Source organism: Bos indicus x Bos taurus, chromosome 15 (genome assembly GCF_003369695.1).
Source record: "Bos indicus x Bos taurus breed Angus x Brahman F1 hybrid chromosome 15, Bos_hybrid_MaternalHap_v2.0, whole genome shotgun sequence".
NCBI classification, from domain to species: Eukaryota; Metazoa; Chordata; class Mammalia; order Artiodactyla; family Bovidae; genus Bos; species Bos indicus x Bos taurus.
The window spans coordinates 4,699,526-4,843,704 of record NC_040090.1 but is presented as its reverse complement, the minus strand read 5'-3'; the positions used below and the strand labels follow the sequence as shown (position 1 = coordinate 4,843,704).

The window sequence follows — 144,179 nt, the reverse complement described above, 5'->3', positions numbered from 1 at the left end:
ATATATATATATATACATCTCCCAAACTCCCAACCCACACCTCTCTACAATTCCTTCCCCTTGGCAATCATATCTGTTCTCCATATCTGTGAGTCTGTTTCTATTTCATAGATATGTTCATTCCTGTTGTATTTAGATTCCACATGCAAGTGATATCATATGGTATAAAAAGTAATTACTCCAGGCAGTAACAAGTTGAGTAGGTTGTAAAAATGACCACAAATTCTTTCCTTCAATGCAGTCTCATCATTTCAAGGTGATGTGTCAGATCCTTTCACTAAATGGTGGAGTCAATTCCTCTGACTCCTTAAATCTGAGTTGGCCATGTGACTTGCTATGGCCAATGTCATATCAGAAACTGCAGCAGAATACTCACGACTTGGCTATGGTTGGCACTCAGTGTAATTAGTTTATGCCCAAGCAAGAAGGACTTATTCCTTATTGATTGTAGAGCTTCTTTTGCTTCCTCATTTCATAGGCAGTAGATAAGGAGGTTTAACATGGGGTCATAATGCCACAAGATAAGGATATTTTTCCCTATTCTTCAGAGCTGACAGATTTAGGCTGTAAGTACATGAGAGAGGGAGCTGCAAAGAATGATGAGAGCGGTCAGGAGCAAGATGCCTGTGGCAGAGGACTTTTTCTTTCCCCATAGCAAAGGGCAAGCTCAGGATGGTGAAAGATATGTGTATATGAGAAAACAAGTACCAACACAGCTCAAAATGAAGTTAATATATAGAATAGATTAACATTTCACTAAGTGTATTTTTAATGACTCATTGAAATGATTATAGATTTACTTGCAGCTGTAAGGAATAATACAGTGAGATCCTTTGTTCATTTTTCCCAGATTCCTCTTGGGACAGGCAGAGTAACAGTTCCCAAAGATCTTCATATCCTAATACCTGGAATCCGTAAATCTTCTAGGCTACATGGCAAACAGGAAGTAAGGTAGCAGACAGGCTGACCTAGTGCTGGAGATATTATTTTGGATTTTCCAAGAGTCTTTAAAATTGGAAGAGGGAGGCAGAACATTGACAGTCAGGCAGAGATTTGAAGATGCTGTGTGATGTTTGTATTGAACATGAAGTAAATGGTTAGACTCAAGGAATACAGGTGGTTTGTAGAAATTGAAATAATCAAGAAAGTAGATTTTTCTAGAGTCCCTCAAATGAACACAGCCCTGCTGACACCTTTATCTAGAGACCCATTTTTACCTGCTAACTTCCAGAACTCTAAGAGAATATATTTGTGTTGTTTTAAGTCATTAAATTTATGGTAATTTGTTACAGCAGCAACAGAAAACTAATACACCCCTAATGGTAGCATTTTACAAAACTACATTATTAATATTACAAGCAGGATATTGACCTTGATGCAGTCCACTGATTTACTCAGATTTCTTCAATCTGAGTGTTTGTGGTAAATCCTGTTACCATTTTATCACCTCTCTAGCTTCCCTTGTTCACCACTACAGTCAAGATACTGCACACTTTCAACCAGGCTCTACCACAAGGCTTCTTGTAAATCACCTTGATGGGAAAAGACCTTCTGTTTGGTTAAAAAAAAGAGTCCCCATGAGCATTTCTAACTACCACCCTGAATTCACATGAGTTTGGAATTGAAATTTGCATTATTAGGTAATAAATTAACAGAACCTTCGGCTGGGTTGTGAATACCTTAGCTATCTGGCAGAAACAAAGTCAAACTATAATGAGTAATATAATAATGTTCCAGATTTTCTTAAGATTCCTGCCGGTAAAATCAGTTAAAAAATAATAATTAATATATATATATTTTTTTTTAAAAAGTTATCCTGAACAAAGCTAAGCAGAAACAACAGATAATACAATAACACAGGGCTTGGAATATTGGAATTACCAAGTACAGAATATAAAATAATAGATTTTTTATTATTTAAAGAAATTTTAAAAATTAAAATAAGACTGTCTTACATTACCAAAAGTACTTAGGGCTGTGCTAAGTTTCTTCAGTGCTGACTGGGAGACCCTATGGACTGCAACCCGCCAGTAATAATATAACACAGAAGTGAGCAGAACAAAATACTCAAAGTGCTGAGAGAAAATAATCACAGTCTAGAATTCCACATCCATGGATCAATTATCCAAAGTGGGGCAAAAGCATCATCTACATTGCTTTAATGCCAGAAATATTTATCCTGAATCTAGGCATGATTAAACAACCTGGAAACAATCCAGATGATAGGAACTTTTCCAAATGTTTTTTTTCTTTTTTGGGAAACCTAAAAAAAAGTCGATTTCATAAAACAAGAAACAAGAAACAAAACTAAGAACCGTTTTAGATTTTAAAAAGACTAGAAAGATATTATAACTATCATAAAAGATTGAATCCTTACTCTGAGAATAAAATACCTACAAAAGATATTTTTGGGACAAGTAGGGAAATTTAAATAATGAGTACACAAGAGACCATGTTATTTTGTGCATGCTCAGTCTCTCAGTCATGTCCAACTCTTTGCGATCCCATGGACTGTAGCCCACCATCCATGGGATTCTCCAGGCTAGAATACTGGAGTGGGTTGCCATTTCCTTCTTCAGAGGATCTTCCTGACCCAGGAAATGAACCCATATTTTCTGTGTCTCTTGTATTGGCAGGAAGATTCTTTACCACTAAACCACCTGGGAAACAATATTAAATTCCTTTGACAATAAAGCTTGGTTATAATAGAGATGTTCTTTGTAGGAGATAAACGCTGAATCAGATCAGATCAGTTGCTCAGTCATGTCCAACTCTTTGCGACCGCATGAATCGCAGCACGCCAGGCCTCCCTGTCCATCACCAAATCCCAGAGTTCACTGAGACTCTCGTCCATTGAGTCAGTGATGCCATCCAGCCATCTCATCCTCTGTCATCCCCTTCTCCTCTTGCCCCCAATCCTTCCCAGCATCAGAGTATTTTTCAATGAGTAAACTCTTCACGTGAGGTGGCCAAAGTACTGGAGTTTCAGCTTTAGCATCACTCCTTCCAAAGAAATCCCAGGGCTGATCTCTTTCAGAATGGAATGGTTGGATCTCCTTGCAGTGCAAGGGACTCTCAAGAGTCTTCTCCAACACCACAGTTCAAAAGCATCAATTCTTTGGCACTCACCCTTCTTCACAGTCCAACTCTCACATCCATACATGACCACAGGAAAAACCATAGCCTTGACTAGACGAACCTTTGTTGGCAGAGTAATGTCTCTGCTTTTCAATATGCTATCTAGGTTGGTCATAACTTTCCTTCCAAGGAGTAAGCGTCTTTTAGTTTCATGGCTGCACTCACCATCTGCAGTGATTTTGGAGCCCCAAAAAATAAAGTCTGACACTGTTTCCCCATCTATTTCCCATGAAGTGGTGGGACTGGATGCCATGATCTTCGTTTTCTGAATGTTGAGCTTTAAGCCAACTTTTTCACTCTCCACTTTCACTTTCATCAAGAGGCCTTTTAGTTCCTCTTCACTTTCTGCCATAAGGGTGGTGTCATCTGCATATCTGAGGTTATTGATATTTCTCCCGGCAATCTTGATTCCAGCTTGTGTTTCTTCCAGTTCAGCAGTTAAATAAGCAGGGTGACAATATACAGCCTTGAAGAACTCCTTTTCCTATTTGGAACCAGTCTGTTGTTCCATGTCCAGTTCTAACTGTTGCTTCCTGACCTGCATACAAATTTCTCAAGAGGCAGATAGCTCTTATCTATTTGTCAGTGTACAGATAAAGCTAAATGGAAAGGAAAAGAACGGGTAATCTAGGTGAAGTTCATACCAGTGTTTCTTGTACTATCATTTTAACTGTTATGAAGACTTTATTAAAAAAAATAAAAAGTAATAAAAATGGATAAAATAAAACACTTTCATGCAAGAACAAATGAGAGAGTTTACCATCAATAGTTGTACGCTAAAGATGCTTCTAAAGACTTGTTCAGAAGAAAGGAATAGGATTTCTGAGCAAGTCTTAGAAGAAAGAAGAAATAGTGAGCCTAGAGACTGGCAAATGTGGGAAATAACATATTGGCATAAACAGAGGCAGTTTTAAATATCAATAACATTGCCTATGTTGTGCGTGTGTTAGTCGCTCAGTGGTGTCTGACTCTTTGTGACCCCGTGGACTGAAGCCCACCAGGCTCCTCTGTCCATGGGATTCTCCAGGCAAGATTACTGGGTGGCTTGTCATGTCCTCCTCCAGGGGATCTTCCTGACCCAGGGATGGAACCCACGTCTGTAATGTCTCCTGCATGGCGGGTAGGTTCTTTACCGCTAGCACCACCTGGGAAGCCCTATGTCTATGGGGAAGTGAGAAATTAAAAATATCAGCTAACACTAACATATTACATTGGAGTATTCACTACATTTAGAGTGCTCAAAATTCTTATACTTTATTACTTATATGTATGTATTTTCAAAAATTACAAAAGATAACAATGAAGTTTTTATAAAGTTTAGGGAAATAAATGGACTTTTAAAATCAATCAATCTAAATAAAAATAAAGAAGGTAAAAAGAATAATAGGAAAAATCAAGACAAATAGAAATCCCCTGAGAAGGCATAAATAAGTCTAAATTAATTAGTAAAGAAAATAAAAATGGACTGAACTCATTAAAATTCAAAGATTGTGAATGTGGATTTTATAAATGTAAATGAAGCCATTTGATATTATAGACAAAGATGAAAAAGGAATGAAACAAGTAATAAATAAATAAGGGCATAGAGAAGAATATCATGCATTAATGAAAATGAATTAATTCATGAGCTACACTTCTCAACTCAAATTAAAAAAAAACATAATATTTAGGGAAAGAGCTTATAGATTAATTATAGCACAGTTAAATACTGAGGCTTTACTGTTGCTGGTGATGCTTTATATTTGGTGGTTATATGTATTGATTGTATATTCTGCACGTCTTTTGTAATATTAAATATTATTTACACCCCCAAATTGCGTTTAAAGCACAGATTACAGATAAACCACCTCTCTAAGCAAGTCAAAATGCTGCCAGGTTTACTAAATCAAAGCCACATCTCCTTTGCTAGACATTAGAAGGCATTACCATTTTCAAGATTAAAAGACAAGTTGGTACTAAAACATATTTGGGATTATATAAACTAGAGATGTGAACAACCAGTGATGGTAACTCCAGACAGGACGCACAGGACTGCTGTCCCACAAAGTAAGGGCAAGAGGCACACGTACTCACATACACATTTATGGGATGTTGCTCTATTTGGCAGTAATTTCTATATTAGTATATAACAGATTTTTCTTATATCTCTTTCAGTGATATTCTTTTTTCCCCCAGGTTTACTGATAGATAACTGACACATACATAACATGTAAGTCTAAGGTGCATAATGTGATGATTTGATACCCAAATACATTGTCAAATATTTACAGTAAGATTGGTTGACACATCCTTCACCTCACATAACTGCCACGCTGTCTTTGTTATGGTGAGAACGTGTAAAATCAACTTGTACAGCAACTTTCAAGTATAGGACACAGAAGTGGTAACTGCAGTCACTATGCTGTACATTTGATCCTCAGAACTCATTCCTCTTAACAACTGGAAGTTTGTGCCCTGTGACCAACATTGCCTCTACCCTCTGGCCCCTGGAAACCACTGTTCTACTCAGATATTCTTAAGTAAGGTAAGTTATGGTTCTAGACCTGACTTCCCCTTTCCCCAAAGTGTTAACTGGTAACTAAGATGAATTATTTCAGTGGCAAAACTTTCATGGAGCATTGACAATATCCAAGGTATTGTTTTAAATACTGATGTTCAAAGTGTTCCCAACTCTCCTGGTCAGCAGATCCTGCTACTCATTTCCACTCCTGATTTTCTGGAAGAAGATTCTTCTGGAGTCTGCAAAGAATCAGAGATAAAATTCCTGGTCTATTTTTCTGATGTATAGGCTTGGATTTTCCTTCCAAGACACTACAGACAAGAGTTATTTTTTTAGAAAGTCCCATTTATGTTAGAATATCCTTTTCTATGTGTGTGGCAAAGTGATATTGTGCTTTTGCTACAAATGGGGGATTTAATTTTAAAGGCTGTTGGATTAAGGACCATTCTCATGAGAATCTTAAACACTGGGGACTACATTGAATGTACAGGTATTGAGCTTCCCAGTTGACACCATTTAAATTTTTTTGCTCAGATCTGTCCTTTAGGCACTTCATACTTCTTTACTCCAAGAATTTGGGGGCCATCTGTTCCAACATGTAGCTGATCTTGGATTTTGAAAACTGGGCTCTGTATCCAGGATTTTCCACTTACTCTAAATCTCAGTTTCTCCCCTTATGCAATGGAGCTAATGACACCAGACATCACTGCCTCGCTGTTGCTGAAAGGGCGAGTGTGGAATGCACATACATGTATACGCCTTTTGAACTGTGGAGGGTATTGCCATGAAAGGTTATCAGAATTATTCCTGTTAGAAGACATCTCCACATCTGGGTGCCCCTCTTTCTTCTTTCCCTGAGTCTGTTCTCACTGTCACCTACCTGAAGGACTCTTGGGGCCTTACACAGCCAGGATCCTCAACTTGAACTCTGTTCCCATCATGAGAGAGATTCACATGCCTCAGTTTATTAACATGATTAACTCCCTGCCTCACTTTATTAATGCTGCCAAAATCTTGGCACTGCTGCTGAATAGAAATATGGAGACAGGGTTTTGGAGAAAAGACATAGAGTAACTTTCTTTCTTTGCCAGGCAAAGAAGGAACATAGAAGGCTAGCACCTCAAGAACTGTGCCTTCCTCTCAGGGAAGTAGGGAGAGGTTTTACAGTCAGGACTCATGGTCTGGGGTAGGTGAAAAGGATCAGAGGGATGAAAGACTTGCATTTTTCCTTTTTTCTGCAAAATCTATGGTCAAAGCCAGCATCAGGTGGCTCAGTAACAGTCTAGTGCCTCTGAGGTTATCTGCCTGTGACTTTTTTGTTTTGAAACACAAGATGGCTACAAGGGAGTGTAGGGGGAGAAGACTGCCAGGTGCAGAGTATAATTTATATGGAGTCAGAGAGTAATTAGCTTTGTGAAAGGCATATCTACCTAAGTGTTTGTTAGTAGCAACAGCCAAAGAATAACACAGATTGTTTAACTCTTGCAGACCTGTTTGGCTGGTTTGTGCTTAAGGCCTTTTATTCATTTCTGTTTTTGCTGCAACATTAATCCTGCTGTGGTCTTTAGAAGAAAGCTCACAAGCATTACACTATGGTTCTAGATTCACTGAAGAGGGTGAAGCATGGTAAGTAATGTTGGTCACCACTCAAAGGTTCAGTGTAGATTATTTGTTAAGTACAGTGAGGATTTGGCCAATCAAATTACAACTACTACAATGTCTGCCTACTTGGTAGATATTCAGGCAACAGCTTCACGCTCTCTTACTGAATTCCTTCCATGACTCCTCATTCTTTCGGGATAAAATTCAAACTCACTTTAGAGAGCTCTTTTTATGTTCTTGAGCTCAACTGCTGAGTGATCCTACAGAATTCAAATCCTTTCTCCTCCAGGCATTAGATTCCCTGGCAGGAACTCTGGCTGAACAATGAAAGGTTGTTATAAATTAATATTTTATTGCCTCCTCTTCTTATATTTGGTAATCTCCAGTATTAAATGGCTGTATTCATCTCTTACCCAGGTGGATGGGCAAGGTGGTAGGCTGTACGTCACATGAATTTTTAAAGCATGAACTCTCAGAGACATTCTGCCTGTGCCCAAAGCCTGGCTCTGTTACCCACTAACCTAGCAAATGTGGACAAGTTACTGAACCTCTTAGAGACTTTGGACTTTGGGGTTTGTGGGCTTAAGGATTCTATCATACATTAAATTATATAATCCATGTTTACTGAAGCACTCAAGATATTTGAATCTGTTACCTGAATAACTACCAAGTCGGCAGACACTGTAGTAGTTGTGATTTAATTGGCCAAATCCTTACTGTACTTAATAAATAATCTACATTGAACCTGAGAGTGGTGACCAGCAATACTTACCATGCTTCACCCTCATCAGCTGTCCCACCACATCTTGATCACTGGCTGAGGTTGCACCAAGAGTCAGAACTTGCCAAGAGGGAATTATTGCTCTCAATCTGAATAGGAATGAGGTCCACAGTTCCCTTCCATTGGCCATACTTGGGTTTCTCAAAGTGGTCTTTTGTTTGAATGTCTCTTTTAAAGCCCAGTTAATTCTACTTCTCTTCCATAAGCTCCAAACTTTCCATTTTCATATCTATTGCCTTAGTTCATGCCTTTGGTCCATTAGCTCAGGATCACAGAATAATTTCCTAATTGGCCTCCCATTAGCTACTCTCATCTTCCACAAATCCTATCTTTCTTAAAGACACTTCTGGTGATGCATTTTCTCTCACTGAATTCCTTCCGTGACTCTTCATTCTTTCAGGATAAAGTTCAAACTCCTTGGCTCAGCACACAAGACTCTTCACAATTTGCCCACTAGACCCTGAGGATCTAGCAGTGAATAAGAAGACACGTTCTTGGCCCATAACAAGTGGACATTCTGGTAGAGGAGACAGATCAAATACTACTGAAATTATTAATAACAGCTTTAAGGGTATGTTAAAGAGTACCCAGACCCATAGGTACAGGACAATCCACCTAGTCATGAAAACTATTAGAATATCAGAGGTAGGTGAAAACTTAAATATCATCTTATCTCCCTCATTTAATTTACCACATGAGAAGTTCAAGGCACAGAGGCCAAAGCCCAGTAGACATTATTGCCAGTGCTTTATTTTTCTGGAAGACTACACTGACTCCTTCTTAGAGTCTTAATTATTGCTATCTCTATTTTTCTTTTTCCTTAACATTTGAATGTTATTTCAGATGTAAAATTGGTATTTTTGCTCTATTTTTTAAAAGAATTCTTATATATTTTGAAATATTTATGGATGAAATGATATATCTAGGAATTGATTGAAAATAATCAAGGATGGGGAATGGAAAGGGCTACAGAAAACAAGACTGGTTATGAGTTAAGCATTATGGAAGTTGAGTGACAGTTACATGGAGGTTCATTATGGAAGCCTCTTGCTTTTGCCTGTGGAAAGTTTTCCACAATGAAAAAAAAAAAAAAGAGTACGGGAATCCTTTGGTGAAAGTTCTCCAGGTTCCATACCAGTTCCTGGGATTTTTCCCAGGAGACATCACCCTGTATGTCTTTCAATGAGTCTACAGAAAGCTCTACAGACTCCCTTGAAAAGGAGGCCATGTCTGCTCTGCTGGATTCATGTCCAAGAGGCATGGAAAAAATCAAACAAACAAACCCCTGGAGGTAAAACTGAAAAAGAACCAGAGGATGAAAGAGGAATCCCAGAGATGATGTTGGTCCTCTCATTGCTGCTGGGATATCTTCTTAGTGCCAGCGTCTAAGGAGTACTTGGCTAATCAGTACTCGCTGGCCGGTGGGGAGGCCCTTCTCCAGCAGACATTCTGGTTCTACTACTACCTCTGTTGCCTACTATCTGTGTGGCCTTCAGCAAGTTACTTAACTTCTCTGTGCCTCTATTTCCTCACCCATAAAATGGAGATACGAGTATCAGTTTGGTGAGGATTATGTGTTTATGCCTGGCATAAAGTAAGTACTAAATAAATGTCAGCTGGAATTAACATTATTGCCTGAATTTACCAATAATCGGAGTGGGAGTAAGAGCAGCCGTGAAAATGCAGTTCACCGCCCTGTCCTGACCACCTGCAGCACAGTAACCAACACAAAGGCTCTGACTGCTGCTGCCATGGCCATGACATATGCTGGAGTCCACAGGAGGGCTGCGCTGCAGGGCGGGGAACAGATGGTTTCTCCCCACTGTGGGCCCACCAGGACCTCCCCCACAACCCCCCAGGAGCCAGGCCTTACTGGGTGTGTGGTCACCAGCAGCCCACCATAGGCAGTGGGCTTCCTCCTATGGGAGGTGGTCCTCCCAAAGACCCAGCACCAACCTCGGCTGGACAGGTTTCTGAGGGCTGAAAAGGGTGATGGAGGAGCAGCGAGGACGCCCTGGAAGAGACTCCTTCCCTTCCAGCTCGGCCACGGGCAGCGGCAGGTTCTCAGCCAGGTGGCTGGGGCCTGGGGGAGGCCCTTCTCCAGCAGAAACCAGTCCGGGTCCACGAGCAGCGGGTGGAAGGTCTTGCAGTCACCTGGCAAGGTCTGCTTCCAGACTCGCCCTTGGCTTTCTCAGCCTGTTCTTCTGCCAGCTTTTCCTTCTCTTTATCACGGCGCGCCTCAGGCCGGGGGTTCTCCAGTAGCTTCTCCAGGACCAGTGAGAGGGAGGCAGGTCGGCCTCTGGCCCTGGCTGTGTACCTGTGGCCTCAGGCAGCTTCTCTTCGCGCCGCCTCCTGCGGACGGAGCCCCCGGACCCCCCACTATTGGCAGGTACTGCGTAGGCGCGGCCACCTGCCCCTCCTCTCAGTGTGTCTGACGTCGCTCTGGAGTATTAATTTTATCTTTCTATAAGGCTGTATATTGTCACCTGCTTATTTAACATCTATGCAAAGTACATCATGAAAAATGCTGGGCTGGAAGAAGCAAAAGCTGGAATCAAGATTGCCGGGAGAAACATCAGTAACCTCAGATATGCAGATGACACCATCCTTATGGCAGAAAGTGAAGAAGAACTAAAGAGTCTCTTCATGAAAGTAAAAGAGGAGAGTGAAAAAGTTGGCTTAAAGCTCAACATTCAGAAAACTAAGATCATGGCATCCAGTCCCATCACTTCATGGGAAATAGATGGGGAAACAGTGGCTGACTTTATTTCTCTGGGCTCCAAAATCACTGCAGATGGTGATTGCAGCCATGAAATTAAAAGACGCTTACTCCTTGGAAGGAAAGTTATGACCAACCTGCTGCTGCTGCTGCTAATTCTCTTCAGTCGTGTCGGACTCTGTGCGACCCCATAGACAGCAGCCCACCAGGCTTCCCCGTCCCTGGGATTCTCCAGCCTAGATAGCATATTAAAAAGCAGAGACATTACTTTGTCAACAAAGGTCTGTCTAGTCAAGGCTGTGGGTTTTCCAGTGTATGGATGTGCGAGTTGGACTATAAAGAAAGCTGAGTGCCAAATAATTGATGCTTTTGAACTGTGGTGTTGGAGAAGACTCTTGAAAGTCCCTTGGACTGCAAGGAAATCCAACCAGTCCATCCTAAAGGAGATCAGTCCTGTGTGTTCATTGGAAGGACTGATGTTGAAGCTGAAACTCCAATACTTTGGCCATGTGATGCAAAGAGCTGACTCATTTGAAAAGACCCTGATGCTGGGAAAGATTGAGGGCAGGAGGAGAAGGGGATGACAGAGGTTATGAGATGGTTGGATGGCATCACTGACTCGGTGGACATGGGTTTGGGTGGACTCCAGGAGTTGGTGATGGACAGTGAGGCCTGGCGTGCTGCAGTCCATGGGGTTGCAAAGAGTCGGACATGACTGAGCCACTGAACTGAACTGATAGAAGGAAAACTTAAATTGTCAATAGAAATATGGATATATACACACACCACATGTACAGTGGGCATGAATTTGGGTGAACACACATGTACACATGTACACACATGTACAATGGACATGAACTTGGGGAAACTCCAGCAGAAGGTAAAGGACAGGGAGGCCTGGCATACTGAAGTCCATGGGGTTGCAAAGAGTCAGACATAACATAGTGACTGAACATTTCAGTTCAGTTCAGTTGCTCAGTCATGTCCAACTCTTTGTGACCCCATGAACTGTAGCTTGCCAGGTTCCTCTGTCCATGGAATTCTCCAGGCAAGAATACTGGAGTAGGTTGCCATTTCCTTCTCCAGGGAATTTTCCTGGCTCAGGGATCAAATCCGGGTCTCCTGCATTGGCAGGCAGATTCTTTACTATCGCCACCAGGGAAGCCCAACATGTATGGTTATCAATATATATGTATAAAACATATATTGCTAATTATTTACAGAAGGTATTAATTAAGACATCCTTCACCTTATATAACTGCCATGTTGTTGCTGCTGTTCTAGTGAGAACATTTAAAATCTGCTTTTACAGCAACTTTCAAGTACAGGACACAGAAGTGGTAACTGCAGTCACTGTGCTGTACATTAGATCCTCAGAACTCATTCCTCTTACAATTGGAAGTTTGTGCCCTGTGACGGACATTTCCTCCACCCTCTGGCCCCTGGCAACCACCATTCTACTCAAAGATATTCTTAAGTAAATTTTGATTCTAGACCTGACTTTCCCCTTTCCCAAAGTGTTAACTAAGTTGGATTATCTCAGTTCCAAAACTTTCATGGAGCATTGATGATATCCGAGACATTGTTTTAAATACTGATGCTTAAAGTGTTCCCAACTCACCCTGTCAGCAAATGCTGCTACTAATTTTAACTCCTGATTTTCCTGGAAGAAGATTCTACTGGAGCCTGCAAAGAATCAGAGATAAAACTCTGGGTGTGTTTTTCTGACATATAGGTTTGGATTTTCCTTCAAGACACTAAAGCAAATGTCTGCTTAGAAAAAAATATGGCAGGAGTTATTTTTTTTTTTAGAAAATCTTGTTTAATGTTAGAATATTCCTTTCTACACTTGTGGCAAGGTGATATTTTGCTTCTGCTGCAGATGGAGGGGTATTTTTGAGGGCTGTGGGATTAAGAGCCATTCTTATGAGAATCTCAGTTACTGGGGACTGAGTTAAGTGTACAGAATTGAACTTCCCAGATGAGACCATTAAAAAAAATTTTTTTTCAAGTTTCTGTACTTTAGGGACTTTGCATTTGTTTACCATAAGTTTGGGAACCATCTGTTCCAACCAGGAGTTAATCTTGGATTTCGAAAATCTGGCTTTGCATCCTGGATTTTTCACTTTAAGTATATGAACAGTAGAGATAATGACACCAGACATGGCTGCCTCCATAGTGTTGGAAGAGCAAGTGAGGAATCTACATGCATATGCCTTTTGAACCCTAGGGGCATTGCCATGAAAAGGGTTATCAGAATTTTTCTTTTAGGAAGACTTCTCCAAATCTGGGTGCCCCTCTTTCTTTTTCCCCTGATGCAGTTTTCCTCGTTACCATATACCTAACGGACTCTTGGGACTTTATACAGCCAGGTTCCTAACTTGAGGTCTGTCCTTATCGTCATCAGAGACATTCACAAGCCTCAACTGATTAACATGACTAACTTCCTGCCATACTTTATTAACGCTGACAAAGTCTTGGCTTTCTATACACTGATGCTGAATAGAAATATGGAGACAGAGTTTTGGAGAAAAGAGAAAGACTTTGTCAGGCAAAGAAGGAACACAGCAGGTTAGGGACTCAGGAACTGTGCCCTCCTCCCTGGGGAATAGGGAGAGGTTTTATAGTTAGAATTTGGGGCTTGGGGTAGCTGAAAAGGATCAGAGTGGTGAAGGTCTTGCATTCTTCTTTTCTTCTGCTACATTTATGGCCAAAGCTGGAGTCAGGCAGCTGAGTAACTGGGTCTGGTGTCTCTGAGGCTGTCAGCTCGTGAATTCCTTTTTGAACCACGAGGGAGTGTAGGGGGAGAAGAATGCCAGGTGCTCAGCAAAATTCATGTGGAGTCAGAATAATCAGGTTTGTGAAGGACAAGTAGCTCCAAGTGTTTGTCAGTGGTAACAACTAAAGAATAACCAAGGTTGTTCAAGTCGAAGACCTGTTTGACTGGTTTGTGCTTAAGGCCATTTATTCATTTCTACTTTTGCTGTGACAGTAACTCTGCAGTGGTCATTAAAAGAAGGCTCACAGATGTTACCTTATAGCTCTATATCATGATTTTAAAGAGCACTTTATATGTTGAGCTCAGTTGTTGAATGATTCTGCAGAATTCCAATCCTTTCTCCACCAGGGAGTAGCTGCCCTAGCAGGGACTCTGGGTATCCCTGGCTAAAAAACAAAATGCTGTTATAAATTCATATATTATTGCCTCCTTTTATTTTTGGTCATTTCCCAGTATTAAATTACTGTCTTCTTTCATTTTTTTTCCCTAGGAGGGTGAGCAAGGTAATAGGCTGTATGGCACAGTAGATTTTTTTTTTTTTCCTAATTTTATTTTATTTTTAAACTTTACATAATTGTATTAGTTTTGCCAAATATCAAAATGAATCCGCCACAGGTATACATGTGTTCCCCATCCTGAACCCTCCTCCCTCCTCCCTCCCCATACCATCCCTCTGGGTCGTCCCAGTGCACTAGCCCCAAGCATCCAGTATCGTGCATCAAACCTGGACTGGCAACTCATTTCTTACATGATATTTTACATGTTTCAATGCCATTCTCCCAAATCTTCCCACCCTCTCCCTCTCCCACAGAGTCCATAAGACTGTTCTATACATCAGTGTCTCTTTTGCTGTCTCGTACACTGGGTTATTGTTACCATCTTTCTAAATTCCATATATATGCGTTAGTATACTGTATTTATGTTTTTCCTTCTGGCTTACTTCACTCTGTATAATAGGCTCCAGTTTCATCCACCTCATTAGAACTGATTCAAATGTTTTCTTTTTAATGGCTGAGTAATACTCCATTGTGTATATGTACCACTGCTTTCTTATCCATTCATCTGCTGATGGACATCTAGGTTGCTTCCATGTCCTGGCTATTATAAACAGTGCTGTGATGAACATTGGGGTACACATGTCTCTTTCCCTTCTGGTTTCCTCAGTGTGTATGCCCAGCAGTGGGATTGCTGGATCATAAGGCAGTTCTATTTCCAGTTTTTTAAGGAATCTCCACACTGTTCTCCAGAGTGGCTGTACTAGTTTGCATTCCCACCAACAGTGTAAGAGGGTTCCCTTTTCTCCACACCCTCTCCAGCATTTATTATTTGTAGACTTTTGGATCGCAGCCATTCTGACTGGTGTGAAATGGTACTTCATAGTGGTTTTGATTTGCATTTCTCTGATAATGAGTGATGTTGAGCATCTTTTCATGTGTTTGTTAGCCATCTGTATGTCTTCTTTGGAGAAATGTCTATTTAGTTCTTTGGCCCATTTTTTGATTGGGTCATTTATTTTTCTGGAGTTGAGCTGTAGGAGTTGCTTGTATATTTTTGAGATTAGTTGTTTGTCGGTTGTTTCATTTGCTATTATTTTCTCCCATTCTGAAGGCTGGCTTTTCACCTTGCTGATAGTTTCCTTTGATGTGCAGAAGCTTTTAAGGTTAATTAGGTCCCATTTATTTATTTTTGCTTTTATTTCCAATATTCTGGGAGGTGGGTCATAGAGGATCCTGCTGTGATGTATGTCGGAGAGTGTTTTGCCTATGTTCTCCTCTAGGAGTTTTATAGTTTCTGGTCTTACATTTAGATCTTTAATCCATTTTGAGTTTATTTTTGTGTATGGTGTTAGAAAGTGGTCTAGTTTCATTCTTTTACAAGTGGTTGACCAGATTTCCCAGCACCACTTGTTAAAGAGATTGTCTTTAATCCATTGTATATTCTTGCCTCCTTTGTCAAAGATAAGGTGTCCATATGTGCGTGGACTTATCTCTGGGCTTTCTATTTTATTCCATTGATCAATATTTCTGTCTTTGTGCCAGTACCATACTGTCTTGATAACTGTGGCTTTGTAGTAGAGCCTGAAGTCAGGTAGGTTGATTCGTCCAGTTCTATTCTTCTTTCTCAAGATCGCTTTGGCTATTCGAGGTTTTTTGTATTTCCATATAAATTGTGAAATTATTTGTTCTAGCTCTGTGAAGAATACTGTTGGTAGCTTGATAGGTATTGCGTTGAATCTATAAATTGCTTTGGGTAGTATACTCATTTTCACTATATTGATTCTTCCAATCCATGAACATGGTATATTTCTCCATCTATTAGTGTCCTCTTTGATTTCTTTCACCAGTGTTTTATAGTTTTCTATATATAGGTCTTTAGTTTCTTTAGGTAGATATATTCCTAAGTATTTTATTCTTTCCGTTGCAATGGTGAATGGAATTGTTTCCTTAATTTCTCTTTCTGTTTTCTCATTATTAGTGTATAGGAATGCAAGGGATTTCTGTGTGTTGATTTTATATCCTGCAACTTTACTATAGTCATTGATTATTTCTAGTAATTTTCTGGTGGAATCTTTAGGGTTTTCTATGTAGAGAATCATGTCATCTGCAAATAGTGAGAGTTTTACTTCTTCTTTTCCTATTTGGATTCCTTTTATTTCTTTTTCCGCTCTGATTGCTGTGGCCAAAACTTCCAAAACTATGTTGAATAGTAATGGTGAAAGTGGGCACCCTTGTCTTGTTCCTGACTTTAGAGGAAATGCTTTCAATTTTTCACCATTGAGGATAATGTTTGCTGTGAGTTTGTCATATATAGCTTTTATTATGTTGAGGTATGTTCCTTCTATTCCTGCTTTCTGGAGAGTTTTTATCATAAATGGATGGTGAATTTTGTCAAGGGCTTTCTCTGCGTCTATTGAGATAATCATATGGTTTTTATTTTTCAATTAGTTAATGTGGTGTATTACACTGATTGATTTGTGGATATTGAAGAATCCTTGCATCCCTGGGATAAAGCCCACTTGGTCATGGTGTATGATCTTTTTAATGTGTTGTTGGATTCTGATTGCTAGAATTTTGTTAAGGATTTTTGCATCTATGTTCATCAGTGATATTGGCCTGTAGTTTTCTTTTTTTGTGGGATCTTTGTCAGGTTTTAGTATTAGGGTGATGGTGGCCTCATAGAATGAGTTTGGAAGTTTACCTTCCTCTGCAATTTTCTGGAAGAGTTTCAGCAGGATAGGTGTTAGCTCTTCTCTAAATTTTTGGTAGAATTCAGCTGTGAAGCCGTCTGGACCGGGGCTATTGTTTGCTGGAAGATTTTTGATTACAGTTTCAATTTCCGTGCTTGTGATGGGTCTGTTAAGATTTTCTATTTCTTCCTGGTCCAGTTTTGGAAAGTTGTACTTTTCTAAGAATTTGTCCATTTCTTCCACGTTGTCCATTTTATTGGCATATAATTGTTGATAGTAGTCTCTTATGATCCTTTGTATTTCTCTGTTGTCTGATGTGATCTCTCCATTTTCGTTTCTAATTTTGATTTGATTTTTATCCCTTTGTTTCTTGATGAGTCTGGCTAATGGTTTGTCAATTTTATTTATCCTTTCAAAGAACCAGCTTTTGGTTTTGTTGATTTTTGCTATGGTCTCTTTTGTTTCTTTTGCATTTATTTCTGCTCTAATTTTTAAGATTTCTTTCCTTCTACTAACCCTGGGGTTCTTCATTTCTTCTTTTTCTAGTTGCTTTAGGGGTAGAGTTAGGTTATTTATTTGACTTTTTTCTTGTTTCTTGAGGTATGCCTGTATTGCTACTAACTTTCCCCTTAGGACTGCTTTTACCGTGTCCCACAGGTTTTGGGTTTTTGTGTTTTCATTTTCATTCGTTTCTATGCAAATTTTGATTTCTTTTTTGATTTCTTCTGTGATTTGTTGGTTATTCAGCAGCGTGTTGTTCAGCCTCCATATGTTGGAATTTTTAATAGTTTTTATCCTGTAATTGAGATCTAATCATACTGCATTGTGGTCAGAAAAAATGCTTGGAATGATTTCTATTTTTTTGAATTTCCCAAGGCTAGCTTTATGGCCCAGGATGTGATCTATCCTGGAGAAGGTTCCATGTGCGCTTGAGAAAAAGGTGAAATTCATTGTTTTGGGATGAAATGTCCTAGAGATATCAATTAGGTCTAACTGGTCTATTGTATCGTTTAAAGTTTGTGTTTCCTTGTTAATTTTCTGTTTAGTTGATCTATCCATAGGTGTAAGTGGGGTATTAAAGTCTCCCACTATTATTGTGTTATTGTTAATTTCTCCTTTCATACTTGTTAGCATTTGTCTTACGTACTGTGGTGCTCCCGTGTTGGGTGCATATATATTTATAATTGTTATATCTTCTTCTTGGATTGATCCTTTGATCATTATGTAGTGACCTTCTTTGTCTCTTTTCACAGCCTTTGTTTTAAAGTCTATTTTATCTGATATGAGTATTGCTACTCCTGCTTTCTTTTGGTCCCTATTTGCATGGAAAATCTTATTCCAGCCCTTCACTTTCAGTCTGTATGTGTCCCCTGTTTTGAGGTGGGTCTCTTGTAGACAACATATGTAGGGGTCTTGTTTTTGTATCCATTCAGCCAGTCTTTGTCTTTTGGTTGGGGCATTCAACCCATTTACATTTAAGGTAATTACTGATAAGTATGATCCCGTTGCCATTTACTTTATTGTTTTGGGTTCGAGTTTATATACCGTTTTTGTGTTTCCTGTCTAGAGAATATCCTTTAGTATTTGTTGGAGAGCTGGTTTGGTGGTGCAGAATTCTCTCAGCTTTTGCTTGTCTGAAAAGCTTTTGATTTCTCCTTCATAGCCAAGATGGCGGAGGAATAGGACGGGGAGAACACCTTCTCCTCCACAAATTCATCAAAAGAGCATTTAAACGTCGAGTAAATTCCACAAAACAACTTCTGAATGCCGGCAGAGGACATCAGGCACCCAGAAAAGCAACCCAACTCTTCGAAAGGAGGTAGGAAAAAATATTAAAGACAAAAAAAAAGAGACAAAAGAGGGAGGGACGGAGTTCCGTCCCGGGAAGGGAATCTTAAAAAGAGAGAAGTTTCCAAACACCAGGAAACCTTCTCACTGCCGAATCTGTGCCGAGCTTTGGAAGCACAGAGGGCAACATAACAGGGAGAAAAAATAAATAAACAATTAAAACTCGCAGATTGCGAGCCCTACGGTAACTCCCCCAGCAGAGAAGCAGCGCAGACGCCTGCATCCGCCATTAGCAAGCGGGGGCTGGGCAGGGAGGCGTGGCGTGGGCTGCATCGCTGACAGTAAGAATCTGGCCTGAACACCCTGAGCGCTATCTGAGCGAAATAATTTGGGCTAGCAAACCAGACTGTGGGATATCTACCACGCGAAAAGCCAGCCTTAACCTAAGACCGCCAGGCCCGCGCACGGAACAAAGGACTGAACAGAGATAGCCAGCTGCAGACCTTCCCCCTCTGGTGACAGGCAGCCAGAGCCGGAAGGGGGCAATCGCAGCCCCAGACAGACATTATCTATAAAACTGTAAGCAGACTTCTTTGCTAACTAAAACTTCTTGGGGGTCTGGACGGTCAACATCTGCCTGAGAAGGTGCGCTGGTTTTACACCCAGATAACCGAGTGGCGGGGAGGCGATAAGTCGCAGCATTGGCGCTCACCAAACACCTCATCACCTGAGCTGCTCGGACCTGGGAATAGCACAAAACGCAGGCCCAACTGAGTCTGCGCCTCTGAGGACTACCCGAGTGCCTGAACCTGAGCGGCTTGGACCTGGGAGGTGCATGCAGCCCAGGGCCGGCCTCGGATTGTTCCCAGCGGAACAACCTAGAGTCCGAGCAGTGTGGACAGGGAGGCTACACGCGCCGTGAGCGGGGGCAGACCCAGGGTGGCTGAGGCACTGCGAGCCCACGCCAGTGTTATTTGTTTGCAGCATCCCTCCCTCCCTCCCCACAGCGCGACTGAACAAGTAAGCCTAAAAAAAAAAAAAAAAAAAAAAAGTGTCCTCCACCGTGCCCTTTGAGTCAGGGCGGAAACCAGATACTGAAGAGACTAGCAAACAGAAGAAGATATAACAGAGGGAAACGCCTTGGAAGCTACAGGCAATAGATCAAAACCCTGTGGTTACTACGGACTACATAGGAAGGGGCCTATAGATCTTGAGAAATATAAGTCTGACCAAGGAACTAGCCAAAAATGAACTGAACCCACAACACCCACAAAAAAACCAAGAAAGTCCTAGATATATTTTTATTATTTTTACGATCATTCTTTCTTTTTTTTTAATTAAAAAAAATTTTTTTAAGTCCTCTATTGTTCCTTTAATTTTCACTTTTATAACCTATTACTTTGCAAAAAAAAAAAAAAAAAAAAGACCCTGTTTTTTTCTTCTTCAGCAAACTTCATATATATATATTTTATAATTTTTTGACCTTGTTTTTTTGTTTGTTTTTTTGTTTTTGTTTTTTCTTCTTTTCTTTAACATTGTATTTTTGAAATTCCAAACTCTACTCTAGATTTTTAATTTTCGCTTTTTGGTATATGTTATCAATTTTGTACCTACAGCTTTTTTTTATATAATTTCTGTGACTTTTTTTTTTTTCTTTTCTTCTTCTTTGTTTCTTTCTCTTCTTTTATATAACATTGTATATCTGAAATTCCAAACTCTACTCTAGATTTTTAATTTATGCTTTTTGGTATTTGATATCAATTTTGTACCTGTATTTTCTTTATAATTTTTGTGACATTGTTTGTATTTGTTTGTTTGTTTTCTCTCTTAATTTTTCTTCTTCTTCTTTTTTTTTTTAACATTGTATTTTTGAAATTCCAAACTCTACTCTAGATTTTTAATTTTTGCTTTCTGGTATTAGTTATCAATTTTGTACCTGTACTTTCTTTATAATTTTCGCGACCTTGTTTGTTTTTGTTTGTTCGTTTTTTCTCTCTTTCTTTTCCTTCTTCTTTTCTTTAACATCATATTTTTGAAATTCCAAACTCTACTCTAGATTTTTAATTTTTGCTTTTATGTATTTGTTACCAATTTTGTACCTTTAAGGACCCAATCTTCAGGACCGATTTTTCACTAGGGAGCGAGATTACTGGCTTGACTGCTGTCTCTTCCTTTGGACTCTCCTTTTTCTCCACCAGGTCGCCTGTGTCTCCTCCCTAACCCCTCTCTACTCTACCCAACTCTGTGAATTTCTGTGTGTTCCAGACGGTGGAGAACACTTAGGGAACTGATTACTGGCTGGATCTGTCTCCCTCCTTTTCATTCCCCCCTTTTATCCTTCTGGCCACCTCTGTCACCTTCCTCCTTCTTCTCTTCTCTGTATAACTCCGTGAACATCTCTGAGTGGTCCAGTTGTGGAGTGCACATAAGGAAGTGACTACTGGCTAGCCCACTCTCTCCACTCTTGATTCACCTCATCTCATTTGGGTCACCTCTAACTCCCTCCTCCCTCTTCTCTTCTCCATGTAACCCTGTGAACCTCTCTGAGTGACCCTCACCATAGAGAAACTTTTCATCTTTAATGTAGATGTTTTATCAATGGTGCTGTATAGAAGGAGAAGTTTTGAAACTACTGTAAAAATAAGACCAATAACCGGAAGCAGGAGACTTAAGTCCAAACCCTGACTCCAGGGAACTCCTGACTCCAAGGAACATTAATTGACAGGAGCTCATCAAATGCCTCCACACCGACACTGAAACCAAGCACCACACAAGGGCCAATAAGTTCCAGGGCAAGACATACCAAGCAAATTCTCCAGCAACAAAGGAACACAGCCCTGAGCTTCAAGATACAGGCTGCCCAAAGTCACCCCAAAACTATAGACATCTCATAACTCATTACTGGACATTTCATTGCACTCCAGAGAGAAGAAATACAGCTCCACCCACCAGAACACCGACACAAGCTTCCCTAACCAGGAAACCTTGACAAGCCACCTGTACAAACCCACACACAGTGAGGAAACACCACAATAAAGAGAACTCCACAAACTGCCAGAATACAGAAAGGACACCCCAAACTCAGCAATTTAAACAAGATGAAGAGACAGAGGAATACTCAGCAGATAAAGGAACAGGATAAATGCCCACCAAACCAAGCAAAAGAGGAAGAGATAGGGAATCTACCTGATAAAGAATTCCAAATAATGATAGTGAAATTGATCCAAAATCTTGAAATTAAAATGGAATCACAGATAAATAGCCTGGAGACAAGGATTGAGAAGATGCAAGAAAGGTTTAACAAGGACCTGGAAGAAATAAAAAAGAGTCAGTATATAATGAATAATGCAATAAATGAAATTAAAAACACTCTGGAGGCAACAAATAGTAGAATAACAGAGGCAGAAGATAGGATTAGTGAATTAGAAGATAGAATGGTAGAAATAAATGAATCAGAGAGAATAAAAGAAAAACGAATTAAAAGAAATGAGGACAATCTCAGAGACCTCCAGGACAATATTAAATGCTACAACATTCGAATCATAGGGGTTCCAGAAGAAGAAGACAAAAAAGAAAGACCATGAGAAAATACTTGAGGAGATAATAGTGGAAAACTTCCCTAAAATGGGGAAGGAAATAATCACACAAGTCCAAGAAACCCAGAGAGTCCCAAACAGGATAAACCCAAGGAGAAACACCCCAAGACACATATTAATCAAATTAACAAAGATCAAACACAAAGAACAAATATTAAAAGCACCAAGGGAAAAACAACAAATAACACACAAGGGAATTCCCATAAGGATAACAGCTGATCTTTCAATAGAAACTCTTCAAGCCAGGAGGGAATGGCAAGACATACTTAAAATGATGAAAGAAAATAACCTACAGCCCAGATTATTGTACCCAGCAAGGCACAGTAGTTTTTGAAGCGTGAACTCTGAGTCATTCTGCCCGTGTCTAAAGCTTGGTGGTATCTCCCATTAACCTGGTGAATATGGGCACTACTGAACCTCTTGGAAACTTAAGAGTTTAGGTTTTGTGGGCTTAAGGATGCTGTTGTTGTTATTTAATTGCTCAGTCGTTTCTGACTCTTTGTGACTCCATGGACTGTAGCTGGCCAGGATCCTCTGTACATGGGATTTCCCAGGTAAGGATACTGGAGTGGGTTGCCATTTCCTTCTCCAGATCTTCCCAACTTAGGGACTGCATCTGCCTCTGCTGTTTGGCAGGTAGATTCTTTACCACTGAGCCACCTGTGAAGACCATTTATTTCCTTAGTTCATATCTTTGCTACCTAGGCTCAGGATCATAAAAGTAACTTCCTAATTGACCTCCCGTTTGCTACTCTCACCTTCCACAAATCCTATCTTTCTTAAAGACACTTCTGGTGATCCATCTTCTCTCATTGAATTCTGTCCACGACTCCTCATTCTTTCAGGATAAAATTCAAACTCCTTGGCTCAGCACACAAGATCCTTTATAATTTTTCTGCTAGGAACTGAGGATCTGACAGTGAATAAGAGATAAGTTCTTGATGGTCAATAAGTGTACATTCTGGTAGAGGAGATAGATGAAATGCTATCAAAGACATTAATAAAAATGTTGAGGGTACATTAAATGGTACTCAGACTCATAGGTACAAGATAACCCACCTCACTATGAAAACTTTTACAACATCAGAGATAGGTGAAAACTTATCTTTCTAATGCTTTTAGTTTACCACATGAGAAGTTCAAGGCACAGTGGCCAAAGTCCAGCAGGCATTTTTGCCAGTGCTTTCTTATTCTGAAAGACCATACTGACTCTCTAGAATCAGTCTTAATTATTGCTGTCTCTATTTTTTTTTCTGCTTCTTTTTAACATTTGAATGTTGATGTCAATTTCAGATATGTGAAATGATATTTTTGTTATGTTTTCAAGAATAATCCATATATTTTATATTCATATTGAAATATTTCTGGATGAAATTATATAATACCTAAGAACTGATTGAAAATAATCAGATATGGGGAATGGAAGGTGTTACAGAAAACAAGATTGGTTATCAGTTAAGAATTATGGAAGCTGAGTAATAGTTACGTGGAGGTTCATTGTAGAAGACATTTTGCATTTGTAAAATTTTCTAGAATAAGATTTTAAAAAAAGCAGAGCCTGACAATCCTTTGGTGCAGGTTCCTGAAGGATTCCTGCATTCCAGCTCCTGGGGTCCTTCCAAAAAGCATCAGCCTGTATGTCTCTAACTAATCTGCAGAGAGCTTTGCAGATCCCTCTGAAAAGTGGGCCATGCTTCTGGTAGTGGGGTCATGTCTAAGAGGTATGAAAACAAATAAATGAACACCCCAATAAAGGAACACCTCATCCATTCTAAGGTAAAACAGAAAAAGGACTAGAGTGTGATGGAGGAAATCTAAACATGATACTTGTCCTGGCTGGGCTACAGAAAGTTTTTATTCAAGCCAGTGGCAAATATCACCTACAAATTAGCACTTGCCATCTACTCTACAAGTATCAAATTATGAGCCACTGGAGTTGCTGACCTTCAGCAAACCTGGAAGGAGTTCAGCATTGATATCAGGAATGAGGTACTCCATGCTTTGGGAAAAACTGACAAAACAGGACTCTGATATTTTCAGAAGAGTATTTTATGACCCCAATTCTTACATTTCCTCTTACTTAGCCTTCTAAAAGACAACAAAAATCTTTTACAGTGATATCTGCTTCTGGTAACTGGCAGCTGCTGCTGCTGCTAAGTCACTTCAGTCGTGTCCGACTCTGTGCGACGCCACAGACGGCAGCCCACCAGGCTCCCCCATCTCTGGGATTCTCCAGGCAGGAACACTGGAATGGGTTGCCATTTCCTTCTCCAGGAACTGGCAGCAAACTTCTGCAAAAAGTATGTTCTTGATTTCATGTCTTCTGCCTTCATCAAAATCACATATATACTGACCATATATATACCCCCACCTGCTTGGAGCAGTTTCTCTGAGTTATATGAAATGCTGTCTTCTGGGCTATAGTCCTCATCATGCCCTAATACATAACTCACAACTCTCATCTTGTGGAATTTTTTAGTAGGCACTAAGTAGTACTTGGCTATGGAGATAGACATCATGGCTTTAGTACTGCCTCCATTTACCTCAGGCTCCTCAGGCCACCCAAAGGGAGGCCAGATCCCACAGACTCTAATGCAGGGGGGCTGTCACTGCTGACAGGCCCCAGAGACAAGGATGTGGGGAGGCTCACCACCTTCTCAAGGCCTGAGCCAAGGCTAGTGAGTGGCCTTGGTGAGAGCGCTGAGGCCCTACAGAACACACCCCAAGCCTGTTCTTTGGACACGCTGGCTCAACTGCTGGCCCAAGTCTGGATGAGCTGGAGGGACTTGGGGAAAAGGCCAGGATCCACCTCTTACCTCACTCTCCGCCTCATGGCCACCACTCCACTCTTGTCCTAATCCCCTCACTGTCATTTCTTAATGGTTGGTTGTCAGTGGCAGGGCCCACTGATGCACTATCCCAAGCTAATCAGGACTCACTGCCTGGAACAGGATACAGAGTAATGATGCTCGCAATGGCCTCTGTTCTAAGGGCTGAACTCACTCCACTCTGTTACAGTTTCCTCTTTTTCTTTGATGCTCCTCAGTCTTGAGGATAATACATGGGTATGTTTATACTTGACAGGGTGACTGGATTTCAACCTCCAATTCCATTTTATCCTTCCCCAGGTCTTTAAGGGAATCAAGTGAGGACAGCTCTAGCTGCTTCCTGCTGAAATAGGGCATAGTCCTAACTTTATATGGGGAATGGATACCAAGTTGTAAATAGTCCTGAGTTCCAAGTCCTTGATTCGAGTCATATAAGAAAGAGCTTGAATAAAGAAGTCAGGAGAATAAGCCTGAAAACCAGTCTGGATCTCATATTCTTGGAGAGAGATGTTGCCAGATAGCCAGACTGGTGGAAGTATAATTTACCAAACTAATGTGGGTCATAAGTAACTTGAGAGGAAGGGCTCCCCCATGTCTGGTGAACACAGATCAAAATTAGTAATATTGCAGACAGAATCCATAAACATTATAACGGTATACAATAGGTCACTCAGTAACCAATCCTTCTGGCATCCTTATCAAAGTGATAAGGTGCCAGTGCTGGGGTAAGAACAACACACGTCACAAAGGCCTGTGTATTTGGTGATGGATGGCTGTCCTCCTTACTCTAAAGGAGCCACAGGTCATCCCTTGAACTTCATTACCAAGAAATTGTTCTCAATAGAGCTGTGTTATTTCAGGGGCCAAAGTAAGCAATACTGAGTTTTAGATTTTCATTATGCTTTATGAAAACCAGGTCTTTCCAAAGCCAGTACTCCATAACTCTCTGAATTAAGCAGCTAACAGTTCCTTTTTCACTGTTCCTAAATGAATACTAGCACATCAGTTCAGTTCAGTTGCTCAGCTGTGTCCCGACTCTTTGCGACCCCATGAACTTCAGCAAGCCAGCACTCCCTGTCCATCACTAACTCCTGGAGTCCGCCCAAAGCCATGTCCATAGAGTCAGTGATGCCATCCAACCATCTCACTCTCTGTCATATCCTTCTCCTCCTGCTCTCGATCTTTCCCAGCATCAGGGTCTTTTCAAATGAGTCAGCTCTTTGCATCACGTGGCCAAAGTATTGGAGTTTCAGCTTCAACATCAGTCCCTCCAATGAACCCAGGACTTATCTCCTTTAGGATGGACTGGTTGGATCTCCTTGCAGTCCAAGGGACTCTCAAGAGTCTTCTCCAACACTACTGTTCAAAAGCATCAATTCTTCAGTGCTCAGCTTTCTTTATAGTCCAACTCTCACATCCATACATGACCACTGGAAAAACCATAGCCTTGACTAGACGGACCTTTGTTGACAAAGTAATGTCTCTTCTTTTTAATATGCTGTCTAGGTTGGTCATGGGAGAAGGCAATGGCACCCCACTCCAGTACTGTTGCCTGCAGGTCACTAAGAGTCGGACACGACTGAGCAACTTCACTTTCACTTTCCACTTTCATGCATTGGAGAAGGAAATGGCAACCCACTCCAGTGTTCTTGCCTGGAGAATCCCATGGACGGAGAAGCCTGGTAGGCTTCAGTCCATGGGGTCGCACAGAGTCGGACACGACTGAAGCAACTTAGTAGTAGTAGTAGTAGGTTGGTCATAACTTTCTTTCCAAGGCAGTAAGCATCTTTTAATTTCATGGCTGCAATCACCATCTGCAGTGATTTTGGAGCCCAGAAAAATAAAGTCAGCCACTGTTTCCACTGTTTCCCCATATATTTGCCATAAAGTGGCTGGACCGGATGACATGATCTTCGTTTTCTGAATGTTGAGCTTTAAGCCAACTTTTTCAGTCTCCTCTTTCACTTTCTTGAAGAGACTCTTTAGGTCTTCTTCACTTTCTGCCATAAGGGTGGTGTCATCTGCATATCTGAGGTTATTGATATTTCTCCCGGCAATCTTGATTCCAGCTTTTGCTTCCTCTAGCCCAGCATTTCTCATGATGTACTCTGCATATAAGTTAATTAAGCAGGGTAACAATATACAGCCTTGACGTACTCCTTTTCCTATTTGGAATCAGTCTGTTGTTGCATGTCCAGTTCTAACTATTTCTTCCTGACCTGCATACAGGTTTCTCAATAGGCAGGTCAGATGGTCTGGTATTTTCATCTCTTTCAGAATTTTCCACAGTTTATTGTGATCCACACAGTGTAAGGCTTTGGCATAGTCAATAAAGCAGAAATAGATGTTTTTCTGCAACTCTCTTGCTTTTTTCATGATCCAGCAGATGTTGGCAATTAGATCTCTGGTTCCTCTGCCTTTTCTAAAATCAGCTTGATCTGGAAGTTCATGGTTCACATATAGCTGAAGCCTGGCTTGGAGAATTTTGAGCATTACTTTACTAGTGTGTGAGATGAGTGCAATTGTGCAGTAGTTTGAACATTCTTTGGCATTGCCTTTGTTTGGAATTGGAATGAAAATTTACCTTTTCCAGTTCTGTGGCCATTGCTGAGTTTTCCCAATTTGCTGGCATATTGAGTGCAGCACTTTCACTGCAATATCTTTCAGGATTCGAAATAGCTCCACTGGAATTCCATCACCTCTACTAGCTTTGTTCATAGTGATGCTTTCTAAGGCCCCCTTGACTTCACATTCCAGGATGTCTGGCTCTAGGTCAGTGATCACACCATCGTGATTATCTTGGTTGTGAAGATCTTTTTTGTACAGTTCTTCTGTGTATTCTTGCCATCTCTTCTTAATACTATTGCATAGCACAGGTCAAAATGCCCTTTCCCTTCAAGGGTAAGTGTCACTACAAGATTGTCTTGTTGCTCTGCTAGCTCTATTGCAGACAGCCTTAGGGACCATCATGGCTGCCACAGAGAAGGAAGCTTTGTTTCCTCTACCAGTTTGAAATACATTTCTTAACAAATTCAGTGATATATCTGACCTATGTTTGGTTTAAAGTCCTTCCTATGAATCTCCCTGAAGATTAAGCATTTTTGCAAAACATCAGCTTATCTGATTATTAAAACCTTAAAAGGTAAGTTTAAAGATATGACCACAATATGTTGACAAAGAAGTTTAATAAAGTTGCTCTGATAAACCAGAATTATGGCTGATGGATTATGCCAGAACATATCTACAATTCAGAAACTTTATATAATTTCTAGAACTTCTACAGTAATAACATTTACCCATACAGTATAATCTTAGAAAGTTTACCACTCCTTGGACTATATTTTAAATGTAATTCAACATACCAAATAAAATTGATTAAATATTCCTCCTTGAGATGCCTTAAAAAAAAGTGAAAGTCACTCAAGGGCACCCTAACAAACCTTGAAGTTAGCTAGAGGTCAAAAGAAGTTTAATTAGCATTTGATATTTGGGAAGTTTGTCAAAAAGTTTCAAAACACTTGGTCAAATAAGATCATTAATCACTGTAAGACATTAAAAATAGAGTCTAAAGGTTAAGTAAATCATGGCACAATATCTGGTACTCAATAAGTACTTAAAAAATGGATGACTAAAGGATAAATGCAGTGAGATTAGTTAATACTGCCATCACCTATGTCTTCACTAGAAATCTTGTAAAATACTTGAGCCCATATTCTGCCAAGTTGCTCCTCCCAATGTGAATCTTAGTTTGGTGGTTGAAGGTTTTGTAGGAAACCTGAAATACTCATAACTTTAGGCTCAAAGGAGCTTCCTCCAAAAATACATACTAGTATTATCTCATCTTGGGAAATTAAATCTCTTTTAAGATACAGCATTTTTATCTAGTGCTGGCTGCATGGAAACTTCCCAGAAGTATAAGTTTCTGGAGCACTGCTTATTCTGGCAACAAAAGAGAAAGCCTTAATTAGTAGAATATAGGCAACTATTTTCTGACAAGGAGGCACATCTCAGAACTGTATGTCAGTACAGCAGTGCTGAACTGTGATGCTGAAGCTGATGGTGAGCTCCTCAGGAAAGCAATCTCAACCTTGGGAATGACTGCTCTTTTAAAGCAAAAAGACCAGCAGCTGACATCGTTTGTAAGTCTAAACATCCCATTCTGTTAGTCACTGCAAGATTGATTCCTGGTTGAATGTTTGTCTTCTTTCTATTATAAATTTTATAAATGAAGAAAATTTTAAAGAAAAAAATAAGATCACTAGCCACTCAGAGTCAGCATTAAAATCTGGAGAATTTCCCTCTTGTCATTTTTCTATGTATATTTTAGAATAATTATATTTCTGTATTATATGTAAAGATTTTACATTTTGATATTTTTCCAACTTAATATGATAATACACCATTTCTCCATGTTTTTTTTTTTTTTTGCAAGTTATCCATATATATTAGCAGAATCCTATTACCTAAGTTTAAGTTCATCCTGACCATGCATAAAACTCATTTTTTACTCAAAACATATATACTACTTTCCTACTATATACTGATAACTTTTTCCTTTATTCTTAGTAGGTTTAATTACAAATTTTGATTAGAATCCTCAACTCTTAAACACATTAATTTTTATTGAAAGCCAAGAGGAAGGATAGTAATTGTGAACTGTTTTTCATACCAACATTTTCTGATTGGAAACTTAGGCTTTAGTTTTACTCTCCTAAGAAGGCAAAGGTTGCTGTGATTAAAAACTTAGATCTGTGGTAAATCCAAGTGGTAAACTTAGTTTTGCCTAGCAACAAATGTTCCAATATTTTATCCTACTTGAAATGACCCAGACAGTCAATTAATTATCACCATTGAACTCAGTTCAGTTTCAAGTTACCAAAATCTGGAGAGGTTATTTTAGATAGATTTAATGTTTCATTATATCAAGGTTTTGATATTTTTTTGCTGATAAATTTGTAATAGATATAAGGTCCTATTTGACATGTAACAAACCTATATACAATGGTGTTACAATTAGCAAAACAACAGACTTAAGCTAGCAATACCAAATATCATTTTGGTACTAAATACTTCCCAAATCATGAGGACTTGAAATTCTTTTTGGCCTTATTTCTAAATACTACAAAGTATTTAATTTATAAGCACTTACTTTTGAATTAGTTAAATAGAGCTCACTTACAAGTTAACTCAGAAGTTTTATAACCAAAAATGGTCCAGTTCTGGAGACTGAAACTCAAGTAGCTGCATTCAGGAAACAAATTTGAGTTTCCCATAGCTGGCACACTTATACACAAGACTAACATACACAAAGAACAGAATCTAGTTCCTGTAGGATAAAAACAGAAGGGTGAAGTTCAACAATTTCTTTAACAAAGATCTGTCTTTTTAACAACAAACAACATTCAAATGGAAAGGTAGGGAATCACGACCACATGTGTGGTGGCAATTCACCTGGCAAACACAAAACCAAACTAACAGTTGGAATAAGTTAAATTTACTTAGCTTCATGCTTTCTCCTAGAAATATTTTTAATTTCTCAGAGTCAGAATTCTGAAAAAAAGTATTTCCACAAGCCAGCTTTCTCCAACTGCATGAACAAAAAGAACAAGTTTTGGAATTTCCAAAGTTTCATCTTAGTTAATTTTTTTTCCTCTGAAGTCTAAAGAATACAGTGGCCATGCAATGTTTAAAAGCTTATTTCTTACACAGAAAGTGAAGAGGAACTAAAAAGCCTCTCAATGAAAGTGGAAGAGGAGAGTGAAAAAGTTGGCTTTAAAGCTCAACATTCAGAAAACAAAGATCATGGCAACTGGTCCCATCACTTCATGGGAAATATATGGGGAAACAGTGGAAACAGTGTCAGACTTTATTTTTTTGGACTCCAAAATCACTGCAGATGGTGATTGCGGCCATGAAATTAAAAGATGCTTACTCCTTGGAAGGAAAGTTATGACCAATCTAGACAGCATATTGAAAATCAGAGACATTACTTTGCCAACAAAGGTCCGTCTAGTCAAGGCTATGGTTTTTCCAGTGGTCATGTATGGATGTGAGAGTTGGACTGTGAAGAAAGCTGAGCACCAAAGAATTGATGCTTTTGAACAGTGGTGTTGGAGAAGACTCTTGAGAGTCCCTTGGATTGCAAGGAGATCCAACGAGTCCATTCTAAAGGAGATCAGTCCTGGGTGTTCTTTGGAAGGACTGATGCTAAAGCTGAAACTCCAGTACTTTGGCCACCTCATGTGAAGAGTTGACTCACTGGAAAAGACTGATGCTGGGAGGGATTGGGGGCAGGAGGAGAAGGGGACGACAGAGGATGAGATGGCTGGATGGCATCACTGACTCGATGGACGTGAGTTTGAATGAACTCTGGGAGATGGTGATGGACAGGGAGGCCTGGTGTGCTGCGATTCATGGGGTCGCAGAGAGTCGGACATGCCTGAGCAACTGAACTGAACTGAACTGAAGGGAACCAAAAGATTGAATAGAGCTCTGATTAGCACGTTATGCATGTGTGCTGAGTCGCTTCAGTCACGTCCAACTCTTTGCGTCACTATGGACTGTAGCCAGCCAGGTTCATCTGTCCATGGGCTTCTCCAGGCAAGAATACTGGAGTGAGTTAGCCATGGCCTCCTCCAGGGAATCTTCTAGACCCAGGGATAGAACCTGTGTCTCCAATCACTGTGGCTCCTGCATTGTAAGTGAATTCTTTACCACTGAGCTAGTGGGGAAGCTAGATTATCAAGGCAGGTGTTATCAAATACCAAACAAACAAATGCAATGCAAAATAATCTCTCTGGATTATAGTTCTGTACTATCAAATATCAACAAAGGACAGACTAATGGAAGCAGACGATATTAAAAAGAGGTGGCAAGAATACACAGAAGAACTGTACAAAAAGATCTTCACAACCAAGATAATCACGATGGTGTGATCACTCACACTCACCTAGAGCCAGACATCCTGGAATGTGAAGTCAAGGGGGCGTTAGGAAGCATCACTATGAACAAAGCTAGTGGAGGGGATGGAATTCCAGTTGAGCTATTTCGAATCCTGAAAGATGTTGCTGTGAAAGTGCTTCACTCAATATGCCAGCAAATTTGGAAACCTCAGCAGTGGCCACAGGACTGGAAAAGGTCAGTTTTCATTCCAATCCCAAAGAAAGGCAATGCCAAAGAATGCTCAAACTACCGCACAATTGCACTCATCTCACATGCTAGTAAAGTAATGCTCAAAATTCTCCAAGCCAGGCTTCAGCAATATGTGAACCGTGAACTTCCAGATGTTCAAGCTGATTTTAGAAAAGGCAGAGGCACCAGAGATCAAATTGCCAACATCCGCTGGATCGTGGAAAAAGCAAGAGTTTCAGAAAAACATCTACTTCTGCTTTATTGACTATGCCAAAGCCTTATACTGTGTGGATCACAATAAACTGTGGAAAATTCTTCAAGAGATGCGGATACCAGACACTTGACCTGCCTCTTGAGAAACCTATATGCAGGTCAGGAAACAACAGTTAGAAATGGACATGGAACAACAGACTGGTTCCAAATAGGAAAAGGAGTATGTCAAGGCTGTATACTGTCACTCTGCTTATTTAACTTATATGCAGAGTAGATTATGAGAAACCCTGGGCTGGAAGAAGGACAAGCTGGAATCAAGATTGCTGGGTGAAGTATCAATAACCTCAGATATGCAGATGACACCACCCTTATGGCAGAAAGTGAAGAGGAACTAAAAAGCCTCTTGATGAAAGTGAAAGTGGAGAGTGAAAATGTTGGCTTAAAGCTCAGCATTCAGAAAACGAAGATCATGGCATCTGGTCCCATCACTTCATGGGAAATAGATGGGGAAACAGTGGAAACAGTGTCAGACTTTATTTTTCTGGGCTCCAAAATCACTGCAGATGGTGACTGCAGCCATGAAATTAAAAGACGCTTACTCCTTGGAAGCAAAGTTATGACCAACCTAGACAGAATACTCAAAAGCAGAGATATTACTTTGCCAACAAAGGTCCATCTAGTCAAGGCTATGGTTTTTCTTGTGGTCCTGTATGGATGTGAGAGTTGGACTGTGAAGAAAGCTGAGCACCGAAGAATTGATGCTTTTAAACTGTGGTGTTGGAGAAGACTTTTGAAAGTCCCTTGGACTGCAAGGAGATCCAACCAGTCCATCCTAAAGGAGATCAGTCCTGGGTGTTCTTTGGAAGGACTGATGCTAAAGCTGAAACTCCAGTACTTTGGCCACCTCATGTGAAGAGTTGACTCATTGGAAAAGACTCTGATGCTGGGAGGGATTGGGAGCAGGAGGAGAAGAAGGGGATGACAGAGGATGAGATGGCTGGATGGCATCACCGATTCGATGAATGTGAGTCTGAGTGAACTCTGGGAGTTGGTGATGGACAGGGAGGTCTGGAGTGCTGTGATTCATGGGGTTGCAAAGAATCAGACATGACTGAGCGACTGAACTGAACTGAGGGATTATATAACAACAGTGTATCCTGCTTGAGGACAGTTTCTCCTTCCTGAAAACCTTGTGATTAATCCTGATATTTTAGAATGTAAATTATGGGAATGGGTCTGGTAGGATCTTTCTGTTTTTAAGTTCTAATCCTGTTATCCTAAAATGAAAATTGTGGGAGTGGATCTGGTAAAATTTTCACAAACTTGAGACATTCTTTTGATTTATTGTAATAACTAATTAAAAAGTATATCATTCCCTTACTAAAGACTAGCAAGGGGGGTACTCTCCATTCCCCCTTCTGATGTCTATGTCAGAGGCTTTCTCTGTCCCTTTTTCACTTTAATAAAACTTCTGCCACACAAAAACTCTGAGTGATCAAGCCTGGTCTCTGGTCCTGAAGCTAAACCTTCTGCGGATATCACAAATCTGACATCATTCACCATAAGCTATCAATACCTGGTGTTGTCACATGCAAGCTCCATTATTCAAAGATGTCTCAACTAGCCAATGCTAGTACTGATTCACACACATGCAGCATACACATAACAAGCATGGTCCCACAGACAAAAGGACAAACTGAGTGGCTCAATGCAAACACATATACACACAAACACAAACAACAAATAAGCTGTAGTTGCACAAACAGAAAATCAGAAAGCTGTAGTCTAAAATTCCACTTCCGCTCCCAGATGGAGGTCTCCAAACAGTGGCTCAGCTCTCAAAGGAGAACAGACACAAAGTAGCTCACTTCCTGCAATGGAAGCAGCCCAGATGGAGTGGAGAGAATTCCCAGCCTGCACTAGCTGGAGTCACTTACCCCAGGTGACACCAGATGTGGACTATAGTTCTGGACATTTCTCTGCCCAAACAGCCTCATGCTTTGGGAGAGCTGGCACCTGTCCTGGAGAGTCCTTCCCAGTTCCCGAGAGCAAAAGGAACTCCCGCAGCTGCTGGGCACTTGGGAAAGGGTGGCCTCCAGCCAGGGTCAACCTGCCCCAGGCACAAGTGTCCTACTGCAGTCGCCATAAATAGTTACTGAAAACACAAGTTCATGTGCCCGATGCACAGTGAGGCCAAACACTAAACCACTGGAATTTGGAACAGAGAAAGGTTGATTACAGGACCATGCAAAGAGTTGGGTGACTCATGCCCTAAGACCCCCAAAGTTACTAAAGCTTTCAGCAAAGCCCTTTTATTTTTTTTTTTAATTTTATTTTTAAACTTTACAATATTGTATTGGTTTTGCCATATATCAACATGAATCCACCCCAGGTATACATGTGTTCCCCATCCTGAACCCTCCTCCCTTTTAAAAACAAGAGGGGAGGGAGGGTTGCCGTTAGTTGTTGCAAACTTGTTGGTGTCAGATCCTTTGTTCTCGAAGTCAGCTCATGGTCAAGAAACGATGTTTCTGTAACTCTCTACCAAATGAATGTTATGCTTTGTCCTGCCCAGAAAGGGTAAGATCCCAAGGCATAATTTCACCCTCCAATGTCCCGGTCGGGTGAAGAGGAGGCAGATATCTGTCGGCAGTTCTCTCAGGGCCAGGTCCCCGGACTCTGCCCAGCTGTCATTGCTGAGGGCCCAGGGGCCCAACCCAACTGGTCCTCACGTTCATCAGGCCACCACAGGGGAGACACAGACGGGACCTAGGCAGACTGCCACTGCTAATCAGGTAGCCGCAGCCATGACAGGGGAGAGGTTCACCGCTTCCTTGAGGCCTGGGTCAAGGCTGGCCAGTGGCCTTGGTGAGGCCTCTGACACCCTACAGAACACAGCTCCCAGCCTGTCCTCTGGCCCGGTGGGCCCAGGACCACTTGAGCTGGAGGGCCTTGGGGAAAACGCCAGGCTCCGCCCCACACCTGACACCCGCCTCCTTTGGGGAGAACGCCAGGCTCCGCCCCACACCTGACTCACCGCCTCGTTTGGGGAGAACGCGAGGCTCCACTTCTCCCCTCCCCTTATCTCTAGGGAGCCAGGCTCCGCCCCTCCCCTCCCTGCCCGCCTCACTGGGGTAGAACGCTAGGCTCCGCCTCTCCCCTCACTTCCCGCCTCCTTTGGGGAGAACGCCAGGCTCCGCCCCTCCCCTCACTGCCCTCCTGGCGACACCCACTCCACCGTCGTGTCGTCCCTTCACTGTCCTTTCCAAACAGTAGGCTGCTTGTGGGAGGGGCCCTCCGCTGCGCTGTCAGTGGCCGAGCAAGACCCGCTGCTTGGGAACAGGCTGAGGATAATGAGCACTGCGATGGCTGCCTTGCTGAGGGCTGCACTCCCTGCCGTCTGTTACAGTGTGGCTCCAGAGCCTTCACCCAGGCCACTCACTAACCAGTCCCAGGCCTGAGGAAGCGGTGAACCCTCTCTTCCAGCCCTGTCTCTGTGACCTAATAGCAAGGCATCCTGCCTGTGTCACGGTCTGTGGGAGCCCACCTACCCCACGTTGGCAGCCTGAGGAGCCAGAGGGCCGGTCGGGTTGGGCCCCCGGCTCCCTCAGCGATGACAGCTGGGTGGGATCTGGGAACCTGGCCCTGAAGGAACTGTCAGCTGAGATCTGCCTCCCGTTCACCAGGACCAGGGAATTGGAGGGTGAAATTTGGGCCCTTCCTTGTCAGAAGCGAGAATAGCATTCATATCATAGACAGTTACAGTGACATCATTGCCTGACCGTAAACTGACTTCAGGAACAAGGATTTGACACCAAGAAGTTTGCAACAACTGGCCACGCCCCTCCCTCAACTTTCCTATCAAAGGGCAGTGCTGAAAGTTTTCAGTGACTATGGGGTTCTTGGGCATAAACCACTCACCTCCTTACATGAACCTGTAATCAGTCTTGCTCTGTTCCAAACTCCAGCGTTTTAGTATTGTTTGACTTCACTGTGCATTGGGCACATGGACTTGCAATTTGGTAACAGGAGGTGGTCCTGACCAAGGACCCAGCACCAACCTCTGCTGAACAGGTTTCTGAGGGCTGAAGAGGGCGATGGAGGACCAGCGGGGATGCCCTGGAAGAGACTCCTTCCCTTCCAGCTCGGCCATGGGCAGCGGCAGGTTCTCAGCCAGGTGGCTGGGGCCTGGGGGAGGCCCTTCTCCAGCAGGAACCCGTCCGGGGCCACACACTGCAGGTGGAATATCTCACGGTCACCTGGCAAGGTCTGGTCACAGGCACGCCACATGAGGGAGACTGAGATGGCCATGGTGCTGGCTGTCTCAGCCCATTCTTCCTCCAGTTTTTTCCTTCCACTCGTCTTTATTGGGGCGTGCCTCATGGCGGTGGTAGTGGCGGGGGAGGAGGGTGCTGGTTCTCCAGTAGCTTCTCCAGGACTAGTGAGAAGGAGCCAAGCAGGCCTCTTACCCTGGCTGCATACCCTGGCCTCAGGCCTGGCCTGGCCTGTGGCTCCTCAGGGAGCTTCTTGTTGACCCTTGTATCCTGCTGTTGGAGCACTGGACCTGCAGCTGTGGATGCTGGCAGCTGGCACAGGCTCCCAGCAGCCCCCTTCCCTGTCTTCCACAACCCCTCCTCTCTCCTGCTCAAGCCTCCTGCTGCCCTTTCTGCATTGGACATGGCCCTAGCCATCTTAATTTTGTCTTTTTCTTATTTTTCTTGTTCATTTTAAAAAATTTATTTATTTTAACTGGAGGCTAATTATAGTTTCTATTTTCCTCTTAAATGTATAGTATTCTTGTCTTAATAAAATTGTCAGCTCTTTGAGAGTGAAAGAGTAGCGGGTCCATATTCCGTGTGCCTGCAGTGCCCCTTAACCACAATACAAGGTTTTCCATTGTTGCATGTTGGATTGTCTGAAGTCCTTCAAATCCTACTCAGTTGGATAGTGCTGGTAGCTTTTTACCACAGAAATTCCAGCAGGTCTGGACTTTGTATCCTCTGCAGGACTACTCTGAGATGTGTTCAGTGCTTGAATAGAAAAGCAGCAGTCCTTGAAGAACAGGTATTTATTGAACAGGCACTCAGGGCAGGTTTGGTGCTGGAGGTATAACAAATTAGTCCAAAACCACTGCTCTCAAGGACCTGATGATATTTTCCCACTCTCTTTACACTTTATAAATGACAAGGGTATACTTAAATTCATTCACTTACCAGATTTTATGTTAAAGCTTATATTCCAATGAAAGATAATTTCATATGTTGTTGAAAACTATGAAGGAACCAAAAACAGATTAGTGCTTAGGGAATTATAGGTTCTCCTGGTGAGGGAGGAACAGGGATTCTGTGCATAAATTGGATTGGATGGAAGGTGACCATGAGAATAAGTAGATACCTGTCATGCAGATATCTGGGAGATCCCAGGTAGCTAGGACACTGAGTTCAACTGTGCTGATGATGGAAGAAGAGGGTAAATAATGAGAACAGTTAGGAAGCTGATGCAGTAGCCCATGAAAACTGATCAGGGTAGGCAAGGTACTGACTCTCTAACATATTGACTCTTTATAACCCCAAATAATTCCTTGTATTTCATTAGATTACCTATGAATAAAGGAGGTACTCTCTAGAAAGGAAGGAGCAAGCTCATGATCAGAGGGTAAGTGAGAAATAAATGTGTAACTATTAAGAGAGCCCAAGTCTAGGGCTGGAAACTTCACATTGTGGTTTAGGGCAGCCTTACTCTCTCAGCTCTGCCTAGTCCTTCTCCAACAAATCATCTGGCAGAATGCAAATTCTTTTAGTGTAAGCCAATATTTGTACCAGTGAGAAGTAGACCTAAGTCACTCTTTGTAGCCTTTTTCAATTGACTGAGCAGAGGGTTCCTAATTACAGACTTAAAATTCAACATTCTAACAACTAAGATCATGGCATCCAGTACCATCACTTCATGGCAAATAGATGGGGGAAAAAATGGAAACAGTGACAGACTTTGTTTTCTTGGGCTCCAAAATCACTGAGGGTGGTGACTGCAACCATGAAATGAAAAGACACTTACTCCCTGGGCAAAAAGCTATGAGAAACCTAGATAGCATATTAAAAAGCAGAGACATCACTTTGCCAACAAAGGTCCATAGAGTCAAAGCTATGGTTTTTTGAGTAGTCATGTATGGATGTAAGAGTTGGATCATAAAGAAGGCTGAGTGCCAAAGAATTGATGCTTTTGAACTGTGGTGTTGGAGAAGACTCTTGAGAGTTCCTTGGGCAGCAAGGAGATCCAACCAGTCTATCCTGAAGGAAATCAGTTCTGAATATTCATTGGAAGGACTGATGCTGAAGCTGAAGCTCCAATACTTTGGCCACCTGATGCAAAGAACTGACTCATTGGTAAAGACCCTGATGCTGGGAAATATTGAGGGCAGGAGGAGAAGGGGGTGACAGAGGATTGTCAACTCAGTGGATGGACATAAGTTTGAGTAAACTTTAGGAGATGGTTGTGAACCAGGCAGACTGGCATGCTGCAGTACGTATGGTAGCAAAGAGTTGTACACTACTGAGTGACCAACAAAAACAAGGCATATTTTTTATTTTTTGTTAGGGGTAGACACCATATGGAACAGAGAGCATCAGAATGACAGCTGGAGTCTAGGCAGCAATTACAAGCAATTTTTGGAATGCTTGTCATGAGAAGATAGATTAACTAATTATTATTAAAACATTTATTGAATACCTGACCAGTGCTAAACACTGGACAGGGGCTGGTGATTAAATGGTGAGTAGCAGCATACAGGGTGGTGACTGCCCTCATGGAGTTTTCAGTGTTCAGTGGGCACATAGGCAGAAAACAAGTTGTATTAGTGGGGTGCACAGGACACAAGGGCTTGTAAAAGGAAGTTTAACCTATTCAGTTAAATCTGGGAGGATTTCCAAAGAGAAATCTATGCTCATATTAATAAAGTAATAGAAATTTACTTTTATTATTTTTTATTGAGATATAGTTTATTCATAATATTCTGTTAGTTTCAGATGAACATCACAGTGCTTAAGAATTTTTAGTTTTTTTTTTTTTTTTTTTGCTGTTGTTTAGTTGTTAAGTTGTATCTGGCTCTTTGTGACCCCATGGGCCTTAGCTTGCCAGGTTCCTTTGTCCATGGTATTTCTCAGGCAAGAATACTTGAGTGGGCTGCCATTTCCTTCTCCAGGGGATCTTCCCAACCCCGGGATCAAATCTGCAACTCCTTCACTGGCAGGCAGATTCTTTACTGCTGAATCACCAGGGAAGCACTTTTACAGTTTATACTCCATTAAAAGTTATTACAAGATAATGGCTATGATTTCATGCGCTATGCAGTTTCCTTGTTCTTTATCTGGAAAATTGCTTTTGAATGCCTCTGAAGAGCCAAGGCAAAATACACTGAAGAAATGCAGTTGAAGTGACAGTGAGGGAAAAACCTGGGACACTATTTCATAGTCATACAGGCGGCTCTGTTCTTTGAACAGAAGTTTGTTACCATCTCAGGGCCTTTGCACTTGCTTCTAATGATGCTGCTCATCAAGACCTCAGGGCAGTCTTCTTCACATCCTCACAGTCACTTTTTCATAATCCCCTTATTGAAACTAGTCCCTGCTTATCACTCTCTCACACAGCCTTTTGTTTTCTTCATTTGTGGTGATCTTGGTTTTTCTTCCATTTACTTTTCTTAATGACTATTTCCCCCCAATCTAGATTGTATGCTCCAAGAGCCCAGGCTGCTGCAACTCTTGTTCATGTCACCTGGCCTGAGTCTGACACATGGTAAGTGATCAATAAATACTGCCAAGTGAGAGAGAATGAAGGAGTTACGTACATCAGTAATCAAAAAATAGAGGATAAATGCATGCACAAGAAGGTTTATTCTGTTTTGAGTTAATAATTTCTTTTGCACAATGTTAACCATGTTATATTCTCTTTTTTTTAATTTTATTTTATTTTTAAACTTTACATAATTGTATTAGTTTTGCCAAATATCAAAATGAATCTGCCACAGGTATACATGAAAATTCCCATAAAACTCCCTCAAAGATGAAACTGCTACACAATTCTTTATTGAAGACGAGAAATGAACTTTGTTGTTTGTGTAATCTGAGGTTTAGTTTTAAAAAGCCTCTGGAAATTTACTTTGAAGCACATAAAAAGGATAGAGTAATGGATAGAGAGGTAGATGGATATAAAATAAAACAAGTTTACTAAAAATGTAACTTCAAATTTTTGATTATGCTTAGACAGATGTTCATTGTAAAATCCTTTCAACACTGCACATTTTCATAAATGGAGTTTAGAAAGAAAGGGTATCTGAGTGTTCCTTCTCTCAACAGAATTATGTTTAATCTTTATTGATGTTAATAAAGCACATTAAATTTTTTATATTTAATTTAGTACTTTCTGTATCTTTAAGGTAGATGATTAGCAGGGAAATAATCAAGAAAATCCTTTACAATATACTGTGATATAATTCTATTTGCATGATTTCCAGTAGAGAATTGTGTACTTACATGATTGACTGGAAGCTTGGAAAACTAGAGCCCATGGCTCTCCACTATTCTTCCAGCCTGAGATCTGGCTGCTGGTTCCAGGGGACTGAGTAAAGTCAGAAGTGGAAGGTGATGCCCAGGTGTTATCTGTTGTAACAGGAGAAATAATTTTCTCACTTGTGACTCATAGTCCTCTCATCTAAGGAAATGCGCCCTTGTCGTCATTAAAATGGTTCAGTGTCTATCTGTCCCTTGAGTCTATTTGACTTTGTGGCTGCTCTTGCTGTTGATGGGGCCAGGATGGAAGGAACCCTAGTTGCATTAATAACAACAACCATCATCTGAATGGGTGTTCCTGGCTTATGAAAGTATTTCTATTTGCTTAATTTATTCAGCTTTCCCAACAAAGCTATGATGCAAATAGGACAGGTAATATCATGCACCCCACCTATTTTACAGATTGAGGCAATGTGTGAGAGACATGGCCAATTTCATGGAACAGGTAGGAAAGGGTGTGCCCTTTCCAAGTGTGTCCACTGCTCATGACTTGTATTACCACTTAATTCTCTTTATTTTTGGTTTCTTTATATGAATATTAATGAGTATTGACTATGGAATCAGAGATCCGTGGGTCTGAAACTCTACTCACCCCTTCCTACCTGTGCTATCAGGCAAGTTGCTTGGCCTCTCAAAGTAGCATGTTTTTTATCTATAAAATGAGATTAATCATAGAACTTGCCCTGTGGAGCTGTTGTGAGGGTTAAATGGAATAACACCCATTCCACACATGAAGAATGCAACTCAGTACTTACTGCTTGGTAGATGCTCATAAGTATTGGTAAGAATTTTAATAATTCAGAGTTAAAATATGAAAGTACTCTTCATATACTTGATAAAATTCATCTTACTATCTGGGCTTCCCCAGTGGCTTATTGGTAAAGAACCCGCCTGCTAATGCAAGAGATATGTGGTCCACTGGAGAAGGGAATGGCAAACCACTTCAGTATTCTTGCCTTGAGAACCCCATCAACAGTATGAAAAGGCAAAATGATAGGATACTGAAAGAGAAACTCCCCAGGTAAGTAGGTGCCCAATATGCTACTGGAGATCAGTGGAGAAATAACTCCAGAACGAATGAAGGGATGGAGCCAAAGCAAAAAGAATACTCAGCTGTGGATGTTACTGGTGATAGAAGCAAGGTCTGATGCTGTAAAGAGCAATATTGCATAGGAACCTAGAATGTCAGGTCATGAATCAGGGCAAATTGGAAGTGGTCAAACAAGAGATGGCAAGAGTGAATGTCGACATTCTAGGAATCAGCGAACTAAAATGGACTGGAATGGGTGAATTTAACTCAGATGACCATTATATCTACTACTGTGGGCAGGAATCCCTCAGAAGAAATGGAGTGTCCATCATGGTCAACAAAAGAGTCCAAAATGCAGTACTTGGATGCAATCTCAAAAACGACAGAATGATCTCTGTTCGTTTCCAAGGCAAACCATTCAATATCACAATAATCCAAATCTATGCCCCAACCAGTAACGCTGAAGAAGCTGAAGTTGAATGGTTCTATGAATACCTACAAGACCTTTTGGAACTAACACCCAAAAAAGATGTCCTTTTCATTATAGGGGACAGGAATGCAAAAGTAGGAAGTCAAGAAACACCTGGAGTAACAGGCAAATTTGGCCTTGGAATACAGAATGAAGCAGGGCAAAGACTGATAGAGTTTTGCCAAGAAAATGCACTGGTCACAACAAACAGCCTCTTTCAACAACACAAGAGAAGACTCTATACATGGACATCACCAGATGGTCAACACTGAAATCGGATTGATTATATTCTTTGCAGCCAAAGATGGAGAAGCTCTATACAGTCAACAAAAACAAGACCAGGAGCTGACTGTGGCTCAGACCATGAACTGCTTATTGCCAAATTCAGACTGAAATTGAAGACAGTAGGGAAAACCACTAGACCATTCAGGTATGACCTAAATCAAATCCCTTATGATTATACAGTGGAAGTGAGAAATAGATTTAAGGGCCTAGATCTGATAGGCAGAGTGCCTGATGAACTATGGAATGAGCTTCGTGACATTGTACAGGAGACAGGGATCAAGACCATCCCCATGGAAAAGAAATGCAAAAGAGCCAAATGGCTGTCTGGGGAGGCCTTACAAATAGCTGTGAAAAGAAGAGAAGCAAAAAGCAAAGGAGAAAAGGAAAGATATAAACATCTGAATGCGGAGTTCCGAAGAATAGCAAGAAGAGGTAAGAAAGCCTTCTTCAGCGATCGATGCAAAGAAAGAGAGGAAAACAACAGAATGGGAAAACACTAGAGATCCCTTCAAGAAAATGAGAGATGCCAAAGGAATATTTCATGCAAAGATGGGCTCGATAAAGGACAGAAATGGTATGGACCTAACAGAAGCTGAAGATATTAAGAAGAGATGGCAAGAATACACAGAAGAACTGTACAAAAAAGATCTTCATGACCCACATAATCACCATGGTGTGATCACTGACCTAGAGCCAGATATCCTGGAATGTGAAGTCCAGTGGGCCTTAGAAAGCATCACTATGAACAAAGCTAGTGGAGGGGATGGAATTCCAGTTGAGCTATTCCAAATCCTGAAAGATGATGCTGTAAAAGTGCAGCACTCAATATGCCAGCAAATTTGGGAAGCTCAGCAGTGGCCACAGGACTGAAAAGATCAGTTTTCATTCCAATCCCAAAGAAATGCAATGCCAAAGAATGCTCAAACTACTGCACAATTGCACTCATCTCACATGCTAGTAAAGTAATGCTCAAAATTCTCCAAGCCAGGCTTCAGCAATATGTGAACCGTGAACTTCCTGATGTTCAAGCTGGTTTTAGAAAAGGCAGAGGAACCAGAGATCAAATTGCCAACATCCGCTGGATCATGGAAAAAGCAAGGGAGTTCCAGAAAAACATCTATTTCTGCTTTATTGACTATGCCAAAGCCTTTGACTGTGTGGATCACAATAAACTGTGGGAAATTCTGAAAGAGATGGGAATACCAGACCACCTGACCTGCCTCTTGAGAAATTTGTATGCAGGTCAGGAAACAACAGTTAGAACTGGACATGGAATAACAGACTGGTTCCAAATAGAAAAAGGAGTATGTCAAGCCGGTATATTGTCACCCTATTTATTTAACTTATATGCAGAGTACATCATGAGAAATGTTGGACTGGAAGAAACACAAGCTGGAATCAAGATTGCTGGGAGAAATATCAATAACCTCAGATATGCAGATCATACCACCCTTATAGCAGAAAGTGAAGAGGAACTAAAAAGCCTCTTGATGAAAGTGAAAGTGGAGAGTGAAAATGTTGGCTTAAAGCTCAACATTCACACAACGAAGATCATGGCATCTGGTCCCATCACTTGATGGAAAATAGATGGGGAAACAGTGGAAACAGTGTCAGAGTTTATTTTTCTGGGCTCCAAAATCATTGCAAATGGTGACTGCAGCCATGAAATTAAAAGATGCTTACTCCTTGGAAGGAAAGTTATGACCAACCTAGATAGTATATTCAAAAGCAGAGACATTACTTTGCCAACAAAGGTTCATCTAGTCAAGGCTATGGTTTTTCCTGTGGTCACGTATGGATGTGAGAGTTAGACTGTGAAGAAGACTGAGCACCGAAGAATTGGTGCTTTTGAACTGTTGTGTTGGAGAAGACTCTTGAGAGTCCCTTGGACTGCAAGGAGATCCAACCATTCCATTCTGAAGGAGATCAGCCCTGGGTGTTCTTTGGAAGGACTGATGCTAAAGCTGAAACTCCAGTACTTTGGCGACCTCATGCGAAGAGTTGACTTATTGGAAAAGACTCTGATGCTGGCAGGGATTGGGGGCAAGAGGAGAAGGGGACAACAGAGGATGAGATAGTTGGATGGCATCACTGACTCGATGGACATGAGTCTCAGTGAACTCCGGGAGTTGGTGATGGACATGGAGCCCTGGCATGCTGCACTTTATGGCATCACAAAGAGTCGAACACGACTGAGCTCATGATCTGAATGCAGGAGATACTGGTTCAATCTCTGGTGGGGAAAATTCCCTGGAGAAAGAAATCTTACTCTCTAATTAGAAGGAACAACTTTTACACACAGCTTTTTCTTCCTCCTTCCTTCCCTCCTTTCCTCCTTCCCCCTTCTCTCCCTCTTCTGTTCTTCGTTTCTTCCCTCCCCACCTCCATCTCTCCTCTTCCCAGGCTTCCCTCTTTCCTTCTGTCCTGTAGACTGAAAAAAAAAGGCAGAACATGAGAGCTGTGAGTTAAGTTTTACTGGTGGCAAAATGAGGACTATTGCCCTGGAGACAGGATTTCAGGTAGCTCTGAGAAACTGCGCCAAAGAGAAAGCACGGGGGTGAGTATATACATGATTTCAGTGAAGAAGGTACATGCCATCAAGCACACATTTTGATGGAAGCTTGCTAATAGTCACAGGGAGCAGATGTCACCATTAATGATCTTAGTGTTTTTCTCAGATGTGAGGAGATGCAAGATTTGGGCTCATAAAATCTTCTCCTGGAAATATCTAACTATCTGAGTAACGCTTCTGCCAATTTTTCTCAGAACACAGTGCCTGATTCCTTATCTCCTCCCTGAACCCATTTCAGGGGATGTTGAAGGTCAGCGGCTGCAATGGCTCATGATTTATTCCTTGTAGAGGTAGCAGGCAAGTGCCAGAAGTTGACACTTCATTTTTCCTATCCTCCTTCCTATCCTCACCCACCCCCTTTCTTCCTTCCTCCCTTATTCACGTCTTTACTGAGCATCTCTATCATGTGAGCCAGTCCCTAATCTCATGGATGGTGCAGGCTACCGTAGAAGACAAATTATTAAAGTAATTACACAAATGGATGTAAGACTATATCTCTAGTAATTACTACAGAGCTACACAATATATCACAGGAGGCCTTGACTTAATAGGGAAGCTTCCCTGAAACTGTTACCAAGCAAAGGACTCACTGCTTGATGTGCATAAAAGCCAATACTATATATACTCAGTTGTTCAGTCATGTCCAACTCTTTGTGATCCCATGGACTGTAGCCCACCAGGCTTCTCTGTCCATGGGATTTTCCAAGCAAGAGCACTGGAGTGGGTTTCCATTTTGGTACCAGCTTTTGAGAAGTTTTATTTTGAGGCTCACTGGCAAGGAGATGGGGGCAGAGCTCAAATCTGTGTTTTTGATCTGGGGTCTGGTTAAGCTTTTATGAATTAATGGTGGCTGGGTTGGTCTGCACAAATGCTGGTGGGGCAGGTTGCCATTAGTGAGCTTCAGAACATGGTCATCTATGGTAAAATGTGGTTCAGGCTTCAACATGGGATCCTCAAGGACCATGGGCCCTTCACTTCTAAAAGGATTCTGGCATTCAAGTTTCATCCATGCCCTGATCCTTTGGTTTTCTGGGGGTTGTGGTGGTTCCTTTGGTTCCGGGTATTATTTGAGGTCAACAATTCTCTCCTCTGGACTCACCTTGGCTGCCTGGCTTGCATTTGGTTCTCTTGTCTTTGAAAAAGTCTCAGTGACTTGTTAGAAACAGAACCAGTTAGGGGTGATTCTGTGGTTCCAGGATTGCAGATAGGTGGCAGCTAACCAGGTGAGGAGTAAGGGCAGGGATGGTGACAGAGTAGTTCAGACACTGGATTCAGAAGCCAAGACCCTTTAGCAGAAGAGTGTGTGAGCCTGGAAGGAAACCACCTGGGCTGAAGAAGAGGCAAGTAGTCTAAGGTGGGGCAGGCTCCGTGGGGGAGGACTGACATGTATAGTCTGTTGGCAGTCACCAGGTTTCATCTTCATTCCAAGAACAGCCATGGGAGTCCATTGAAGAGCTGCAGGTAGGGCTGTAACATAACTTTCATGAGCTGCTTAGTGTACAGGGATGTCAGCACAAGTTCCTGTACCTGATGCCTAGTGAGGCCAAAGAAACCCAAATGGAGTTTGGAGCAGAGAAAGGTTTATTGCAGGGCTGTGCAAGGAGAGGAGGTGGCTCATGCCCTGAAAAGTCTAGACTCCCAGAAGGGTTTTGGCAAAGCAGTTTGTAAGGGCATGTGAGGGGGAAGTCCTGGGGTTTGGGATCAGCTTGTGTACAGTTCTCTGACTGGCTGATGGTGAGGCACAGGGGTTCCCATCTTCAGTTCTTAGGCTCTAGGTGGCCTTGGACTATGTGTTCATGGTCAAAAAGTGGTTCCTCCTTTTGGTGGTGGGGGTCGGGGTATAGGTTCCTATATGCAAAACAGCTCAGGAAATTTGCATCAGGTACTATTTTCTGGTGCCTCAGAGAGGAAATAAAGCAGAGGATGTGCCAAGATCGCCTTTTGGGGGAAGCTGTTGCCAGGAGGCCCCATCGGGTCCTGCTTGGTTACAGAGACAGAGGTCTGGCCAATCAAGCCATCTTTATTCCTGTGGCCAAAGAGCAGAGGGCAGAAATGATCTGAAGGATGGATCATCTGAATTCTAACCAGTGCTCAGTGATCTGGGGAGTCGTGAAAGTAGCAGGCCTTGGGTCTTCTCCTCTGGGAAGATTATTGAACAAGCTGTTAGAAAACAAAAATTCAACTGAGTATATTTGATGATTGAATTAGCTTTATTCAGTGATTTATGAACAAATTAATCAAATGGGGCTCTGAGGGGTTGGGCAAATGGAAGGCTTTTATCAGAAGGAGAGAGGGGGAAGGAAGCTCTCAGCAAAGTATATTTAGGGCAGACACTTTTTTAGCGATGAGGAGGGGATGACAAGGGTTTTATCCTCTTCTTCCTCTGGGCTGGGGTCAGGGATGGAGAACAACAGATTACCTCCTAGATAGCTGATCCAAAAAAAATACAGATAGTTGATCAGAAGAATTACAGATGATTAAAATTTCACTTTGGGGAAGGTTGAAACTGCAAGTAAGTCAGGCATTAGAGAGGTTTGGTATCATGAGCTTTAGCACAAGTGACACTTTGGGGCCTGTGGCTTTCTCTTTAACACAGACTCATGCACATCCACATTATGTTTCTGGATGGCTGTAGTAAGCATCCATCCAGAGGGCTGCAGACTTCTTCAGGGCCCTGCGAGAGGAGCAGACAAAATTGTGAGTAGGCGAGACCCAGGTCAAAGGAGCTACTTCATGGAACACTTACTGTTTTACTTAATTCAGGGCAACATTGTCATTTTCAGCTGTATCTCAAAAATGTCTTTCTATCTTGCCAGTGTGGAGAATCAAATACACTGACTTATGTATCAGAAGGTGAGTCCACCTTTTCTGGCTTCCCAGGTGGCTCATTGGTAAGAATCCGTCTGCTAATTCAGGAGATGCAAGACACGCAGTTTCTATCCCTGGGTTGGGAAGATCCCCTGGAGAAGGAAATGTCAACCCATTCCAATATTCTTGCCTAGGAAATCCCACGGACAGAGGAGCCTGGCAGTCCACAGTCCATCAGCATTTCTATATGGAAGAGATTGAGTTTTTCTTTCAATTATTTTTCTTCTGTACTCCAAAGCATCACTTATTCTTTTCTCCATATTAAAAGAAAAATCTCTACTGAATCTCTACAAGGTAAATCATATAGCTATACCAACCTAACCTGTATCCACCTACCTCTCCTACTTTATAAAGTTAAAGACTTTTCTAGGCTCTGGTGATACAGCTGTGAGTAGGAGTGGTGAGAGTCTTTCCACCTGGAGCTGTGGTCTATATTGGGATACACATATTACATAATTTATTACCCAATATGCTATTAAATTATGATTGTAATAAGGATCAGAAATGAAGAGAAACAGGTGCTGTGAGAGCACATGATGGGTTTAGTCTTGGGGGCAAGGGAGAACCGAGATGAAGAAAAGACCTTTCAGGTGAGCTTTGGAGAGTGAATGGAACTTGAGAAGGTGACAGGAGGGGGTTGGCAAGTTGGGAGATTTTTCTAGGTAGGAGAAAAAGTGACCAAGGATGTGTCATGGCAAGGGGCAGGGAGTTATGTAGTGGCTGAAGGGAGGCCAGATATCGGGAGGGCAGGAAAGGAGGAGGGCAGTGGTGGAGAGTGAAGATGGGTCACTGTTCAGGGGTCAGATCTGACCAGCTCTAGGCTTGCTGGTTTATTTATTCATATTAAAAAGATACTCTTGCTTTTCTTTTTCCTAATTTTAAGATAAATTATACAACTGAGGTTTTGGCTGCTAATTTGAGGAGCAAAGGATCCTCCAGGGAACTGTGAATGCTTCAGAATGAGTATGGATTCTCAGTTCCTGTAGGAAGAGTCACCCCTGTCTGTTCCACCAGAGCCTGAAAGCATCTTAGTTTGCAACCCTGGACCAGATGATTTGAGAGTCCCTTCCACTGGTTAAGTTCTAAAGCATGTCAAGGCTCTGTGGGTGATACAGACAAATAATACAGAACTCTGGTTTATAAGAAGCTTGAAATTTAGTAGGGCATCAAGGTATTTTTACTAAGAAGTACCCAGAAGGCAGCAGGTAAATGGTAGGAATGACTGTTATCATTTCTGTGTTAGTGGTGTTCCATATAGAGCCTCATGTCCATCCTGGGCATGTGGATGCTCATTAATAAATAGCTGTTAGCTGAATGATTCATAAAGCAGTGAAGAGTCTGGGGACCAAGAGTGAAGGGAAATGAGAGCTGTGGGTTGAGGGACTGTTATTACCTGATAACATCTCCAAATGCCTTCAATATGGGCTTATTCACATATGGTAGTCCATGCTTGGCACACAGTGACTTCACCAGAGGTGCCACCTTGTGATAATTATGGCGTGGCATTGTGGGAAATAGACTAGGAAACAGAGAAAGGAGATTTAAAACTTCTCAGACCTAAGGAGAAATCCAAAGTCCCCTTTCCCCTTTTACAAAATAAAATGGTATCAGCCACGCAGACCCAACCTTCCCCTTCCACAATATTTTTGTTTTGGGAAGTTAAAAAACTTGCTGGCAGACTCATCTTATCCCTTAACCTACTACAAGCTTTGTGGGTGGCAGTTGTTTAGGAAGAACTAAGGGAATATGTTTTAGCTCCATCAACTGTTTATTTTCGGCCTGATCCAATGAAAGTATATCATTTAGAACTTTCTACCATTTAGAACTACCCACTCTTTAGAACTACCCAGAGAACTAGAGATACTGAACCGCCCACCCGGCCCCTGCTAATCTCTGTCTTAGTCTCTCTTTCTAACTTCCTTAGCAAGAATAGATGGATGTATATTAAGTCATGGTAAATAGCTAAAAGTCCTAGGAAAGGAATAAGAAGTGAGGAGAGATGGATTTTTAATCCCAAGTTTTCATTAGTCAGCCAGATGACCGTCTTGGATGTAAACCTCTCCTTTAGTAAAACTATTAGTCCTTTTTTTTGTTTGTTTTGCTGGAATTTTCAAGCCCTAATATGAATAGGGAAATAGAATGAAAAAAATTCCTTGAACTAATAAAGGTCTTGTTCCTTCTCTGACTATCATAGACTCACATGGTTAGACAAAGAGAATGTGGAAAGCCTTTCCCCTGACACTCTGGAGAAACTGACTCTCAGTGTTTTCACTTGCATCAAAGTGTGAACTACCCACTTCCTCTCTGTAACTGACACATTGGTAAAGGATTTCCAGATGCCATGTAGAAATTGCAGCAGGGACTCCACCTCATTAGTTATTTTGTAAACTTGGCTCTAAAGACACAGATAAGTAAATATTTGAATTATAGCATAGTTAAGTTTGAACACAAGTTGGCTACCCAAGTGTCCTGATTTTTCTTAGGTTTTGCCAACAAAGCAAATGCAAGGAAATCACCAATTCCTAGGCCCATAGAAATCTGGAACCTGAGTCACTGATACTTTTCAAGATTTCACTCCATTTACTCGAGACTTTATTTTTTTGGGCTCCAAAATCACTGCAGATGGTGATTGCAGCCATAAAATTAAAAGATGCTTACTCCTTGGAATGGAAGTTATGTCCAACCTAGACAGCATATTCAAAAGAAGAGACATTACTTTGCCAATAAAGATCCATCTAGTCAAGGCTATAGGAGAAGGCAATGGCACCCCACTCCAGTACTCTTGCCTGGAAAACCCCATGGATGGAGGAGCCTGGTAGGCTGCAGTCCATGGGGTCCCTAGGAGTTGGACACGACTGAGCGACTTCACCTTAACTTTTCACTTTCATGCATTGGAGAAGGAAATGGCAACCCACTCCAGTATTCTTGCCTGGAGAATCCCAGGTACGGAGGAGCCTGGTGGGCTGCCATCTATGGGGTCGCATAGAGCTGGACATGACTGAAGCAACTTTGCAGCAGCAGCAGCAGTCAAGGGTATGGTTTTTCCAGTGGTCATGTATGGATGAGAGAGTTGGACTGTGAAGAAAGCTGAGCACTGAAGAATTGATGCTTTTGAACTGTGGTGTTGGAGAAGACTCTTGAGAGTCCCTCGGACTGCAAGGAGATCCAACCAGTCCATTCTAAAGAAGATTGGTCTTGGATGTTCTTTGGAAGGAATGATGCTAAAGCTGAAACTCCAGTACTTTGGCCACCTCATGCGAAGAGCTGACTCATTGGAAAAGACTCTGATGCTGGGAGGGATTGGGGGCAGAAGGAGAAGGGGACGACAGAGGATGAGATGGTTGGATGGCATCACTGACTCGATGTATGTGAGTTTGAGTGAACTCTGGGAGTTGGTGATGGACAGGGAGGCCTGGTGTGCTGCGATTCATGGGGTTGCAAAGAGTCTGACATGACTGAGCGACTGAACTGAACTGAACTGAACTGGCAATTGTGACACTTCCTTCATTTCTTTCTTCCTTTCTTTATCATTGTTGTTAATTGAAAAATAGCATCCTTTAGAGAATCCTGGTTCATTTTTTTCCCTTAAGATCGCAAGTCAAGTGCTCTGGACTATATGGAGGACAGCTGTTAGTGACAGCCCTTGCCGTTTATCATAAACTATTTCTCTTACTGGTGCTCAATTTGTAAGTTCAAGTGCCCAGTGAACCAGTCATTGAAAAAGGACTGTTCAACATTACAGGTGGCCAAGACCTGCAAAGAAAAAAGCTTACATTAGATGTAAATCAACCCATGTCAAACAAGAGATTGTTACTCTTTTATTTATCCATCATTCAACAAGTACTGATTGAGTACATATTTTGTGCAACAAACCATGAGGGATAAAAATAAGTCCCAGGTCTTAGGGACCTTACAATTATGAAGGAAATAAGGCATTTTGCTAAGAAGTATAGATAAAGCAATAGATATGAAGAAGTAAATAGGATTTGACAGGACTAAGTCACTATCAGCCCTCAAAATCAGAAGACTAAGTTATCATGAGTAGGGACTTTGGCAAATGGAAGCAGGATTGTAAGACTCTGGTAGAAATTATAGGAGTTTGAATATTATTACCACAGAATAGATGTAAAGGACTTCTAAATGGGGAATAAAGCCTGCAATGGCTTTAATCAAGGGTTTTGCGCATCCATTCAGTTCAGTTCAGTTGCTCAGTCATGTCTGACTCTTCAAATACATTTATTAATATATACAAGTAGCTTCCTTTTTAATCTAATGTATTTTATTTTGTACAAAGACAGACTGAGAAGAAGTTCATAGGATTCTCCAGACTACTTAGAATGCTTATGAATGTGATTTTTATTCAGTGCCTTTCTAAGATTTAATTCTTGTTAGGGTTGTTGCCATTTTGAATGTTATTTTTGCAGTTGCTCTATGTCAGGGTTCCTCGAAGTGTGCTTTAGAGCATCTTGGGGTTCCCTAGGACACTTTCAGGGGATCTTCAAGGTCAAAATTATTCCCATAATACTTCAGAGGCAGTATTTGGCTTTTTCATTCTCATTCATGCATGCTTATACCATCGGTTTTTCCAGGGGCTATTAAGCATGGGGTGATGTCATCACTTTGATGTTAACCTTTATTGGATTTATCTTATTATTTTAAAATTAATTAATAGATATTTTAAAGCTCTCAGTTTCAATTTCAAATACAGTAAGTATCAGTGGATATAACCTCCACAAACGAAAGCTCTTTGATGTTCTCAATAAGTTTTAAGAGTGGTTTCTTGACCAAAAAGAAAGAATGGTTTCTTGACCAAAAAGATTGAGAACCACTACTGTGTGGAATGTCCAGTGAATTTGGAAATGAGCATGGAGAAGGAAGCAGTATGATGACTGGATTCTCCAGTTAATCACGGCATAGCCAGTGTCAGGCTTAAGAGGCAGTGGTATTCTGCATGGGTCATGAATCTTTTAATCATTAACAGCACACTTGCCGAGAATGCTGAGTCTCCTCTCTGGGCCCCACTATCTATACAATGAAATGAGGGGGATTCCAGGGTTCTCCCTTCTGTTATTCTAGGAGTGTGAGATCTGTTGAAAGACTGTACAATGTTGAAGCAGGTTTAGTAAACCTTGCCTATAAAGTGTCGCACAGTAAATGTTTCAATTCTGCATCACAACTACGCAGTTCTGCTGTTTTAGAATGAAAGCTATCATAGAGAATATGTAATGTATGAGTGTGGTTGTGTTCCAATAAAACTACAAAAACACAGACTGGGCTAGACTGGCCCCTGGACTGTAGTTTATTAAGCCTTAGCTAAGAGCAAAGCTTCTGAAATCAAACTGTCGAGGTTTAAAACCTGCTTCTAGAGAACTCCCACTGGTCCACTGGTTAAGAGTGTGTGCTGACACAGGTTTGATCCCTGGTAGGAGAACTGAGACCCTGCATGCCACACAGTGTGGCCAAATAAATAAATAAACCTTGCTTCTACCACTTATTAGCTGTGTGATCTTGCACAAATTGTGCAACTTCTTCATACCTCAGTGTTATCATTTGCAAAGTGAGAATACTCCGAGCCTGTAGGCACATGTAGCTACATCTCATGTAGCTACATGCAAAACAGTTGACAGTGCCTGGCCCCTGGCAAGCCTCCAATAAACATCATTTGAGGTCAGCAGAAGGTAATCAGATGCTTTGGTGGATGCTTTCCCGGAACAGCATTATTACCTGAGAGCTGAACCAGTCCTGCTTCTCCTCTATGCTTATTTTCATTGGTATGTGGCTCATCTGGGTAACATATGCAACCCAGGGACTTTCAAGAAGCCTTTAAGAGAATAAGAAAAAGATATGATTACTCCTTGGGGAGTTTCAGTTCCACTCACTGGGTTTGCATAACCACTGGCAGATCTGGCTGAGCAGTAGAGGAAATGGCAGTGACTCAAAGGTTCCAATCATGTGGTGGCTGTTTGTTTTTCATCTTTGCAGACCTTTTATATCTAAAGATGATATACTAGGTATTCAGTCACACTACCTGTCTTGCAGCCTACTGTACCAGAGCAGTGTCCCCAGTATTTTCTGTAGGCATTGGTACAAGGCTCAGAAGATACCTAGATAGCTGAAGGTCAGGCTTCCCTGGTGGCTCAGTGGTCAAGATTCCATCTGCCAATGCAGGAGATCTGGGTTTGATTCCTGGGTGGGGAAGATCCCCTGGACAAAGAAATGGCAACCAACTCCAGTATTCTTGCCTGTGAAATCCCCAGAGCAGAGCAGCCTGGCAGGCTACAATCCATGGTGTCACAAAAGAGTCAGACATGATTTAGTGACTAAAGCAACAACAATTTAAGGATATATGCAATGTGATTAACAACTTGGCTGTTGTCATTAGATAGAACTGGGTACAAGTTCTGATTTGGCACTGCCACTGGCCCTTACTTGCTCTTGAGTAAGTGATTTAATTTCTCTGAACTTTAGTTCTCTTATCAGAAAAATGAAATTGCTACTATCTCCATTTCCTGGTTCTGCATTTTTGATTACATCAAATAAGATAATGCATGTAAAGCCTTTAGCAAATTGCCTGATGCATAGTAGCTACCATTATTGTTATAAATAGTAATGCAAATGAATGAGGAAGGAATAAATTGGAAGTTGAAGAGGGTTATTCAGTTTAAAGTCATTTTGATTTGGGGAAAATCTCTAGTCATAAAATAACTTTTTAAAAAACTGGCATCCTATTATCTTTGGTAAGAATTATGATGTCCAGCTGGCTTACAGTTTGAAGGACTTGGTGATCAGGCAGAATACAGTTGACCTTTGAGAAACACGCAGGTCCACTTAAATGTGGATATTTTTAAGTAAACCCAGTGTACTACAAGATTACTGGTTGCATGAATTCACAGTAGTGGAACCACATATATGGATAGATGACTATGGAGCTTGAATATCTTTGGATTTTGGTAACTGAGGTGGGTCCAGGGACTAATCCTCCTCAGATGGTAAGGGACTGTTGCTACTGCTAAGTTGCTTCAGTCGTGTCCGACTCTGTGCGACCCCATAGATGGCAGCCCAACAGGCTCCTTTGTCCCCGGGATTCTCCAGGCAAGAACACTGGAGTGGGCTGCCATTTCCTTCTCCAATGCATGAAAGTGAAAAGTGAAAGTGAAGTCGCTTAGTCCTGTCCGACTCTTCACGATCCCAAGGACTGCAGCCCACGAGGCTCCTCCGTCCATGGGACTCTCCATGCAAGAACACTGGAGTGGGGTGCCATTGCCTTCTGTAATTGGGAATTAATCACGTGAGAAAAAAGGCAAGATTGGGCAAATGCAGTTTCCAAGAAACTCATTCAACTATTTCAGCTGTTTTATCCCACATTTTCTTGGAACTGTCTCAGCTACAAGAATGCACTCTGGTGTCATAATCTGCTAATCATTGCTAATCATAAATAGACCAAGTAAGAAAGGTAAGAGGAACATCCAGGTAATAAGAGTAGGAGATATTGTTTTCTTACTTGACTAAGTATATGAGCACCAGGGTTCCGAAGATTCCATAGAAAGGGCCAAATGTGATGAAATAGTGGATATAAAAGCTGCTGACCCAGGCAATGTCCTGTGGAAAGAAGTGCTTGAAAGTTAAGCTAGTGGAAATAAAACTGGCTAAACCTTATATCCTGAAGTTATGTCTGGAAAGGATCTACTCAAGGTAGCTATGTCTGGACAGGATCAAGCATTTACCAGAGGAACCTTCTCTACCAGCCTGATCTAGCTCTGGAGAAACAATCAAGTTGCTCACCTCCCAGGACCTTCTGCAGTACATTGCTCGAATGGAATCCAGGTTTAAATATACTGGCATGAAAAGGACGGCCCCAACTGAAAACAAAACAAAACAAAACAAAACAAGAAGATGGGGAACAAATGAGCAGATATATTACTGTGGAAGCTAGTGGGAGTTGATCTCCTAACATGCTACCCCTGAAATATTGCCCCTGAGAAGGATGCAAGGTGGAGATCCACAACCACATCCTGGATGCTGCTGGGCTTTTAGAGTCTCTGAGGGTGAACCGGGACTTTGGTTCAAGCTCCCTTAAGGAGATTAGGGAAGGTTTGAAGATCTGAGTCATTCCTGATGAAGGCATCCTGGAAGGGCTTCTGCTGTGAGCTTTCAAGTTTTCTCAAGGTCCCTGGAATCCTTCAATCCTTCACGATCCTTTGCATTGGGCCCTGTCACAATATGTCGAGGTGGCAGATACAGAGCAGGCATACTGAGTCTGGCCAGATAGTTATTTACCTGCATCTCCCCCAGGACCAGTGAAGTTGCCTGGAGCAGGTAGGAGTCTCATGGAGTCCCTTCACATTTTGACAACTCTCTTCTTGATCAAACTTGAGTCAGATGCTCTGGAGCCCCCTTCCTGATGAGGCTTCAAACTTGACTTGTAAACTTTCAAAGTCTGCGAACTGTCAGCATAAATGATTTTGTCCACCCTACACACTAAGAGACTCACACAAATGCTAGAAATAGTTTCTAAGAACAGTTCAAGGCTGTGCTCCTGGGATAACTCCAGCCCCCTTAAAATTCTTGAGAAAGTTCAAGACTGTCCAGAGAACTTACTGCTTGTTCAGTAGGCTTCTGACCTCCTTTTCTTCAATCATTTGTTAAAAAACTTACAATTATAAAATTCTTACTGTGTCCCTCTGGGATGGATTGTCCCTGATCCAGAGTGTCTTTCTCAAGGACTTGGGAGTCATCCCTTTGAAGTACAATCTTGAGGATTGGGGTCTGTCCTGAAGCCTCTGGGAGGGTAGGAGTTTGACTTTGATAAGCACCAGTGAGAAGACACACGTGGCTTAACCACATGACCAGCTTCCCCTCCCTTTATCCTCTTTCACTAATTTCCTTTAGCATATTCCTGTGTTTTAAAAGTCTCCCACCTTTCATTTCTGGTGAGTTGAGCTCAGCCTATACTGAATTACCTTTCCCTACTACAGCAATCTGCATGAAAGCTGTCTCACCACCTTTATGAAATGTCAAGCCTCACCTCTCTCTGACAGGTTGAGTATGACTCATTTGTACCTGTCATACTACACTGAAGACATTTGAAAGAAAATGGCAAAATGAAACAGCTCCTGAGGATGATGTGGTTTGTAAGCTGGGCATTCTGCAGTGAAGCTACAATATTCATCCATTCCTCATAAGTTAAGGCTGTATTGTTTCACTACACACAGGAAAAGAGTTCAGACAAGAGACTCCAGCAGTTTTTTCTTATGTTAATACACATCTGTCTGGGCCGGAAGAGTTCCCTTCCAAACTGGGGCACCAATGTCCTCCACACTCTTTTTGGTCATGAAAGAGAATAACTGAATTAGGATAAGTCCTCAGAATTCTATCTCTGGAAGAGGCTGCAGTGGTGGTTGAGCCTCATGTCTCAGAATAAGGACTCATAGGTCATCCCGGTCAGGCACGAGACAGATGACCACTGGTGGCCAATGTTTAGGCAAGCCAGAACATCTGCAACACTTTCTCAATCTTAACACTGTTGGCATTTTAGGGTCAGATAATTCTTATTGTTCAGGGCTGTTCTGTGTACTGTAAGACATTTCATAACATCCCTGGCTTCTGCCCCATGGGTGTCAATACCATTCCTCCCTCTTTGTTGCGATAATCAAAAAAGTATCTGTACGCTGTCAAATGTCCCACTGGGGTCAGCAATGCTCTTAGGTGAGAACCACTGATCTACAGGAAATGTTTGCAATCTTCCCTAATTTGGGTTTCTTTCCCAAATGAATAAGTATGTTTTGCATGAGCATATTTTGGGGTCCTAAACTTTTATTTGTGGGCTATCATGAGTTTGACTTGGTTAAGAGCAAAACATTTTTGCTTCTAATATTTTTATTGATATTACCATTATTCAGCTACCCTATTTTCTCTCAAGCCTAGAACATATCCAGACCTGTCTTATTATGTGTGTGTGTGTGTGTGTATCTGTCCACTCAAATACCTTCTACAGCTGTATGTAAGCTGTGGGAACAGTCAAATTTCTTCCACACAGAAGCTCTATAGGTGACTTTTATCATGCGACTCTGTTTTTTCAGGCACCTGCTGTCAGTGCTTGAGCATTCTTTTCCTAATTTTCCCCCTATCCATACACCACTATCTTTTTCTTCTTGATAAGTATTGTATTTAGTTTATCCAGGACGAGAGTCACAGATACCAGACCCCTTGATTGGCATCCTGCCTCCCATCCTTCTTGGAGCATCTCCTTCCCTGTACAGTAGCCAGAGTGATGAGATGCCCATTAAGAATGCCTAATCACTCTTCTGTTTTCCTCTTCAGATTTCACCCAAGTAAGTCTGAAATAAAACATGCTGCTTTTTTGAGGCACAAGACCTGAGATCGTCTCTCTGTGGGAGGATTTCAGTCATGCCTTCTGGCTTGACAACTGTTTGCTTCAAGGAAATAGGATGACAAGGATTGTGGCTCCCTGGTGACTCACCCGTGCAGAAGTATAGGTGCTGCTTCTCGTAGTCGATGTGTTTGACTTTGTTCTTGCCATACTGAAAGAAGAGAGAAAAAAACAAAGTAAGAACAATATAGACTTCTGTTATCATACTCAAGGTTGTGTGTGTGTGTGTGTGTGGGTGCACGTGTATGTCTGTGTGTGTGGGGGCATGTGCATGTGTGTATGTGTGTGTCTGTGTGTGTGCACGTGTGTTGGTGTGTGCATGTGTGTCTTTGTGTGTGCGAGTATGTGTCTGTGTGTGTGTGTGTGTATGTATGTGTATATGTCTGTGTGTGTGTGCATGTGTGTGTGTACACATGTGTGTGTGCATGTATGTCTCTCTGTGTGTGCACTTGTGTCTGTGTGTGCATGTGTGTCTGTGTGTGTGCATGTGTGTCTCCGTGTGTGTGTGCACACATGCACATGTGTCTGTGTGCATGTGCGTATGTCTGTGTGTATGTGCGTATATCTGTGTGTCTGTGTATGTGCACGTGTGTTTGTGTGTGTGTGTGTCTGTGTGTGCATGTGCATGCATGTGTGTGTCTGTGTGTGTGCATGTGTGTATGTGTAGAGACTTTATAGAAAGGGCCATCTGGTCAGAGTTCATTTATTGTCAAACTGAAGGCACTGAGGAACCAGAACTGAAGGGGGAGGAAATATTTTGGTGACTTTTTCTTTATTTGAATGTGGGTAATTATTGCAGGGATGGTTTATTCCATTTGAATCCAGGGATTGTGATAGTTTATTATTATTCCCATGGGAGCCATTTTCAATTTTTTTCCTGGTGTGGAATGGAATGGTGATGGAGGAGAAATATTTCTGATAAGTTTTCAAAGTCTTCTTCAACCTATGTGCTTAGAATTCTGCTTGAAGTTCAGTCTGCTTGAATCCACTTATCTATTTAACAGATATCTGTTGAATGGTTACATTATAAAATACATAGTCATAACCTCTAGTATCTACTTCATCTTTCCTCCTTTATTTTTATCAGTGGATCTCATGCTGTGGTTTACTCATTTTAAGGCATGATAACATATAATTGCACTCATCTCACATGCTAGCAAAGTAATGCTTAAAATTCTCCAAGCCAGGCTTCAGCAATACGTGAACTGTGAACTTCCAGATGTTCAAGCTGGTTTTAGAAAAGGCAGAGGAACCAGAGATCAAATTGCCAATTTCTGCTGGATCATGGAAAAAGCAAGAGAGTTCCAGAAAAACATCTATTTCTGCTTTATTGACTATGTCAAAGCCTTTGACTGTGTGGATCACAATAAACTGTGGAAAATTCTGAAAGAGATGGGAATACCAGACCACCTGACCTGCCTCTTGAGAAACCTGTATGCAGGTCAGGAAGCAACAGTTAGAACTGGACATGGAACAACAGACTGGTTCCAAATAGGAAAAGGAGTACGTCAAGGCTGAATATTGTCACCCTGCTTATTTAACTTATATGCAGAGTACATCATGAGAAACTCTGGGGTGGAGGAAGAACAAGCTGGAATCAAGATTGACGGGAGAAATATCAATAACCTCAGATATGCAGATGATATCACCCTTATGGCAGAAAGTGAAGAACTAAAGAGCCACTTGATGGAAATGAAAGAAGAGAGTGAAAAAGTTGGCTTAAAGCTCAACATTCAGAAAAGTAAGATCATGGCATCTGGTCCCATCACTTCATGGCAGATAGATGGGGAAACAGTGGTAACAGTGGCTGACTATTTTTCTGGGCTCCAAAATCACTGCAGATGGTGACTGCAGCCATGAAATTAAAAGACGCTTACTCCTTGGAAGGAAAGTTATGATCAACCTAGACAGCATATTAAAAAGCAGAGACATTACTTTGCCAACAAAGGTCTGTCTAGTCAAGGCTATGGTTTTTCCAGTGGTCATGTATGGATGTGAGAGTTGGACTATAAAGAAAGCTGAGCACCAAAGAATTGATGCTTTTGAACTGTGGTGTTGGAGAAGACTCTTGAGAGTCCCTTGGACTGCAAGGAGATCCAACCAGTCCATCCTAAAGGAGATCAGTCCTGGGTGTTCATTGGAAGGACTGATATTGAAGCTGAAACTCCAATACTTTGGCCACATGATGTGAAGAGTTGACTCATTGGAAAATACCCTGATGCTGGGAAAGATTGAGGGCAGGAGGAGAAGGGATCTCATCCTCAACAACAGAGGATGAGATGCTTGGATGGCATCATCGACTCAATGGACATGGGTTTGGGTGGACTCCAGGAGTTGGTGATGGACAGGGAGGCCTGGTGTGCTGCTGTTCATGGGGTCGTAAAGAGTCAGGCACGACTGAGTGACTAAACTGAACATATAATCTTACCACTGGGAATTTGAGTCATTTTCTAGGGGTCTTCTTAGTTAATTTAGTCAGTGCTCAAATGCACAAATGCAGCAAATATCTTGAGAGGAGGCATAGACATAATGGTTTATCTCTATTTCCTAAGAGACACTTAATAAATGTTTAGTTGAAGGAATTAATGAATGAATGATAATTCAAATCTCCTGTATAATTTTACCATATGTTCAGTCAGTTAAAACACTGTGAGCTGTGTTTGATTTTTGCTTTTCCCATTCTTTTGATACCTTCCCTTCTACATATTTCTTCTGTTATTTGGATGTAAGAGTTGACCCTTGTTTCTCTTACTCTCATAAATAAAAATAAATGCCATGGTTATAAAGTAATGATAGTTATTTGCAGTTACTCCCAAGCTTCTGGATATTTAAGCGGTAGGAAACTTGAAAGAGGGAGTTGGTGGGAAACTTCCGAGATTTGCCAAATGTAGGTGAAGGACTGATTTTTGAGTATGGCTCCAAACGAGAAGTCTAACTTTTCCAGAGTATGAGCACAGGACCTGGCCCTAGAGAATTAAATTAATACTTGTTAAAGGAATGAATGTTTAAAGAAAGTGGTAGAAAGACTGACAGTAAAATGGGAAGAACAGAAACATTTAGGGCTTATCAGAATTAGTTTTGTTGCAAAACAACTGAATTTAGAGATTAAATGATTGTAAGTAAAGTGGTGCACATTGGCTTTGAAATTATAGTAAACAGAAACCTAAGGCTCACGGGATATGTTTCTCGAATGATGAAGAGGTGATGGTGTCTCCATCCTCTGTGAAGAGGCAGCATGTGAACTGGATACAGTTCTACAGAAGGGGCTTCTGGAGGGGGCCAGGCTGCCTCATGAACTCCCGTGAGACAAGTCTCCATTGCTGTGAGGGACTGAGGAGAGAAGTCAAAGTGTCATAAGTTTAGTGATCAGCCGAGGAGTTCACAGGGATTCCCTGGTGGCTCAGACTGTAAAGTCTGCCTGCAATGTGGGAGACCCAGGTTGGATCCCTGGAGAAGGAAATGACAGCCTTGCCTGGAAAATCCCATGGGTGGAGGAGCCTGGGGGGCTACAGTCCATAGGGTTGCAAAGAGTCAGACACGACTGAACGACTTCACTTTAGGAGTTTGCAAACTTCAGAGAGCTCTGACTTGTTTGTGGAGTCATTGTGAAGGACAACTGACTGAAGACTACAGTCAAGGTTTCTTTCTTTCTTTTATTTTCCTTACATTTTGGCAGGAGACTTTTTCCTAATTGGAAGAAGGTTGTCTTCCAAAACTGGGAAAACCTATTTTGAGAAAGTTGCACAATTCTGGTTACCACAAAGTCCATGCAGCAAGTGACCAAGCTATACTCCCTTGTTTTTAGAAAGCTCCTAAATTCTTCCAGAAGGAGATAGAACCTCTTCCTAAGCACTTAATTCTCAGGATCCATCATTTCTTCTCAAGAAAAGATACCTTTCTGTGATTATCCTTATACCTTCTGTGTTGAAAGCAGACTCTAAAAATCTTGGTAATAATCCTTACATGCCAGTTTTTAAGCTGAGGTTTAAGAAAGTCAACAGCTGAAACATCCTGGAGTTTGCCTTCTTTTTTCTTTTCCTTAAGAAGTCTGAACTAGAGGCAAGATCCTAAGTGGATTATGAAGCATTTGAGCTGAGTTTCATGTATGCTGCTGCTGCTAAGTCACTTCAGTCATGTCCGACTCTGTGCGACCCCATAGACGGCAGCCCACCAGGCTCCCCTGTCCCTGGGATTCTCCAGGCAAGAATACTGGAGTGGGTTGCCATTTCCTTCTCCCATGCATGAAAGTGAAAAGTGAAAGTGAAGTCACTTAGTCATGTCTGACCCTCAGCGACCCCATGGACTTCAGCCTTCCAGGCTCCTCCATCCATTGGATTTTCCAGGCAAGAGTACTGGAGTGGGGTGCCATTGCCTTCTCTGGAGTTTCATGTATAAATGAGCCAAAATGGACCTAAATTAAAATAACAGCTTAGTTTTTTTCCAACAGCTAGAATTAGTTGACATAACTAGATATGTAGATGGTTCATGATTTAGCACTTGTTGAATGTACTGCCATGCCTTCTATGAGTGATTTAGCCTGAATGACTTTTAAGATCATGAAGTTATTCATTCCACATTTTCTTCTTTTCTTACAACACCAGATTCACTTATTTAAAATGTATATCCTGGAGTTAAAAGAAGAGATGCTCTGAAAACATGCTTGAAGCCAGAATCTCCAGCCTGATCTCCTCAAGACAAAGGTGTAGACCTTTCCAAGAACCACTTCCTGGAACATTTCTCTAGTGTTTAGGATTTGTAAACATACCTTGACAGGTTGTAAATCTCCAACAACAAAAAATGGGCCTACATCAACATCTGGGTCTTTGGGGTAGATGTTTGTTTTTACATGGTGTTGGAAGTGCCGGTTATTCCACCATTTTGCAGATAAACCCTGAGGAGAAGAGAACATTCGTTAGCTGCAAGATTTCTCTCCTGAAATATCTTTCCTTATCAGAGTTTTTCAAAACTAAACAAAATCAACCCTGAATATTCATTGGAAGGACTGATGCTGAAGCTGAAGCTCCAATCCTGGCCACCTGATGTGAAGAGCCAACTCACTGGAAAAGACCCTGATGCTGGGAAAGATGGAGGGCAGGAGGGAAAGGGGATGACAGAGGATGAGATGGTTGGATGGTATCACTGATTCAATGGACATGAGTCTGAGTAAACTTTATGAACTGATGAAGGACAGGGAAGCCTGGTGTGCTGTGTTCATGGGGTCGCAATGAGTTGGACATGACTAGCACTTGAATTGGAGAGGGCAATGGCAACCCACACCAGTGCTCTTGCCTGGAAAACCCAATGGATGGAGGAGCCTGGTGGGCTGCAGTCCATGGGGTCGCTAAGAGTCGGACACGACTGAGCGACTTCACTTTCACTTTTCACTCTCATGCATTGGAGAAGGAAATGGCAACTCACTCCAGTGTTCTTGCCTGGAGAATCTCAGGCACGGGGGAGCCTGGTGGGCTGCCGTCTATGGGGTCGCACAGAGTTGGACACGACTGAAGGACTTAGCAGCAGCAGCAGCAGCAGCGTTTGAATAGTAACAATCAGAGTTTTCTGCCTACATCTCCAAATTAAGAGATGGATTAGGATATAGATTCCTGGAACATGCAGCCCCCCATTCCTGGGTCACAGAATGATTCATTGGCTAGAGGCTCTAAAAGCCTACCAGCAAATAATTACCTTATCCAGAAATATAAACTCCAGGCTAAAACAACTCCTGATAATGAAGAAGAATAAAAACCATTGAAATGAAATGTTTTTCCATCTTTCTTTTTATTGTCCTCATTTTAAAAAGAAATATGAAACAGGTAGAGCAGATAGTACACTTCTTATTTTATAAATAAAGAAACTTCAGCTCTAAAACTAATTAGTTCTGGGGGGGAAATGGCACCAGGGTTCCTTCTTCAATGAATATTTTAAAGAGTCGTGGATCTGAAGTCATCTCCTATGGGGGCTTGCCTCTGATCATCACATGTTCAAGCTTCAATGATCTCATTAAATATAAATGAGAATAAAAGTATTTTAGTTGATGCCAAGCTCATGTCATCTCTGATTAATTTCTTTAGAATTTTCTCTCTTTCAGTGAAAATCTGAAGGTTTTAACAGAGAAAAGGATTTGGAAGCTCATCAACTTAGTTGCATCCATTAGATGTATAAATGCTTCTGTGTGGTTTGGGAAAATTATCTACCCTTTGGTGTTCAATTTCATCTTCAGTAAATATAGTATAATATAATGACATTTACCTGCATGAGTTGTTTGAGGAGACATGAGATGCTGTGTGTAGAATGCTGGCATATTGAGATATTCAATTTCTCTTCTCTTCCCCTATTATGTTAATCATTTATAGAAGAGTAAGCAATAGTCATAGTTTTTATTGCATATTTGACATTTCTCAAAAATTGATTAATGTGTATTTTAAATCTGCAGTGCTCAATAGAGTAGCCCTTATCTATGTGTGGCCACTGAGCACTTAATATGTGACCAGTCAAATTGAGGTGGGCTGTGTAAGGATCTAATACATACTAGATTCAAAGCCTCAGAATGAAAAAAGAAATGTAACGTATGTTAATAATTTTTATATTTCTTTCACGTTAAAATGAAAATATTTGGAATATATACAGGAGTAATAAAGTTGGAAGAGGGTGTTTGCTGTGACCAGTGTGTTCTCTTGGCAAAATTCTGTTGGCCTTTGCCTTGCTTCATTCTGTACACCAAGGCAAAACTTGCCTATTACTCCAAGTATCTCTTGACTTCCTACTTTTGCATTCCAGTCCCCTATAATGAAAAGGATATCTTTTTTTTGGTGTTGGTTCTAGAAGATCTTGTAGGTCTTCATAGAACCATTCAACTTCAGCTTCTTCGGCATTAGTGTTTGGGGCATAGACTTTGATTACTGTGATATTGAATGTTTTGCCTTGGAAATGAACAGAGATCATTCTTTAATTTTTGAGACTGCATCCAAGTACTGCATTTTGGACTCTTTTGCTGACTATGATGGCTACTCCATTTCTTCTAAGGGATTCCTGCCCACAGTCATAGATACAATGGTCATCTGAATTACAGTTGCCCATTCTGGTCCATTTTAATTCACTGATTCCTAAAATGTCTATGTTCACTCTTGTCATCTCTGGTTTGATCACTTTCAAATCACCTTGATTCATGGGCCTAACATTCCAGGTTCCTATGCAATATCGCTCTTTACAGCGCTGGACTTCACTTCCACCACCAGTCACATCCATAGCTCAGCATCGTTTTCACTTTGGCTCTGTCTCTTCATTCTTGCTGGAGTTATTTCCCCACTTTTCTCAAGTAGCATATTAGGTACCTACCGACCTGGGACTTCATCTTTCAATGCCGTATCTTTTTGCCATTCCATACTGTTCATGGGGTTATCAAGGCAAGAATAATGAAATGGAGTACAAAATGAAGCAGGGCAAAGGCTAGCAAAGTTAGCTAGACTTGGATTACTGTGATACTGAATGGTTTGCCTTGGAAACGAACAGAGATCATTCTGTCATTTGGTTTCTCACCAAATCCTAGAACATCATAGAAAGGCTGATATCCAGTTGAAGTCCTAGTTTTAGAGATGAGAACAGTGAGAGCCAGAGATAGAATCTGACTTGTTCAGGGTTGCACAGTGAGCGTTATCAGAGCCAGGGCTAAAATCCACTTTCATCAACCCTTGTACTATTATCTAGCATCTGTCCATCTATCCATCCATCATTCCATCCATCCATCCATTCCTTCATACATTCTACAAATGCTTGTGGAAGGCCTACTGTGTGTTAGGCATTCTGTTAGGCACTGCATTTCAGGGGTGCATAGGATAATGTGCCCGTCCTCCTGGAGCATATCTGAGGGAGATAAGCCCAATTGCCCCCGCTTTTTCCAGCAGTCTGGGTTTTGCAACCCTCAGCTCTTAAACAGAGCAATCTAACTTCCCTTGGTTCTCTCTTTTGTTAAACTTTTATCTGTTTTGCATCTTTTCTTTTATTTATACATAGTCCTCCCAGGATTAAATAGTTTGCTGGATTCCCCTAGCCTCCCAGAAGTGAATGTCCAGACCCCTTCTAAGAATATCCGTACTCATGACTTTATAGGGTATGTCTCCTGAGAGGTGGTTCTTTAATGGTGTACCAGCTGCTGCTAAGTCGCTTCAGTTGTGTCCGACTCTGTGCAACCTCATAGACAGCAGGCTCCCCCATCCCTGGGATTCTCCAGGCAAGAACACTGGAGTGGGTTGCCATGTCCTTCTCCAATGCATAAAAGTGAAAAGTGAAAGTGAAGTCACTCAGTCATGTCCTACTCTTAGCAACCCCATGGACTGTAGCCTACTAGGCTCCTCTGTCCATGGGATTTTCCAGGCAAGGGTACTGGAGTGCTGTGCCATTGCCTTCTCCAATGGTGTACCAGGGATTGGGCCAAATAGATAATTGGCTAAGAAAGAAACAGAATTTTTTAATAAAAATAAACCTTTTCTCCTAAACATTTAAAATTCTAGTTTTAGCATATATGTTATAATGTTATGTGTGTGTGTATAAATATCTATTTCTGCTTTATTGACTATGCCAAAGCCTTTGACTGTGTGGATCACAATAAACTGTGGAAAATTCTGAAAGAGATGTGAATACCAGACCACCTGACCTGCTTCTTGAGAAATCTGTATGCAGGTCAGGAAGCAACAGTTAGAACTGGACATGGAACAACAGACAGGTTCCAAATAGGAAAAGGAGTCCGTCAAGGCTGTATATTGTCACCCTGCTTATTTAACTTATATGCAGAGTACATCATGAGAAACGCTGGACTGGAAGAAACACAAACTGGAATCAAGATTGCCAGGAGAAATATCAATAATCTCAGATACGCAGATGACACCACCTTTATGGCAGAAAATAAAGAGGAACTAAAAGGCCTATTAATGAAGGTGAAAGTGGAGAGTGAAAAAGTTGGCTTAAAGCTCAACATTCAGAAAACTAACATCATGGCATCCGGTCCCATCACTTGATGGAAAATAGATGGGGAAACAGTGGAAACAGTGTCAGACTTTATTTTTTTTGGCTCCAAAATCACTGCAGATGGTGACTGCAGCCATGAAATTAAAAGATGCTTACTCCTTGGGACGAAAGTTATGACCAACCTAGATAGCATATTCAAAAGCAGAGACATTACTTTGCCAACAATGGTCTGTCTAGTCAAGGCTATGGTTTTTCTTGTGGTCATGTATGGATGTGAGAGTTGGACTGTGAAGAAGGCTGAACACCAAAGAATTGATGCTTTTGAACTGTGGTGTTGGAGAAGACTCTTGAGAGTCCCTTGGACTGCAAGGAGATCCAACCAGTCCATTCTGGAGATTAGCCCTGGGATTTCGTTGGAAGGAATGATGTTAAAGCTGAAACTCCAGTACTTTGGCCACCTGATGTGAAGAGTTGACTCATTGGAAAAGACTCTGATGCTGGGAGGGATTGGGGGCAGGAGGAGAAGGGGACGACAGAGGATGAGATGGCTGGATGGCATCACTGACTCGATGGGCGTGAGTCTGAGTGAACTCCGGGAGTTGGTGATGGACAGGGTGGCCTGGCATGCTGCGATTCATGGGGCTGCAAAGAGTCGGACACAAATGAGCGACTGAACTGACCTGAACTGATATATATAAATATATATATATATATTTATTTAATATGTATAGTCACTACATTGTTAGTATATGTACATTTACTTGTGGGGTGTGTAGTAATATTTTTTGCTGATAAGTGTATGTAGAAACCACTGCTTAGTGAAATGACTTTCAGAATCCCATCATACTCCTGGAACATTCTGTACCTTGAGATGACCAATCACAAATACTTGCATCAGGCGGTTCCACTTGGACTTCTTAAATATGGAAAGGTGTCCCATGTCGTGTTGCAGAAATAAACCCTGAGCCTAGAAGAGACAGGGTTACTGTCAGAGAAGTTGACATGGTAAGAAGAAAGTAGTAAGTGAGCCCGCTGGTAGGTTCAGGAACCCATGAGAAAAGTGGGAGATCTTGTCTGACCTCAAGCCAAGTGTGTATCTGTCACACTTGCTGAATTCTTTTCCATCTCTGTGCCTTTTTACAGGTGGTTCTCTCAGTCTAGAATGCTCTTCTCTCCACTGTCAGAATCTTCCAATGTGGAATGGAAAGAAGATGCCTTTGGAGTCAGGCTAACTTGGGCTCTAAACTGTCCTTCACCACTTTACAAGTTATACAACTCTTGGCAAGCTAGTTGGTAGCTCTGAACTCAGTTCTTTGTCTGAGAAGCAGGGATTATAATAAACCTTGCTCATTCAGCTGTCATGCAGCCAAAATACAAGTAAAATTCCTGATAATGCTAAGCAGTCAAACAAATATTTGTTTCCTTTCTTGATTCTAAAAGTTGCTTTTCAAAGAATAAAGCAAGTTGACTTTTCAAGAAAAAAATAAGCATATAAAATTTTGTAATTAACACTGATGTTAATTCTCCATGAAATCATTCCCATTTGCCTCAATTAGAATTAAATGCCTCTTTCTGCTCCCAGAGCACATGCTTGTTTCTTTTCCTTTTGCCTTGTATCCTGTCGAGATATTTAAATGACCAGCTCCTCCCCTGGATGACTGTTTCCCAAGGGCAGGGTCAGGTGCGTTTCCCTTTGTGTCCACAATACAGTGCTGTGGTCATAGAAGGCCATCTTCAGAGATCTGCACTTCATTCAAAGGATTTATCAATTGCCCTGCTACATGCCAGTTGCTGATTGCCATTTCTGGCAGAATACATGATCCTATTATCATGTAATAATAAATAGACTCTCTTCATAGACTGATGTATTGATAAGTATTGGTGAAATGAGGCTTTTCGGTAGGGTCTCAGGGAATTTTTTTAAAAATACAGATAGATAACATCTTTAGTAGAATCTTTTATTATGAAAATGATGTATAAATAGTGATATATATATACATATATATACACACACACACACATATAGGTATAAATTAATGTGGGGCTTCCTTTCTTCATGGTGGCTAAGATGGTAAAGAATCTGCCTGCAATGTGGGAGACTCGGATTTGATCCCTGGGTCAGGAAGATTCCCTGGTAAAGGGAATGACAACCTACTCCTGTATTCTTGCCTGAGGAAATCTATGGACAGAGGAGCCAGTTACAGTCTATGGGGTCAAAAAAGGTTGGAAACAACTGAGCGATTAAACAGAAAACAAAATAAGTTCACGTATGTGCCTATAGTCTTAATAAAATCATTGAACAGCCATTAAAAATGTTGGTTGGTTAATGAATGAAAGACAAAGGTGAAGGTTGCATGGCCTAGAACGGAACTTCAGTTACTGACATTGTGTGGATAATGTCGGGCAAAGAGCAGCAACTGTCAAGGATATTTACCACGTGCCAGTTTCTGTGCTAGGTACTCTACAGAGTAACTTGTTTAGTTCTCCTCAGAATATTTCCATAAAAAATTGTTACCCCATGTTACAGATAAGAGAACTGGGGCCCTGTAGGTTTTGAAAACTTATTGGTGTCAGACACTGATGACTAGCTTGCCAGGAAGTGCCAGGCAGCTACTGGCACCAGTGTAAAGAGAGAAGAAAAAATTCTGAGGCTTCCCATAGAGCCACTGCCTGGGCTTGGGATACCTACTTACCTGAGCAACCGTAAGAAGAAAAGAAATGAGTATTGTGATAAGCCAGCCACTGCCAAAATGCCACACTATTACCCAAGCCAGGGCCTCCAAAATCAAGACCTGGGCGAGGTGAAGGAAGAAGAACCCCAGGTTGGCATTGAACATATTCAAGGTCTCTGATGTCCTCCTCAGTTCTTGGAAATCTTCTACCAACTGGGACTGTGAGATAAGCATGCAAGAAAAGAATTAGTTCCTTCAGTGGAGAGGGAGTACAGATCAACATAATTATTAATCTATTTTAATAATTTAATAATTTAATCTATGATACCTTAATTTTATGAATAGATATTTATTTATTTAATAAGTATAATTAGGCATAATTTAAACAAAACCCCAAACCTTAAAAAATTAACATAAAAGCAAAATGCTTAAAACAAGTTATGAAAAAATTTTTTTCTGGAGAAGAGACAGATGAGTAGTGATTTGTAAACTGTCCTCAAATTGTTATGGGACTTATAATTTACTTCTTTTTTGGGGAGTGGGGGGTTCAATGAAGAGATACATATCTCTAACAATTCTCTTTTTAAAAGTGATTAATTAAATTTTTTTGATGCAGATCATTTCTTTTGAAATCTTTATTGATTTTGTGACAATATTGTTTTGATTTTATTTTATTTTTGGCTGTGAAGCATGTGAGATCTTGGCTCCCTGATGAGGAATCAAACCTGCACCCCCTGCATTGAAAAGAGAAGTCTTAACAACTGGGCTGCCAGGGGAAACCCCCAAAATTAATTTTCTACTTATCAGAACAAAAAATTTGTTTCTTCAGATTCTATTCCATTGTAGATCATTATGAGATACTGAATATAGATCCCTGCCAAACAGTAGGTCCTTGTTGTTTGTCTGTTTTATATGTAGAAGTGTGTATCTATTAATAATAGTTGCCTTTTTAAATTAATGTGTTGTTTGATCTCTGATTATACTTTGGGCAACTTTGCTATCTACATGGATCTGTGTTACTTTCTATGTTATCAGCTGATAACACAGATAAGTGGCTGGCTTATCACAATATTCATTTATTTTCTTCTCACGGCTGCTAAGGTAAGTAGGTATCCTAAGCCCAGGCAGTGGCTTTATGACTGGCATATCAATATGCCAGTTTTTAGTGTGTGCAAAAGACTCCTTTATGAAAGATAGAGTTCACTTAGGTTAGCTGAAAGGATGCATTTCCTGTGAGATGCTCAGGAGCTCTACAGGAATGAGACAGGGTCTCCTGTGGTATTAGTGAGTGTGTCTTCCCTGGTTGCTCATAGGGTAAAGCGTCTCCCTGCAACGTGGGAGACCGAGGTTCCATCCCTGGGTCAGGAAGATCCCCTGGAGGAGGAAATGGCAACCCACCCCAGTATTCTTGCCTGGAGAATCCCATAGAAAGAGGAGCCTAGTGGGCTGCATCCATGGGGTCACAAAGAGTCGGACATGACTGAGCAGCTTCATTTTCACTTTTCATTGGCTGGAGGAGTCCTGATTCTGTGTACATGTACTGTGCTTATGTATGTAGGTCAAGTGCTAGCACTGATTTACAAACTTGCACATCATACTCAAGAGTCAGTGAAAGGCCTGGGAAGAAATATCTCCTTAGCTTAATGGCTATAATGGGTTTGAAACTCAGACTCTTGAGAAAGTGACCAGGGTATAAAAGAATGAAAACTGGATTGTTCAGATGTAAAAGAGAAGAAAAATTTGAAATAATAATAAAAAAGAGATATGAACATAATCCTAGAAGGAAGAAAATTCATTTCAAAATTCACTGATACTTTTAAATGATCCAATGCCTGGGAAAAGTCTGGATGGGCTCATCTTGAAAGGCCCATGAACATCAGAATTCTGGTGGCCATAGATAACTTTAATAGATCACACAAGTGTGCTAGTCAACAAAAGAGTCCAAAATATAGTACTTGGGTGCAAAATCAAAAAAGAAAGGTGATCTCTGTTCATTTCCAAGGGAAACCATTCAATATCAGAGTAATCCAAATCTGTGCCCTGACCACTAATGCTGAAGAAGCTGAAGTTGGATGGCTCTCTGAAGACCTACAAGACCTTCTAGAACTATTACCAAAAAAGATGTCCTTTCATCATCAGTTCAGTTCAGTCACTCAGTAGTGTTTGACTCTTTGAGACCCAATGGACTGCTGCACGCTGCTTCCCTATCCATGACCAACTCCTGGAGCTTACTCAAACTCATGTCCATTTAGTCGATGATGCCATCCAACCATCTCATTGTCTATCATCCCCTTCTCCTCCCACTTTCAATCTATCCCAGCATCAGGGACTTTTCAAATCCCTGTTCTTCGCATCAGGTGGCCAAAGTATTGTACTTTCAGCTTCAGCATCAGTCCTTCCAATGAACACCCAGGACTGATCTCCTTTAGGATTGACTGGCTGGATCTCCTTGCAGTCCAAGGGACTCTCAAGAGTCTTCTCCAACACCACAGTTCAAAAGCATCAATTCTTCAGCACTTAGCTTTCTTTCATCATAGGGGATTGGAATGCAAAAGTAGGAAGTCAAGACATACCTGGAGTAACAGGCAAGCTTTGCCATGGAGTACAAAGGGAAGCTGGGCAGAGGCTAACAGAGTTTTGCCAAGAGAACACACTGGTCATAACAAGCACCCTCTTCCAACAACATAATAGATGACTCTACACATGGACATCACCAGATGGTCAATACCGAAATTAGATTGATTATATTCTTTGCAGCCAAAGATGGAGAAGCTCTATACAGGCAGCAAAAATAAGACCAGGAGCTGATTGTAGTTCAGATCATGAATTCTTTATTGCAAAGTTCAGACTAAAATTGAACAAAGTAGGTAAAACCACTAGGCAATTCAGGTATGACCTGAAGTAAATCCCTTGAAGTTGTACAGTGGAAGTGAGAAATAGATTCAAGGGATAAGATCTGATAGACAGAGTGCCTGAAGAACTATGGACAGAGGTTCATAACATTGTACTGGAGGTGGTGATCAAAATCATCCCCAAGGAAAAGAGATGCAAAATGGCTAAGTGGTATCTGAGGAGCCCTTACAAATAGCTGAGAAAGAAGAGAAGTGAAAGGCAAAGGAGAAAAGGAAAGATATACCTCTCTGAATGCAGAGTTCCAAAGAATAGCAAGGAGAGATAAGAAAGCCTTCCACAGTGATCAATGCAAAGAAATAGAGGAAAACAATAGAATGGGAAAGACTAGAGATCTCTTCATGAAAATTAGAGATACCAAGGGAAAATTTCATACAAAGATGGGCACAATAAAGGACAGAAATCATATGGACCTAACATAAGCAGAAAATATCAAGAAGAGGTGGCAAGAATACACAGAAGAACTGTACAAAAAAGATCTTAATGACCCAGATAACCACGATGGTGTTGTGATCACTCACCTAGAGCCAGACATGCTGGAATGTGAAGTCAAGTGGGCCTTAGGAAGCATCACTACCAACAAAGTTAGTGGAGGTGATAGAATTCCAGCTGAGATATTTCAAATCCTAAAAGATGATGCTGTGAAAGTGCTGCACTCAATATGCCAGCAAATTTGGGAAACTTAGGAGTGGCCACAGGATTTGAAAAATCAATTTTCATTCCAATCCCAAAGAAAGGCAATGCCAAATGGTGTTCAAACTTCTGCACAATTGCATTCATTTCACAAGCTAACAAATTAATGCTTAAAGTTCTCCAAGCTAGGCTTCAACAGTACATGAACTGAGAACTTCCAGATGTTCAAGCTCAATTTAGAAAAGACAGAGGAACCAGCAATCAAATTGCTAACATCTGTTGGATCATAGAGAAAGCAAGGGAATTCCAAAAGACATCTACTTCTTCTTCACTGACTATGCTAAAGCCTTTGACCATGTGGATCACAACAAACTGTGGAAAATTCTTCAATAGGTGGGAATACCAGACTGCCTTACCTGCCTCCTGAGCAACCTGTATGCAGGTCAAGAAGCTACAGTTAGAACTAGACATGGGACAATGGAGTGGTTCCAAATTGGGAAAGGAGTACATCAAGGCTGCATGTTGTCACCCTGCTTATTTAACTTCTATACAGAGTGTATAATGCGAAATGCCAGGCTGGATGAAGCAGAAGCTGGAGTCAAGATTGCTGGGAGAAATACCAATAACCTCAGATATGCAGATGACACCACCCCTATGGCAGAAAATGAAGAGGACCTAAAAAGCCTCTTGCTGAAGGTGAAGGAGGAGAGTGAAAAAGCTGGTTTAAAATCCAACATTCAAAAAATGAAGATCATGGCATCTGGTCCCATGATTTCCCATGACAAATTACAGTAACGTTGTACTGGAGGTGGTGATCAAAATCATCCCCAAGGAAAAGAAATGCAAAAAGGCAAAATGATGTCTGAGGAGGCCTTACAATAGCTGAGAAAAGAAGAGAAGTGAAAGGCAAAGGAGAAAAGGAAAGATATACCCAACTGAATGCAGAGTTCCAGAGAATAGCAAGTAGAGATAAGAAAGCATCTTATGTGAACAAAGCAAGAAGTAGAGGAAAACAATATAATGGAAAAAACTAGAGATCTCTTCAACAAAATTGGAGATGTCAAGGGAACATTTCATGCAAAGATGGGCACAACAAAGGACAGAAATGGTAAAGACCTCACAGAAAAGAAGATATTAAGAAGATGTGGCAAGAATAAATAGAATTATACAAAAAAGCTCTAATGACCCAGATAACCAGGATGTTATGGTCACTCACCAAGAGCCAGACATTTTGGAGTGTGAAGTCAAGTGGGCCTTAGAAAGCATTGATATGAACAATGCTAATGGAGGTGATTTAATGCTAATGGAGGTGATGGAATTCCAGCTGAGCTATTTTAAATCCCCAAAAGATAATGCTATTATAGTGCTACACTCGATATGCAAATTTGGAAAACTCAGCAGTGGCCACAGTAGTTGAAAAATCAATTTTTATTCCAATCCCAAAGAAAGGCAATGCCAAAGAACATTCAAAGTACCATATAATTGCTCTCATTTCACATGCTAGCAAGGTAATGCTCAAAATCATTCAAACTAGGTTTCAACAGTACATGAACTGAGAACTTCCAGATATACAAGTTGGATTTACAAAAGGCAGAGGAATCAAAAATTAAATTGCCAACATCTGTTGGATCATAGAATAAGCAAGATAATTTTAAAACAAAACAAAACAAAAAAAAAAACTGCTTCACTGACTACTCTAATATTCCTCTGGGTTTACTGTTTCTTCTGACCCTTTGTGGATCACAACCAGTTGTGGAAAATTCTTAACAAGATGGGAGTACTAGACCTGCCTCCTGAGAAACCTGTATGCAGGTCAAGAAGCAACAGTTCGAACCAGACTTGGAACAATGGACTGGTTCAAAACTGGGAAACGAGTACATCAAGGCTGTATATTGTCACCCTGCTTATTTAATTTATATGCAGAGTACATCATGTGAAATGCTGTGCTGGATAAAGCAGAAGCTGGAATCAAGATTGCTGGGAGAAATATCAACAACTTCAGATAAGAAGATCATACAACTCTAATGGCAGAAAGTGAAGAGGACCTAACAAGTCTGTTGATGAAGGTGACAGAGGATGGTAAAAAAGCTGGCTTCAAACTCAACATTCAAAAAATGAAGATCATGGCATTCAGTCCAATCACTTCATGGCAACTAGATGGTGAAATAATAGAAACAGTGACAGAGTTTATTTTCTTGGACTCCAAAAATCACTGCAGCTGGTGACTGCAGCCATGAAATTAAAAGATGCTTTCTCCTTGGAATAAAAGCAGTGACAATCGTAGATAGCATATTAAAAAGCAGAGACCTTACTTTGCCAACAAAGGTCCATATCGTCAAAGTTATGGGTTTTCCAGTAGTCATGTATAGATGTGAGAGTTGGACCAGAAATAAGGTTGTGCACCAAAGAATTGTTGCTTTTGAACTGTGGTGTTGCAGAAGACTCTTGAGAGTCCCTTGGACAGCATGGAGATCAAACCTGTCAGTCCTATAGGAAATCAACACTGAATATTCATTGAAATGACTGATGATTAAGCTGAAGCTCCAATACATTGGCCACCTGATGGGAAGAACAAACTCATTGGAAAATACTCTGGTGCCTGGACAGGTTGAGGGCAGGAAGAGCAGAGGGCGACAGAGAATGAGATGGTTGGATGGCATCGTGGACTCAATGGACATGAGTTCGAGCAAACTCTGGGAGATAGTGAAGGAACATGGAAGCCTGGCGTGCTGCAGTTCACAGGGTCGCAAAGAGTCAGACATGACTCACTGACTGAACAATGGCATCTCGGCTCCTACACCTTGTCATAGGAACCGGGCTATGTGTCCAGGCTGTCTGCCTGGTGGCCCAGTCATCTCAGTACAGTGCGTTGCTTCCTGACACACAGCCTTGAGGAATGCACATGGGCCTCAGGAGTCAGCCTAAGTATTCGTCTTGGGCCTGCACGTAACCAGTCCTCTCTCCTCAGAGTCTTCCTATCCCCTTGTGAGTTTGTTTCTTCATTTCTTTAAGTGAAAATGTAATTCTTATTCTTTCTGCCTCACAGTGATCTCTGGATCACCACTTTGTACGAAGTATTTCAAAAGAATGGTACAATTATAAGCTGTTTTAAAACATGAAGTGCAAAACACACACACACACACACACACACACACACACACACACACACACACACACACAAACGCAGTGCTTAATATTAGCTAAAATCCCTTTAAGCTCAACCATTCTAGTGAAGTCTAATCTTATGGAGGCCCTGCCTTCTGAAGACAGTTTTTCATTCAACCAAAGTCTTGGCAAAAGAAAAGTGGTGCTTTTCGTGGGGGATACAGAAAGGTTTGGAGCCAGAAAGAGGTGAACTAGAGTTCCTGTTCTTTGCTTTTCAGAAGGTAGTTTATTCTCTTGGAACTGTAGTTTCTCCAATTGTAAAAAGAACTATAGTTAGGATATAGTCACATCACTGACTCAACAGCTATTTATGGAATTCCTACTGCAGGTCCAATCCTGTGCTGATAGGTATCGAGGTCTCAGATCAGATCAGATCAGTCACTCAGTCATATCCGACTCTTTGCGACCCCATGAATCACAGCATGCCAGGCCGCCCTGTCCATCATCAACTCCTGGAGTTCACTCAGACTCACATCCATCGAGTCAGTGATGCCATCCAGCCATCTCATCCTCTGTCGTCCCCTTTTCCTCCTGCCCCCAATCCCTCCCAGCATCAGAATCTTTTCCAATGAGTCAACTCTTCACATGAGGTGGCCAAAGTACTGGAGTTTCAGCTTTAGCATCATTCCTTCCAAAGAAATCCCAGGGTTGATCTCCTTCAGAATGGACTGTTTGGATCTCCTTGCAGTACAAAGGGACTCTCAAGAGTCTTCTCCAACACCACAGTTCAAAAGCATCAATTCTTCAGTGCTCAGCTTTCTTCATAGTCCAACTCTCACATCCATAGATGACCACAGGAAAAACCATAGCCTTGACTATATGAACCTTTGTTGGCAAAGTAATGCCTCTGTTTTTGAATATGCTATCTAGGTTGGTCATAACTTTCCTTCCAAGGAGTAAGCATCTTTTAATTTCATGGCTGCAGTCACCATCTGTAGTGATTTTGGAGCCCAGAAAAATAAAATCTGACACTGTTTCCACTGTTCCCCCATCTATTTCCCATGAAGTGATGGGACCAGATGCCATGATCTTCATTTTCTGAATGTTGAGCTTTAAGCCAACTTTTTCACTCTCCACTTTCACTTTCATCAAGAGGCTTTTGAGTTCCTCTTCACTTTCTGCTATAAGGGTGGTGTCATCTGCATATCTGAGGTTATTGATATTTCTCCTGGCAATCTTGATTGCAGCTTGTGTTTCTTCCAGTCCAGCATTTCTCATGATGTACTCTGCATATAAGTTAAATAAGCAGGGTGACAATATACAGCCTTGACGAACTCCTTTTCCTATTTGGAACCAGTCTGTTGTTCCATGTCCAGTTCTAATTGTTGCTTCCTGACCTGCATACAAATTTCTTAAGAGGATGAGCAAAATTGACATAGTCTCTGCTCTCATGGAAACTGGTTTAACAGGGAACATCAGAGAATTATAAGCAGTCATGGAAAAAGAAAAGTTATGTGCAAGTTGCATGCCAAGAAGTAGGTGGTTAGAAACATGGAATTACTGTTTGGCACAGGGCCACACATCCCATTCCTTTGATTCTCATAGGTTTAAGAATGCTGAGGATCTCAGGAGGATGACATTGCTTTGAAATACTTGGAATCCTCTCATTTATACTATTGCAGGTCCTCCCAGGCAGGATGGCTGGTTTCCCACAGAAAATGATAAATTGGCCCTGTAATGTACCTCGTCCCCATCCCTCCACATACTCTTGAGTCCCGAGACCTCACTCACATTTTTGTTTCTCTCCTGATTGGGCTCTTTTGGAGCAAGCTCTCCGATGAGCAGTGGTTTAAGGTACAACTGCACAATGTCAGGGTCCGGATGCATGGCTCTGAAGACGTCCTGTGAATCAGAGAGAACTGTTAGAGGCTTAAAAATGACACGTGTATGCACAGATATCTCCCCTTTCTTACCTCGTTCTGTACTGACCTTAGGAATCAGCACAGACTGTGTTATAGAGCATTTACTTCTAACTCTAGGTTGACACTTCAAGTTCATTGATCAGAATTACCCTTGAAATTCCTCTGTGGCAGATTCATTTTGATATTTGGCAAAACTAATACAATTATGTAAAGTTTAAAAATAAAATTAAAAAAAAAAGACAATTAAAAAAAAAAAAAAGCCTCACACTGCAGATCCACCCACTGAGTGCATGGCTTACTAGGCAAGTCCTGGGTAGAAAGTTGATCCCCAAGCATTGGAAGAGATTGTTGTTTATTTTATTGAGCCCAGAAGCAGTAGTTGGCTTTGAGATTATGGGCCATGGTGAATCTTTAGAGTCAAACCTCAGGCTTGGTGTGGGAGTTGCCCACATTGTTTGGAGCATGCAGCAACCAAGACTGCCTATGCAAATCACATCTCTCAGTTTCCGTTTTGCTTGTTGGTCAAGGACCAAGGGACAGAGGTGTTTGAATTAAGTTATTTCCAAGGAAAGACAAGTTAAAGTTGATGATGATAACAAATGTCTAAAAGAGCATGGGAGCAAAGCCCTCGAATCCTTAGTTGTCTAAAGTGGCACTTTCTTGGTTAAGTTTATCACTGAAGGAGCCTTAGCACTCTTTCTAAACAAACAAACAAACAAACAAAAAAACACCATAGCATTCTCTGTAGGGGCTAGAGACAGGCACAAAATAGAGCTGACCAACTATATTTTTCCAACTCCATTCCCATGTTATGTAGTAACTCCAAGTGGCTATGAGAAGCAGTGTTGGTTCCAATGTCCTGCTTAAGTTTGGAAATAAGAGATTAGACTTTTTTTTTTTTTTTTCTCCAGGGATTTAAACTGCTTTGGGGGGAAGGGGGCTTCTCCAAGAGTAAGATACTGGACTTCTTGCTATTATGGCTTTGAGAATAGGAATGACTAATATGAAGAAAAATAACCAAGGTTTTAATTTGAATATGTGGAATCCATACACAATACCCTGGAGTGGTGGTGTTGCATAGTGCTGATTAGGAAACTGGATCCCTGAGCAGCCTTCCCACACCTAAGTTCTACACTTGCTGTGCAATTGTGGACAAGTCTCTTGACCAGTCCATGCTCCTGTTTTCTCTTCCCTAACACGGGAGTGACGGTAATAGCTACTCAATTTATAAAGTTATTATAAAAATTAAGTGAATTGATTAGAATCTGAGTGGTTTATAGTAAATTCTCAAACATATTAGTTCTCTTTCTTATATGTATACCTCTAGGCTTCCCTGGTGGCTCAGATGGTAAAGAATCTGCCTGCAATGCAGGAGACCCCGGTTAGATCTCTGGGTTGGGAAGATCCCCTGGAGAAGAGAAAGGCAACCCATTCCAGTATTCTTGCCTGCAGAATTCCATGGACAGAGGAGCCTAGTGGGCTACAGTCCACGGTGTTGCACAGAGTTGTACATGACTGAGCGACTAAGACACACCTGGATAAGAGCTACCTGCCTTCCTTCTCTTCAATAAAATATAACAGTTCAGAGAGTTTTTTTCCATACTCCACTCAGAGTGAGCTCTGAATTATTTTAGTGAATATAATGAACCGTCCATCTTCAAAATCTAAAGCAACTTTAGATACATCTAGAACTACATACAAGCCGACACATAAAGCATGTCCATATGTGTAGGCTTGTATGTGTATATATATAATGAATGAGATTATTCACAAGGTTGCAATATCAACTCTTTAAACTCACTTTTCTAGATTAAGTGCTGAAAGAAGGGATTTGTATCTTCTAGAACCAGTCGAGGCTCTACTGTTCATTCTGCCTTTGTACACTTTCTCTGACCCCCTTGGGAAATGCTGCTTTCAAAGATGTGTTTTCGTTGTCACATTCAATGACCCTAAAGTTAGTTTACCTAACCAGGATGAGAGTCATTCAGTGATTAATAATGTGACTAAAACATTTCAGGGTGGCCCATACTGAAAAATCATGTTCTGCCTGCTGTTAAGGAAGAGATGAGGGTGAGAAACATTCTGAGGGATCAAGATCAAAGTGTAGAGGAGGGGTGAGGCCCTGCATTTGCATCTTACTCTGAGCAGTCATCCAGAGCCCTGGAACAGTGTGCTGATGCTAATATTCCTCTGGGTTCACTGTTTCTTCTGATCTTCAGCAAGATTCACAGGTCAATACTGCGACAACAGAACCTGAAGACCTACAGGGTTTTCCAGAATAGTAAGAATTTCCCTGCTGTGTGGAACTCTTTTCATTGTATTGATGGGCAGTACAAATGTGGTTTAGGCAGTCTTAGAATATTCAATTTGAAGGAATTCACTATTAGAGTCTAGATACCGAGTAAGTTGTGAAATCTTCTCAAAAGGCCTTCAAAAATGAGTTTGTTTGTTTTTTTTTTAATTAACTTTATTTGGCAAGTATGCTCCTCCTGAAGAAAGTCCAGGGATAAATGAAGGGGAGAGGGAGTAACACCATTTTTTTTAGTGTATCCTGTATACAAGGTGCTCTATGGGCCAACTCATCATCATCAACTTAGTTATGTGAGGTTCTATCATTTTTGTTATACATATAAAGACTTCAAATGGCAGGACATTGCCACAGTAAGTGGGAGAGCCAGGATTTGAACTCAAGTTGATGTGGCTTTAAAGCCAGGAAGCCATAAAGGTCCATTCCAGCTTTAACATGTACAGTTCTTTTCCTGAAAGAAGGATAACACAAGATTGTTTTGGGAGGATGTTAAGATCAGTATATGCATGGTAGGCAGTTAGTAAAGTATTTCCCCACCTTAGGTTTTAATAACGTGCATCACTTTGTCTGTGGCCCCAACCTGCTGGGAGCCGGCATATTGCATATTGAGTGCATATTGCATATTGAGTGCAGCACTTTCCACAGCATCATCTTTCAGGATCTGGAATAGCTCAACTGGAATTCTATCACTGCCTGGAGCCAGCGTGAGGAACTCCACCCATGACAAAGGTCATGAGGAAGGAGGCTTGGCATACGCAAAGGCGGGATCGAGCCTCAGGAGTCCCCCATCTACCCCCAAATCCAGAGTCTGCCTACTTTCTGCTTTGTGCTCTCACCTACACCTCTGACTTTACGGGGGGCTGTCCCCCATTACCTCTCTCTGAAAAAAGAGTTAGCTTACAGCTCCAGTTAATAATTCCTGAGTGTGACAGTGTTTAACCTACAAACTCCTTTGGAAATCCTCTAGCCTGCCTGAATAGGTTTTTCCGGCCACATGTGATTGCTCAGAGCCTCCCAACTGTGAGAGGCATGAGATGTTCTAAACTGTCTAAATACAGATTCCTTTGAGCAGTTAAAAGATTGATTAGACATTGTACTGGTGAAGGGATTTTCACTTGTTGGGCCAATGTTTGCTGCTAAGTTTCCATATCCCTTACCTGCTGTGTCCCTGGCAGTGTATTGATTAATATAATTGGTGTAAATAGTAGCTTTAATGTTTGTAACCTGGGACCCTTGAGTTAATTCTTTTTCTTGTTATAGCCCACCACACCTTTGCTCTGTAGGAATGCAACTTTATCTAATGCTTTTGGAGGGTGGCGCTTGACTTATCACCTTTAGAGAAAAATAAGTTTTCTGAAGAAAGGGTCTTAAAATGTTAACAGGCCTCCGGGCCAGAAGATGATGCAAATCACCTAAGCTTTTGCATATGATAAGTTTGCAGGAAGAAAGCCTGGCTTGCTGCATGACTCTACCCCTTCCCCCATTATCCTCTATGCATAACTTAAGGTATAAAAACTACTTTGGAAAATAAAGTGTGGGCCTTGTTCACCGAAACTTGGTCTCCCCATGTCGTTCTTTCTCTTACCTTCTGGCTGAATTATTCAGCCTCTTTTCTCCACTGAATTTCCTCACTGAGCTATCCTTATTTCAGCCTCTTTTCTCCACTGAATTTCCTCACTGAGCTATCCTCATTCTATTACTCTTTATATCCTTAATTAAAGTTTAATTAAGCAGTAGTTTCCTGATCCTTGCCGACGCCGTCCCCGCTTCGAATTCCCTGGATCCACCGGGGCTGGACCCCGGCAAGTGGCGCCCGGAACAGGCTAATTCTAAGGTAGGTACCTCAGAAAAAGTGTTGAGAAAGTGTTGAATTGAAAAAGTGTTGAGAAAGTGTTGAATTTACGGGACGGATAGGCCCCAACCCAGGGTGCCTCGGACCCCCCTGTAGGACAGACAGGGCGAGTAGTGGTGGGAAGTGTTAAAGGGGTTTGAGAGAAAACCCAGTTTTTATTGAAAGTGTCAAAGGGGTTTGAGAGAAAACCCGGTTTCTGAGTTAAAAGCCCAAAGAAAAGCCTGATCTTTTAAAAGCTAAAAGCTTTATCTTCTATTATACTTAATTTTCTGACATGGGTAACACTGAAACTAAGAATGGCAACTCTTTATACAAGTAATCTTGAAACTGTTAAAGAGGCTACTGTTAATTTAGATACTTGGGTGAAGGTAAAAAACAACTAAAAACTTATCCTATAAATATGATTAAAAATGTTCTGGACCCCCATAATGAGGCTATTGGATAGCTTATGGGAGAGGCTATAGCGGTGGATGGTAGTGGGTCTCCACCTTCTGCGCAGATCATATTTTCTGCCATTGACGAAGAAAAGGAGGGAGACTGTGCTCTACCTCCTGAGGAAGGAGAGGGCTTACAGGATGCAGCGGCCGGGCACCCTGACGAGCCCCCTCCCCCTCTACACAAACCTTTAAAAATTTATCCAACAATTCCTGTTTTAAGGCGACTACTCCACCTCTGCTTGCACCTCCCAGGGCCTAAGAATTCCCCAGTTTACATCCAAAGCCTCCCAGACCATTGCCTAAGGCTGAAAAAGATTAAAAAAAAAAATTCTTTTAAACAAAGGAGCTTTTAAAAAATACACAATATACAGAGCCTGCTCCTTGCAGAAAACCCCCTCAGGGGGGCCTCACCCAAGCCAAAAAAAAAAGAGAGAAAAAATAAAAAGAAAAAAGAAAAAAAGAAAGAAAATAGAGAAAGATCTAAAGATATAGAAAAAGCTAAAGAGTGAAAAGGAGAGAGGAACAGAGAAGGAAGGAATCAAGGAACGCAGCAAGATTGAGAAAGGAAGAAAGGAAGTTAGAAAAAGAGATACAGAGAGAAAGAGAGGGAGGAGGGAAGAAAAAGAGAGAAAGAGGGTAAAGGGAAAGAAACGAAGGAAAGAGAAGGGTAGCGAAAAAGGAAAGGGGAGAGAAAAGTGAGAAAAGCAGAAAGAGAGGAAGAGAGAGAGAGACTGTAAGAGACACTGTGACCAGGCTCCCTGGCGAGCTCCCTCCGGCTCTGCGCAAACCTTTAAAAAAAAAAAACTTATCCACCACTTTCTGATTTAAGGCGATCACCGCCGCCTCCGTTTGCGCCTTCCAGGGCCCGAGAGTTCCCCACTTTGCCCCCAAAGCCTCTCAAAGTGTTGCCTAAGCCTGAGGAAGATAAAAAGTTTTTTGAACAGTGGAGCTTTTAAAACAGACTTTGCACAATATGCAAAGCGTGCTCCTTGGAGAAAACCCCCTCAGGGGGGTCTCACCCAGGCTAAGAGAAAAGCGGAATGGTAAGGGGATTTAGCAACAATATTAACCCCTGACATGCCAGTTGCTCCGATTCCAATGGGAGTGGCTGGCCCCCTGCCTGAGGACATTGTAGGACATGCGCTAGGGCGTAGCTCGCTTTCTTTTCAAGGAATTTCGGTGGTGCATGGTGTAGTAGATTTTGATTATATTGGAGAAATTAAAGTTTTGATCTCGCCGCCTACCAAAACTGTGCAAATTAATAAAGGTCAAAGAATAACACAGTTTTTCCTTTTACCTTATCAGGCAGGAAAAAATTTGACTTCTCAAGCTAAGAGCCACAGAGCGTTTAGATCTAGTGATCTAGCCTTTTGGGTGCAGGAAATTACAGCTCCAAGGCCTTTAAAAGATCTTTTAATTCAAGAAAATAAAATGTCAGGGCTATTAGACACAGGAACAGACGTCTCAACATTTATGGGAAAGCCTGATCCAGCTCCTGGCCAACACATACTACTGAAAATGAGTTGGTGGGATAAGAGAAAGTGGTATGCGGGGTGGGAATGATGTAAAAAAAAAAAAAAAAGGTGAGGGAGAGTTTAAAACTTTGAAGAGTAGTGAGTTCCCCATTGCTGGAAGTATTCAAGCAAAGATTAGATGGTTGCTTGTCATCTAAAAAGCTGTAGACCAGATTTAGGTTACAAAACGATAACTGGAGAAGCTTATAAACATGTTGTGCAACACCTCTTTACTTGCTTCTCATATTTAGGTCTGCCAAAAGTTTTAAAAACTGATAATGCCCTTTTGAAGCTGCGGAGAGATTGTTTACTAACTTTAAATGATTTCGAAAAATTATTAGGGGACATTAATTGGATATGCCCACATTTAAAACTGACTACTGCAGATTTAAAGCCTTTGTTTAATTGCTTAAAAAGCAATCCTAATTCCAGTTCTAAGAGAAAGTTGACGAGACAGAGTTGGCTCTTGTTAAAGTAGATGACACTTTAAATGATCAGTTAATTAGGATTAATACTACCAAAAGATGAGATTAAATTATTCTTGCCATAAAACATACACCTACAGGATGCTTGTGACAAAAAGGCCCATTGGTTCCATCTACCAGTGACGCCAAGAAAAACAGTTTTATCTTATCCCAGCTCAGTGGCACAATTAATTATAAAAGGAGGAAAAAAGAAGTGTGGAACTTTTTAGAAAAGAAGTAGCAAATATAATAATTTCACTCAATAAGGATCAACTGTAAGTCTTTTATGAAATAGTGATAATTGGCAAGTTGCCCTGATAGATTTCAGGGGTCAAATTTTGTTTCATTTGCCCTCAAGCCCCCACAGTAGTTAAAAGTTCAAAAATGTTAGATTGGCAGTTTGAGGATACCTGTGGAACTTTCCAACCCTATGTAGTTCCTACGTTCCCCTTTACCCTGTGGGGGAGGGACGTGCTGTCTCAAATAGGAGATACTCAGAGAAGGGTTTTCTCAATTTCTTAGTTATCAACAGGTGGTACAATTAACAATACTTTATATATTTTTATAAATACATAATATAAATATATTTGCCTAATTACAGTTTGCCTAATTAGGTATGGGTATAAATAAAATATAATAAAGGTATATCTAATTCTATTTATAGATCTATACTTAATCAATTTGTATATAAATTATTGTGTATACTATGTATGCATATTATATATATACTGTATAAATATATATTGCAGTAATGTCGTGTGTGTGGCTGATATTAATTGGTATGGATTGATGTGCTGTGATGATATATGTTCTATATACTGTATAATTATATATGTGTGACATGTACTATTGCAGTACATTGGTTTGTGTTGGTTGGTATTAGCTGTGTACGTGTTGTATTGCTGTAATATATATTAATTAACATATTAATTATAAAGATTAATTCAAGTATATTGACTATGTCAGTAAGTTTATACTTGTTGCCATATATAAATACATATAAATACATTTTGCATTTAGGTATATCTGTATACCAAAATGAGATAAGGAGGTTATACATTTATTATTTAAATTTATACAGAGACCTAAACTAAACATTAGACCTAAATTAACATATCTCTAAATTTATGTTGTTAAAATGTAAATTTTAAAAATTTTAAAAATTAAATTGACAATTGCTTGACAATTCCTTTGCCATAAAACCCCCATAGGTGTAATTGGGGTAGCCAGACAAAAAATTGGTTTTATGGCAAAACGGCCCCCTAGAGTGGGTCCATCTTCCCGCTCAAACTAAAAAAGTAGTGGCTTCTTATCCAGGATTGATAGCTACTTTGATATTAAAGGAAAAAAGCAGATCATTGAATTATTTGGTAAAGAGCCATCAGAAATTGTAATTCCATATAATAAGGAACAACTTGGTGCTCTTCTAATGTTTGATAAAAATTGGCAGATTGTTATAGGAAACTATTTTGGTCAAAATTTTACATCATTTACCCTCGCATGTTTTGCTGAATTTTATATCCAGACATCCAGTTATTTTTCCTGTCAGATGTAAACAATCTCCTATTCCAAATGCTCAGATAGTTTTTACTGATGGGTCAGCAAACGGTAAAGCCTCCATAGTTACTAAAAATCACCAAAAGGTTTTAGAAACACAGGAAACTTCAGCTCAAAGCGCTGAAATAACAAGTCATAAAGGCTTTTGCTATGTTTGCAGATGAGGAATTTAACCTTTATTCTGATTCTCAGTATATTGTCAGGTTGTTTCCACACATTCAAACTGCGGTTTTGCCTGAAGGTAAAACTACCATATTTCATTTGTTAAGTAAATTACAGCAACAAATTTGGAAAAGAAATAAAATATTTTTCATTGGACACATTCGGGCTCATTCCAGATTGCCCGGCCCTTAAAATGCCTTTAATGATTTGGCTGACTTGTTAACCAGAAATACAGTGGCTACTGTGATTGAGGAGGCCAGAGCCTCTCACTCACTTCATCATCAATACGCTACTGCTTTAAGATATCAATTCCAAATTCCCAGAGAGGCTGCTTGAGAAATTGTGCATTCTTGCTTACACTGCCCCACTGTTTATAATAGTCTACCTATGGGAGTTAATCCTCGCGGTCTCAAACCTAACGTACTCTGGCAAATGGATCTAACTCATGTTTCTTCATTTGGAAAACTGTCCTTTGTTCTTTAACTGTAGACACCTTTTCTCATGTTATTATTGCAACTGCTCGTACAGGGGAAGCAATTAAAGATGTAATACAACATCTCTTTACTTCTTTTTCATATTTGGGCCTGCCAAAAACTTTGAAAACTGACAATGCTCCTGCTTACACTTCTAAGTCTTTTCAGGAATTTTGTATAAAGTTTCAAATTAAACATAATACTGTCATCCCTTATAATCCCCAGGGACAGGCCATTGTTGAAAGAGCGCATCAAACATTAAAAATCCAAATTCAAAAACTAAAAGAAGGGGAGTTTAAGTATAGCTGTCCCCATCAAATCTTGCAACATGCTCTTTTCGTAATAAATATTTGCTCTTTTCATAATAAATATTCTAAATACTGATCTGGCTGGAACTACTGCAATGCTTCGTCATTGGTGCCTGGAGCAATTAAATGCAAAATCATTAGTTAAATGGAAGGACCTCCTCTCAGGACAATGGAAGGGTCCTGACCCATTATTAACTAGCAGTCGAGGATGTGCTTGTATTTTTCCACAGGATGCAGATTCTCCAATTTACATCCGGGACAGGCTGATTCGACATGTTGCAGTCCCCCAGACATCCAGTTCCCCCATTGCTTCGATCACAAAAGAGGAGCCCGCCAGAAGGGGAGGCAAGATAAACATCGAGATCCCGGCGAGACTGATGGGGCTGCTGCAGTGTGAACTCCAACCAGAAAATAATTCTACTTATTCTGTTTTGGCTTGTCTACCCTCTCCTTATGTTTTTCTCTTTACCAATGATTCTGGAAAACTTAATGTACATGTGACTTTCACTGGTGGACCCAATGCAGTGACTTGTGAACAATGCATGCTCTCATCTTGTTTAAACCCTCAATATAATGTTTGCTCCTTTGTAGTGTTACAACGTCCACCTTATCTTATGATGTAATGACTTATTCATATAACTGTAGTCTTGCTGTGTTACAACAACTACAAGATTTAATGTGATCATGACGATTTGTGGGTACTTATTTTAGGAATATCAGCTTTAATAGCAGCAATTACTTCTGTTACTGTGGCAGCAATATCTGACTCAACAAGTGCGTACTGCCCAATATGTTGATGCTATGTCTAAAAATGTCTCTTTAACTCTAGCAACACAGGAAGTTATAGATAGAAAATTGGAGATGAGAGTAGACGCCTTAGAAGAGGCAATAATGCATATTGGGACTGAGTTACAGGCTTTAAAAGTGAAAATGGCTCTGTCTTGCCACGCTGATTACTGGTGGATATGCGTGACATCTTTAAAGGTAAACGAGACAGATTATGAATGGGAAAAAATCAAAAATCATATCTCAGGTGTTTGGAACAGCTCTGACATTGGCCTGGACTTAGGGAAACTTCATAATCAAATACAGACCTTGAAACACTTTCGACTGGATTTTACCGCCGCTGGAGCAGCTAATGACTTATTTCACACCTTCTCTAACTATTTCTGGAAAAAACATTCTGTCTAATATCTTTAGTTCTAATTTTGCTTCTCATAATCATTCTTCCTTGTATTGTCAGGATTCTTTGGCAGAACATTCAAAAGCTTGTGACTGAGCTGCATCTGGCTGTTTTAAGAAATAAAAAAGGGGGAGATGCCAGGAGCCGGCATATTGCATATTGAGTGCATATTGCATATTGAGTGCAGCACTTTCCACAGCATCATCTTTCAGGATCTGGAATAGGTCAACTGGAATTCTATCACTGCTGGGAGCCAGTGAGGAACTCTGCCCATGACAAAGGTCATGAGGAAGGAGGCTTGGCATACGCAAAGGCGGGATCGAGCCTCAGGAGTCCCCCATCTACCCCCAAATCCAGAGTCTGCCTACTTTCTGCTTTGTGCTCTCACCTACACCTCTGACTTTACGGGGGGCTGTCCCCCATTACCTCTCTCTGAAAAAAGAGTTAGCTTACAGCTCCAGTTAACAATTCCTGGGTGTGACAGTGTTTAACCTACAAACTCCTTTGGAAATCCTCTAGCCTGCCTGAATAGGTTTTTCCAGCCACATGTGATTGCTCAGAGCCTCCCAACTGTGAGAGGCATGAGATGTTCTAAACTGTCTAAATACAGATTCCTTTGAGCAGTTAAAAGATTGATTAGACATTGTACTGGTGAAGGGATTTTCACTTGTTGGGCCAATGTTTGCTGCTAAGTTTCCATATCCCTTACCTGCTGTGTCCCTGGCAGTGTATTGATTAATATAATTGGTGTAAATAGTAGCTTTAATGTTTGTAACCTGGGACCCTTGAGTTAATTCTTTTTCTTGTTATAGCCCACCACACCTTTGCTCTGTAGGAATGCAACTTTATCTAATGCTTTTGGAGGGTGGCGCTTGACTTATCACCTTTAGAGAAAAATAAGTTTTCTGAAGAAAGGGTCTTAAAATGTTAACAGGCCTCCGGGCCAGAAGATGATGCAAATCACCTAAGCTTTTGCATATGATAAGTTTGCAGGAAGAAAGCCTGGCTGGCTGCATGACTCTACCCCTTCCCCCATTATCCTCTATGCATAACTTAAGGTATAAAAACTACTTTGGAAAATAAAGTGCGGGCCTTGTTCACCGAAACTTGGTCTCCCCATGTCGTTCTTTCTCTTACCTTCTGGCTGAATTATTCAGCCTCTTTTCTCCACTGAATTTCCTCACTGAGCTATCCTCATTCTATTACTCTTTATATCCTTAATTAACGTTTAATTAAGCAATTGTTTCCTGATCTTCACCTATGCCATCTCTCCTTCGAATACCCTGGATCAGCCGGGGCTGGTCCCCGGCACCAACCTACTTCTCCAGGTTTACCTCTCACCGTACCCTTCATGCCTCATCCTCTCCAATGGAACTCTCCCTATTCAATAAACATTCCATGACCCTGTATAGTTCTGAAGTTTTGTAATACATACTGCTCCCTTTGCCTTGACTGCTTTCCTCCATTTTTTTTCTACTTAAATTTCCTTCTTATTCTTGAACATCCACATGAAATATGCCTTCCTAACACAGTCAGGAAAGTTATTTATGATCTCTCTGGGCTCCCATGACACTTGTTCCTAAGGCTTTGCAAATGATGTTGCAGTGAATCTTTGTATTCACAAAGGCCTTCTCCAGTGCCTTTTGACTTTTTTGAAGACTGAGACAATGCATTATTGATTAAATTATACCTGATATTTTTCACTGTGACTGGACTATGACATGTGATCAAGAGAGGTCTGATGAATAAGGGGAAGGGTGAATGAATAGAGCAGCATATGACTTCTCTAAAAAGGAGAAAGTTGAGAAGTATTGAGTTCAAAGGATATGGGTCTTAAGCACTGCTGTCTCTTCCCCACTCTCAGCATCTCTATTTTCTGACCTTTTAACTACTTTATCATCTCTCATTTTCATCTGTTATCTTTTGATTCACTTCTCAACCATCATCTCTGTTTCCTAACCTATTCATAAATTTATACTGTAGCTCTTCTTAACACTGATTATTTCCCAAACAGTATCAACACAGAGGAAAGATGTGATTATCTTTGCTTTCACAGTGACTTTGGAAATCCTGCTGATTTTTTGCTGTTATTTAATGGGGGCTGGAAAGATGTCCATTATTGGAAGAGCAGTATGATCCCTAGTGGGAGAGACAAGTATGTAAAGTGAGAAGGCCTGAGAAGGATCATGTCCTTACATCTTAACTACTGTATACAGGCTGTGCCCCACATCAAGGCACTTGGCCTAGAGGGCATGTGTGGGTTGAAATTCAGGAGACACTCCATTTGCCAAATATTGTTCTGCAATCAATCAAAGTATGTGCCTATTAAATTTACACCAAAATACAGTATAGGGAGCAGTGCAGTATGTTGTTTATATTGGGAAATTTATCTCTGAAGCTTCGATTTGTTTTCTAACTGTGGATACTACTTAGTCTGCTGCATGGGCTCATTTATTCCTTCATTCAGTCAGTCAGTCATTACAAAACCTTGCTGAATACCTAGCCAAGCATCAAAGAGCTTAAGCTTTGGAATAAGATGCCATTAAATGGTGATAATTTTATATTATTATCATTATTTGGTTCCTCTAAAGTGAGTTGAAATTTCCCAAAATTCAGAAAAAAAAAAAAAAAAAACTACCCATGGTGAATTTATGTATATAGTCACAAAACAATATAACTAGAACATAGATTTTGATTTACTTATCTCAAACAGCCCACAGGGGAATTCCTTGTCAGTCTGGTAGTTAAGACTCCATGCTTCCAATGGAGGGTGTGGGTTCCATCCCTCTTGGGCAACTAAGGTCCCACCCGCCTTGCAGCACAGCCAAAAAAATAAAAATAAAAAATTCACCAGAATATTCAATACCCAACCACGGACACCCATTCCTACACGTTTGGGTAGTTCCTCTTCTGGTTCCTTTTCAGATCTCATCTATTTCAAGGCAAATGCTTAATCAAGGTCCCTCGTATTTCTGGGAGATCACAAGTTTTGAGTAGGCTGATTTATGGGGAGAATATAGTCTTTGCCTTCATTGTGGAAAAAAGCCACTTTGGAGTGGAGAATATTTATGTGAAGTCACCAAAATTCCCCTCCACCCACATGGATAAACAGAGGGTTGTTTATTTATTTATTTGCCATAACTCACTCTATTGTTTGAGAACTTTCATTATTTGAGATTTTTTTCCTGTGATATACTTAACTAAGCTCCAGGCCAGACTCTCTCTATCTCCACTCTCCCTGCCAAACCTATTCATCTTTCTGACTACATTATCTCATAATGGCAACTGCCATCCACCTACCTATATAAGGCATCCATCATACAGTTTAGGCTCCTTACTCCTGCTTACTTACCCAGTCACTTATCCCCTATTATAAATTATGTCTCCTGGTTATCCACCCCCCTCCCTCATTTCTGTTGTCACTGCCTTTTTCAGGACTTCAACATGTTCCCTGGACTACTGCCTTCATTTTGACTCTTTAAAAAAAAAAATTTATATGGGGTCATAGCCTATTAACAATGTTGTGATAGCTTCAGGCAGACAGCAAAGGTCCTCAATCATACAGATGCCTGTATCCATTCTGCCTTGACTAACACTTCTTGATCTTCAGCCTTTACTTAACCAACAGGCTGGCATTTGAAAAAGAGTCCCTCTTCATGGCCATTGTCATCCATTAGCACTTTAACTGCACTTGTCTCTATTCTCATACCTATTTTTCACCTTGAACCATCATTCAAATGAGAAACAAATTAAAATTTAATTTTAAAGTAAAAACAAATGTTGACAGCCCACAAAAGATGCAGTTATTACTGATGACAACATTTCCTTTTACAAACAGCTAGGTTTCCTTGTAGGATTGGGTGTAGGGAGGGATGCTGGGCTAGAGAAGTTTCATTACCTGCAGTGGGAGGAGAGGATGACCTACAGTGATGGTAAAATCCAGAGTCCTTCGCTCAGAACTCAAGACCCTTTCTCCCTCTCCTCCTTCTCTTGTCTCTTTCTTTACTTCCCACACACTTCATCCTCTCTTCCTCCTTCCCCTCTTCTCATCCTTAAGCCATCATATCGACCAGGATTGTGTTAAGCAAAGGATGTGGCCAGGCCGGGACACCTATTCTGCTGGTGCTTACTCACAATGTGAACCTGATCTGTATTCCACCTCTGTACACATCCTCTCTTGCCCCACCCCAGCCTTGCCTCTGCTGATTCCACATGAGTCTTTTGGACTTGCACACAGCTCTAACCTCTTCCACATTGCAGTCTTCCAAGCAGTTGAAACACATTTTGCTATATTTCCTCCAGGCTTTTGTCATCTTTTTCCTGTCATATTGAATTTTTACCCTGATGAAGAGCTTGAGTTTCTCAGTGTCCCTCTCAGACCCTGATGTTTAGACATGAGGTGGCTTAGCATGCACCTTTGGTAATAACCATGACTTCTTTGTTCTGAATTTTCTGCTCTTGTGCATACCTCACAAGATTCCATTTACATCTTTTGTGGAGCTCAGAAATATTATTGACTTACTTAAATAAAACTTGGGGCTTCCCAGGTTGTGCTACTGGTAAAGAACCCACCTGCCAATGCAGGAGACATAAGAGATGCAGGTTCTATTCCTGGGTAGGGAAGATTCCCCTGGAGGAGAGCAGAATAGTCCACTCCAGTATTCTCACCTAGAGAATCCCCAAGGACAGAGGAGCCTAGTGGGCTATAATCCATAGGGTTGCCCAGAGTCAGAGATGACTGAAGTAACTTAGCACAACTTAGCATGTAGCATGCTTCATATGGACATATTGTAATCTATATGATTAATTCTTCTTGTTGGACTTATAGGTTGTTTCTGGCTTTTCATAGGTAAGTTTTTCTAGGTGAGAAGATCTTTAGTTATTAGCATTGTGCATTAGTTTTAAATCATACAATTTGAAAAAAAAATAAAATAAACAACATGTTCTATAATAGGAATTGATGTGCCTGTGTCTTGTATAATAGCCTTACCCTCTTCCAACAACACAAGAGAAGACTCTACACATGGACATCACCAGATTGTCAACACTGAAAACATATATAGTATATTTTTGCAGCCAAAGATGGAGAATCTCTATAGAGTCAACAAAAACAAGACTGGGAGCTGACTGTGGCTCAGATCATGAACTCCTTATTAGCAAATTCAGACTTAAATAGAAGAAAGTAGAGAAAACCACTATAAAATTCAAGTATGACCTAAACCAAATCCGTAAGTATTATTAAGTGGAATTGAGAAATAGATTCAAGGGACTAGATCTGATAGAGTGCCTGATGAACTATGGATGGAGGTTTGTGACATTGTATAGGAGAAAGGGAGCAAGACCATCCCCTAGAAAAAGAAATGCAAAAAAGCAAAATGGCTGTTTGAGGAGGGCTTACAAATAGCTTTGAATAGAAGAGAAGTGAAAAGCAAAGGAGTAAAGGAAAGATATACCCCTTTGAATGCAGAGTTCCAAAGAATAGCAAGGAGAGATAAGAAAGCCTTCCTCAGCGATCAATGCAAAGAAATAGAGGAAAACAATAGAATGGGAAAGACTAGAGATCTCTTCAAGAAAGTTAAAGATACCAAGGGGACATTTCATACAAAGATGGGCTCAATAAAGGACAAAATGGTTCCTTCTGGAACAGAGGCAGAAGATATTAAGAAGACATGGCAAGGATACACAGAAGAACTGTACAAAAAAGACCTTCACGACCCAGATAATCATGATGGTGTGATCACTCACCTAGAGCCAGACATCTTGGAATGTGAAGTTAAGTGGGCCTTAGGAAGCATCACTATGAACAAAGCTAGTGGAGGTGATGGAATTCCAGTTGAGCTATTTCAAATCCTAAAAGATGATGTTGTTAAAGTGCTGCACTCATTATGCCAGCAAATTTGGAAAACTCAGCAGTGGCCATGGGACTGGAAAAGTCAGTTATCATTCCTATCCCTAAGAAAGGCAATGCCAAAGAATGTTCAAACTAGGGCACAATTGCACTCATCTCACATGCTAGTAAAGTAATGCTAAAAATTCTCCAAGTCGGGCTTCAGCATTGCGTGAACCATGAACTTGCAGATTTTCAAGGTTGATTTAGAAAAGGCAGAGGAACCAGATATCAAATTGCCAACATCCGCTGGATCATCAATAAATCAAGGGAGTTCTGGGAAAAACATCTTTTTCTGCTTTATTGACTATGCCAAAGCCTTTGACTATGTGGATCACAGTAAACTGTGGAAAATTATGAAAGAGATTGGAATACCAGATCACCTGATCTGCCTCTTGAAAAATCCATATGCAGGTCAGGAAGCAACAGTTAGAACTGGACATGGAACGACAGACTGGTTCCAAATAAGAAAAGGAGTATGCCAAGGCTGTATATTGTCAACCTGCTTATTTAACTTCTATGCAGAGTACATCATGAGAAACGCTGGGCAAAAGCTGGAATCAAGATTGCCGGGAGAAATATCAGTAACCTCAGATATGCAGATGACATCACTCTTACAGCATAAAGTGAAAACTAAAGAGCCTCTGAGGAAAGTGAAAGAGGAGAGTGAAAAAGTTGGCTTAAAGCTCAATATTCAGAAAACTAAGATCATGGCATCTGTTCCCATCACTTCATGGAAAATAGATGACGAAACAGAGGAAACGGTGGCAGACTTCATTTTGGGGGTTCAAAATCACTGCAGATGGTGATTACAGCCATGAAATTAAAATATGCTTACTCCTTGGGTGAAAAGTTATTACCAACCTAGACAGCATATTAAACAGCAGAGAGTTTACTCTGCCAACAAAGGTCCATCTAGTCAAGTCTATGATTTTTTCCCAGTAGTCATGTATGGATATGAGAGTAGACTATAAAGAAAGCTGAGCACTGAAGAATTGATAGTTTTGAACTATGGTGTTGGAGAAGACTCTTCAGAGTCCCTTGGCCTGCAAGGAGATCCAACCAGTCCATCCTATAGGAAATCAGTCCTGGATATTCTTTGGAAGGACTGATGTTGAAGCTGAAAGTCCAATACTTTGGCTACCTGCTGTGAAGAGCTGATTCATTTTATAAGACCCTGATGCTAGGAAAGATTGAAGGTGGGAGGAGAAGGGGATGACAGAGAATGAGATGGTTGAATGACATCACTGACTCATTGGACATGAGTTTAAGTAAACTCTGGGAGTTGGTGATGGACAGGGAGGCCTGGCATGCTGCAGTCCATGGGGTGGCAAAGAATCATACATGACAGTGTGACTGAACTAACTAACTAACTCTTAGTAAAAGTCTTTGGACAAAATGACAACTTATCTCAGAATAACTAAGGAATGATAAATGTCATTTTTGAGTGTTTAATCTGTGTCAGGTATAAGAAGAAAACCTTTGTTTTATCTTCGCTGACTTTGACATCCATAATAAGATAGAAGTATCATTATCCCACTTTCTAGATAAAGGAGCTGAGGCTCCAAGGCTTCAGCAAGCTCCTTAGGACATTCCTAGCAAGTGGTGGAGCCCAGATGCAAACCACACCTCTTTCATTCTCAAATTTGTACTCTTAATCATTAGACTGGACACCTCAAAAAGTTTTAGAATGATTGACCACATGAATGAATGAATGAGTGACCCTATGGAACAAGCTACCTTGGTATCATTATGTACTTTTCATGAGAAGGATGGAGGCTTGGGGAAGTTTCTGTGTAAATAAGGAAAGATGCCCCGCTCTGGGCAGGTGTAGCTATGGGCCAGGGCTTGTGCACAGAGATCATATGTTGGTGCACATTTGCCTTTCAGGGCACAGCCTGCAAACACTTTAGGCTGTAGAGAGAAAGCATCTGACCTCAGGTTCTCTAACTTCATGTTCTTCCCTCCGTCCCTAGAGTCATGCTGTTTCTCCACCACACACTCCTCTGTTCCCAGTTGGCAACAAACAATCAGGATTTCTAAGCAGGTGATAAACAGGAAATGTGACTCACACCTCTGAGTCTATGGAGGTGTGATATGAATAACAATAGCTATGATTTAATGAAAAGTGCATCTGGTATTATGCTAAACACTTTACAATCTTTAGTCTCATTTCCTAATTAGATGGGTAAGGCCATTCCCATTATGCAGATGATGAAGCTGAGTTCCAGAGCATCTCAGGGACTTTCCCAGGCTTGTATAACGTATACTGCACCTCAGGCTCCATGAGTGGCCATGGAATACTGTGGTTGTCAGAATTCTTCTGGCACCCTTCCACTCTTCTCTAGCCATCCTCTGGAGACTTTTCTCTGAACATTCTGGATCTGCCTTCTAAAAATCCAGGGTACATGACTGACCACACTTAGGGTGTTCATCCTTAAGACACAAATCCTGAGGTGTTGTGGGTATTTTCCCATAAGGTTTAATTCTTCCTTGTTAACTAGACTTGGATGCAGAATTGTGGTCTTTCTCTAACTTCTGGGAGATAAAAACTCACCAGCAAATTACAAATTCATCAGCTGAGCTGCTTTCTGCAAGCTATGTCCACCAGTTATATTCAAGGTGGTTGAAGGTACATATTTTTGCTAACACATCCTCTGAGCTGATTCTGTGACTTGTGTTAGAAAGCATTGTCCATATTTTCTTTCTGTAGTGGAGGTGAGATATGTGGTATTTTTCCCTCTTTTCTGCCACTTTATTTTTTAAATTGAAGTATAATTGCTTCACAGAATTTTGTGGTTTTCTGTCATACATCAACAAGTATTTTTTCCCTTTATTTTTGTTAATCTTTCTCCTGATTCTTGCACAAATGACTGTCCCTTGGCTCCTTCTATCCTCAGCTGTCTGGCTTCCTAGGGTCTTCCTGACACATGTGAGAATCCCATCAGGGCTACAAGCTCATGCACACTTTTCCAGGAAAAGGTTGAGCTTTGTTTTAAAAACATCAGATCAGACCAGAGTGGTTGGGGATGTGGAAGGGTCTGCTCAGAAAGGCATTCCTCTGACTGCAGAATCAAGACAAGAAGATGGTAGAAGACCCTGATTAGACAGAGAAGTTGAGAAATTAGGGGGAAATGAGAACTGGGGGAAGAAGATGTTGCTAGTGTCAAAAAAACAAAATCTTTCTTTCTTTGCAAACTAGCCATATGCTTGTGCATTCTGTTTTTATCTGTCAAGTAATGCTCACAGAGCAGAGCTTCCTGAATCAATGTTTTTAATGCTATGCTTTGAAACCAGTTGGAAAAATTATATACTAACATGAAAATGACAAGGATAACATAAAAAAAAAAAATCTCTTTAAATTTCTACTCAATAATATGTTAATTTTCTGATCTTGAATTAGTTTATTTAACACCTTTTATTCTCCATTTCTTCATGTGTATAATATGGAGAAAAAGTTCCTAATTGGGCTAAAATCAACTTTCTTATAGAATATTTTAGAATGGATTCCTAAATGCATTTATGGATTGAGAAGCCTCCTAATTCAATATTAAATGGAAATTTTATTTTTAAGATCAGCTATAAAGGGCTTTCGGAGAAGGCAATGGCACCCCACTCCAGTACTCTTGCCTGGAAAATCCCATGGACGGAGGGGCCTGGTGGGCTGCAGTCTATGGGGTCACACAGAGTCAGACATGACTGAAGCAACTTAGCAGTAGCAGCATAAAGGGCTTTATGGTAAAAAACTTATCTGATTTAAAAATTTGTCACTCTTATTTGTGTGCTCTGAGACACATTATTTTCATGTTTTAGTATCAGTTTTTTTAATCTTTAATATGGGAATACTATTCACTTTTCTTAGAGGTGAAACTCCAGTAACTTTTGGCCACCTCATGCGAAGTGTTGACTCATTGGAAAAGACTCTGATGCTGAGAGGGATTGGAGGCAGGAGGAAAAGGGGATGACAGAGGATGAGATGGCTGGATGGCATCACCAATTCAATGGATGTGAGTTTGAGTGAACTCTGGGAGTTGGTGATGGACAGGGAGGCCTGGCATGCTGCAATTTATGGGGTCGCAAAGAGTTGATGACGAATGAGCTACTGAACTGAACTGATTCACTTTCTTTATGATAAGGTTTAAGTGAGGTCATGCATTTGAATGTGTCTATGTGTCTTTGGGCTTCCCAAGTGGTGCTAATGGTAAAGAACACTCCTGCCAATGCTGGAGAGGTAAGAAATAGTTTCGATCCCTAGTTCAGGAAGATCCCCTGGAAAAAAGCATGGCAACCCACTCCAGTATTCATACCCGGAGAATTCCAAGGACGGGGGTGCCTGCCGGAATGTGGTCCATAGGGTCGCAAAGAGTTGGACACAGCTGAAGCAACTTAACACATATGATGCGTGATATTTTAGGCATCCATTGAAAGTCTATTTTTTCAGCTATTTTGGTGGAGGAGAGTTATGAGGAAAAACAGTGAAGAAAAGTGGTTAAGACTGAAAGTTCAGAAAGATAAGTATTTTGAATCTGAGATCTACTGGCTGGGTGAACTTGGGTCAGTCATTTAACCACTCTGATTTCAGTTACTTCTTCCATAAAAGTGGGTTGTGTCACATTGAATTAACTACACAACAAAAAATAACTCTATAAAGTCTAAAAGCCTATGTCACTGTAGACTTTCAACATTGTTCAACATTTTGATGCTCGCCAGATGAGTTGCTGTCTGTTTCAGGCACTCCAGTTGTAGGAGTCTGAGAAATTTCTACTTGAATGAAGACATTTTTTTCCAGATTTTACTCACCTATTTGTAACTTTCTTCTTGTAAGACAATGACTCCATTTCAAAATAAAACAAAACAAAAAAACATAATGCCAAGAACAAAAGCAAAACCTGAAATACACATAGTATCTACTGTCAGCATCTGAGCCCACCCCAAACCTAGTGCAAATAATAGCTAGACCTTGAGGCTTAATTAGCTTTCAACTTTTTGCTGGATAGGAATCCATAAAAATTGGTTTGGGAGGAAATGAGTGATCATGGAGCTTGAACACGTACTTGAAATGCTTTTGGAAAGACAGTCAAGGTCCCAGCCACCCAGCAGCTGGAACAGAGAGACAGAGGGCAGACTTTGAGCTCCTTACCGTGGCATCTTCCCCAGCGCAGTGGTTGAGGACCAGCCGCCCACCGGGATGCCTGTCCGCCCAGCCAGTAACATCGTAGACCTTGCGATTGATCACCAGCCACTGGTCAGTCTCCTGATTGTGTCTCTGGATCTCCTGCCAGGTGTACATGCTGATGCTTTTTCTGGGCAAGCCACACTTTGCGTTTGCCTCCTGCCTTGCAGGGAGCTTGGCTCTCCCACTTGCTGCTGGTTTCCTGTTTGCCTGATGCTTCGCACCCAGGTCCAGCTGGTTCTCATCCACAAGGCTCCCATTGCCCTCAGGCTTTTCTTCAAACATCATTGTCTTTGTGCTTTTAGAATTTCTGGCGTGACACCTGGAATTTCTAATTCTCACCTGAATAAACTACAGAATGACCTTTTCCCTCTCCTTTTATTCCATGAAGTAAGAAGCCTACACAGAAAACTTTTTAGCCTACTTGACTCTTGGCAAACCTGATAGTGAACTCCTTCCCAGCTTCTCACGTCTCTGTCCTGAGTCTTTTTTTTTTTGTCCTGATGAAGACTGTACTACCTTTCCCTGGACCCAAGAAGATTAGTCTACCTTTCTCTCTTCTCTCTCTCTGTTGGCTGATCATTTAGCAGCGTTCTTATTCATCATTAAATGTCCCTTAGTCAAGAGCTGGAGCCAATCACAGCCCAGAGAATGGTGTGGCCTGACCCCTGGGAGGAGGGGCTGGGCTCCTTCTCTGCTGACTGCCTGCAATGGCATCATTCTGGATCAGGCTCATTAGCTCTCCCCATTGAAAGGAACAATTGTTTTAATTCAACACATGAGCAGAAGATTTCAAAACCTCTAGGAAGATATGAACGCCTCCTGGAATTGGGAAATGTTCTTTTGTTGTTAAGATTGGAAATTTTCCTTTTATTCTGATTTTCTCAGATTACTGCTTGTTTTTTTTTAATTAATTGAGAAACCTATATGCAGGTCAGGAAGCAACAGTTCGAACTGGAAATGGAACAACAGACTGGTTCCAAATAGGAAAAGGAGTACGTCAAGGCTGTATATTGTCACCCTGCTTATTTAACGTATATGCAGAGTACATCATGAGAAACGCTGGGCTGGAAGAAGCACAAGCTGGAATCAAGATTGTCGGGAGAAATATCAATAATCTCAGATATGCAGATGACATCACCCTTATGGCAGAAAGTGAAGAGGAACTAAAAAGCCTCTTGATGAAGGTGAAAGAGGAGAGTGAAAAAGTTGGCTTAAAGCTCAACATTCAGAAAACGAAGATCATGGCATATGGTCTCATCACTTCATGGGAAATAGATGGGGAAACAGTGTCAGACTTTATTTTTTGGGGCTCCAAAATCACTGCAGATGGTGATTACAGCCATGAAATTAAAAGATGCTTACTCCTTGGATGGAAAGTTATGATCAACCTAGAGAGCATATTAAAAAGCAGAGATATCACTTTGCCAACAAAGGTCCATCTAGTCAAGGCTATGGTTTTTCCAGTAGTCATTTATGGGTGTGAGAGTTGGACTGTGAAGAAAGCTGAGCACTGAAGAATTGATGCTTTTGAACTATGGTGTTGGAGAAGACTCTTGAGAGTCCCTTGGAGTGCAAGGAGATCCAACTGGTCCATCCTAAAGGAGATCAGTCCTGGGTGTTCATTGGAAGGACTGATGTTGAAGGTGAAATTCCAATACTTTGGTCACCTTATGGGAAGAGCTGACTCATTGGAATAGATCCTGATGCTGGGAAACATTGAGGGCAGGAGGAGAAGGGGACAACAGAGGATGAGATGATTGGATGGCATCATCGACTCAATAGACATGGGTTGGAGTGAACTCCGGGAGTTGGTGATGGACAGAGAGGCTTGGCATGCCATGGTTTTTGGGGTCACAAAGAGTCAGACACGACTGAGCAACTGAACTGAACTGAATTTATTTTTTTAACTTAAGAATAATTGCTTTACAGAGTTTTGTGGCTTTCTCTCATGCATCAACAAGAATCAGACACAGGTATGACCATATCTTTTTGCATCTGCCTCCCCATCTCACCCTTCTAGATTACCATAGAACCCCTGTTTCAGTTCCCTGAGTCATACAGCAAATTGTTCTTTTGACAGCTGTTATTTCTCCCTAAGGCTTTTAAATTTCTGGAAAAAAAAAAAAAAAGCATTTTGACTTTAAAACGTTTATAACACCCTATTGAGGTTACCTTGGTTTATAACATTATATAAATTTCAGGTATGGAAAATTATATTTCAAATTCTGAAGCACTACAGTATACTCACCACCAAAAGTTTTATTTTCCATCAGTCATGGTACAGTTGACCTTTTTTTCCCCCCTCTCTCATCTTTTTTTTTTTTTTTTTTAATTGGAGGCTAATTACTTTACAATATTGTAGTGGGTTTTGCCATACATTGACATGAATCAGCCACAGGTATGCATGTGTTCCCCAGCCTGAACCCCCTCCCACCTCCCTCTCCATTTCATCCCTCAGGGCCATCCCAGTGCACCAGCCCTGAGCACCCTGTCTCATGCATCAGCGTGGACTGGTGATCTGTTTCACGTATGATAATTTACATGTTTCAATGCTATTCTCTCAAATCATCCCACCCTCGCCCTCTCCCACAGAGTCCAAAAGACTGTTCTATACACCTCTGTCTCTTTTGTTGTCTCACATTAGGGTCACTGTTACCATCTTTCTGAATTACATACATATGTGTTAATATACTGCATTGGTGTTGACCTTCTTTTCCCCTTTTACCACGCTCCTAACTCCTTCCACTCAGGTAGTCACTGCACTGTTCTGTATGTTTGTTTGTAACTTATTTTATTTCTGTATCCACAAAGGAGTGAAACCATATGGTATCTGTCTTTCTCTGCTTGATTTTGCTCACTTAGTATAATATTCTCAAGAAAGTGAAGTTGCTCAGTCATGTCTGCTCTTTGCAACCCCATGGACTGTAGTCTACCAGGGTCCCCTGTCCATGGGATTCTCCAGGCAAGAATACTGGAGTGGGTTGCCATGTCCTTCTCCAGGGATCTTCCCAACCCAGGGATCGAACTTGAGTGTCCCGCATTGCTGGCAGATGCTTTGCCATCTGAGCCACCACGAAAGCTCAAATTCTCAAGGACCATCCCTATTTCCAAAAGTGTTAAGATTTCAACTTTTAATCATTTTGATTATTTTTTAATGATTTCTGATAATTTTTGTCTGTTTTGTTTTCTTTGCTTTATTGTTCAGTTGGCACTCTGCTTTGTTTTTTTTTTTTTTTTTAATTTTATTTTATTTTTAAACTTTACATAATTGTATTAGTTTTGCCAAATATCAAAATGAATCCGCCACAGGCATACATGTGTTCCTCATCCTGAACCCTCCTCCCTCCTCCCTCCTCCCTCCTCCCTCCCCACACCATCCCTCTGGGTCGTCCCAGTGCACCAGCCCCAAGCATCCAGTATCGCACATCGAACCTGGACTGGCAATTCGTTTCTTACATGATATTCTACATGTTTCAATGTCACTCTCCCAAATCTTCCCACCCTCTCCCTCTCCCACAGAGTCCATAAGACTGTTCTATACATCACTGTCTCTTTTGCTGTCTCGTACACCAGGTTATTGTTACCATCTTTCTAAATTCCATATATATGCGTTAGTATACTGTATTTATGTTTTTCCTTCTGGCTTACTTCACTCTGTATAATAGGCTCCAGTTTCATCCACCTCATTAGAACTGATTCAAATGTTTTCTTTTTAATGGCTGAGTAATACTCCATTGTGTATATGTACCACAGCTTTCTTATCCATTCATCTGCTGATGGGCATCTAGGTTGCTTCCATGTCCTGGCTATTATAAATAGTGCTGCGATGAACATTGGGGTACACGTGTCTCTTTCCCTTCTGGTTTCCTCAGTGTGTATGCCCAGCAGTGGGGTTGCTGGATGCAAACTAGTACAGCCACTATGGAGAACAGTGTGGAGATTCCTTAAAAAACTGGAAATAGAACTGCTTTGGTTTTGTTTTATGCTTTGTTTAGCTTTTTAAAAGTTGTTTGATTTCATTTTTGTTTTCTTTAGTTTGTCTGGTTGTTCTCTTGTGTGTGTGTGTGTGTTTTAACATGCTATTTTATTTTATTTTTAGTATAAATTTATTTTAATTGGAGGTTAATTACTTTACAATATTGTATTGGTTTTGCCATACATCAATCTTGTGTTTTGTTTTCTTTTTGGTTCTGTTTTCATTCCTTTTTTGTCTGTTTGTGTTACTTTGCTCTTGTTTCTATTTACAGTTTGGGGTTTTGTCTTTTCTTTCTTTTTCCCTTTTTTTAATCTTCATTGTGGTTTTCATTTACATTTCCCTGATGACTAATGATGTTGAACATCTTTTCATATATCTGTTGGCCATCTGCATATCTTCTTTGGAAAAATGTCTATTCATTTCTTCTGCCCATATTTTAACCAAGTTCTTTGCTTTTTAGAGGTTGAGTTGTATGATCTCTTTATGTTGAGTTGTTTGGATCCCTTTTTGCTCATATCATTTGTAAATATTTTCTTCCATTCAGTAAGTTGTCTTTTTTGTTTTTTTGGTGGTTTCCTTTGCTGTGGAAAGCTTTTAAGTAGGTCCCATGGGTTTATTTTTGTTTATTTATTTTATTTTTCACTGTGCTTGATCTTCATTGCTGAGCACGGGCTTTCTCTAGTTGCAGTGAACAAGGGGTAGTCTTTGTTGAAGTGGCTTCTCTTGCTGTGCAGTATGGGCTCTAGGCACACAGGCTTTAGCAGTTGTCTTGTAGGCCCTAGAGTGTGGGCTCAGTATTTGTGGTGTAGTTGTGGCTTAGTTATTCCATGGCATGTGGGATCTTCCTGGACAAGGGATTGAATTTGTGTCCCCTGCATCAGCAGGTGAACTCTTAACTGCTAGACCACCAGGGAGGTCTCCTATGTGTTTATTTTTGCTTTTATTTATTTTGTTTTATGTTGTTCAGTTGTTCAGTCATGTCCAACTCTTTGTGACCCCATGGATTGCAGCACACCAGGCTTCCCTATCCTTCGACATCTCCTGGAGCTTGCTCAAACTCATGTCCATTGTACATGTGTACACGTGTACATGTATGCTCACCCAAGTTTATGCCCAAGTTCAAGAAGAATGAAAGCAGACAAGCCAGTTAAGCTCTTGCAGTACTCCGAGGGAGAGGTGATAATGGATCCCACATGAGGCGTGGCAGTAAAAGTGGAGAGATTGTTCAAATGAACTTATTCTTTAATATTTTTCTCTGATATATTGCTTTTCTAACAAGGAAAAAAGTTGAATTTTTAAAAGCCAGGTTTTTAGTCCATGTAGCTATTTCCCCATACTCCAATACCCAATGATTAATCCCATCAGAATGCTGATTAGGTTAAATCACATATAATTGCTGCTTTTTAAACATCAAGCCAGTCAAATATAATTAGTGTCTTATGGCTCAGTGTAAGAAACAAAATTCATCTGAACATGCTCACATTGAGCGTCTATTTTCTGCCAGCCTTGTGCTGGTTCCTACAATGTTGTGTGTGTTCATTTTAATTACCTGAGTTTCACCCAGGGACACTTACTAAGGATCATGACCTTTATATCTGCGTTCTAACCACCTAGACAGTGACTGGAAAATTTTAATAGAAAGAGCCCTATTTGTACAGAAGAAGCAAGGTTGGGGTCCTTGACAAAGCTAGAAATAAAAGAATCAACAAAGATAGTGATTTGGGGATGGATTTTTCTGGTTCAAACTGATATTGTCCTTATGATTGGTAATTGACTCAAGAGATAAAGGATTGGCATTAATAGAAACAATTCTCTCTAATTCCTACCAAAACTTAAGGGAGCATTGGTCTCATCTCTTGAGGCAAAGTCCTAAGAATATGCAGGAAATAATTCTAAATTTGGGATTTAGCTGTCTCTGTGGTGTGGAGTTGTGTTTTTGAGATTGGTTCATGCTTTGGAACATTATTCTGAAAGAATGAAGTTGGATTCTGGTTTATAGACTCCATGGTGGGGACTGGGCTGAATGACAGGTAGAGCCAGTAGAAATCTTTTATGAAACCAAGTAGAATTAGTAATTCTTGGTGGGAGTATATGATTCTGCAAAAACAGCATGTGGTTTTTTGAAGAATGGAATTTCCTCAGCTAAGTCTATGGCATCTACCATGACTTTGTCAGCACCCTAATGTAAGTGATCTTTGAACTTACTCCTTTGCCCCTGGGCCACATTCAAATCACGATATTTGTGGTGTGATGATAAACAAAATGGACTCTCCTCTCACAAGTAAAAGAAACACCGCCAGGAATAGTACATTTGTTCAAAATAATGGTGATGATGATTTGACAGTGGTAACAATAATAAAACATTTATTAAGCACCAAAGATGTGCCAGCAGGATTCTAAACCCTTCACGTGCATTAGAAAAGTTAATCCTCACAACACTCCTATGGGACAAGCACTAAATGCTTTAGTGCTGCTGCTAAGTCACTTCAGTCGTGTCCGACTCTGTGCGACCCCACAGACAGCAGCCCACCAGGCTCCCCCGTCCCTGGGATGCTTTAGTAACTTGCTCTTATTTTCACAGTTCACAGTGGCAGGAGTAGCAAATCACTTACACAATGACTAGTCTTCTAGCCATAGTTACACTTCTCAAGAAACTTCCTTCTGCTGCACAGAAACTTTGTTTCTATAGTATGCTTTGTTTAGGAACCTTCTCATTTTACCTGGCCAGGAAAACATCTATGTATCCGTTAAGACTCATTTAAGGAAACATGTGAAGGTTTCTTTAACTCTCTTGTGTTTTCTTCATACTTAGTATATTTCACTACACACTAATGTTCATTATGTGCCTGTCTGGTGGCTCAGATGGTAAAGCGTTCACCTGCAATGTGGGCAACCCGGGATCAATCCCTGGCTTGGAAATATGCCCTGGAGAAGGAAATGGCAACCCACTCCCGTACTGCTGCCTGGAAAATTCCATGGACAGAGGAGCCTTGTAGGCTACAGTCCATGGGGTCACAAAAGAGTCGGACACAACTGAGCGACTTCACTTCACTTCAGAGACTACTGATGAAAGGATCATATGTATGTAAACAACAGCACAAACTGATTGCTCTCCTTTTAAAATTTCCTGGTGAAAAATCAGTTACCATCAGCCTTCAATAAAGAAAATAACAATTCTTACTTTTGGCTCAGAAGTTTCAAGGTACTATCTAATCAGAATGTAAGACAAACCCTGCTTTTATGTGTGAAGGCATGAATCAGTAATATGACAAGGCCAAGGAATGTGGGTTTTTTAGAAAATGCCGTTTTTATCATTGTAAGCTGGCCAATTTATCCTGACCCTTTCTGTTTGCTTTCCGAAGACTTAGTTTTAGTTCAAGATAAACTGGAAGCAGAAACTCTGACCATAAACATAAATTGTACCATTGTGAATTATGAATGGGTCTGTAATTAGAGATCCTGAAAGTCATGGTACTGGTAGCTGCCTATTCAAACAGGTGGTGCCTAAACTGTGATAAACAGAGTCCCTTGGACTGCAAGGAGATCCAACCAGTCCATCGTAAAGGACATCGGTCCTGGGTGTTCATTGGAAGGACTGATGTTGAAGCTGAAACTCCAATACTTTGGCCACCTGATGGGAAGAGTTGACTCATTTGAAAAGACCCTGATGCTGGGAGAGATTGAGTGCAGGAGAAGGGGATGACAGAGGATGAGATGGTTGGATGGCATCACCGACTCAATGGACATGGGTTTGGGTGGACTCCAGGAGTTGGTGATGGTCAGGGAGGCCTGGTGTCCTGCAGTTCATGGGGTTGCAAAGAATTGGACACGACTTAACTTTCACTTTCACTTTTCACTTTGATGCATTGAAGAAGGAAATGGCAACCCACTCTAGTGTTCTTGCCTGGAGAATCCCAGGGACAGGGGAGCCTGGTGGGCTGCCAACTATGGGGTCGCACAGAGTTGGATACGACTGATGCGACTTAGCAGCAGCAGCATGTCCATTGGGCCAGTAATGCTATCCAAACATCTCATCCTCTGTTGCCCCCTTCTCCTGCCCTACATCTTTCCCAGAATCAGGGTCTTTTCCAATGAGTCATCTCTTCATATTAGGTGGCGAGAATATTGGAGCTTCAACATCAGCATCAGTCTTTCCAATGCACATTCACAGTTAATTTCCTTTAGGATTGACTGGTTTGATCTCCTTGCTGTCCAAGAGATTCCCAAGAGGCTTCTCCAACACCACAGTTCAAAAGCAGCAATTCTTCAGTGATCAGTCTTCTTTATGGTCCAAATCTCACATCCATACATGCCTCCTGGAAAAATCATAGTTTCACTATATGAACCTTCACTGGCAAAGTGATGTCTCTGCTCTTTAATATGCTCTTTAATAGGTTTGTCACTGCTTTTCTTCCAAGGAACAAATGTCTTAATTTCATGGCTGAGTCATCATTTGCAGTGATTTTGGAGCCCAAGGAAATAAAATCTGTCAGTGTTTCTAGTTTTTCCTCCTCTATTTACCACGAAGTGATAGAACTGGATGCCACAATCTTTGTTATTTGAATGCTGAGTCTTAAGCCAGCTTTTTCACTCTCTTCTTTCACTTTCATTAAGAAGTTCTTTAGTTCCTCTTCACTTTCTGCCATTAGAGTGATATCATCTGCGTGCGTGAGGTTGTTATTTCTCCCGGCAATCTTGATTCTGACTTGTCATTCACCAAGCCCGGCATTTCACATGATGTACTCTGCATAGAAGGTAAACAAGCAGGGTGAAAATATACATCCTTGATGTACTCCTTTCCCTATTTTGAACCAGTCCATCTCCCCATCCTGTTCTGTTGCTTCTCGTCGTACATACAGGAGGTGGGTAAAATGGTCTAGTATTCCCATCTCTTTAAGAATTACCCAGTTGTTGTGATCCACACAGTCAAAGGCTCAGTGTAGTCAATGAAGCAGAAGTAGATATTTTTCTGGATTCCCTTGCTTTATCTATGATCCAACAGATTTTAATAATTTGATCTCCAGTTCCTCTGCCTTTTCTAAATCCAGCTTGTACATGTGGAACTTCTTGGTTCACATACTGCTGAAGACCTGCTTGAAGGATTTTGTGCATTACCTTGCTAGCTTTTGAAATGAGTGCAATTGTATGGTAGTTTGAACATTGCTGATTAGCTGGATGCATTGCACAACCATTTTTACTTTTTGGCGTCTCCATGTCTTCATATCACATTGCATGATGCATTAATGCTGTTCTCAAGAACTCAGTGATCCCAAAGAATACTGAATTAGAAATCAAAAGCTATTTTTTGGCTGATAATTGAACATTGCATTGGATAATATCTGAGCTTTTTTTCCAGCTCTTAGATAAAAAGAAGCCCTGTTTGTTTTCCTTGCTCTGGTAAAGTTAGGTCCTCACTGTTCTCCCTTAACCATAGACAAAGTGTACTTCTGAATCTGCTCTACTGTGTATGGGATTAAATCTTCAGATAATATGAGATTTCATAATAAATACTTGTCTCTGTTATATATCAGATTATATCTTCAGATAATATGACATTTCATAATAAATATTTATCACCTGTGAACATGTGTGCCAATCATCCTCCTAGGCGTTCTTAGATGATGTGCAAGAAAGGCAGAGTGTGTGATCTCTGCTCACAGTGGTTTCCCATCTGCCACCCTCTTATACTTTCTGCACTCCTGTTATGGTCACAAAGTCACCATGCCTATGTCCATCCTGCCTTTCTAGGGTACTCCCGCCCATTCTTCAGAATTCAGTTTAAGCACACGCTTCTGTTGTTTCATGCTCAGTCTTGAAGGAGCTGAAGCTCCTCATCTGTGTTCTCACTCTTCCTGCGGCTCGGTGAGGTCACTGCTTTGGTTTCGTTTGTGTTGCTGTCACTGCTGTTGCGTCTTTCCTCCTCTAGATCATCAGTTGTTTGAAGGCAGGGAGCATGTCTTTTCCACTTCTGCATTTTTCAAAGCAGGCACTAACTAGTGTTCAGTATTTGCTTACAGAGTGAATGACTGGTTCAGTGGATAGCTAAGACCCAGAGTTGTGTGCGCTCTACTCTGTCATATCTACTTTCTGTGATGGAGGTGAAGGGAGTGAGTGCAAGCCCCACTTAAACTAACCCCCCAGCTCCTATCTCACCTTAGCAGTGCCAAGCCTTGTGCCTGATTTCAGTGTTATCCCTGATTGTTCTTTCTGACCTGATGAGGACTGTCTTTAGGTCTTTAATTCTAGGTGCACTCATTTATTTTTTGATGTGCTGTTTACATTCTTGTATCATTTACATAATCTTTAAGTCTGGTGATAATTGCAAAGTTTGCTAAGTAAATTCTCATGAAGGGCAAAAGGTGATTTCTGAATGTCTAACTCGTGAGTCTCAGTGAACTCCGTGAGTTGGTGATGGACAGGGAGGCCTGGCGTGCTGCGATTCATGGGGTTGCAAAGAGTCGGACACGACTGAGCGACTGATCTGATCTGATCTGAACAAACTCTTCAGGTGACAAACTAAAGACCCAAACTGTGGTTTTCTAAGAAGCATTTGCTGTTGCAAGTAGCAGATTCATGCCTTTTCATTCAGTACTGCAGTTGATCTTCTGGTTCTCATAGTTGTTTTTACCTTTTATTGCACAACTGCTATGTTCCAAAATGTTAATTGCAATTTCTCAGTCAGTCTTAACAGTTGATCCTTAGCCCCATTTTGCAAATGAGTTTCAGAATAGATATGAATTGCTCAAAGTCACATAGCTGGAAAGTGACTCAACTAGATTTGAACTTGATTGTGGTTGCTTCATAGCTGAAGCTCTTTCTGTTTTACACAGTGTTATTCCACTATGACTAATTTTGTCACATACCAGTTTATTGTCCAGCTTCATCCTAATTACCCTCCAACTTTCTTCCTGAGTTTGAGCAGAGCCATTGGATATTTCAAGAAGGAATCTTCAATTTCTGACATCTATTGGGGCGGGGGGTGGTGGTAGGAAAAGTAGAACTACCACATTAACCATAAGTTTTACTCCTAGGTATATATCCAAGGAAAATAAAAACACTAATTCAAAAATGATATATGCACCGGAATTTGTAATTACCAAGCTATGGAAGCAACCTACGTGCCCATCCATAGTTAGATGAATGAATAAAGATGTAGCAAATAGGGGGAGTTTTATAATCACAGTTTCACTTTCAATACTGGTGGTTAGTCTGTTTATATTTTCTGTTTCTTCATGCTTCAGTCTTGGGAGATTGTTCATTTCTAAGAATTTGTCCAGTTATTCCAGGTTGTCCATTTTGTTGGCATATTGTTTGTAGTTGCTTGCAATAGTCTCTTATGACACTTCTTATTTCTAGGGTGTCTGTTGTAACTTTTTATTAAATTTAATTTTATTTTTAATATAAATGTATTTATTTTAATTGGAGGCTAATTACTTTACAATATTGTATAATAAGGTTTTTGCCTTACATAAACATGAATCTGCCATGGGTGTACACTTGTTCCTCATCCTGAACCCCCCTCCCACTTCCCTCCCCATCCCATCCCTCTGGGTCATCCCAGTGCACCAGCCCCGAGCACCCTGTATCATGCATCAAACCTGGACTGATATTGTACATGTTTCAATGCCATTCTCCCAAATCATCCCACCCTCGCCCTCTCCCACAGAGTCCAAAAGACTGTTCTATACATCTGTGTCTCTTTTGCTGTCTCGCATACAGGGTTATCCTTACCATCTTTCTAAATTCCATATATATGTGTTAGTATACTGTATTGGTGTTTTTCCTTCTGGCTTACTTCACTCTGTATAGTAGGCTCCAGTTTCATCCACCTCATTAGAACTGATTCAAATGTATTCTTTTTAATGTTGTAAAATCTTTTTCATTTATCTCTTTATCAACTTGAGCCCTCTCCCTTTTTTTCTTGATGAGTCTGGCTAGAGGTTTATCAATTTTGTTTAGCTTCTAAAAGAACCACTTTTAGTTTCATTTAATTTTTTTTCTATCCTTTGGTTTATTTCTATTTGATTTATCTTTGTCCTGATCTTTTTTATTTCTTTCCTTCTGCTAACTTTGAGTTTTGCTTGTTTTATCTCTAGTATTTTAAGTATAATGTCAGGTTTTCTTAGGTTTGTGATTTTTCTTCCTTCCTGAGGTAGGATTGTATCACTATAGACTTTCCTCTTAGAACTGCTTTTGCTGAATCCTATATGTTTTGGATGATTGTACTTTCATTTTCATTTGTATCCAAGTGTTTTTGTTTTTTTTTTAATTTTCTGTTTTATTTCTTCTGTCATCCACTGGTCATTTAGTAACATATTATTTAGCCTCCACCTAGTTTACAGTTCTTTTTTTTTTTTTCTTGTAGTTGATTTCAAATCTCATAGTATTGTTGTTGGGGAAGATGCTTGATGTGATTTTGATTTTCTTAAATTTACTGAGGTTTTCTTTGTGGCCCAGCATGTGGTGATCCTTGGAGAATGTTCCCTTGTGCACATGAGAAGAATGTGTATTCTGCTACTTTTGAATGGAATGCTCTATAAATATCAATTAAGTCTTCCTAGCTTAACATGTTATGTAAGGTCTGTGTTTCCTTATTTGTTTGCTGGATGATCTGTCCATTAATGTATCACTGTCATTTTCCCTTCTCCTTTTCTTGGCTGTATTTGACTTACGTATTGGGATGCTCTTATGATGGATGCGTATATGTTTACAATTATTACATCTTCTTCCTGGATTGATCACTTAATCACTATGTAGTGTCCTTCTTGTCTTTTATACTGGTCTTTATTTTAAAGTCTATTTTGTCTCACATGAGTATTGCTACTGCAACTTTCCTTTGATTCACATTTGCATGGAACTCCCCTTTTCCATATCTTCACTTTTAGTCTGTATTTGTCCCTAGGTCTGAAGTGGATCTCTTAAAAACAACATATATACAAGTCTTGTGTTTTAACCCATTCAGCCAGTCTGTGTCTCTTGGTTGAAGCATTTAATCCATTTATGTTTAAAGTAATTATTGATATCCATATTCTTATTGCCATTTTTGGTAACTTTCGGATTTGTTTCTGTGGGCCTTTTTTCTTCCTCTTTTGTCCTCTTCTCTTGTGATTTGATGGCTACCTTTAGTGTTGTGTTTGAGTTAATTTTTCTTTATCTGTGTGTGTATCTGTTGTATTGGGTTGGCCAAAGTGTTCATTTGGGTTTGTCTGAAGACCTGAATGAACTCTTTGGCCGACCCAATAGATTTTTGGTTTCAGGTTACCATGAGGTTTTGATATAGCAGTCTGTATATAAACAAGATTGCTTTAAGTTATTGGTCTTTTAATTCTGAATGCATTTCCAATGTACTGCAATTGTGCTCTTTATCACAGTTGCTGCTTTTGATATTATATTTCTGTGCAAATGATTTCACACCTTTCCCATAGTCATGTACGAATGCAGAGTTAGATCATAATGAAAGTTGAGCATTGAAGAACTGATGTTTTCAAACTGTGGTGTTGGAAAAGACTCTTGAGAGTCCCTTAGACATCAAGGAGATCAAACCCATCAATCCTAAAGGAAATCCCTCATTGGAGGGACCAATGCTGAACCCTAAGCTCCAATACTTTGGCCACCTGATTCAAAGAGCCAAGTCATTGGAAAACAATGGTTTTCTCCTTTTATAGAGGTTTTCTCATTTTATAGAAATATTTATAGTACTTAGACCCTAAACACAATATGAAGGAAGCCCAATATGTGTTCAGTGGTGTAAATTAATTCTAATTCACATATTTCTTCCCTTGAACTCCATTTCTCCCCATCTAAGCTGACTGGGGGAGGCTTAACTTAAACTGTATATTATGATGTCATATTACATAACATTTTATGTGTGTGTTTGTGTGTGTGTGTCTGTGAGTGTGTGTAGATTTAGCATAATGAGGTGGAGAGAAGAGTTTTTTCCCAATCACTTTTGCCTAATGTCACCAGCTTAGAAGAGTAATTCAGGCCTCTCAATGGCAAAGTTTCCAGTGTTCACTGTCTGGTTGATTACTTCAGTTTCCTGCTACATAGATGTAGACTGAATTAATGACATGTACAAACTGGGAGATTTATATACAATATTACAGACATTGTACAAGGGAGTCTTTAAAGATTCTGCTTTGCACTTAAGAGCTTACCAGAGATGTCCAAAATGTGAATTTGGAGAGACATTTGCTTTCTGTGAGATCCATTCCCACCCCCTGCATGTGTTATACTTCTCATCTATCTGGTATTTGAGGAAATAGTTTTGTACAGGTGCTGCTTTCATGGATCAGGGAATTGGAGATGATCAAATGATTCATTTCAAGGTAAGGGACTGAAATCAAACCCTCTGATTTTTCTCAATTGGAATTTTTTTAAATTATTTCTTTTTTTTTTTTTTTACCCAGCATGAAGAAAACTGATTTCTGCTAAGCCAGATCAGTAAGCAGAGAGCAAATCAGGTGAACTGTAGCATTACTGCATTAGATTGTTAAAAGTACAAGGCAGGGAATGTGCCTTGTTCAAATTTGTACCTTGCAGTACCATATAGTGGGCAATCAACTGATGGTATTTTTCAGTATCCATAATAGCAATGGCTTTAGCTTAAAAAACACTTTGAAATGCACCAATGCCTTTAATATTTATTACTTAACACAAATGCCAGTAGATCAAAGCTTTGTATATGATCCTTATTTTGCAAATAAGGAAACAGACTTTGATAATTTAAGAAATTGCTCCAAGTCACAGATCAGTTCAGTTCAGTTGCTCAGTTGTGTCTGACTATTTGTGACCCAAAGGACTACAGCACACCAGGCTCCCCTGTCTATCACCAACTCCTGGAGCTTGTTCAAATTCATGTCCATCAAGTCAGTGATGCCATCCAACCATCTCATCCTCTGTCATCCCCTTCTCTTCCTACCTTCAAACTTTCCCAGCATCAGGGTCTTTTCCAATGAGTCAGTTCTTTGCATCAGGTGGCCATAGTATTGGAGTTTCAGCTTCAACATCAGTCCTTCCAATGAATATTCAGAACTGATTTCCTTTAGGATTGACTGGTTGGATCTCCTTGCAGTCCAGCGAACTCTCAAGAGTATTCTTTAACACCACAGTTCAAAAGCATCAATTCTTTGGTGCTCAGCTTTCTTTATCCTCTAACTCTCACATCCATACATGACTCCTGGAAAAACCATAGTATGACTATACAGGACTTTGTTGGCAAAGTAATGTCTCTGGTTTTTAATATGCTCTCTAGGTTGGTCATTGCTTTTCTTTCAAGTAGCAAGCATCTTTTAATTTCATGGCTGCAGCCACCATCTGCAGTGATTTTGGAGCCCCAAAAGGTAAAGTCTCTCTCTGTTTCCATTATTTCCCCATCTATTTGCCATGAAGTAATGGGACTTCATGCCATCATCTTAGTTTTTTGAATGTTGAGTTTTAAGCCAAGTTTTCACACTCTTCTTTCACTTTCATCAAGAGGCTCTTTAGCTCTTCTTCACTTTCTACCATAAGGGTGGTGTGCTCTGCATTTCTGAGGTTTTTCCAGCAATCTTGATCCCAGCTTGTTCTTCATCCAGCCTGGCATTTCACATGATGTACTCTGCATATAAGTTAAATAAGCATGGTAGCAATATACAAATAAGCAGCCTTGCTGTACTCCTATCTCAAATTGCAACCAGTCTGTTGTTCCATGTCCAGTTCTAACTTGCTTGTTGACCTGCATATAGATTTCCCAGGAGGCAGGTGAGGTGGTCTGGTATTCCCATCTCTTCAAGAGTTTTCCAGTTTACTGTGATCCACACAGTAAAAGACTTTAACATAGTCAATAAAGCAAAAGTAGTTGTTTTTTTCTGGAACTCTCTTGCTTTTTCGATGATTAAATGGATATTTGAAATTGGATCTCTAGTTCTTCTCCCATTTCTAAATCCAGATGTCATATCTGGATGTTCACAGTTCACATACTGTTGAAGCCTCTCTTAGAGAATTTTGAGCATTACTTTGCTAGCATGTGAGATGCGTCCAATTGTGCAGTAGTTTAGTTCTGAGGGCACTAATGAATGAATGATGGATGGGGTAATATGCCATGTCTCCAGATTGAAGAGATTACCCTGGCAACCTTATTTAAGTTCTGCTTAATTAATAACACCCTGTTTATCTAACTTCTATGCAGACTACATCATGTGAAATGCTAGGCTGTACTTTTCACCCTCCTTCTTTGACTTCTATGCAGAGTACATTAAGCAACATGCCAGGCTGGATGACACACAAGCTGAAATCAAGACTGCCAGGTCAAATATTAACAACTTCAGATATGCAAATGATACCACTTATATGGCAGAAGGTGAAGAGGAACCAAAGAACCGCTTGATGAAGGTGAAAGAGGAGAGTCAAAAAGCTGTCTTAAAACTCAGCATTCAAAAAATGAAGATCATGCCATTGATCCTGTCAGTTTCAGTTCAGTCACTCAGTCGTGTCTGACTCTGTGACCCCATGGGCTGCAGCATGCCAGGCCTCCCTGTCAATCACCAACTCCCGAAGTTCACTCAGACCCACATCCATTGAGTCAGTGATGTCATCCAGCCATCTCATCCTCTGTTGTCCCTTCTCCTCCAGCCTTCAATCTTACCTAGCATCAGGGTCTTTTCAAATGAGTCATCTCTTCACATCAGGTGGCCAAAGTATTGGAGTTTTAGCTTCAGTTCAGTCCTTCCAATGAACATTCAGGACTGATTTCTTTAGGATGGACTGGTTGGATCTCCTTACAGTCCAAGGGACTCTCAAGAGTCTTCCCCAACACCACAGTTCAAAAGCATCAACTTTTCGGTGCTCAGCATTCTTTATACTACAACTCTCACATCCATACATGACCATTGGAAAACCATAGCCTTGACTAGACAGACCTTAGGTGGAAAAGTAATGTCTGATTTTTAATACACTGTCTAGGTTGGTCATAAGTTTTCTTCCAAGGAGTAAGTGTCTTTTTATTTTATGGCTGCAGTCACCATCTGAAGTAATTTTAGAGCCCAAAAAATAAAGTGTGCTGCTGTTTCCCCATCTATTTGCCATGAAGTGATAGGAACGGATGCCATGATCTTTGTTTTCTGAATGTTGAGCTTTCAGCTAACTTTTTCTCTCTCCTCTTTCACTTTCATCAAGAAGTTCTTTAGTTATTCTTCACTTTCTGCCATAAGGGTGGTATTATCTGTATACTTCTCTCAGAAATCTTAATTCCAGCTTGTGCTTCTTCCAGCTCAGCATTTCTCATGATGTACTCTGCATATAAGTTAAACAGGGTGAAATTATACAGCCTTGATGTACTCCTTTTCCTATTTGGAACCAGTCTGTTGGTCCATGTCCAGTTCTAACTGTTGCTTCCTGACCTGCATACAGATTTCTCAAGAAGCAGGTCAGGTGGTCTGGTATTCCCATCTCTTTCAGAATTTTCCACAATTTATTGAGATCCACACAGTCAAAGATTTTGGCATAGTCAATTAAGAAGAAATAGATGCTTTTTCTGGAACTCCCTTGCTTTTTTTGATGATCCAGCAGATGTTGGAAATTGATCTCTCATTCCTCTGCCTTTTCTAAAACCAGCCTGAACATGTGACAGTTTATGGTTCACGCAGTGTTGAAGCCTGGCTTGGAGAGTTTTGAGCATTCCTTTACTAGCATGTGAGATGAGTGCAATTGTGTGGTATTTTTAAGCATTCTTTGGAATTGCCTTTCTTTGGGATTGGAATGAAATTTGACCTTTTCCAGTCCCATGGCCACTGCTGAGTTTTCCAAATGTGCTGGCATATTGAGTGCAGCACTTTCATAGCATCATCTTTTCAGATTTGAAATAGCTCCACTGGAATTCCATCCCCTCCACTAGCTTTGATCATAGTGATGCTTCCTAAGGCTCACTTGAATTCACATTCCAGGATGTCTGGCTCTAGGTGAGTGATCACATTATCATCATTATCTGGGCCATGAATATCTTTTTTGTACAGTTTTTCTGTGTATTTTTGCTACCTGTTCTTAATATCTTCTGCTACTATTAGGTCCATATCATTTCTGTCCTTTATTGAGCTCATCTTTGCATAAAATGTTCTATTGGTATCTGTAACTTTCTTGAAGAGATCTCTAGTCTTTCCCATTCTATTGTTTTCCTCTATTTCTTTGCATTGATTGCCAAGGAAGGCTTTCTTATCTCTCCTAGCTATTCTTTGGAACTCTTCATTTAAATGGGTATATTTTCCTTTTCTCCTTTGCCTTTTGCTCCTCTCCTTTCTCCTTTGCCTTTTGTTTCTCTTCTTTTCACAGCTATTTGTAAGGCCTCCTCAGACAGCCATTTTGATTTTTTGCATTTCTTTTTCTTGGGGATTTTCTTGATCCTTGCCTCCTGTACAATGTCACAAACCTCTGCCCATAGTTCATCAGGCACTCTGTCAAATCTGATCCCTTAAATCTATTTCCCATTTTCACTGTATAATCATAAGAGGTTTGATTTAGGTCATACATGCATGATATATTGGTTTTACCTATTTTGTTCAATTTAAGTCTGAATTTTGCAATAAGGAGTTCATGATCTGAGTCACAGTCAGCTCCCATTTTGTTTCTTCTGACTGATGGAGCTTGTCCATCTTTAGCTGCAAAGACTATAATCAATCTGATTTCAGTATTGACCATCTGGTGATGTTCATGTGTATAGTCTTCTTTTGTGTTGTTGGAAGAGGGTGTTTCCTATGACCAGTGTGTTCTCTTGGCAAAACTCTATTAACATTTTCCCTGCTTCATTCTGTACTCCAAGGCCAATTTGCCTATTACTCCAGGGGTTTCTTGTCTTCCTAGCTTTGCATTCTAGTTCCGTATAATGAAAAGGACATGTTTTTTGAGAGTTAGTTCTAAGTGGTCTTGTAGGTCTTCATAGAACCGTTCAACTTCTGCTTCTTCAGCCTTACTGATAGGGGCATAGTCTTGGATTACCGTGATACTGAATGGTTTGCCTTGGAAACGCACAGAGATCATTCTGTCATTTTTGAGGTTGCATCCAAGCACTGCATTTCAGAGTCTTTTTTTTTTTACTATGATGGCTAATCCATCTCTTCTAAGGGATTCTTGCCCACAGGAGTACATATAATCATCATCTGAGTTAAATTCACCCATTCCAGTACATTTTAGTTCACTAATTTTTTAAATGTCGACGTTCACTCTTGCCATCTCCTGTTTGACCACTTCTAATTTGCCTTGATTCGTGGACCTAACATTCCAGATTCCTATGCAATATTGTTATTTACAGCACTGGACCTTGCTTCCATCACCAGTCATATCAACAACTAGTGCCAGAGTCCAGCTCCAGCAACCAGGGATTCAACCTGAAGAGATGACGGTGTCAGCCAATGAGACAGCTTCTCATTTTTCTATGGACTGCCTTGCCGTGAGCTAGCACGGGAGTCCCCACCCATAACAAGGTTATGTGGGAGAGTTCTGGTGGGCAAGGCAAGCCAGAACTCGAGGGGTGCCCCTCTGGGCCTGTCTGAGTGTCTACCCCAAAACCAGAGTCTGCCTGCTTTACTGCTTTGTGCTCTCACCTACACCTCTGACTTTACAGGGGGCTGTCCCCCACCACCATCTCTCTCTCTGAAAAAGAGTTAATTTACAGCTCCAGTTAATAAAGTTCCTGGGCGTGACAAGAGTGTTTTAGTTCACAAACCCCTCAGATGGCTCTCTAACTTGTCTAATGACAAGTTTACCTGGATTCCTACAGCTATGCATAGGATTGTTTACAGTCTCCCAACTGCGAGAGGCACGGGAAGCTTAAGATATTCAAATAGCTTAGAGCCTCTCGGAGAGTTAGAAGCTGTCAGAATAAAACCAGTAAAAGATTTCACTGATGAGCCACTGCTTGCTGCCAAGTTTCCACATCCCCTGTATTGTATCCTTGAATGTGTTTTAATTAATATAGTTGGTATGTAGAAAAAATAAGTAGTGGCCTTGGTGTTAGCGACTTTAGACCCTTAAGGTAATAAATTATTTCCTTTGTTGTAAACCCACTGCACCTCTGCCCTGTAGGAATGCAACTTTATCTAACACCTTCGGAGGATGGTGCCAAACTTTAAAATAATTACTCTTAGAGAAAATAAGTCTTATGGTTGACAAACCTTTGTCAGAGTCATAAAATGTTAATAGGCCTTCTGGCCAGAAGATGATGTAAATCACCTAAACCATTTGTATACAATAGGTTTGCAGAAAAGAAACCCTGGTTTCGATAAGGATCAAAGACTGCTGACTTTGCATGATTTCACACCCCCTCTACGTGCAACTTATAGTATAAAAGCCCCTGTTGAAAATAAAGCTACAGGCCTTGCTCTCCGAAGCTTGGTCTCCCCGTGTCGTTCTTTCTTGTTTCCTTTTCCTCCTTTTCTCTTCTGTTCTTCCTTCATGCCAAAATAATTTGGAGCGTGAGGGTCCTCTGCGACCACTTATTTGCCTGGACTTCTAAGACCCACTCGCAAAGGTGCGTAAGGTGGGGCACCTTCCGCTATTTGAGAGGGCGCCTGAGGCCTCCGTGGTCAGAGCAAGTTTGGTGTCACAAACTTTATTGATTTCCTGTGTAAACCAGTTATTATTGAGCATCTAATAAATCTCTCTTATGTTATTAAGGGATATATTATATCCCTTAATTGCCAATGCTGTCATCCTGAGGGAATCCCTGGATCCAACCAGGGCTGGACCCCGACACTACCTGTTTATTTCAAGTTTAAGATTCTCTTTTATACTTTTACAAAAACATTAGGCCAGAGGTTTGACATTTTCAGTTCCCCATCTCCCAGATTTATTATCTCCATAAATCATTGTTGCTCTTCAAACAGAGTTCCTGTTTCAGTGATTCTCTCCGAATCAGCCTTATCATCTGTTATCCACCTCTTCTAATGTGTCCTATAGTTAACTTGTGATTACATTGTAATGCATGCTACATTCCTCAGTTTACTACTTATCTTCCTAAGTCCTGTTTGCCCCTGACATCCTGAGCTCACTATCTCTTAAAAAGGCTTCTAGCTATAGTGTCTCTAAAAATTCCTAACTTCCATAAGCTATAGTAAAATATGCTAGCTTTACAACATTCCTTAAATCTTTAACTTCTAACTATTTTAATTATTTCTAAGCCCTAAATTCAGTAAACTCCTTTGCCATAAACATTCTCCTCACAAATAGGCTTCAGATATCAATCCCTCCCATGGCCTCAAGCTACAGCCTATGTGCTCATCCTGGAACACACTTTTGTAAAAAGTACTTGAACAAATGTCAATGATTAACTTTATGAATTATTTTCTGAGCAATGCTGCAGAAGGCTTTGTGCCTTCTCATGCTCCTCTCAAGACCAATAAGCACCTTAATATTCCTTTTCAGTCAACTCAGCCGAGGAGAGGAAAAGACAAGTTAGAATTACAAGGCCTAACTCCTTCATCCCAGGATCCATGCCTGGGGAATGAGGAGAGGGGGCTGGGGACCGTGCCTCCATTTTGTCAGTAATGCCTAACACAGCTCCTGACATCTTCCCTTTTTTTATTTTTTAGAGCATAGGTATGAAACTCAGTACACAGAGCAGAGACATTTCGGCTGAGTATTCTGAAAAGGCACGGGGCTATTACACAAATCAGAACTAACAGGCATAAGCACATGGCCACATTAATCATTATTGTAGAAAAGGATCCATGGGAAAGATACCCCTCCAGATTTTCAAAGAGGGAATTAGAAAGCCATTGAGAGGAAAAGTCAGACTCTGCCTGCTTCATATTCTGAATATCCTGATGTAACTTAAAAATATCAATACTAAAATCTGAATGAATCCAGACATCTAAAATATGATTTCTAATGCATTCCCAAGAGTGCATGGACTCATTCACTTGTAGAGGGGTAACGCACATCCATTTAAATTCAGCATGGCACCTTAAAGACAATTTAAGTTTTAAATTTGTAATTTCTTGCCCCATAAGCAGAACTGCTTCTTCTAAATCATTGACCTTATTTTCTATTTTCTTGTCTATAATTTCCTGCATAGTAAGAGCTACAGAGACATTTTTGGACAGCTGATCGACAAACGAGGCCGTATACACTTCTTTTGACAGGGCAACAGCAGAAACCGTAACTGATGCAATTATGGCAATCAAGGCAGTTATTCCCACAACCAGAGCTGCAATGAATCTCTTAGGTTGAGAAATTAAGCCATTACATTCATATAAAACTTTCAATGCATAATCATCAAACCATTGTCCCTCTAATTTTACAGGAACCATCAAATATGGTGGTTGCTTTACAATCATCACAGCCTTATAATTATTATAATCATTCCCATAAACACAATTTGATATAAAACAATTCACACATATAACATTGTAAACATTTATCCTTCAGAAACTTCCAAATAACCCTGATTTCTGGCCAACAAAAAGGCATAGGGAGAACGCATGCAGGCCCGTACAATATATCTTTGTTCATTTAAAGGTCTATGTAAAATCACAGGTTGCCATAGTAGCTAATGCTTTCCATAACTCAGGCTGGATGGGACCCGTTTCATCAAAGCTCACTAAAGGAGGAACCCATCCATTAGCATGCCACCTAGTAATTACTAAAGGCATAGGAAGAAATGAATTATTCCATGTGGACCTATAAAGTTCTACATAAATCAAGCTCCATCATTGATTCGAAAGATAGGGGCACCCCCATTTGGTCAGAAAATGTCTGGTGACAGCAATGGGAATAGATAACTTTATGGTGTACACGCATTCTTTCCAACGAGGAAAGCCAGAAATTCTGCTTATGCTTTCCCAGGCCTGTAGTCCTTGTTCATCAGAGTCTGAAGTGGGGAGTGCACAGCTAAGATAGTCCTTTAAATGAGGGGCTGCCTTTTTTAAGGCATCAAATAGTCTTTCTTCTGTCCCCGGCATCAGCAGCTGTAAAGACCAAAAGTCTCTCTTGCCATCGCTTCTCGGAGAATCAATACGCATGCCTTTGAAGGAAGTGCTAACATATCCATTCAAAACTGGAGCTGCTTCTTGTAAAGAGGAAGGTATGGCAGAGCAAATAGGTGGATAAACGGACATGCCTGAAAATCTGAAGGGAGTGCTGACCACTGTTTTAACATTATTCGGATAGATGGAAGCCCCGCCCAAAAGAAGAGTATCATTAACAAAAACACGAATGGGCTCATTCATCCAATTAACAAGCTGGAAAGAAGATGGATTAGGCAAATAGGCCCAATGAACCTTTTCTTTGCTGGAGGGCCTCGGTTGACAAGCCAATACAGCAAGCATAGCCACAAACATTACCATAAGAGTGGCCTCATATCTCCCCCTTTCTATTAATTCTTCAGCCCACTGAGCAAGATGTTTTAGTTGGCCCCAAGTTGGTACCGTGCTGGAGGTGGTTGCTTGAGTACGATGACAGTGACGAGGTGGGGCAGGATACGGTTGAACTCGATCAGCATGTCTCTCCTGAAGTGCCAGGTGCCTGAAGCGATGTACTAGCCAGAAGCCTCAGGTGAAGGGTCACTCATCCTTTGGCATTTCCTTGACTCCCTCAGGTCTGGACTCAGTGAGCTTCTGGTGTTCCCATCATTTTTTGGTCCTGGACTCCAGGACTTCAGGGATTTTAGTAACCTCAGGGGTCCAAACATGAGAAGTGGAATCCTGCGGAAACACACAAGCATACCCTCTCCCACAAGTTAGCAGTATATCTGGCCTTTTCCACTCTCCTGTAAGGAGGTCTTTTCACTTAACCAGAGGCCGAGTCGTAGCCCCTTCAGGAGTCCAGTGTCTCATCATTGCAGTCTGCCCCTGTGTGTCCACATTAAAATGATTAATTACAAACAAAGCATGGTGTAAAACATGATATGGAGAGGAATATTTAAATTCTCCCCATCTTAATTTAGCTATCTGACTTTTTAAAGTCTGATGCACCCTTTCCAGTATGGCTTGGTCTTGGGGATTATAAGGTATTCCCGTTGAATATACTATGGAAAATTGTTGACAAAATCTCTTAAAAGCAGCAGAAGTATAAGCTGGAGCATTATCTGTTTTTATCTGTTCGGGGAGTCCTATTTGGGAAAAGCATTAAAACAAGTGCTCAATTACATCTCTTGTTGCTTCATCTAATCTAGCAGAGGCTATAATAACATGAGAAAAGGTATCCATGGTAACATGCACAAAGGACAGTTTTCCAAAGGCTGCAATATGAGTTACATCCATTTGCCAGAGAGCATTAGGCCTAAGGCCTCAGGGATATTTACTCCTAATTGTGGAGATAGATTAAATGTTGGGCAATTTAGACATAACTATTTGTCTAGCTGCTTCCATAGGGATATGAAATTCATAACTTAAACCAGCTGCATTTTGTTGATGAATTTTGTGAGAATTGTTGGCCTTGTCAATCTTTTCATGTAAGTTTAAAGCAATTACTTTAGTTAATGCATCTGCCAAAGCATTTCCTTCATGCAAAGGGCTGGATAAGCCAGAATGGGCTCTAATATGTCCCATAAAATATTTCTTATCTCTATGTTTAATCTCCTTCTGTAAATCAGATAACAAGGAGAAGATGGCAGTTTTATTTTCTGTAATATCAGCAGTCTCAATATGAGGAAACAACCCTACACTATTTCAGGAGTCAGTCAGAAGATTGAAGGTGTGGTCTCTTAAATGTTGAAAAGCCCAAATACTCGCCCTCAACTCAGCTCTCTGGGCTGATGTCTCTTCAGTTACCTGAACATGGGATTTTCCATCAATAATTGTGACTGCTTTACCATTAGAGGAACCATCTGTGAAAACTAAAATTGCCTCTTCCAGAGGTTGAATAGAAAATTTCTTTGGAAAAATCACTGGATGTGTTTTCAAAAAATGCAATAGGGGGCTTGAGGGAAAATGAAACAAAATTTGACCCCTGAAATCTATCAGGGCAACTTGCCAATCACCACTATTTTGTCAAAGAAATTGCAGTTGATCCTTATTGAATGGAATCACTATATTTGCTACTTCTTTTCCAAAAAATTCCACACTCTTTTTCTATCTTTTATAATTAATTGTGCCACCAAGCTGGGATAAGATAAAACTATTTTTCTTGGGGTCACTGGTAGATGGAGCCATTCCAATGGGCCTTCTTGCCACAGCATCCTGTAGGTGTATGTTCTGAGGCGAGAATAATTAAATCCCATCCTCTGGTAATATTAACCCTAATTAACTGATCATTTAAAGCCTCATCGACTTTAACAAGAGTCAACTCTGCCTCACTAGTCAACTTTCTCTTATAACTGGGATTAGGATCTCTTTTTAAGCAATCAAACAAAGGCTTTAAATCTGCAGTAGTCAGTTTTAAATGTGGGCATATCCAATTAATATCCCCTAATAATTTCTGGGAATCACTTAAAGTTAGTCCTTTGCTCCAAATCTTTGTTGTGATGAGACAAAGAACCGAGGAACATACAGTCGTGTGACAATTTAAAGTTAGTAAAGGATCTCTCTGCAGCTACAAAGGGGCATGACTCATGGTATGGGTATTTAATACCCTCCCTAAATAAGAAAAAGGAGGATTTACTTGTATCTTATCTGGAGCTATCTTTAAACCCCAGCTTTCCAAGGCCTCAATCAATTCAGATAAAATTTGTTGCAACAAGGCTCTGTCCTTATGAGCTGCCAAATATAGATGTATCAAATATAGATCTTTATACTTTCTTCTAACATTTTGCACAGCTTGGTATACAAATTTCTGACACAAGGTAGGGTTATTTTTCATTTTCTGAGGCAAAACCTTCCATTGAAACCTTCTATAGGGCTGTTTAAAATTAGATGAAGGGAGACTGAAACCAAACCGTTTATAATCTTGATCGTCCAGGGGAATGGCAAAGAAACAATCCTTTAGATCTATAACCATCACATACTGAAAAGCACAGCCACTGGGGAAGGGAGGCCCGGCTGGAGGGCCCCCATGTCTTCCATAGTTGTGTTTATAGCTCTCAAATCTTGTAACAATCTCCATTTTCCTGATTTTTTTCCTTAATAACAAAAATAGAAGTATTCCAGGGGCTTTTAGAAGGCTCTATATGGCCGGCTGCCAGTTGTTCCATAACTAAATCCTCAGCTGCCTGTAACTTTTCAGCTGTTAGGGGCCATTGTTCCACCCATACTGCCGGGGTCCAGCCCCAGTGGCTCCAGGGAATTTGAAGCGGGGACGGTGTCAGTGAGGAACAGGAAACAACTGCTTAATTAAACGTTAATTAATGGATATAAAGAGTGGTGAAATAAGGATAGCTCAGCGAAGAAATTCAGTGAAGAAAAGAGGCTGAATAAAATTCCAAAGCAAGGAATTTACATCACCTACGAAGGCCACAGGCATCCTCCCATTCTCCCGAAGGAGAGGAGACACTAAGGCCTCCCCAGTCAGATCTTAGAAGCCCAGGCAAAATTAGTAGGCTTGACGAGCTTCCACGCCCCAGAGGAAAATTTAGCCAGAAGGTGAGAGAAAGAACGACATGGGGAGACCAAATTTCGGTGAACAAAAAGGGCGTACTTTATTTTCCAAAGTAGTTTTATACCTTAAGTTGTGCATAGAGGATAATGGGTGAAGGGGTAGAGTCATGCAAGGAGAGCAATCCCTGATCCTAATCAAAGCCAGGCTTTCAAACTTATCATATACAAAAGTTTAGGTGATTTACATAATCTTCTGGCCAGGAGGCCTGTTAACATTTTAAGAAACTTATTTTTCTCTAAAGGTGATTATTCTAAAGTCAGGTGCCAACCTCCAAAAGCATTAGATAAAGTTGCATTCCTATAGGGCAAAGGTGTGGTGGGCTAAATCAAGAAAAGAATTAACTCAAGGGTCCAAGGTTACAAACATTAAAGCTACTACTTACATTTCTATACACCCATGATATCAATCAATACACTTCCAGGGACACAGTAGGTAAGGGATATGGAGACTTAGCAGCAAGCATTGGCCCAACAAGTGAAAAACCCATCACCAATCCAATTTCTAATCAATCTTTTAACTGCTCAAAGGAATCTGTATTTAGACAGTTTAGAACATTTCATGCCTCTCACAGTTGGGAGGCTCTGAACAATCACATGTGGCCGGAGAAACCTATTCAGGCAGGCTAGAAGACTTCCAAAGGAGTTTGTAGTTTGAAACACTGTCACGCCCAGGAATTATTAACTGGAGCTGTAAGCTAACTCTTTTTTCAGAGAGAGGTAATGGGGGACAGCCCCCCGTAAAGTCAGAGGTGTAGGTGAGAGCTACCATACCAGATCATCAAATTTCCAGATAATAGGGTCGGCAGCAAGAGCAACAGCCTCTAGGATAAATTTGAATATTCCAGACCTTCTGTATTTTTGTTAGGAACCGCCTCTAATGGAGAAACAATTTTCTGCTGATCTTTACCAAGCCCCTTATCAGGATTATACCTCATATGCAGCATTTGATTAGTAACCTTTTCATCTGGGCTATATAAAAGCATTCCCATCTGAGATAATATATCTCTCCCCCATAAAGAAAAAGGTAGTGAAGGAACTACATATGGACAAAAAGTGCCTTGTGCCCCCTTCTCATCTGACCATGTCAAAATTTGTGAGCTCTTAGCAACCGAGGGCACTGACCCTATTCCTACCAAGCCGGCACTGGTCAAGCGTGTCGGCCAGGATGAGGGCCAATCTTTTCCAGCAATGCAAGAGACATCTGCTCCAGTATCTAACAGCCCTGACATTTTATTTCCTTGAATTAAAAGATCTTCTGAAGGTCTAGAAGCTGTAATTTCCTGCACCCAAAAAGCTAGATCACTGGATCCAAATCCTCTGGGACCCCTAGCTTGAGAAGTCAAGGTTTTTCCTGTCTGATAATAAGGTAAAAGCAAAAGCTGTGCTATTCTTTGACCTTTATTAATTTGCACAGTTTTAGTAGGCTGCAAGATCAAAACTTTAATTTCCCCAGTATAATCAGAATCTACTACACCAGGCACCACCGAAATTCCTTGAAGGGAAAGCGAGCTACGCCCCAGCACAAGCCCTACAATGCCCTTAGGTAGGGGGCCAGCCACTCCCGTTGGAATCAGAGTAACCAGCATGTCAGGGGTTAATATTGTTGCGGTGGTGAAACTGAGGTCCAGTCCTGCGCTACCTGGGGTTGATCGGCAGGGCTTGTTGTCCCTGCTTGGCAGGACATTGCTGGCAAAAATGTCACCATTTGGCCACAAGAGAAACATTTTTTATTTGTACAATCGTTTGCATTACGATTAATCCTTTTTTTTTTTTTTTTTTTTTCAGCCTGGGTGAGGCCCCCCTAAGGGGGTTTTCTCCAAGGAGCTCCTTTGTTAAAAAAAAAAAAAGAAAAAAAACAACTCTTTGTCTTTCTCAGCCTTAGGCAATGCTTTGGGAGGCTTTGGAGGCTAAATGGGGAACTCCTGGGCCCTGGGAGGTGCAAGCAGAGGTGGCGGTGGTTGCTTTAAATAAGAAAGTGGTGGATACATTTTTAAAGGTTTGTGTAGAGGGGGAGTGGGCTCACCAGGGCACCTGGCTGCAGCGTCCTGTAAGCCCTCTCCTTCCTCGGGAGGTAGAGCACAGTCTCCCTCCTTTTCTTCGTCAATGGCAGAAAACATGATCTGCATAGAAGGTGGAGACGGACCACCATCCACCGCTATAGCCTCCCCCATAGGCTATCTAACAGCCTCATGACGGGGTTCCAGGACATTTCTAATGATATTCCAGAGAGCAGAAGCATCTACAGGAACCTTTTCTGGCCCATGCAAAGTATAAAGCAAACGTAGAAATTTAGACAGTCTTCCTGTGCTTACTTTAACGCCTCTATAGGCTAAAATATGAAATAATATTTCAATAAACATTTGTCTATTCTTAGATGCAGAGAAACCCATTCTTCTAGAGAATATTCTTACTGATTCTGTACCCTCCTCACCCTGCCTAAACTGCAGAGGGGTGCCGCCACCCACAGGTACAATCCTAACCATCCCACGTTACATTCCCAGATTACTTACTATTCAGTGTCCCCTGTTCTGGGCGCCACTTGCCAGAGTCCAACTCCAGCAACCAGGGATTCAACCAGAAGCGACAATGGTGTCGGGCAATGAGACAGCCTTTCATTTTTCTATGGACTGCCTGTTTATTTCAAGTTTAAGATTCTCTTTTATATTTTTACAAAAACATTAGGCCAGAGTTTGACATTTTCAGTTCCCCGTCTCCCAGATTTATTATCTCCATAAATCATTGTTGCTCTTCAAACAGAGTTCCTGCTTCAGCGATTCTCTCAGAATCAGGCTTATCATCTGTTATCTACCTCTTCTAATGTGTCCTATAGTTAACTTGTGATTACATTGTAACTCATGCTACATTCCTCAGTTTACTACTTATCTTCCTAAGTCCTGTTTGCCCCTGACATCCTGAGCTCACTATCTCTTAAAAAGGCTTCTAGCTATAGTGTCTCTAAAAATTCCTAACTTCCATAAGCTATAGTAAAATATGCTAGCTTTACAACATTCCTTAAATCTTTAACTTCTAACTATTTTAATTATTTCTAAGCCCTAAATTCAGTAAACTCCTTTGCCATAAACATTCTCCTCACAAATAGGCTTCAGATATCAATCCCTCCCATGGCCTCAAGCTACGGCCTGTGTGCTCATCCTGGAACACTCTTTTGTAAAAGCCCTTGAACAAATGTCAATGATTAACTTTATGAATTATTTTCTGAGCAATGCTGCAGAAGGCTTTGTGCCTTCTCATGCTCCTCTCAAGACCAATAAGCACCTTAATATTCCTTTTCAGTCAACTCAGCCGAGGAGAGGAAAAGACAAGTTAGAATTACAAGGCCTAACTCCTTCATCCTGGGATCCGTGCCTGGGGAATGAGGAGAGGGGGCTGGGGACCGTGCCTCCATTTTGTCAGTAATGCCTAATGCAGCTCCTGACAAAATAAGTGTTGTTTTTGCTTTGCCTTCATCTCTTCAGTCTTTCTGGAGTTATTTCTTCACTGATCTCCAGTAGCATATTTGTTACTTACTGACTTTGGGTAGTTTGAGCATTCTTTGGCATTGCCTTTCTTTGGGATTGGAATGAAAACTGGCCTTTTCCAATACTGTGGCCACTGCTGAGTTTTACAAATTTGCTGGCATATTGAGTGCAACACTTTCACAGCATCATATTTCAGGATTTGAAATAGCTCAACTGCAATTCCATCACCTCCTTTAGCTTTGTTCATAGTGATGCTTTCTAAGGCACACATGACTTCACATTCCAGGATGTCTGGCTCTAGGTCAGTGATCACACCATCGTGATTATCTGGGTCGTGAAGATCTTTTTTGTATAGTTCTTCTATGTATTCTTGCCACCTCTTCTTAATATCTTCTGCTTCTGTTAGGTCCATACCATTTCTGTCCTTTATCGAGCTCATCTTTGCATGAAATGTTCCCTTGGTATCTCTAATTTTCTTGAAGAGATCTCTAGTTTTTCCCATTCTGTTGTTTTCCTTTATTTCTTTGCATTGATCGCTGAAGAAGGCTTTCTTATCTCTTCTTGCTATTCTTTGGAACTCTGCATTCAGATGCTTATATCTTTCCTTTTCTCCTTTGCTTTTCACTTCTCTTCTTTTCACAGCTATTTGTAAGGCCTCCCCAGACAGCCATTTTGCTTTTTTTCATTTATTTTCCATAGGGATGGTCTTGATCCCTGTCTCCTGTACAATTTCACGAACCTTATTCCATAGTTCATCAGGCACTCTATCTATAAGTTCTAGACCCTTAAATCTATTTCCCACTTCCACTGTATGATCATAAGGGATTTGACTTAGGTCATACCTGAATGATCTACTGGTTTTCCCTACTTTCTTCAATTTAAGTCTGAATTTGGCAATAAGGAGTTCATGATCTGAGCCACAGTCAGCTCCTGGTCTTGTTTTGTTGACTGTATAGAACTTCTCCATCTTTGGCTGCAAAGAATATAATCAATCTGATTTCAGTGTTGACCATCTGGTGATGTCCATGTGTAGAGTCTTCTCTTGTGTTGTTGGAAGAGGGTGTTTGCTATGACCAGTGCATTTTCTTGGCAAAATTCTACTAGTCTTTGCCCTGCTTCATTCCGTATTCCAAGGCCAAATTTGCCTGTTACTCCAGGTGTTTCTTGACTTCCTACTTTTGCATTCTAGGCCCCTATAATGAAAAGGACATCTTTTTTGGGTGTTAGTTCTAAAAGGTCTTGTAGGTCTTCATAGAACCGTTCAATTTCAGCTTCTTCAGCGTTACTGATTGGGGCATAGATTTGGATTTCTGTGGTACTGAATGGTTTGCCTTGGAAACGAACAGAGATCATTCTGTTCTTTTTGAGATTGCATCCAAGTACTGCATTTGACTTTTGTTGACCATGATGGCTACTCCATTTCTTCTGAGGGATTCCTGCCTGCAGTAGTAGATATAATGGTCATCTAAGTTAAATTCACCCATTCCAGCCCATTTCAGTTCGCTGATTCCTAGAATGTCGACATTCACTCTTGCCATCTCTTGTTTGACCACTTCCAATTTGCCTTGACTCATGGACCTCACATTCCAGGTTCCTATGCAATACTGCTCTTTACAGCATCCGACCTTGCTTCTATCACCAGTCACATCCACAGCTGGGTATTGTTTTTGCTTTGGCTCCATCCCTTCATTCTTTCTGGAGTTATTTCTCCACTGATCTCCAGTAGCATATTGGGCACCTACTGACCTAGGAAGTTCCTCTTTCAGTATCCTATCATTTTGCTTTTTCATACTGTTCATGGGGTTCTCAAGGCAAGAATACTGAAGTGGTTTGCCATTCCCTTCTTCAGTGCACTGCATTCTGTCAGACCTCTTCACTATGACCCACCCATCTTGGGTGGCCCCAAAGGCATGGCTTAGTTTCTTTGAGTTAGACAAGGCTGTGGTCCTAGTGTGATTAGATTGACTAGTTTTCTGTGAGTATGGTTTCAGTTTGTCTGCCCTCTGATGCCCTCTTGCAATACCTACCATCTTACTTGGGTTTCTCTTACCTTGGACATGGGGTATCTCTTCACAGCTGCTTCAGCAAAGCACAGCCGCTGCTCCTTACCTTGGATGAGGGGTATCTCCTCACAGCCACCCCTTCTGACCTTGAATGTGGAATAGCTCCTCTAGGCCCTCCTGCGCCTGTGCAGCCACCGCTCCTTGGAGGTAGGATTGCTCCTCCTGGCTGCTGTCCCTGGCCTCAGATATGGGGTAGCTCCTCTCGGCCAGCACCCCTAACCTCAGACACGGGGTAGCTCCTCCCTGCCACTGCCCCTGGCCTCAGATGTGGGGTAGCTCTTCTAGCCATGCTAGTAAAGTAATGCTCAAAATTCTCCAAGCCATGCTTCAGGAATATGTGAGCCGTGAACTTCCAGATGTTCAAGCTGGTTTTAGAAAAGGCTAAGGAACCAGAGACCAAATTGCAAACATCTGCTGGATCATCAAAAAAGCAAGGGAGTTCCAGAAAAACATCTATTTCTGCTTTATTGACTATGCCAAAGCCTTTGACTGTGTGGATCACAATAAACTGTGGAAAATTCTGAAAGAGATGGGAATAACAGACCACTTGCCCTGTCTCTTGAGAAATTTGTATGCAGATCAGGAAGCAACAGTTAGAAATGGACATGGAACAACAGACTAGTTCTAAATAGGAAAAGGAGTACGTCAAAGCTGTATATTGTCACCCTGTTTATTTAACTTCTATGCAGAGTACACCATGAGAAACGCTGGGCTGAAGAACCACAAGCTAGAATCAAGATTGCTGGGAGAAATACCAATAACCTCAGCTATGCAGATGACACCACCCTTATGGCAGAAGGTGAAGAGGATCTAAAAAGCCTCTTGATGAAGGTGGAAGAGGAGAGTGAAAAAGTTGGCTTAAAACTCAACATTCAGAAAACGAAGATCATGGCATCTGGTCCCATCACTTCATGGGAAATAGATGGGGAAACAGTGGAAACAGTGTCAGACTTTATTTTGGGGGGCTCCAAAATCACTGCAGATGGTGACTTCAGCCATAAAATTAAAAGACGCTTACTCCTCGGAAGGAAAGTTATGACCAACCTAGATAGCATATTGAAAAGCAGAGACATTACTTTGCCAACAAAGATCCATCTAGTCAAGGCTATGCTTTTTCCATTGGTCATGTATGGATGTGAAAGTTGGACTGTGAAGAAAGCTGAGTGCTGAAGAATTGATGCTTTTGAAGTGTGGTGTTGGAGAAGACTCTTGAGAGTCCCTTGGACTGCAAGGAGATCCAACCAGTCCATTCTGAAGGAGATCAGCCCTGGGATTTCTTTGGAAGGAATGATGCCAAAGCTGAAACTCCAGTACTTTGGCCACCTCATGTGACGATTTGACTCATTGGAAAAGACTCTGATGCTGGGAGGGATTGAGGGCAGGAGGAGAACGGGCCGACAGAGGATGAGATGGCTGGATGGCATCACTGACTCGATGGACGTGAGTCTCAGTGAACTCCAGGAGTTGGTGATGGACAGTGAGGCCTGGCGTGCTGTGATTCATGGGGTTGCAAAGAGTCATACAGGACTGAGTGACTGAACTGAACTGAACTGAACCGACCTGGGGAGCTCATCTTTCAGTGTCCTATCTTTTGGCCTTTTCATCCTGTCCATGAGCTTCTCAAGGGAAGAATACTGAAGTGGTATGCCATTTCCTTATCTAGTGGACCACATTTCATCAGAACATTCCACCACAACCCATCCATCTTAGGTAGCCCTACTTGGCATGGCTCATAGTTTCATTGAGTATGACAAGGCTGTGGTCCATGTAATTAGATTGGTTAGTTTTTGGTGATTGTGGTTTTCAGTCTGTTTACCCTCTGATGGAGAGGGATAATAGGCTTATGAAAGTTTCCTGATGGGAGAGGCTGACTGCAGGGGAAACTGGGTCTTGTTCTGATGGGTGGGGTGGATTTTATGTGGGGTGGAAGGGAAGGAAGAAAATCAGGGTGACTTCAACATCTTTGGCTTGAGTAACTAGAAAAATGAAAATATTGTTAATTAATATGTGGTTCCTCTCTCCATGGAATTCTTCAGGAAAGATTACTGGAGTGTGTAAGCCATTCACTTCTCCAGGGTATCTTCCTGACCCAGGAATTGAACCTGGATCTCTTTCATTGCAGGCAGATTCTTTACCATCTGTACCACCCGGGAAACCCAATATATGGATGGCTGTAGATGGGTCAGGTTAAGAGGGGATGATCAAGAATTTGATTTGGGACATATTCATTTTGAGATGCCTATAAAATATCCAATATTATTTGCTGAATAGTTGTGTGGAGTACGTGTTTAGTAAGATTCTACTGGATATATGAATTTGAGAGTCAAACCCATATGACAATGAAATTATATGAGCTAATCAAGGGACTAATTATAGACAGAAACAAAAGTTAATAACACAACAGAGACCTTTCCCAGCATTCCAGACCCTTAAATCCAACTTTCTACTGGATGTCTCTTTAGATATCCTGCAAGCATCTCAAATTCAACATGTCCAAAACACAGTGCATGTTTTGACCCATCCCAAAGCTTGCTAAGTAATCACCGTGCTAATATGTAGTTCAATTAGTTTAATAATAATATTCTTATTATGTATCTTGAATAGTAAAAAATCTTCCTGCCATCCAAGAGATCTGGTTTTGATCCTTGGATGGGGAAGATCCCCTAGAGAGGGAATGGCTACCCACTCCAGGATTCTTGCCTGGAGAATGCCATGGACAGAGAAGTCTGGCAGCAGTCCAAGGGGTTGGACACCATTGAATGACTAACACTTTCATATGCATTATTTTAACCCTCACAATGCCATTTGGAGATTATTACTATTTTCTTTCTATTGAAAATAAAAGTGAGGTTGCTGCCAAGTCGCTTCAGTCGTGTCTGACTCTGTGTGACCCATGGACTGCAGCCTACCAGGCTTCTCTGTCCATGGGATTCTCCAGGCAAGAACACTGGAGTGGGTTGCCATTTCCTTCTCCAAAAAGTGAGGTTAGGAAGTTTTAATAAATTAACCAGTGATGCTCAGCTAGGTAAGTGAAGCAGTTGAGTGAAGATTCCAGTTCTCTTGTATCCAGAACTCATATTCATAGCCACCATGTTATATAGTATCTTAATATTCAAAAGAATAAGTCTGGAGATTTTTATGAATCCTCAAAAACATGATTTATCACATTGTTTTGGATCATGGTGTCTTTTGGAAAATGTCACATAAGTTCCCTAGAAATATACACATTTGCAAAGAGATTCAATATTTTGTGTACAGTTTCAAAGGTACCCTAAAAGCTATGCTAGAACTATCACCACTTAAAGATCAAAGACCTCTGAAAAAGAGTTTTTGCATTCTGTCCCTCACATTTTCTGTCATAAACTACAATAAACACTTACTAAAAAAAATTTAAGTGATTCAGACTTTATTTTTATTTTAGGATATTGGATTCATATAGGTCATAAATAAATACTATACAGCTTATTTCAAACTGCATTTCTACCTCTAGTTCTTCTCACGGGTCAATACCTAATATTTGCGTAACAACTTCTATTACTCTCTTGGGTCTCTATTGAGAGTCTTATATAAACACAATCATGAATGTATTTATTCATCCGTGCACCAATCTCTTTCTATATAAAGGTAATGAAGCAGAAGATATTAAGAAGAGGTGGCAAGAGAACAGAGAAGAACTATACAAAAAAAGATTTTCATGAACCAGATAATTACAATGGTGTGATCATTCAACTAGAGCCAGACATCTTGGAATGCAAGGTCAAGTTGGCCTTGGGAAGCATTTCTTTGAACAAAGTTTGTGGATGTGATAGAAATCCAGTTGAGCTACTTCAAATCCTAAAAGATGATGTTGTGAAAGTGCTGCACTCAATATGCCACAAATTAGAAAACTCAGCAGTGGCCACAGGACTGGAAAAGGTCAGTTTTAATTCCAATCCCAAAGACAGGCAATGCCAAAGAATGCTCAAACTACCACACAATTGCACTCATCTCACATGCTAGCAAAGTAATGCTCAAAATTCTGCAAGCAAGGCTTCAACAGTACATGAACTGTGAAATTCCAGATGTTCAAGGTTGATTTAGAAAAGGCAGAGGAACCAGAGATCAAATTGCCAACATCTGCTGGGTCATCAAGGAAGCAAGAGAATTCCAGAAAAAAACATCAATTCCTGTTTTATTGACTGTGCCAAAGCCTTTGACTGTGTGGATCACAATAAACTGTGGAAAATTCTACAAGAGATGGGAATACCAGATCACCTGTCCTGCCTCTTCAGAAATCTGTATGCAGGTTAGGAAGCAACAGTTAGAACTGGACATGGAACAACAGACTGGTTCCAAATAGGAAAATGATTATGTCAAAACTGTATATTGACACCTTGTTTATTTAACTTATATGCAGAGTACATCATGAGAAATGCTGGGCAGGAAGAAGCACAAACTGGAATTAAGATTCCCGGGAGAAATATCAATAACCTCAGATATGCAGATGACACCACCCTTATGGCAGAAAGTGAAGAAGAACTAAAAAGCCTCTTGATGAAAGAGGAGAGTGGAAAAAGTTGGCTTAAAGCTCAACATTCAGAAAATGAAGATCATGGCATCCGGTCCTATCACTTCATGGCAAATAGATGGGGAAACAGTGGAAACAGTGACTGATTTTATTTTGGGGGGCTCCAAAATCACTGCAGATGGTGATTTCAGCCATGAAATTAAAAGACACTTACTCATTGGAAGGAAAGTTATGACTAACATAGGCAGCATATTAAAAAGCAGAGACATTACTTTGCCAAAAATGGTCCATCTAGTCAAGGCTATGTTTTTTCCAGTAGTCATGCATGGATGTAAGAATTGGACTGTAAAGAAAGCTGAGCCCCGAAGAGTTAATGCTTTTGAACTATGGTGTTGGAGGAGACTCTTGAGAGTCCCTTGGACTGCAATGAGACTCAACCAGTCCATCCTAAAGGAGATCAGTCCTGGGTGTTCATTGGAAGGACTGATGCTGAAGCTGAATCTCCAAAACTTTGGCCACCTGATAGGAAGAGCTGACTCATTGGAAAAGACCCTGATGCTGGGAAAGATAGAAGATGAGAGGAGAAGGGGACAACAGAGGATGAGATGTTTGGATGGCATCACAGACTCAATGGACATGAGTTTGTGCAAACTTTGGGAGTTGGTGTTGGACAGGGAGTCCTGGCATGCTGCGGTTCATGAGGTCACAAAGAGGTAGACACAACTGAGGGACTGAACTGAACTGAACAGATAGGAATAATTCTCGACATTGCTTAATTAATCCTGACAGTATATTGCTCAGTCAAAAAGCCAGGTTGGTTACTTATGAGTTTCTAAGTGTTATTTTTGTTGTGATTGGAGAAGGGCTTACTACAGTGGTTTTTCAAGTCAGGAGCTGAATTGCTAACTTGTCCTTTGAATCCTAGTTATTGTCCGCCCTGATAAACACTTTCTCAAAGAGAGAGATCAATCTTTCAGAGAAGAAGCAGTTTTAGTGAATTTGAGTTCATCAGCAGTAACTTAGGAGAAGACCTGCAAGCAAGCCTTCACAGAGACATTATAGGCACTGCATGATTTATGTTCTAACTTGACTCAAAATCCTTTTCCTTTCAGCTGCTGGCAAGTTCACCAAGTGAAGTCCTTTAATCTGAGTAGAGAACCACTTACAAGAGTGGTGCTGAGCTTATATGTGGCCAGTCCCACATTAGCAGCCAAGGTCCAGAATATCCAGCTTTAACTTAACTGGCAGGAAGAAAGCAGTGATTCTCCCTTTTGTGTCTGTGAACATCATCACTGAGGCTGGAAAGAGAATCTTCTATCTCTAGCAACAGAGACTAGTCAACCATCATTTGGATGTATTAATACTTTTGGATGTACTTAGTGGCAACCAAGTCTGGCCCCAGGAGGAAAAGCAGGTCCCAGGCTCAGTTGCAGCCAATGACCAAGAAGATTTCAGGGATCTTCTGAAGGCTAGCCAGGGCTGAAAGGGAAATATTTGAATAGGGATAGGTAGGGAAGAGTTATAGAGATGGAGCCAAAAGATATTTCCTATCATTGTTTTAACATTCCATTTTTAATTGTCCCCTCATGGCCTGAGGAAGTGCAGGTTACATATGTGAGTACAAAATTAATCTCAGCTGACTTGTTAGAATTCTGTGTTTATTTCAGGGACACCTGGAGCCAAGGTGCTGATCCTGGCTAGCCCAGGATGAAGTCAACTAGCTAGTGATAGATATTCCTGTGCCAGGGTCTGAGAGAGACATGGTGTGCTGTCTGTGCTAGTTTATTAATGTTGGTCATAAGAACAAACAAGCAAAAACCAAACCAAACCAAACCAAACCAAACCACCGGCTTGCCTGGTGGCTCAGAGGCTAAGAATCCACCTGCCAGTGCAGGACACATGGGTTCAATCCCTGACTTGGGAAGATACCACATCCCATGGAGCAACTAAGCCCATGAACCTCAACTTTTGAGCCTCTGATTTAGAGCCTGGGTACCAAAAAAGAGAAGCCACCACAATGAGAAGCCCACTTACCACAACTAAGGTAACTCCCACTTGCTGCAACTAAATAAAAGCCCACATAGCAATGAAGACTCAGAGCCAAAAATAAATACAATTATTAAACAAACAAACAAAAATGAAAGTGATAGATGATTTGCACCCAGTTTCTGTAGTTGTACCCAAACAGGAATCTATGTGCCCTTCCAGGGACCAGCCTTCCCCTATATTATACGCTTTATTATCTCTCCAGAAGTGTATTTTTATAGATAACAGTATCAGATGGGCTTTACCTGACTTGTTTTACAGATGGAAAAAGCCCCTACCAAATAGAAGATGTTAACTACTGGATGATCATGAGCACATAGCCCCAGGGCCTTCTGGAGCTTAAGAACTGATAGAGTTAACCTCTGGGACATCACCCTGCTCCCTCCCATCAGCCAGTTGGAGAATAGTGCATGACCTGATCAGCACAACCTACCCTGGGACCCACCCCTCCCACAACTGACTTTTAAAAATGCTTGGCCAAACCCTTCAGGGAACTTGGGGCTTTTTAGGTCATGAGCCACCTGTCTCCTTGAGTGACCCTGCAATAAATTTTTCTCTGCTCCAAAATCCTGTGTTTTGGTTTGTTTGGCTTTTCCGTGCATCAGACACATGAACTTGATCTCACATAAGGTTTTCTTGGTTTCTTCTCTTGCTCTTGGTCAGGCAGCCTAATTTTGGCCACCCAGCCTTCCCTGGACATTAATGTGGCTTTCCTAAGTCCAGGTCTTGTAAGCATCTGGTAATTCATGATTAAAAATACAAAGAGCATCCTATGCCCCTGAGGAAGGAACTTGGGAGCTGTGTCTCCAAGTCCTGAACCTCAACGATGTTTATCTGTGCTCTTTCCTCATTTATTGGAGTCTCATTTCAATGATTCAGCACTGTGTAATTGATGCTTTATGCTAGTTTTGTATTCACTCTGGAATATGATACAGTTATAAGTCTATACACATTGTCAGCTCCTGGCTCAAGCATATCTCAGGTGTCACTGGATGAGGTCAGATGAGCAGCTGACAGCCTTGAATACCTGATTTTCGGCCCTCCTCTTCCCCCTTTCTCCTCATCCCCTTCAAACTAAAATTCCTTCATATTTTCCCTTAACATTCTCTCTTCAAAACTGTCTGTGGATTGTTCCTAGTTGTTTTGTTCAGTCACTCAGTCATGTCTGACTCTTTGCGACCCCATGGACTGCTGCATCCCAGGCTTCCCTGTCCTTCAACATCTCCCAGAGTTTGCTCAAACTCATGTCCATCAAGTTGGTGATGCCATGTAACCATCTCATCCTCTGTCATCAGCTTCTTCTCCTGCCTTCAATCTTTCCTAACATCAGGGTCTTTACTAATGAGTTGGCTCTTCACATCATGTGACCAAAATATTGGAGCTTCATTTGCAGCATCAATCCTTCCAATGAATATTCAGGACTGATTTCCTTTAGGACTGACTGATTTGATTTATTGTATTCCAAGGGACTCTCAAGAGTCTTCTTCAACACCACAGTTCAAAGGCATCAGTTCTTTGGCACTCAGCCTTCCTTATGGCCTAACTCTCACATCCATACATGACTACTGGAAAAAACCATGGCTTTGGCTAGATGGACCTTTGTCTGCAAAGTAATGTCTTTGCTTTCTAATATGCTGTCTATCTTTGTCACGGCTTTTCTACCAAGAAGCAAGTGTTTTTTTATTTCATGGTTGTAGTCACCATCTTCGGTGATTTTTGTCACCGTTTCCATTGTTTCCCCATCTACTTGCCATGAAGTGATGGGACCATATGCCATGGTCTTAGCTTTATGGATGTTGAGTTTTCAGCCAGCTTTTTCACTCTCGTCTTTCACTTTCACCAAGAGGCTCTTTAGTTCCTCTTCACTTTCTACCAATAAGGGTGGTGTCATCTGTGTATTTGAGGTTATTGATATTTCTCCTTGACATACTCTTTCCCCAATCTTGAACCAGTCAGTTAACCATGTCCAATTCTAATCGTTCATGAAAACATACCTAATTCTTCCCTACCCTGTCCCTACTAAATAAAACTAGTTTCCAGTCATCTGCATAGCAAGAGCATGTCTTCACAAAACTCCTATGACACATCACAGTCTATCATTTTTTCTCCCAATAGACTAAAATTGGTGAAGACAGTAATTCTTTTGAATAAAACATTCCACCAACTTTTAGCAAGTCTCTTATAGAAGTATGTACTCATTAAATACATGATCAAAGAAACTAATGAATTAACAAATATCTCTTTAGAGAGAAAAGAGTTCCTTCACTTTGAAGAGTTACTGAGTGTTTACAGACTCGTAAGAATCTCCCAGGTATATTTGCATTCCAAATGTAGTAGGTGAATAAAACTTTAAGCTAAATGCATGCTATATAAATCATGCCATATCAGATATTGCCAATGTATAGGTGAGTCAAGTGAGCAAATGTTGGCATATATTCTTAAGCTGGGGCACTAGGAATGTTCACAGAGACATCAAATAATGTTCTGTGGTTGATTGTGACTTTCAATACACTTTGGAACCTGGAAAGATCAGTGAATATTAATCTAGCTTAACCTGGAGTCAATTCTGCCCTTGATAAAATCTCAGTCTTATTTCTCTTGAGGTCATTTATCATGGGACTAATCTCCCGTTTGTCAACCTGCAGCTTTGCCACTAAATGGTTACAAGACCACATGTCATATGACTTTTGTGAGACCTTCATTTGCTTATTTGCAAAATAAAGTTTTCTATAATTTCTGGAGTGCCCTTTAGGTAAATATTTTATCTGACCATGGCTAAACGTATTACACATATTTACTTGAATAGAAAGGCAAGTATTTTGTATGAAATCAGTGAGATAATAATCTTTCACTGTCTTGACAAATGAAAGAAAGTAGCAGTGTCATGGAAGATTAACAGGTCACCTTTGGAGAGGGGGAAAACAAGACAAACCTGATTATAACAGATTTTTAGTTTTCAACTTGTTTATCCTAAACTATATTATACCCAATTTGCTTCTCTTTGGAATCAACTTTACTAATTGATACCATCCAATTGTCTGATCACCCATATGGCTGGGAAAGAGACCACCTGGTGAGTTAATAACTGTCATTAAGTCTATAATGTACTCAGGTGAACATTTATTTCCACCTATGCAGAGAATGGAGATAATAGTACATGTGTAAATCAGCTGGTTATTCACCAAAGCAGACGCATTAATGTTTGGAAGTTTAGTCCATGGACTTCAAGTGTCATGAGAGAAAGATGAGCAATTGCCCAAAATTCTTACAAAAATATTTATTTCAGACACTACTGAATTTAGCTATGTTGTCAAGTACAGAATATTTGTGTTAAGGACAATTGGATTGATGGTTTTCACTTGAACCAAACAATATCACAGGACAATGATATCTTAAAGCCTCCCAAAACTCACCAAAGGATAATACATGAAAGTAGAGTTTATGATTTTATAACTCATTTATGATTTTTATCACTAGATATGCATGTTGGCAACCTGATTCAAGGTGCCAACTAATTGGAAATATACAGGCAGGAGGAGAAGGGGATGACAGAAGATGAGATGACTGGATGAGCAAACTCTAGGGGATAGTAAAGAACAAGGAAGCCTGGAATGCTGCAGTCCTTGAAATTGCAAGACTCAAACATGATTGACTGAACAACAAATGTAGTTTCTATAGATAATGAAACACATGACCTCATTCATTCAGGCCCCTGAAGAATATCTACATTTGTGTGGGGGGGCATATGCTAGGTTTGAGCTTGCTTGGTGGATATGGAAATAGGTAACTGGGGGGGGGGGGCTAAATTTTAATATTTAGTGACATCTGGTTAAGCTGCCTTAATAATCCATAGTTCCTTACTCCATATAACACGTTTTAAATGGAACTTTTACCTATAGCCTGATTTTAGAAGGTTAAGTGTGTGTGTGTGTGGTTGTATTACTGGTCAACTCCTCTTCTAATGAAATATACTCTCTCTTTAGATAAAGCAATAATTTAATCATATTTCTGTCCAATGTAACAGGTTGGATTTTTCAAAAGTGACTGGATATTTTCTCATCCTCAATTATTTCCCACTCACTTATATTTTTACTCTCAGAATGGGCAAACTTAATTTCCTTCTATTGCAAATACATTGATTTTGGAGGAGAGGATTTCTGGAGGTGCAATTGAGGAGCTGTAATGATATCCCTAGGGGCTTTCCAGGTGGTAGAGTTGTAATAAAATCCATCTGCCATTGCAAGAGATGCAAGAGATGGGAGTTCTATCCATAGGTAGGGAAGTACCCTGGGGTAGGAAATGCAATCCATTCAGTATTCTTGCCTGGAAAATTCTGTTGATTAAAAAATATAGTACAATCTGAAAGTAAAGAGTCATTTTATTTGGTGGGAATGTATAGGACTCTGAGCCCAGGAGACAGAACCTCAGCAACTCTGAGAAAACTGCTCTAAGGAGGCAGTAGGGGAAGTCAGGGTATATAGAAGTTTGCAACAAAGGGAACAGGCAGTGTGAACATCAAAGATCATGTATCAAGTAAAAAAAAAAAAAATAGCATTCTGTGTATGGGAAGATGCAAGCTTTCTGGACTCACTGAATTCATTCCTTTCATATGCCCCTCAAAATTCTCCAAGTCAGGGTTCAACAGTACGTGAACTGTGAACTTCCAGATGTTCCAGCTGGATTTAGAAAACTCAGAGGAACCAGAGATCAATTTGCCAACATCCACTGGATAATAGAAAAAGCAAGAGAATTACAGAAAAACATATACTTTTGCTTTATTGACTATGCCAAAGAGTTTGACTGTGTGGATCACAACAAACTGTGTAAAATTCTTCAAGAAAAGGACATACCAGACCACCTTACCTGCCTCCTGAGAAATCTGTATGCAGGACAAGAAGCAAAAGTTAGAACTGGACATAGAACAACAGACTTGTTCCAAATGAGGAAAGGAATATGTCAAGGCTGTGGGATCATTGCTCTTTTCTCCTGGGTCCTGGTGCACATAAGGTTTTGTTTGTGCCCTCCAGGAGTCTGTTTCCCTAGTCCTGTGTAAGTTCTGTAACCAAGTCCCACCATCCTCCAAAGTAAAATTTGGAACAGTATGAAAAGGCAAAAATATATGACACTGAAAGATAAATTCCCCAGTTCAGTAGGTGCCCAATATGCTAGTGGAGAAGACTGCATAAATAACTCCAGAAATAATGAAGAGATGGGGACAAAACAAAAACAAACAAACAAAAAAACCCACCCAACTGTGGATGTGACTGGTGATGGAAGTAAAGGTCAATGCTGTAAGAACAATATTGCATAGAAGCCTGGAATATTAGGTCCATGAATCAAGCAAGGTAAATTGAAAGTGGTCAAACAGGAGATGGTAAGAGTGAACTTTGACATTTTAGGAATTAAAAACTAAAATGTACTGGAATGGATGTATTTCATTCAGATGACCATTACACCTACTACTATGGGCAAGAATCCCTTAGAAGAATTGGAGTAGCCCTCAGAGTCAACAGAAGAGTCCAAAATGCAGTACTCGGGTGCAATCTCAAAAGCAACATGATGACCTCTGTTCCTTTCCAAGGTAAACCATTCAATAACACAATAATCTAAGTCTATACCCCAACGACTAATGGCAAAAAAGCTGA

At 40.8% G+C, this 144,179-nt stretch overlaps 1 protein-coding gene across 1 annotated transcript; it reads right to left on the bottom strand.

Moving 5' to 3' along the window:
- Window positions 1-47,369: 47,369 nt before the first annotated feature.
- LOC113905283 (fatty acid desaturase 2-like protein FADS2P1) lies at window positions 47,370-100,515 on the bottom strand. The gene is made up of 12 exons (XM_027562322.1): window positions 99,929-100,515; window positions 78,513-78,623; window positions 70,095-70,292; window positions 68,267-68,368; window positions 63,206-63,331; window positions 58,531-58,591; window positions 55,833-55,909; window positions 55,552-55,649; window positions 53,775-53,871; window positions 51,724-51,803; window positions 49,444-49,569; window positions 47,370-47,856 (listed from the first exon to the last, which is right to left on the bottom strand). The coding sequence occupies exons 1-12, from the start codon at window positions 100,247-100,249 to the stop codon at window positions 47,796-47,798; spliced, it is 1,458 nt and encodes a 485-aa protein (XP_027418123.1). The 5' UTR covers window positions 100,250-100,515; the 3' UTR covers window positions 47,370-47,795.
- Between the last annotated feature and the right edge of the window lie 43,664 nt (window positions 100,516-144,179).

Excerpts from the sequence above, each read along its gene's own strand:
- LOC113905283 (XM_027562322.1), bottom strand. The coding sequence starts at position 100,249 with ATGATGTTTGAAGAAAAGCCTGAGGGCAATGGGAGCCTTGTGGATGAG. Across the intron at positions 70,293-78,512 it reads ATCAGGAGAGAAACAAAAAT|TCCCAGTTGGTAGAAGATTT; the intron begins GTGAGTGAGGTC and ends CTTATCTCACAG. Across the intron at positions 53,872-55,551 it reads GTGCTCATATACTTAGTCAA|GCTTCTTGAAAGTCCCTGGG; the intron begins GTAAGAAAACAA and ends ATTCTCTTAAAG.